Genomic DNA, 144,179 nt, shown 5'->3' on the forward strand with positions numbered 1-144,179 from the left:
TGAGATTGGAGTGAGGATGGCTAAAACTATCACCGGCTGCTGCCTTACAGGATTTTATCACCTACTCTTTGTTTCTCTCATTTTCACTTGACTGGAATAAATTACTTCAATTGTAAGGCCTATTAAGCCAATTATTTTTCCTAAACATTTAAAATGAATAGAAGTATATGATCATGTATGTGCTTTTATTGTTTGTTTATTGTATCTAAATAAATATTTAATTTAAAAAGAAAAAAAGAGCGACAAAAGCAGGGTCTTTTTAAAACAGTAGAATGCTTCGAATTACTAAATTATTCTCAAAGGAAAAAATCAGCGGGGCAGTGTATGTTCAATCCCACTCTTATACTCCTGATTTACAGTATTCTGCTGACCATAAACAATAAGTAGGACAACAGGGAAATTTTTATACAAGACAGTGGAACGCAACTTTTAAATGAATATTTCGACCCTATATCCAAGAGTCCTGGTTGAACTTCCTTGAAGTACTGATATTAGGGCTGTTTTGAAAATTAAAAAAAAACTTTTTTCAGTTTTAATGATCGAATTTTAATCTGAGTTTCTTTTATATTGGTTTTTTCTTCGTTTGTTTTGCTGAGGACAGCCCTTAGATAGAGGGTTGAAATATTCATTTAAAAGTTGCGTCTACTGTCTGGTATAAAAATTTCCCTGTTGTTCCACTTATTGTTTATGATGGAAAGGCAGTGTGGTCTCATCACTATTTTTCTGCTGACCATCCCGTTCAGGCGAGGTTAGCACAGTTTTGGGATTAATCTGTGAAGTATGTAAACGTCGGGTATGGCCTTTAGATGTGAAAGCTGATGTGAAGCCATGATACCTCAGCATTTTTAACATGGAAAATCTAGGAAAACGAAGAAAATTGAAATGTGTCCTTTTTGCTCAGAATAATTCCCAATAATTGGTCAAGATAATTCCCAGTTTTGGGAATAATCTGTGAAGTATGTAATCGTCGGATATGGCCTTTAGATGTGAAACCTTTTGTGAAGCCATGATTCCTCAGCATCTTTAATACGGTAAATCTAGGAAAACTAAGAAAATTGAAATATGTCGTTTTCGCTCAGAATAATTCCCAATATGTGGTCAAGATAATAAGTCAAGATAATTCGCAGCTTTGGGAATAATCTGTGAAGTATTTAAACGTCGCATATGGCCTTTAGATGTGAAAGCCATGATACCTCAGCATCTTTAATACGGAAAACCTGGGAAAACGAAAAAAAATGAGATATGTCCTTTTCGCTCAGAATATAGTACAGGAAGTAAGGTAGAAAATCCGACTATCTCGAGCATTTTTTGGGATAAAATTGTTGCTTCCGAACAATTTTATGGCGGTTACAAAATTTCTGGAAAAAATTCGGTTCCATACACAAATATTATGCAACTTTCAATTTATGAAAATTATTTACAAAAAAAATCAAAAAAGAGCAAAAGAAAAGCCGACAACACAATATCCAAAATCACAGAGAATGTCACATAAAACAGGTATTTTTGGTGGAATAGATTACGGCTTAAATTTTTCCATAAGTTCATCAAGCCCTTTCATGAGGGTTTCTTGCTCCTCTTTGCTGCTCTTGGTCCATGCCAGAGGCAAATGTTTAGCAACCGCCTTCCTGTCTAAAATATAAAAATAAAATATATCCAAAAATTTCTTTGCTTATTTAACAAAGAATATAATGATTTATCACAGAAAAAAAAAAGTAAAAAAAAAAAATAAGATAGGGAGGCGAAAATAGTGAAGTAAAGCTGCAGCAATTAAAGGAAAAACGAAAATCCTCCAATTACATTTTAAAATTTAGTTAGGTTCATTTGATATACCATGTTTATTTTAGTTGTACAAAAATAAGGAATTGGTGGAGCTGCTAGAGCGATGTTTATATAATCGTACTATATTCTACCTAATCTTTTAAAGCGAAATTTAAATTGAAGCAAATAGAGTTTTAATAAAAAATCATTCAGATCAATCCCAAAGAAATCAACTAGAATTTTCAAGATCCAGATTCTGGCCATGTAGTGGTATCAAAATAATGGGGCGTGGGAGGGGGGGGGGTTAATTGCCTCCCGATCGATCCTCAAATTTAAATATTCATTTTAAAAAGCAGAAAAGCCCACCCCCCAAAAACAGTTTCGTAAATTCATTAAAAAACATCGCAAATAATTTAACTAATTTACCGAATGGTAAATATATACCAAATCGTATTATTGAGTTAGGAATAAAGTGAATACACCATTTGATGCCTTTTTTTATGCTGATTACGAATATAATAATCATTTATATCGGAAATGAATTTAGCCCCCCCCCCCCCATAAAAGCCAATTCAGGGTATATATTTCTACATTAGGGGGCGGGGGTAAAGTTTAAACTTACCTCCCATTTACATCAGAAACAATAATAGGATAGGATTTGGTATATATTTACCTACCGAATTAACTAGGTCAAATTTAACCTTAATTAATTTAATCAACATTCGAGGTATGGGTTGCATAAATAAAACTGAAGACCAAACAAAGGAGACTGAGCAACAAATATATTCGCCTTTAGAAGGGTAGTGCAATAACCGTTGAAGATTGAAACCAAAAATTATCTTTCCATTATTTTTTTTTACATAGTCAAAGTATTGTTTTTACAGTAATTGCATTGGATTTTCCCTCCATACCTATTCCTAGAAGGCAAAACCTGCAAGGAATGACCTCGTAGCGGAGTCGAGGGGGACATACCCCAAGTTTCCTAGCCAGAACCCTGACTGCAAAAAGTGCTGTAGGCTGACTTTGAGCAGTTAAAAAAATTTCGAAGAAATGATAGCCTAGTAAACGTGGAGTGGAGAAAGAGGGTGCGAAGCGGTACGCTTGGTGCTGCAATGACTTTTCAGAAGTAGTAGAGGGCATCTCCACTGCATAATTTTGTGGAGTCTGAAGCTAAAAATCGTTTTCTAGAACGATATTCATTCGTCTTGAGGAGAGGGGGGAGGGGATACCTTCAAAATGTTAATCTGAAAGGATGATGCTTGGATTTTGCTTGAAAAATGAAACGAATTTTACCCGAAAATTTCTTAAGACAATGTCACAAGTAAACCAGTCAGTTTAATCAAAACAAAAATTTCGGCTCTTATGCAGTTCCTAATATGATTAAATGAAAAAAAACAACTTTTTTCAACTGAAAGTAAGGAGCAACATTACAACTTAAAACGAACAAAAATTATTACGTGTGTGAAGGGGATTGCCCCCTCCTCAACACCTCGCTCTTTACGGTAATGTTTTAAAAAAGCTTCCTATTGTTCTAATTAAATGACCCACTGTGTTTCAGGAGTCGTTCTTAAAGAATTGGGACAAAATTCAAACTTCAAGAGCAAGGTGTTGAGGAGGGGGCAATCCCTTTCATACACGTAATAATTTCTGTTAATTTTGAGTTTCAATGTTGCTCCTTACTTTCAGTTGAAGAAACTTGTTTTTTTAATTTAATTTCTGATCGTTTTTATGTAATGCCAGGAAATCTGGCCCAACCTCCACGGAGAAATCCCCCTCCCCACGGAAAGATCCTCTAGACGATTCAGTCCTGATGAAAATTTACCCCGGACAATTACCCATAACAACTCCACGCATAAAATTGAGACACAAAAGAGAAAGCAAGACATATACAAAGAATTTTGTATAGGAATTCTGGCAAATTACCCCAGTGTATAATTTCCCCTTACAAGTTCGCCCCTTGGAAGCTTTTCTCCCCATAGAAAATTCCCCCTTGGAAAAAAAACAAGACAAAAATTCGTCCCCCACCCGAAAATGTATACATACTTCACAATAACAAATACTATGTGTAAAAAATGGGCAAATTTTATGACTTAAAGGCCCTTCCCTTGGGACTGTGGGGGGGGGGGGTCATTTTATATGCGAAGGCATAGTTATTTGGCTTTTCAACTATGATGAGCAAAATAGCTATCTCAAAATTTTGATCGGACGATTTTGCGAAAAAAGGGGTGGGAGAGGGGACCAGGTGGCCCTCCAATCTTTTTGGTCACTTAAAAAGGGCGCTAGAATTTCATTTCCCTTCAAATAAGCCCTCTCTCGATATTCTAGGACCACTGGGTCGATACGATCACCCCTGGAAAAAAAAGAAATAAACACTCATCATTGATCTTACTTCTGGCAAAATTACAACATTCCACATTTTTACAGATAGGAGATTTCTGATACGCTGAATCTGATGGTGTGATTTTCATTAAGATTGTAATACTTTTAGAGGATTTTCCCCCTTTTTTCGGAAATCAGGCATATTTTCTCAGGCTCATAGCCTTTAATTGGTAAGACTAAACTTAATAAAACTTATATATTTAAAATCAGCACAATGAGCTGATTCTTTTGATATATCTATCAGTATCAAAATTCCATTTTTTAGAGTTTCAGTTACTATTGAGCCGGGTCGCTCCTTACTTACAGTTTGTTACCATGAACTGTTTGATAAGTCGCTGTTAGTTCCAAATGCTTGTAACTTTTGAGAAGAACATTTTTCAATCTTTTTTTTCAGTTTTTTCGAGCAGGATATCAAATATCTATTATTGCCTCCACAAATCCAATGAACTTGGCTAAAAAAAAACAGCTTCCAATATAAAAAATAAAAATCGCAATAACATTTTGGACGCTGTGTTTATTTAAAGCCATTATTTTTGATTAACCGTAATTAATTAGTGAATAGTTCAATTAATTAAATAGTCACACTGAATTAGTTAATGAATCAACTAAATAGCTAAATTAGCGTTAATAGTTGGTTAAATTAGGTTATACTTCAATTACCATTGTCGATATCATAAAAAAAAAGAAAAAAAAGACAGAGAATTACCCTGGAAGAATTCACCCGATGGATGTTCGAGAGCCTTGTCGCAAATCGCAAGCCATATTGCGGTATCTGCTCCTTGCTCCGGAGTTCTTAGCTTGCTCTTTACTTTCTCGTAAAAATCAGGCATTGAGCTTTTTACAGCTGGTGTATCCGCCCAACCAGGGTGCATGGTTGCGAAATGAACCTTTGGATACTGCTTGGCATATTCTTCTGCCATAACTATCTTTAATAAAAAAACTTTTTGAAAAAAAGTATCGAAAGAGGATTTTGAATTACACATTAGAAAGAGATCACTATCAACAGATCCCAAAACAAGTAATGTACCTGACAAAATAGAATTTATCAGTTTGAACAGCATTTTTGTACTTTTTGAAGAGCTTGAACAGCTCTTTTTGTACTTCTGTCAAACTAAATGGAAACTATTTAATTTTACCCCTATTCCTTGAGTAGTTTCGGCAACTTGCTTTCTTTTTTAAATTTTTTGGAAACTTTGCTTTCTTTTTTAAATCTAATTTTAGTTAAAACTTTAACTACAAGCTCAGTTTTCAGTAGCGCTAGTTTTTAAAATCCAACAAATATAGGAAAATATCACGAGTCAGTTGAAAAAAAAAGTCAAAAATAGATTTTCTAGTTTTCGTATAGTTGACTAATCATACACCATTCGCTTCTGAAAATATATATTTTTTTAATTTAAAGGAAAAAATGCAACTTATCTCCAAATACATTAAACAGTAACAAACTATTTTTGGTTTTTTAATTAAAAGGAAAAAAAATGCAACTTATCTCCAAATACATTAAAAAGTAACAAACTATTTTGGTTTTCTGCGATCTGAAAAAATCTATTTTTTAATTACTAAAAATGAAAGAGCAGGGTGGTCATGACATAGAAAGTCATCCCTGAATAGTTGTTGTCCTTTTGACTCTAACCCCTCGCACTTTACGCTGAAGTTTAACAAGTGCTTAACTGAAAACATTTTAGAATGAAACCAGTAATTGCAAGTATCTTATTTACCGACCGTATTTCAAAACGTTCATGCTGAAAATCTTATTGCTTAAAGAATATACGAATAAATAAGCCCTTCCATTCTTAAGGAATTACGGAAAAAAAACTTTTTATCACATTGCTCTGGTTTCAGAGCATTTTTTCTTGAAGTGTTGGTGAAAAAAGTCTTTATGGGGTGGGGACTCTAGCGTAAAAACGGAGAATTAAGGGGACAGCCCCCTTCTATAGATATTTTTTTTTTCAGATTTGAATCTCGCTTTAATTTTTTCATTATTTGATTTCTGTTCGTTTTAATTCACATCCAGGATCATATTAAATGCGTGGGGGGTACCACCCATCAGCCCCCACTGTTTTTGATGAAGATCAACTTCAGCATATCGATGCTTCAACAAAGGAATGATTTAGGTGCATTTGCCTTTCAAAATAAATAACAATATTCTGATTTTTTTTTTACTCGTTACATTTAAGTTAAATTTATTATCGAAATATGTTGAGAGCTAACATTTCATTAAAAAATATCGTTTGCTCAATAAGAACTGAGCTTTCCGAGGTTAAATCCATATTCATCGTGTTCATTTGAAGCACCTCTCATGAAAAGTTCGAAAACGTGGGCAGGAGCGTAAAAGGGCCGATACAGGAGGGCCGCAAAAGCGTAAATACGCTTTTGCGACCTGAAGTGAGTCCACTCCTCCCAATAATAAAAAATTAGTTGCATCCACCCTAATAGCTGGCTATTGCAAAGGATCGCTCCTTACCTATAGTTGGTTTCAAAATGTTGTTTGATCAACGGATCTCTTAAATATATGGTAGATTGCCACCCCCCTTAGACCCCCGTTGCATACGTTCAAGGTTAACATTTGTATAACAATACTCCGGGAATAAATAAACATCCTAGAAAAAGTAAATCCGTTCAAATATCTGGGTAGCTGGACAGATTGTGATAGTGAAATTATGACCAAGATTAAACGCAGAATTGGTCAGTCAATCAGAACTTTTAATAGACTAATCCGATTTGGAGAAGCAGAAAAAAACTCTCTGCGACTGAAGCTATGTTTCTTCAGTAGCAATATATTACCCATACTCCTCTACGCTAGTGTGAATGGTGGTAAATGAACCAACAGCTTGAAAGGATAATCCTTGCATTCGAAAATTTGCGCCTGAGGAGAATTCCAAATATAATCTGGTAACAGAGTCAGTAACCCTGAAACCCGCAGTAGAACTGGCCTCTCATTACTGTTGTCCTAAGGAAGAAGAAGTGGACATATTTTGGACATGTACTTCGCATGAAAGAAGGTCATCTTCCTTGCGATGTCTACAATTGGAAACCAGACGGCAGAAGAGGACGAGGTCATCCAAAGAACACCTTGCGGCGAACTTTTGATCGAGATCCAAGGACGATCGAGACCTCATTAGTACCTGAATGGAAAGACGTCATCAATGCAGCACCACTTTGGAGCAAGTAAAGTCTTCGTTAACACCATATGCGCCATCAATGGCTCCAGAGGAACTAAGGCTCAAGGTGAAGTACCAAAAATGAATTTTAGGGTTGTGATTCTCGCGTTTTACAAAGGGGAACCTTTTTATCAGTCTTTCACACATCTTTTGTACAAGACATGCCCTCCCACCCCTTTCCCTTCTGTGTAGGTAAACATACGCCATGAATCTTTTATGATACGCCTAAAATATCTCTGCAACAAGAGAGGAATTGTCAACACGCAGCTTTCAGTTTGATGGCTTACTCTGGAAATATTCTTCAGAATGGAGAGAGCTGGGGATAAAACCCCACTCTCCTCCTTCCATATTCATCTGAAGGACCTATGATTGAAAACAAGAAAAATTGGGAGGAAAATCGAACACTTTTGGGCAAATGATGTAAAAAAAAAAAAAAAAAAGAAATACGAAAGCTCGTGCTATTTTTGTGAAAAAAAAAAAACTTCCATCATGAAGAATCAGCAGATGATTATTTTCATCCTCAAACTTAAATTCTGAGGAAACAGGTGGATACAGATCGGGCCACTAGGACGGTGTTCAATATACGAAAAAGATGCCACATTTTTAAAGGGATAGGGCCCTGGGCCCTGATGATAATACCAAATAAGTTTTTCTTATATATGAAGAGCTAAGATTCAAACCGCCCCAAAGATTGTATTTGGAATGGCTTATCTTTTTTCTCATTTCCTGCCCGTATGCTCGAGGAGGAGGCTGCTTCCTTAGAAAACATTTTTGTTTTTTTAGTCCCTAATAATTAATTTCCATACAATTTATTATATTATTTTTAATATGTCAGTCATAAGTTATTAATTAATAAAAACATAATACCTGTTGTCGTTTGTTTTGTGCATAAGCCATCGTTCCATCAAAAGGCTTTAGTTTTTCGAAATTGAAGTCATCAAGATTCAATGTTTGAACCAGCATACCACCAGATGACACGATAACAACTCTCGGCTTCTCAGTCCTAAAATAAACAAATAAATACAAACAAATAATATCACATAATCTCAACTCTCGGTTTCTCAGTCCTACAATACTAAACACACATACAAGAAATGTGACACGATAACAACTCTTGGCTTCTCAGTCCTAAAATAAACAAATGAATACAAACAAACAATATCACACAATCTCAACTCTCGGTTTCTCAGTCCTACAATACTAAACACACATACAAGAAATGTGACACGATAACAACTCTTGGCTTCTCAGTCCTAAAATAAACAAATGAATACAAACAAAAAATATCACACAATCTCAACTCTCGGTTTCTCAGTCCTACAATACTAAACACACATACAAGATATGTGACACGATAACAACTCTTGGCTTCTCAGTCCTAAAATAAACAAATGAATACAAACAAAAAATATCACACAATCTCAACTCTCGGTTTCTCAGTCCTACAATACTAAACACACATACAAGAAATGTGACACGATAACAACTCTTGGCTTCTCAGTCCTAAAATAAACAAATGAATACAAACAAACAATATCACACAATCTCAACTCTCGGTTTCTCAGTCCTACAATACTAAACACACATACAAGAAATGTGACACGATAACAACTCTTGGCTTCTCAGTCCTAAAATAAACAAATGAATACAAACAAACAATATCACACAATCTCAACTCTCGGTTTCTCAGTCCTACAATACTAAACACACATACGAGAAATGTGACACGATAACAACTCTTGGCTTCCTAGTTCTAAAAAATATAAACAAATACACATACAAATACTCAAACACAAATGCATGGACAAATAGTATGACAAATACACATTCAAAGATCGTGATACGATAACAAATCTCGGTTTCTCAGTTCTAAAATACACATACAAATAAACAAATGAACACAAACACACAAACATATAATACGACACGGTAACAACTTTCGGTTTCTCAGTTCTAAAATACGCAAAAACGTCAAAAGTCAGCTATATCAAACAGTTCGTGGTAACGAACTGTAAGTAAGGAGGGACCCGGCTCAATGGTAACCGAAACTCTAGAAAATGGTATTTTGATACCCATAGATATATCAAAAGAATCACATTTTAATGCTTATTTCAAATATATAAGCTTCATCAAATTTAGTTCTACCCATCAAAAGTTACGCGCCTGAGAAAATTTGGCTGATTTTCGAAAAAAGGGTGAAAGACCCCCTGAAAAATATAGAACCTTAATGAAAATCACACCATCATATTCTGCGTATCAGAGAACCCTACTGTAGAGGTTTCAAGCTCGTATCTGCAAAAATGTGGAATTTTGCATTTTTTGCCAGAAGAAAGATCACGTATGCGTGTTTTTTTTTTATTATTTTTTTTTTTTCTCAGGGGTGATCGTATCGACCCAGTGGTCCTAGAATATCGTAGGAGGGCTCATTGGAACGGAAATTAAAAGTTCCTGTGCCCTTTTTAAGTGACCAAAAAAATGGAGGGCAACTAGGCCCCCTCCAATGCTCATTTTTTCCCCAAAGTCACCGATCAAAATTTTGAGATAACGATTTTGTTTAGTATGGTCGATAATGTGATAACCATGTCTTTTAGGATGACTTAATCCCCGAAGCCCCCGGGGCGGAGGGCTGAAAGTTATGAACTTTACCCAATGTTAACATATGGCATTGGTTATTGGGAAGTATACAGACGTTTTAAGGGGGGATTTTTTCTGGTAGTGGGAGGGGGAGGGTTTCGTGGGTTATGTGGGAGGATATTTCCATGAAGGAAGTTTTCATGGGGGAAGGGACATTGCTGTGAAGGGGGCGCCGGATTTCCCAGCAGTATTAAAAAAATCAGAAATTAAATATAAATAACAAGTTTTTCAACTGAAAGTAATGAGCAACATCAAAACTTAAAACGAACAGAAAATATTAGATACATGATTGGGCTCACCCCCTAGTCAATACCTCGCTCTTTAAGCCAGATTTTTTAGTACTTTCATAAGAGCTATTTATTCTAATTAACGGCCTTTGTGATTAAAGGGTCATTTTTAAAGAATTGGAACAAAATTCGAACTTTCGCTTAAAGAGCAAGGTATTGACTAGGGGGGCGAACCCCTTAATATACGTATTAAAAATATATGAATATAGAAGTTTAATACGTAAGTTAATTCGTAAGTTACGTATATTTATTACTAATAAAAACGTTCGTAAATAAAATTAAACAACTTTCGAGAAAGCCATTTAACCAAATAAAAGTAAAATTAATATGCAAATTTGTTTTAATTATTCATATACGGTGAGCCAAGGACAAAACCTGCATTAATTTAAAAATGTTCAGAAATCAAACTGAAAAAAACAAGTTTTTTTAACTGAAAGTAAGAAACGACATTAAAACTTAAAACGAACAGAAATTATTCCGTATATGAAAGGGGCTGTCCCCTCCTCAACGCCTCGCTCTTTACGCTAAAGTTTGACCCTTTCTCAGAACTCTATTTTTTTTTTAAACAATAAAAAACTTTAGCGTAAAGAGCGAGGTGTTGAAGAGGGGACAGCCCCTTTCATATACGGAATAATTTCTGTTCGTTTTAAGTTTTAATGTCGTTCCTTACTTTCAGTTAAAGAAACTTGTTTTTTATTTTATTTAATAAAAAGAAAGGACGCAGAGTGAGCACTAGAAGGCAAAAACAGCATTGCAACCTCTAATGCTTTTTCAGTATTTTAGGGACTCAATCTCTTCTTTGCAAAGGTTTTCGCTCTGTGTATTTTGTATATAGTATTTTCTATTCACTGACTATTTGAACATTTTCAATGAATGTTTTACTTCCAACTTCAAGAGGTTTAATTTAAAATGAGCTCAATAAGAAAATTAAATTCTTCTTAGTACTCTAATTAGAGGTCCCAAGTAAACCACTATAAGAAAAAAAAAGCTACCGGTAACATGAAGGATTTAAAAGGCCAGCATGGTGGTAAAAAGAAAAGAACAGTATTTTAATAAAACATTTATGAGATGATAAGAACAGAAAATATAAGGCTAAGTAATCCAAAATTACGATACAAAATAATCATACACTCTAAGATGATAGTGCCTTTTTGAAGTAGAAAAATCCATTATTAAGGGAGGGTAATACTTTTCTAACGTCATTTATACTCTTGTGGTCCAATCAGTCATCGATTATGCAAAAATCACCCCCTTCCGCAAAAATATTGGGATGTGCCCTATAGTTCCATATATTCCCCCTTTTTATGTTTTTTTTTAAGTTGTGCCCCTCCCCCAAAATAAACTGGCAATACCAAGCAAAATAAACAAACTGCCGTTTCAGTCTAAAAGAATTCATTTTTAAAAATAAGAACTCAGTTTAAAAAAAAAGTTCAAAGGTGTTTAGTCTACTGAAATATTAGCAATAAAAAGTGAAAAAGAAATGTTTTTAAGCAACTATTATCAAAATATCTAAATGTACCTTTTAAGGTGACCATTAAAAAAATATTCTAATTCTCAAGCAGTATAAGTACAGCAGAATAACACGATAATTCTCACCAGTGCAGAATACTAAAAGAAAACACAGACAACTTTAGGAATTTGCGAGGTGACGTTAAATGGTGTTAATTTTTATCTTTTCAAGGATTAGCTTGATTTTTTCCTGCTGTTAGTTCTCTGAACAATTTGCACAATTTCACAAACCGTGCAACAATTGTTACATACAAAGAGTAGAAGTAGAGAAAGAGGAAGCGTGAAAAAAAAGAGATAAAGGAAAGAGATTCGTTAGATCAGAAAAGTCGAAAATAAGAATAAAAAAACGAACATAAAGAAAAGGAAGACGAAAAATGAGACTTTTCTACAAGTATTTACAAAATTTTTAGAAATACACCTTTCCAAGGCTGGAATTAAAGTTCTGGTTAGAATATGTGTTCCGAGCGTATTTGTAGCAAAGTTTGCCTCCAAGCCATCTTCATTTATTTCTCGTGTGTTGACCATACAGCCTGCATTATTCACCTAAAAGAAATCAGAAATAAAAGATTCATAAAGAAAGACATTGTTTTAGCATAAACATTTTTTTAAGTTAATAAATCTCATAGTTAAAGAGATAAAAACTTAAGGCCAGTAGAAAAAAGACCAGCAGAAAAAAAAATAATGAGAGAAGTACAATCTCAGGGTACCAAGGAATTATTCACAGGAAAATCAAAGGGGGGGTGGGAGGCCAATTATCTGATAATAACCAAAAAAATGTTCTTAGTTTCCGAAAATTTTGAATTATTTCGAAACAAACTTAAACCCAAAGGGTATGGGTAACTTGTAGATTGGAAGCTGGCACTAGCATCGAAAAAACTATCAACACCATCTAGCGTTTGGCGACACTTAGCATTTTTCAGTGTAATAATAAGAATAATTAATTTAATTAGCGTAACTTGTAAAATTAGGACATTGATAAGTGTCTGATCTCAGTTCCTGACAGGAAAACGATTACAAAGCTTGAAAGAAAAAATCCAAAACGTTACCGAACGTTAGATGGCGTTGGTGGTGTTTTAGTGTCAAAAATAGCACCAGTCCCCCTTCTTATGCGTCATCCATTCTCTTTGTATAAAACTTTGATTGAAATCCAAATTTCAATGAACTGAAACCGTGAGTGGTTCAATTTATAATTCAAAATTAAACATTCTGAAGCGCGGAAGTTAGCATCTTATCAGTGTTTCTTACTATTAAAATTTATCAAGCAAAACTAAAAATGAGATAAAATAAATAAAGCTAATGTTTTTGTAAATGTAACTCAATAAGCTTTATGGTTTTCTCGGTAACGATAGATAATGTTTTTTTTTCTCAGAACAAACTTCAGTTCTTCTATCAAACTTATGTTATTTTATTTGCTCATTAAAGATGTACTGTGTGTTTTACGTTCTCAGTCATTCCTCCTAGAAAGAGTGGCGAAAAATGTTTAGCTACTGAATTACGGAGAAGAAAATATAAATCTCAGAAATGCTCAACTTTCACCGAGCATGGTGAATGTCGACATTCTCCGGTGAATGTCGTAAATACTTCAATTATTTAATTACATAACTATAATTAGGCTATAGAATCTATTGATATAATTATAATCAATTACTAGTCAAATGTAATAAAATTGATGAAAAAAACGATTGAACTCTATGGAAACAAACTAGGGCGTATCCAGGATTTTTTGTTCGGGAATGCTTTTGTTACGTTTTACGAGTCGGGGAAACATTTTGGGGAGAGGAGTTCAAATACGGTATCCCCTCCCTTGATATACCCTTGACAGCAAAAATTCTCAAAATCCCAAGAAACTCTTAGGCTATCATGGTAGATAGGCCAAAAGTCAGGACACAATTCATTTAATTTTTAAGAATCCTTTTTTCTACTGCTTAGTCTTAATTGGCCTCAATTTGTAGTTCCATTCAGCTTTTCAGTGTTTTGGGTTTTTCTTTTTGGAAGTGTTTTTTTTTTTTTTTTTTTGAAACTTTTTATTGCTTTTTAGGAATTTTGAAAAATTTTCAGTGTAAACAACACAATAGGGGCAAGCTTTAGGTTACAAGTTAATGAACCTTTGGCAATACAAAATCCTAAAATCTCTGTACTTCACAGAATAAGAAATTATTGAATTTCAAAATTATTTGAACTGTAATAAAAAAGAGAAAATGACTTAGGTGAAGACAAGCTATCTTGCATAAGTCCTCCCTTTTTACTTTTTTTCCCCATCATATCTTGGAAAGCAGAAACCTAACTTTTTTGTTAGGTATTCCCGGTCCAAGTAAACCCAGTAGCACTGAGGCTCAATCAACACTATCAAACGCTGTATGCAAATCTACAAACCCTGTGTATAACCGAATTTGTCCTTTACAATACTTATCAATAAAATAAGTATAATATAGTATATTGGCGAAAGTCCTATCTTCTACTTAAAAAAAAAAAAAAAAAAAAAACTGATCGAAAATCGTTTCGAGGGGTTTCCTTGATTCCCGTGCTGATTCCGATCCAAAGAAAACTCGTAATTTTGAAGGTTCCAAAAACTCAGCCCACCACTAATAAGAGCCCAAAAAATATATTGTAAAAACAACTTATCTTCAATCAGAGAATTGGCCAAAGTCCAAATAAAGGATATATTTACACAATTAGTGGAAAACTAAGATACATTTTTTTTCTTTTGAAAGTTCAAAAAGAGAGTGGAATCGTTTTGGAAATCAGGGAAATTTCCTTGATTCTTATACCAATTCTGACAACTCAGCCAAAAAATCCAAAACAGTTTTTTTTTAGTTTTTCTGCTCTCCTCTAAAATTTATCCGGCGTAAAACATATCACCTTTTGAGTTGCTAAAATCGAATTTTTCGGCCATTTTTTTCACCGAAATAGACAAGGCAAGCAAAAAGTTAGACGACGTAAAGATTCAATGGAAAATAAGAGTACCTAAAAATGGGAATTCAAATTGAACACTAATGCTTTCATACTATTTCCATAAAAACGAAAACTGCAATATAATTTTTTTTCTTCGTAATTTCGACCAATAGGGAGGATATAAGCCCCCTCCGCGTCAAACAAAAATTTTTTAGGTATACAATCGCAATCACATACACTTTCCTTATACAATTTTCGGGAAATATCAATTCAGCTTCCCCATTCTTTTAACTAATAACTTACCAATACGTTAAGAGATCCTTTTTCTGCAAATGATTTTCCAAATTTGTAGACATCACGTGGTTTAGATAAATCTAATATGTGAACATGAATATCCTGGAAAAAATACTTTAGAAACCTTCTTAATGAATTTTGATAAATGAATTACTCATCAGGAACGTAAAAAAAATATTTATTTTGTTTTTTAAAAAGGTGACAAAATATACCACTCGATCCAAACTTTGTGTTCAAGATCACCAAGTCCGGAGCTAATTCACGATTATGGAAACATTCCAAAACTCAAATGATCGAGAGGTTGCCTTAAAATTATATACACCAGGTGGTGCGCACCGTGTGTGGCGAAAACGTCCCACGTGTGGCACGAAGTGTACCATGTGTGGTACAAAGAGAAGTGCCACAGCCATTGTGTTCTGTGCGTGGCACAACAAGTGGTGTCCTGTAGAATACACCAGGCAGTGAATAGGTGACCCCTCGTAAATTACGGCGATAACAGCTTACAAAAGTACACTGACTAAACATTGTTATCAGTTAAATTAATGAAAGTACCTTCACACTTGTACAAACAGTACAAAAGAGCTGAATAATCTGATAAGGCGCATATCTTAGATCAATATTGGCTCAAATCTTGGGCTGGAAAAAATTCCGGTTAGGCATATGCGGTAAAGGGAGGGGGGTTGATTACAACACCCCTGAAAAAAATGTCCATGTTTTCTATTACACCTGGGAAAATTCGTCATTTTTTTAGGGGGAGGGGGCAAACTTGTCCTACCCCAGAGTACATTCCTATCTCTTTATTTACATCCGCTGCATTAACAAATCTAATTTCAAGACGATAAAAAAATAAGTTTTTGAATTACAGAGCGATATTAATACTTAGAATGAACGGTAATCATCCTATATATAAAGGCTTCTACCACCCCCCTGATCTTCACAATAAAGTGCAACTTATGTGTTATTACGAGTATGATATATATGACATGTTCCGTTCAACTATGGAAATGCCACTTTATAGTCAAAATATTCTCGAAGGGTACTTTTCTCCAATCGGAGCAGAGCATCAACCCTAAATCTCCCCATGTTTATGGCAGTGGTATGGCAAGAGATGGCAAGGGTCCAACCAAAATGTGGAAATATTTTTGAGCACATAAAAGTCTTTAAAAGACATCCTTGAGACTGATCCAAAGACCCCCGCAAATACAAAATAAAAATATGGGGGTTTGCCCCACCCCCCCCCCAAAAAAATCTTCTGATTCTCCCTTATCAGCCAATCCTATGTGTACTTACGGTTTAACCACTTCAAAACTGACCCTCCCCACACACACAGCCCTCAGGGCAAGGGTTGTAATTTATGCCCCTGGGGCATATAAGGTTTTTACGGTAAGGGTTGTCGAATAAACTTCGGAGGGGGCTAATTGGATTGGAAATCAGAAGTTCTAGTACTCTTTTTGAGAGTCAACGTGATTGGAGGGTAACTAGACCCCCCCTCAAATCCTTTTTCCCCAAATGCATCCGATAGAAATTTGAGATAACCATTTGTTCAAGAAATAGTCCACAGATGACATAACAAGGCCTTCAGGGTTGACACAACCCCCCAGAGTCTGGGGTCTGTTGAATTACCAAAGACCATCGTTTTTGGCCAACCATCTAGGACCAAACAAAAAGTAGGTCGTCCCGAATAGTGTGGGAAGAGGGGGGGGGGGAGAGGAAGGATTCAAGGGAAATTGGAACTTCTTGGGAGTGTCTAAAGGGATAGGCTTTAAATATATTGGGATGAAGGAGAAGCGTACACAGCTATGCTGGCCTCTGCTAGATAGTGGAGCTATGCTGGATTGGTGCTGCAGTGAGTTGTTAGTAGTAGTTTAATACTCCGCCACTGACCGTAATTAACAAAGAAACTACTATTCAGCTCTACTTATTATCAGAATCACCGTCGTCTCTATAGGCCCAATCACTATGAGGTTTTATTAATACAGATATTTAGCGCTAATTTAAACCAATCAGGTTTCAAACAGTTCGTGGTAACGAACTGTAAGTAAGAAGCGACACGGTTCAATAGTAACTGAAACTCTAAAAAACGGAACTTTGACATCAATAGATACATCAAAAGAAATTGCTTATTATGCTAATTCCAAATATATAAGATTCCCCCAGTTAATGTTACCCATCAAAGGCTACGAGCCTGAGAAAATTTGCCTGATTTTCGAAAGGGGGGACTACCCCCTAAAAGCCAAGGAATCTTAATGAACATCACACCATCAAATTCATCGCATGAGAGAACACTGTTGTTGAGGTTTCTAGCTTTCATCTGCAAAAATGTGGACTTTTATAAATTGACTAAAAATTTGACTAAGTCTGTCGAAAAGTTTGACTTTTCGACGTCTATGGGGGAGAAAAAACTTTCTTGAACTTCGATTTTGCTGATGATATAAGTACATAAGAGTGTGAACAAAATGAATGAACTTTCATTTTGGTTTTGGGAGTTTCAGAGTTCTTGAATACGTTAGAAAATTAAAGTTGAGAAGACTAAGTCGCTAAGGCTAGGAATAAGCAAAGATTAAAAGGTGACGTTGGCTAACAAAAGGATTGATTAGGTGGACATCTTCACTTAACTCGGTATTTTTTATTAGTAAAGACGGTGGTAACAGTGAATATTTAAGGGTGTTTTTTTTTTTCACAGTTAAAAAAAAGTTTGGAGAAATAGGAAGGTAAGACTGCAAACCAAGATTAGAATATTGGAAGCTACAGTGATGACAATGGTCAAATATGGTTCTGAAGCATGGGCGCTCCGAAAAGCGGATGAAGATTTGCTAGATGTTTTCCAGAGAAATTGCCTACGGATTGTTGTGGGTACCCGGCTGACTGACAGAAGTTCAAACAGTAGGCTGTACCAAAAGTGTGGCTCAATCCTGCTTTCTAGGGCTATAATGAGAGAAAGTTCGAGATGGTTCGGACACGTTCTGTGAATGAAGGATGACAGATTGCCGAAGATTGTCCTTTTGAACCAAGGGTCTAAGGCTTTTCGGAAAGCAGGTCGTCCGCGCTTGGGGTGGGAAGATGTCATAAAGAAATATTTAAGGGAACTCGGAGCTTCCTATGAGGGTGTAAAGAGGGAGGCTTTGAATACATTGGGATAAAGGAGGAGCGTGCGTAGGTGTGTTGGCCTCAGGCGGCTTGGTGCTGTGTGAGTTGTTAGTAATAGTAGTTCTAAAAACTTTAGCGTGAAGAGCGAGGTATTGAGGAGGGGGCAACCCCCTGCATACGTAATAATCTCTGTTCGTTTTAAGTTTTAACTTTGCTCCTTATTTTCAGTTGGAAAAAATGTTTTTTCTTATTTAATTTCATGATTGGTCGAAGGTTCTATGAAAAATTCTGATTGGCTCAAATTAACGATAATTAAATCTCGGCATCAGTAAATCTCATTGTGAATGCGACTTAGTATCAAGAATAATGACTGAAGAATGTATCGAAAATTTTCTAAATGAAAAAATCATATATAAAATATGCCTGGGGTCTAAGTGAGGGGAAGAGGCGTAAATAGAAAAAAAGAAATAATTTTTTTTAGCCCTGATATTCCGATTTTATTAGGGGGCATTATCCTTATTCTTCCTGTGTACAGATATGATTGTATTGGGAGCTGGAAATGCAACACCCTTTTTAACTGTTCGTTTGTTAAGAGTAATATAAAGAAAACGATTATGGCACACAGTCTGTAATAAAAAAAGAAAAGCTACAAGAGAACACATGTCAATTGTAACTGCACGGATGATTTAATAATTATTTGGTTAAAGTCAGCTTTCCTTATGTTTCCAACTAAGCGTTAGATTATTACGAAGGCCGGACTCACAATTATGGATAATCCATTTTAAGGTTTTTCACCTGTTTAGAAGTCATTACTGCATCTCCTTGAAATGCCCAAATTAAGCTTGATCCTATAGTTTAGTTTTTCAATTTCGAATTTGAACGGCAATGCTTAAAGATGGAGTACCACCAAAAATCCTTTATCTAAAACAAGCCCTCTCTCCCAAGGATGTATTCAGGATGGGGGGCACGTGCATATTGTCATTTGTCCTTTTTTAAAACATCGGCCCGACTGTCGTCAATGTTACCGATCTAATTCGGCACTGTAAATCAAGACACCATAACCTATCTCGAGCAAGAGCGTAATTAATTTAAAAAAAACTAAGTTTTTTGAGGGAAGTAAAGAGTGAAGTTGAATCTTAAAACGAACAAAAATTATTGCTTCACAGCCTATCTAACATATATCAATGAAACTACTGCAAATACACTAAATAATCATATTTCCTTATGTCTGTAGGATTAAAGAAAACTAGCACTTTACTGAAAACACTAAACAATATAGGAGTTTTGGTACATTAAAAGCATACCGTACCGATTAAGGACAGTTTTTACAGTATAAAAATAAAGCATTTAAGGATTGTTACATAATTTTTCTTTTCGTTTAATTTGGTAACACATCTGCACAATGGTTCAGTCCAATGATTGGCTCTCGTAGTGTAGAGAACACATTGGCTCTCTATAGTGTAGAGAACACAGCAAAAGGTCATCGTCGCTGTGAAAGTGAAGGAGCCAAAAGTATATGTTCTGACTCCTCTTTAGCAAGGAGACCCAGGAGCATAAGGACTGTTTAGACCGACTCGTTGAACAAGTACCTGACCGAGAGGAACAGGTAATTACTTATAAATTTTCAAGTAATGTCTTTTCTGGCCAAAGATGATCAAAGATACATCATCAGCTTTATAAAGCAATGGTTGCCAGCTCGTTTCTGGACCTTTGTTCCTTTTGATCTGATTGAACCAACCTTCTCTCCTTTTTTTTAGATTTTGATTAAAATCCCACTTCATCTCCTCTCAGTGACGACAACCAGGGTTACCACCTGTAGCGCGAAAGTTTCAACTTCACCCTTTACTTCCCTGATTTTTTTTTTTTTAATTAATCTTTGCCCGTTTTTAATTCAAATTTTTTGAAGAATCAACACTGCAATGATTTTTTCAATTTTTTTCAGGGGGGGGGAAGCCCCCTCATATACGGAACAATTTATGTTCGTTTAAATTTTTAATGTCGCTCCTTACTTTCAGTTGAAAAAAATATTTAATTTCTGATCTTTTTTCAAATAATGCTGAGAAATCTATGCTACACAGTGCTGTACATGATTTTTGAAGGTGGCCAACCTCGACAGTTAGGAAAGAGTAACTATTTTTCTAAAGAAGAATTTTAAGGTTCTTAAAACCTAACAAAAAGGTGTGTATGTCTAAATTATTTCACTAAACATCCCCGCCCCTGATAAACCCCAAAAAACTTTAGACATACAGGTGTGAAACGGCAATAAACAAGAAAAAGTTGGAAAGTAACCTGACAACTACAAAAATATCACAGTAAAAAATGCAAAACCGTTCTTATTGCTATGTTTTCTCTATATACATTTACAAATAGTTTTATTCTGTCTATTAAATAGTAAAAAGGAAAATAATATGAATAAATAAATATAACAATAAGTGATCCTTCTTTGAATATACAACTTTGAGTGGTTCCAGAACCATATGCCTACACTTTTCCAACCCCAAGGGTCGGGCTCTGGGGCGTATTTTGTTCCAAAAATAGTGTATGGAGTATTTCACAATTCACCAAAATTAACGACAATAATGAATTAGCTGCAAAATAATCATATATAAGGCACAAAACCCTGAACGGAAAAAAAATGCCTGATTAAGGAACTTAACCCTTGCCATTCTGATTCAAACTCTAACGCGCTAGGAACTGAACTACGGCAGCTGATGATCGAATTAATCTATTTGTTCCTGTAGGACCATAATTGTGTAACCAATTGAGATCCAATTATTTGTTATTCTATGAATTTCTTGCCCTTAAGAACATTCGATATTTTAAAAATCATTTTGTAAGCCTCAACGTCGGCTGACCGTGTTAAAGAGTTCAGAGTGAATTCTCCCCAACGAACTAATGAGACTTACTAGGGGGGCTTGGAGGGGGAGTATACAGAAGGGGTTCTTACGAATCTCAAGTTAAGGGTTTTGGACCATAATTATTACAATGGTACCGTCTTATACTTCCAGCTTTTCCACTTAAGAAGTGGCACCAAAAGTGCCGTTTTTAGCGCCATATGGCACTTACAGATGACACAACTGATAAAAGCACGTAGATATGCGCAATAGCTTTCAAATGAGCAATTTAACATCTCTCTAAGAAGTTCTGGTAGCCCACTAGCCCCAGCTTTTCCACTTGAGACATGGCACCAATAATGTAATTTTTGGTACCATTTGGCACTTGCACATGGTGGAATTTATAGGAAAACCTAAATATGAGAAGTAGCTTTTATTTGAGCTATTAAACATCTGCCTACGATGTTTTGGTAGCCCGCTAGCCAAACCCCTTGAGAAATGGCACAGAAATTGCCATTTTTGCGCTATATGGCACTTGCAGATGGTGGAATTTATAAAATGCACGTAGATATGAGCAATAGCTTTCAAATGAGCCATAAAACGTCACTCTAAAAAGTTCTGGAAGCCCACTAGCCCCAGCTTTTCCATCAGAGACATGGCACTAAAAGTCCCGTTTTTTGTGCCATTTGGAACTTGCTGGTGGTGGAATTTATTTGAAGGACTTAAGTATGAGCAATATCTTTTATGAGAGCTATTAAAAATCTGTCTAAGATGTTCTGGCAGCCTGCTAGCCCTACCCCTTGAGAAATGGCACAAAAAGTGGCATTTGTGTGCCACTTGGCACTTTCAAATGGTGAAATTTATAAAAAAGCACATAGATACGAGACATAAATTTTGAATGAGCCATTAAGCATCTCTCTATGATGTTCTGGTAACCCGCAAGCCCTCCTAAAAAAAAAGCTACCCAAGCAAAAGTGATTTTCCTTTTTGTTCAAGGTGGGGGACTGTAATTTCGCTGTATAAGGTTTTCGACCATGCTAATTCTAATGGTACACTTTTCATTTCGATCAGACACCATTTTCGAGGGGTTTCAGGCTTTTTCTCGAAATTACCATGAATTTCTTTTCGCAATTAACTTTTACTTTTAAGACGAATATAACTTATATAGGCCTAGTCAGTGAGTTATGTATATTTATAAGTAGTAGGTTAAATATGTCACTGAGTTATTGCCTTTGCAAAACAAGTGATCCGTTTATCTGGCCTCCCCCAGGCCATTCAGCATGTCCCCAGGTAGCGATAGGGGAACGCTCTACATATATGTAGGGTACCTCCATAGGAGGCATGGACCAAGGGGGGACCTTGTCCCTGGGGGTCCATAATAGAATCTGGGGACCCTTGCCCGGGGTCATAAATACAGGCGGAGGAGGAAGAAGGCCCCTCAAATGTACACTCAAGAGGGCCCACTGGTTTGTCCACAAGTTCCATGAGTTGCAAACCTTCTCCCAGCAATGGGTTAAATTGCATGGTGATGCAGAACACCATCGCGGGAGGATCCTCTATAGGAAAGCAACTGCGGTAGGGCGTAAGATCCAGATCTATGGACAACGGCCTCTGTAAAGGGCTGCCTCGACCTTTTCGGGGTACCTGCAAGACTGGGGATCTAGCGGTCAACTCTATTCTCACTTGAGGAGTGGTACCCTTCAAGGAAATTATAGCCTAGTAAACGACAAAGCAGTCGCACGGGATTCTGACTAATGGACAATTTTTCTGGGCTTGGTATGTTTTGATGGGCGTCTTTGGGCTGAAAAACCTCTTCCTAGCTAATTTATTTATTACGGGTTGCCTCCCCGTAGTAGCATAATATTTGTAGGCATGAATATATAATGAGTCGGAGGTAATAGGCTTGAGATTGTCTGTGCAGGATTTCGACTCTTGTTGATAGAAGAGCATCGCCAAGCGCTGAAAACCATGTTCTGACAAAGATGGGCCTAGAATTGCAAAAAGCTCCCAGTGTTGGAGGTCCCAAAGACTTCTTGTTGCCCGGTTATAAGCTAGCTTAAGCACATCGTTGTAGACTTGAGAAGATATGTGATCCCCGTCCTTCTCTGGTATCCGGGATCATTGCTTTTCCTGAGGCGAAAAAAATTTCAATAATTTAAAGAACATGAAAATTGGAACTTGGAATGTTACGACATTAAAAAATGACTATCATATCAACATTTTGACTGACGAACTCAGACGATTCGAACTGGATTTATTAGGAGTTTCAGAAACTCATATCCAGGGGTAGGAAGCATGAAATTAGGTGATATAGAATTTGTTTACTCAGGCAGGAAGGATGGGTTACATAGACAGGGAGTAGGGCTCATGATGAATAAGGAAGCTGCTAAGTCTTGTTTAGGCTGGGAAGGTATTAATAATAGAATACTAATTGCTAATTTTATGACTAGAAATTTCAAGGTATCAGTTATAGTTGTATACGCCCCTGTAAAACCGACTGATGGAAATACTAGTGACTCAGATGAATTCTACTTACAGTTACAGGAGCAAATAGACAAGGTCCCACGTAGAAATATGATGTTATTGCTGGGAGATTTTAACGCCCAGGTTGGTAGAAATATGGATAGATGGTATCCCAGCTTAGGTAAATTTGGTGTAGGAAAAGAAAACAGTATTGGATACAGACTTTTGCAATTTTGTAGGTATAACAATCTAGTTATAACCAATACGGTGTTTGGTCATAAAATGGCTCATAAGCTAACATGGTATTCATGTGATGGTAAGACAGCAAACCTTATTGATTGTGTTATAGTAAACCGTAAACCGGCAGGATCAAACAGTTCGTGGTAACGAACTGTAAGTAAGGAGTGACCCGGCTCAATAGTAACCGAAACTCTAAAAAACGGGTTTTTGATGCCAGTAGATACATCAAAAGAATCAGATTTCAATGCTGATTTCAAATATATAACTTTCATCAAGTTTAGAGCTACCCATCAAAAGTTACGCGCCTGAGAAAATTTGGCTGATTTTCAAAAAAAGGGGAAAGACCCCTAAAAGTTATAGAACCATAATGAAAATCACACCATCATATTCAGCGTATCAGAGAACCCTACTGTAGAGGTTTCAAGCTCCTATCTACAAAAATGTGGATTTTTGCATTTTTTGCCAGAAGAAAGATCACGGATGCGTGTTTATTTGTTTGTTTGTTTGTTTTGTTTTTTTTTTCCCCAGGGGTGATCGTATCGACCCAGTGGTCCTAGAATATCGTGGGAGGGCTCATTGGAACGGAAATTAAAAGTTCTAGTGTCCTTTTTAAGTGACCAAAAAAATGGAGGGCAACTAGGTCCCCTCCCACGCTTATTTTTTTTACCAAAGTCACCCGATCAAAATTTTGAGATAGCCATTTTGTTCAACATGGTCGAAAATATGATAAATATGTCTTTTGGGATGACTTAATCCCCCGAAGTACCCAGAGGGAGGGCTAAAAGATATGAACTTTACCCAATGTTAACATATAGTATTGGTTATTCGGAAGTATACAGAAGTTTTCAGGAGGTTTTTTTTCTGCTAGTGGGAGGGAAGGGTGGGGCGGGGGTTATGTTGGAGGATCTGTTCATGAAGGAAGTTTTCATGGGGGAAGGGAAATCGCCATGAAGGGGGCGCCGGACGGGCCAGCAGTATTTCTGGGGTATGGGGACGGATACCACAATTTTCAGGCCGGAGTCTTTCGGGAGGGGGGGGCTAGAGGAGGGAGTTACTCTGGAGAATATTTCCGTAGAGGATGTTTCTTTGGGGTAAGGGACATTTCTATGAAGGGGGCGCCGGATTTCCAAGCATTATTTAAAAAACGATCAGAAATTAAAGTTTTTTCAACTGAAATGTAAGAAGGAATATTAGAACTTAAAACGAACAGAAATTATAACGTATGTGAGGGGGTTCTCCTCCAAGTCAATACCTCGCTCTTTACGCTACAGTTTTTTTTAGTGCTTTCTAAAGAGCTATCTATTCTAATTAAACGGCCTTTGTGATTCAGGGGTTTGTGAATCAAATTTTTTTTAACTTTTAACGTAAAGAGCGTGGTATTGACTTAGGGAAGAACCCCCTCATATACGTAATAACATATACGTAATAAAAAAAAACAATAAAAAAACAAGCGATACGGCTCAATAGTAATCGAAACTTTTAAAAACGGAATTTTGATGTCAATAAATGTATCAAAAGAATGTGTTTATAATGCTGATTCTAAATATATAAATTTTATTAAGTTTAGTATTACTCATCAAAGGCAACAAGCCTGGGGAAATTTACTCGATTTTTTAAAGAGGGGGGAAACATCCCCTACAAGTGAAAGAATTTTAATGAAAATCACAACGTCAGATTCAGCGTATCAGAAAACCCTATTACATAGGTTTCAAGCTCATATCTGCAAAAATCTGCAACTTTGAATTTTTGCCAGAAGAAAAATATACGAATATAGAAGTTAGTTACGTAAGTTAATTTGTAAAGACATTCATTTAGCAAAAGAAAAGTAAAATTTTTATGCAAATAAAAGCTGCATTAACTAAAAAACGATCAGAAATTAAATAAAAAAAACAAGTTTTTTAAACTGAAAGTAAGGAGCGACATTAAAACTTAAAACGAACAGAAATTATTCCGTACATGAAAGGGGCTGTCCCCTCCTCAACGCCTCGCTCTTTATTCCGTATATGAAAGGGGCTGTCCCCTCCTCAACGCCTCGCTCTTTACGCTAAAGTTTTTTATTGTTTTAAAAAAAAATTGTGAGACAGAGTCAAACTTTAGCGTAAAGAGCGAGGCGTTGAGGAGGGAACAGCCCCTTTCATATACGGAATAAAGAGCGAGGCGTTGAGGAGGGACAGCCCTTTCATATACGGAATAAATTATTCCGTATATGAAAGGGGCTGTCCCCTCCTCAACGCCTCGCTCCTTACGCTAAAGTTTGACTCTGTCACACAACTTTATTTTTTAAAACAATAAAAAACTTTAGCGTAAAGAGCGAGGCGTTGAGGAGGGGACAGCCCCTTTCATATACGGAATAATTTATTCCGTATATGAAAGGGGCTGTCCCCTCCTCAACGCCTCGCTCTTTATTCCGTATATGAAAGGGGCTGTCCCCTCCTCAACGCCTCGCTCTTTACGCTAAAGTTTGACTCTGCCTCACAATTTTTTTTTAAAACAATAAAAAACTTTAGCGTAAAGAGCGAGGCGTTGAGGAGGGGAAAGCCCCTTTCATATACGGGATAAAGAGCGAGGCGTTGAGGAGGGGACAGCCCCTTTCATGTACGGAATAAATTATTCTGTATATGAAAGGGGCTGTCCCTCCTCAACGCCTCGCTCTTTACGCTAAAGTTTTTTATTGTTTTAAAAAATAAAGTTGTGAGACAGAGTCAAACTTTAGCGTAAAGAGCGAGGCGTTGAGGAGGGGACAGCCCCTTTCATATACGGAATAATTTATTCCGTATATGAAAGGGCTGTCCCTCCTCAACGCCTCGCTCTTTACGCTAAAGTTTGACTGTCTCACAATTTTTTTTTTAAAACAATAAAAAACTTTAGCGTAAAGAGCGAGGCGTTGAGGAGGGGACAGCCCCTTTCATGTACGGAATAATTTCTGTTCGTTTTAAGTTTTAATGTCGCTCCTTACTTTCAGTTTAAAAAACTTGTTTTTTTTATTTAATCAATACAAGATACTAGGGTATATAGGAGTGCTGTTATTGATGTTAAAAGTAAAGATCACCATCTAGTAGTGTCAAGGGTTAATTTAAAGCTGAAATATCGGAAGGGTAATTACCTCCCGGGAAGTTTTGATGTTGGTAGACTCCAGGACGAGAATTTGAGAGAAAATTCCCAGGGACAGTTGAATACTAAACTTGAGAGTTTAAAAATTGATAATGTGGAAGATGGTTGGAATAATTTTAGAAAAATAATTTGTGAAGTTGCTGAAGGTGTATTAGGGAAGAAAGCTAGAACTGCAGCTAAGAATATTAGTGAAAAAGCTTTAAGTTTAATAGAAATGAGAAATGACTTGTACAAGAATTATCTGAGTGATAGATCACATGAAAACAAAAGAAATGTAAAGAAAGTGGAGAAAACAATGAAATATGAACTAAGGAGGTGTGAAGTGGAGGCCATGGATAAAATTGCCGAGGATTTAGAAGATGCAGCTAGACGGCATAATAGTAAAATATTGTACTGGCACGTTAACAAATTGAGAGGTAGTAGTCAATCCGGACTTGTCCCAGTTAAAGATAGGAATGGGGTGGCAATTAGCGATAAGACAAAAGCTAAAGCGAGATGGGCCGAACATTTTGAGAATTTGCTTAACCGAGATAGAGTTGCAGGAAAAAAAATATAGAGGAAAATGAAAAAGTTTGTGATACCTTGGATGTGAAGGAAGATTTGTTTTGTGAGGAGGAATTAGCAACAGTACTAAAAGAATTAAAGAATAATAAGGCTCCAGGTGCTGATAGGGTAGTAAATGAGTTTTTTAAATATGGTGGCTCTTAGGTTAGAAATAAGTTATTGGAGATTATGAATATGATTTTTGAAAAAGGGGAAGTACCTAACGATTTTAGGAAAACCTTAATTAAGCCACTTTATAAGAAAGGTGATAAAAGTGAGTGTGGTAATTATCGAGGCATTAGTCTGGTCTCTGTAGGTAGCAAATTGCTTAGTAATATGATACTTTTTAGACTGAGAGATGCCGTAGACAAAGTTTTAAGAGAAGAGAAGTGCGGTTTTAGAAAAGGTAGAGGATGTGTTGACCAAATTTTCACTCTTAGGTTAATAATTGAGAAGTGCCTAAGTTTTCAAACACCTTTGGTCCTCAGTTTTATAGATTATGAGCAAGCGTTCGATTCTGTTGATAGAGGAGCTTTAGTAAAGGTTTTATCCTTGTATGGTATACCAGACAAATACATCAAAGTGATTAGTGCTATTTATGAGAATACCACTGCTGTAGTTAAGGTAGGAAATGAGGTTAGCAACTGGTTTTTTATTAAATCAGGAATTAAGCAGTGCTGTGTTGTATCCCCCTTTATGTGGATCATTTTGATGAACTTTGTTTTAAGGAGCACAGGAAAGGCAATGGGAGACCACGGAATCAAATGGGGAGGAAAAAGTCTCCTGGACTTGGATTATGCTGATGATTTAAGCATCCTAGATGAAAGTGTGAGCAAAATGAATGAAGTTTTAGAGTTTTGGCGAGTTCAGGGTGCTAGTATTGGTTTGAAAATTAATGTTAGGAAGACAAAGTCAATAAGGCTAGGAATAAGTTAAGATGAAAACGTGACGTTGGGTAATGAAAAGATTGATCAGGTGGGCAGTTTCACTTACCTTGGTAGTATTATTAGTAAAGATGGTGGGAGCAGTGAAGATGTTAAAAATAGAATAGCCAAGGCTCAGGGTGTTTTTTCACAGTTAAAAAAGTCTGGAAGAATAGGAAGATAAGTCTGCAAACCAAGATTAGAATCTTAGAAGCTACAGTGATGACAGTGGTCAAATATGGCTCTGAAGCATGGACGCTCCGAAAAGCGGATGAAGATTTGCTAGATGTTTTCCAGAGAAATTGCTTAAGGATTGTTCTGGGTACCCGGCTGACTGACCGTATTTCAAACAATAGGCTATACGAAAAATGTGGTTCAATACCGCTTTCTAGGTCTATAATGAAAGAAAGGTTGAGGTGGTTAGGGCATGTTGTTCGGATGAAGGATGACAGATTGCCGAAGATTGTTTATTTCGGCCAACCATCTAGGGCTAAACGGAAAGCAGGTCGTCCCCGTCTGGGTTGGGAGGACGTCATAAAGAAAGATTTAAAGGAAATGGGAACTTCGTGGGCGGGTGTAAAAAGGGAGGCTTTGAATAGATTGGGGTGGAGGAGGAGCGTGCGTAGCTGTGTTGGCCTCAGGCGGCTTGGTGCTGCGATGAGTTGTTAGTAGTAGTAGTAGAAATAATAGTTACCATTCCTTAGTCGGTGTCAGATAGTAATTTTTTTTTACCAGGCAGTTTTATTCAAAACGCGGTTTAACTTTTAGTTACTATGGGGCGTGGTTCGCTCTTTACTAGGTTGCAGCTACTGCTGCAACCACGAAAAAGTGTTTTTCTTGTTGTTGAAGAAGGGGGACTATAATTTCCCTGTATTAGGTTTTTGACCATGCTGATTCCAATGGTACACTTTTCATTTTTGATCTGACGCCATTTTCGAGGGGTTTCAGACTTTTCGAAATCACTATAAATTTCTTTTCACAATAAACTTTTAATTTTAAGACGAACCGAATAATAGTTACCATTCCTGAGTCAGTGTCAGATGACAATTTTTTTCACTAGGCAGTTTTTTTTCAAAACGCATTTTTAGCTTTTGGTTACTAGTGACTGTGGTTCGCTACCGATACGTGCGATACAGATACGCTCGATACTACATACAGCCCTTCCCCAGGGACTATGGAGGACCATATCATCATCAAAACCATATTTATTGAACCTTTGAACTATGTTAAATAAAATGGCTATCTCGAAATTTTTATAGGACGATTTTGGGGAGGGGCCTTTAGGGAGGGGACAAGTTGCCCTCCAATATTTCGGTTACATAAAAAAGGCACTAGAAAATTTAATTTCTGTTCAAATGAGCCATTAAACATCTCTCTATGATGTTCTCTCTATGCAACATCTCTCTATGCACCCGTGATTCCTGTAAATTTTGAATGATATGGCGAAGACCCGCGAGCCAAATTTTTAAAAATATACCTTAGTGTATTTTTGTCCATCATCACTCTATCCGTAACAAATCCTGTGACCCAACTCCTCTCCTAAGGACCAGATCTGCACGAATCTTTAAAAGTGGACCGACAGAGGTAGAAAAAAAGGTAAAAGAAACGACACTAGACCATAAAAGTCCAAACATACGGTGCTGATCTCCGCTTCAAGGCCCTTCAGCCAGGAAGTGTAATGCGGGGTTTGGGGGCAGCCACCTTGTGCTTTCGCACACCCTTCCTGCTTACCTTCCCCAGGTACCCATTTAGAGCTGGACCTTCTCTGGCTGAGCTTACGGAGTCACACCACTGACCCCCGTCCCAGACCAAATAACCGACCACACCAGGAATCGAACCCCTGCCTTTCAGACAAAGGATTCCAAATCCAGCGCGTCAACCACTCGGCTAGGACGACTGGACCGACATAGCAGAAACCTCTAATCATTTCCTATATTTGTATTCGTTTTCCTCCACAAATCTCATTTCCAATTTTTATTTTTACCATTTTCTCTTTTGCCTCTTCACCAGATTTTGGATTCCTTTTATTCTGTTCTTTTTCTTATTTTTCTTTGTATTCTTTTTTCTCAACATACCTCATTTCAAATTTTTATTTTTACCATTTCCTAATTTGATCAATTTATACTATTCTTTTTCAAGTTTTTTTTTAAATCGTTTTCTCAACATATCTCATTTCCAGTTTTTATTTTTGCCACTTCCTCTTTTTCTTCTTGACCATATTTTGAATTCATTTTCTTCTATTCTTTTTTTTGTATTCTGTTTTCTCAACATACCTCATTTCCAATTTTTATTTTACCACTTCCACTTTTGCTTCTTCACCTTTCTTTGCATTCTTTTTTCTTAACATAACTCATTTCTAATTTATATTTTTACCATTCCCTCTTTTGCTTCTTCATCAGATTTTGGATTCCTTTATTCTATTCTTTTGTTTATCTTTCTTTGTATTCTGTTTTCTCAACAAACCTCATTTCCAATTTATATTTTGCAATTTCCTCATTTGCTTCTTCAATAGGTTTTGGATTCTTTTTATTTTATTCAATTTTTATCTTTTTTATCAATATACATCATTTCCAATTTTTATTTTTACCATTTTCTCTTTTGCTTCTTCATCAGATTACGGATTCCTGACGACCACATGAACAGTATTCTTACAAGAAGAGCACATGATCATTATAAACGACCACATGAACAGTGCATAATAGTTATAAACGACCATATGGACTGTATTTAATGATTTTATTCTCATTTTCAACTATATTCAACTATATGAGCCTTGAACAGTCTTGGAAAGTATAAACAAAACCAAATTGAAAAATTAGATATATAATGATATTAATTGTTGAAAGATCCATCAGTTCAAGATTTTTTTTTTCACTGTAATTTTTATTTTCATTTTCAATGCTGTTAGAACTGGAAAAGAATAAATCTGTAATATACGAGTAATTCGTTTTCAGTGAAGCGCCAATGACGCAGATGGCTTTAGGTTTTTACAGTTAAAGAAGGGGGCAGTATCCAAATTTTGCTTGTAGTGTGAAACAATATTTGTCAGGGCCAATCTTGGAAAGAACTAATAAATTAAACTGAATATTTGATGTATAATGATATTAATTGCTGAAAGCTCATCAGTTCAAAATTTTACTGTAATTTTAATATTTATTTTCAATAAGTACAAAAGAAAACATTTGTAAAATTCGTTTTCAGTAAAGCGCCAATGACACAGTAGGTTTTTGGCTTCAGCAGTGAGGCGATACCTAAACTCTTGTCTGTTGTTATTTTTATTCGATTCAAACTTGATTTGCATATTCAATTTAAATTTCACTCGTTTTAACATTTATTTATTCATTTACATTAATATATATTGTATGTTAGTTCGCATTGATTGTTTATTTAATTTCTGTTCGTTCTAAGTTTCATTTACACTTTAATAACAAAATATTTTTTTTCGTTTTAAGCTTGATTTTCATATTCAATCTGATAATTACTCACTTTAAGATCTATTTATTAATTTATATTATTACTTGTTGTATGTTTTTTGCTATGATTGTTTATTTAATTTATGTTCGTTTTGGGTTTCATTTATTCTTTAATATTAATTTCTGGTCGTTTTGAGTTTCAATTCTAAAAGGTATTTGTATCTGCTGAGCTTAAGTTTAAAATGGCCTTTACTATTATTTGAAAAACTTATTTTGCGGATTTTTTTAAAAATTAATTTTTGTTCGTTTTTGATTGCAAAAGTTTCAAGTTTTTATGGTATGGGGGGGGGGGGGTTGTTTACAGTCCGATAATTCTTGACTTTAAAAAACGGATCTAGAACTTTCAATTTAAATCGACTGAGGCTTCTTTCAAAGTCTATACGATTACCTTTTTGATAAAAACCTTATATATGAACAATAGAAAGCTTTCATAACTTGTGGACAGCGATTGACAACAGTGAATGGATTGATAAAATAGCTCCAATAAGGGGGTTTAGACCATTTCACTTGCTGACACAAAGGGATCACGACTGTTTGGAATTGACCTTAATAGGATTTTGTGTGCCAAAGCAATTTTGCATCTATCCCAGAGTATGTATTTTAACCTTATAATTGGATAATTAAAATAAGTTATTATGTGTTCTTCCCATACAAAACTTTACCTTATTAAAGTCTTTGGAGTGGGGGCGGCGTACTTGGCATAAAGAAGAAACCTTTAGCGTAGACAATAGGAGAGGGGAAGGGGGAGGTTGGAGACTCATCCAATACGGGGCGGAACTTCACTTATCTCCTCCGTTCCCGATTTAGGAGATTAGACAGACTCATTGGGCTGTAGAATATTGGACCGTTTGAGTTGTGGAAGACGTTAAAATACTCAAAAATACTTTATATTTTCATTTATCGCAGGATTGATTTCATAAATGGCGGAATGGTGAGGCCCCTGGGCCAATATTTGGGCGAGTTTAAACTAATGATATGCAATTTTGATTAATTGTTCCGTGTTATGTGCAAATATTATTCTATATATGTTATTTTGAGTTATACTTTTATCGCATTGCGTTCATTTTTAAGACTTGAGATAAAAACTGAAACCTTAGCGTAAACAGTGGTGGGGGGAAGTCTCCCCCCTAACATGCATGATTGAGCAGCCAAAGAGAAAGTAATACAAATGAAAATAATCTGTCTTTTGAAAATGTTTTTTTTTTTCAAAAGACACGAACAAAATCGTCTAAAGGAACCTGAAGTGCTATCTCTAACATTTCCGTTGATTCTTTATTCCCGTTACTTTCAGATTTAAAATTTAGAATATTATCGAATGGGTTTAGTCGTCCCCCCCCCCCCTGAATAATTCACATTTGGAAAACCCACCCCTGGGAAATTCCTCCTCCCTCAAAGAACATTTTCTTTTTCTACTGATAATTCCCCCGTGTTAACTTCCACCCAGCAGAAATTTATTTATTAATTTACATTAATATCAGCACTAAACTTATATATTAATTTACATTAATATCTATTGTATGTTTGTTTGCATTGTTTCATTGTTTATATGCCCCCAGGGCATAGCTTATAACGCCTACCCCCGGGCCCTGGTGGGCTGTGTCGACACCGGAGTTTTTTGTTATTAGAACTTTGAACTATTTTAACAAACTGTTTATCTCGAAATTTTGATCTGATGCATTTAGGGCGTGGAAGAGGGGGGGGGGCTAGTTGCCCTCCAATCTCTTTTGACTCTTAAAAAGTGAACAAGAACTTTCAATTTCCAATCAAAGGAGCCTTCTCTAAAGTTTATACGAGCGTCCCTTCCATAAGAAATAATGGGAAGGATTAAGAGAATCCTTAAATTACAACCCTTGCCCTGAGGGCTGTGGGGGAGTAGTCATCCTCAAAGACCTAATTTCCAGAACTTAAAACTACGTTTAATAAAATGGCTGTCTCAAAATTTTGATTGGATGTGTTTGGGGAAAAGGTGGCGTGAGAGGGGGGTTGGTTGCGCTCAAATCTCTTTCGACTATTTAAAAGGGCACTAGCCATTTGAATTTCCAATCGAATGAGTCTTTTTTTGAAATTTCTATGACACCGCTTTCTATAAAAAACCTTATATGTCCCCAGGGTATAACTTAAAACCCTTGCCTTGAGGGTTGTGGGGGAGTGTCCTCCTCAAAACCATATTTTCTATCTGAAAATCAACTATGCTGAACAAATTGGCTATCTCAAAATTTTGATTGAATGTGTTTTGGGGAATGATGGGCGTGAGGGGGGGGGGCTAGTTGCCCTCCAATCACTTTCGACTATTAAAAAGGACACTAACCTTTGCAATTTCCAATCGAATGAGCCCTTTCTGAAGTTTCTACGACAAAGCCTTCTATAAAAACGTTATATGACCCCAGGGCATAACTTAAACCCCTTGCCCTGAGGGTTGTGGGGGAGTATCCTCCTCAAAAACATATTTTCTATCTGGAAATCAACTACGCTGAACAAATTGGATATCTCAAAATTTTGATTGGATGTTTTGGGGAATGATGGGCGTGAGGGGGGGGGGCTAATTGCCCTCCAATCACTTTCGACTATTAAAAAGGGCACTAGCCCTTTAAATTTCTAATCAAATGAGCCTTTTTTGAAGTTTCTACAACAACCCCTTCTATAAAAACCTTATATGCCCCCAGGGCATAACTTAAAACCCTTGCTCTGAGGGTTGTGCGGGATTGTCCTCATCAAAAAAATTTTTTCTATTTGGATAACAAATCCTCTTAACAAAAGTGCTATCAAAATATTTTGATTGTATGTTTTGGGGGTATTGATGGGGGTGGGTGGGGGGGGGCGATTTGCCATCTAATCACTTTCGACTGTTAAGAAGGGCACTAGCCCTTTGAATTTCCAATCGAATGAGCCTTTTTTGAAGTTTCTACGACAACGCCTTCTATAAAAAACCTTATATACCCCCAGGGTATAACTTAAAACCCTTGCCCTGAGGGTTGTGGGGGAATGTCCTCCTCAAAAATATATTTTCTATCTGGAAATCAACTACGCTGAACAAAAAGGCTGTCTAAAAATTTTGATTGGATGTGTTTGGGGAAATGATGGGCATGGGGGGGGGGAGAGGTCTGCTAGTTACACTCAAATCACTTTCGACTATTAAAAAGGGCACCAGCCCTTTTATTTTCTAATCGAATGAGCCTGTTTTGAAGTTTCTACGACAACGCCTTCTATAAAAACCTTATATGCCCCCAGGGCATAACTTAAAACCCTTGCCCTGAGGGTTGTGGGGGAGTGCCCTCCTTAAAAATATATTTTCTATCTGGAAATCAACTCCGCTGAACAAAATGGCTATCTGAAAATTCTGATTGGATGTGTTTGGGGGACTGATGGGTGTGGGGGGGGCTAGTTGCCCTCCAATCCTTTTCGACTATTAAAAAGGGCACTAGAACTCTCGATTTCCAATCGAATGAGCCCCCTTTGAAGTTTCTACGACGACCATATGAAGTGCCTCTGGAAAAAAAAATTAGTAAAACATCGTTGCCTCTGATAACGGTCCAGTATCTTTGATCAGTTCCTCTCTTGCTGCTTCACCAGATTTGGGATTCTTTCATTCCATTCTTTTCCTCTTTTGCTTCTTCGACAGGTTTTGGATTCCTTTTATTTTATTCTTTTTTATCTTTTTTCTCAACATACCCCATTTCTAATTTTTATTTTTACCATTTTTTCTTTTGCTTCTTCACCAGAATATGGATTCCTGACGGCCACATGAACAATATTCTTATGTGAACAGCAAATGATATGAACGACCATATGAACGACAATATATAAACGACCATATGAACAGTGCACAGTTATAAAAAATCATGAACTACATTAATCATTGTATTATCGTTTTTCAACATACCTCGTTTCCAGTTTCTTTTACCAGTTCCTCTCTTGCTGCTTCACCAGATTTTGGATTCCTGACAACCATATGAACAGTGCCACCCCTTTTAGCGACTTGACAAGCAACTGATTTCCCAATGCCACTATTGGCTCCTATATTTATATCACATTTAAGCATAAATATATAAATATATTCTAAAAAAGTAGTGTAGAATGCTTAATCGAGTGTGAAACTTTGTATAGAAGCATAACAAATCATGTATAATAATATACTATAAAAATTATTCAAACTAAACGTAAACAGACAGACGGTTTAAACTTCAATTTTGTTTGAAGTATTTCGAAAATATAGGGGGGAGGGGCTCTCGAATCGTTTTAGAGGAAAATGCAGAAGAAAAGAATTTTTCAAAAATACAGGGGGCAATGGGAGGGGCTGAAAATTTTATAATATGTCAACACCTATAATGTCAACCCTATTGACTAATAAGGTTGACAAATATAAAAGCCGGCCTTAATTGTTACTGGAACATCCTTTTATCAATCTAGATAGACAATGAAATAGGATGACAAGTCTTCAAACTAAGCTTCAGATACTACAAGCAACAATAATGACACCATTGACAACTGTCAGGTAAGCCTTTAAAACGAGGGTGATTCGAAAAGTTAGGAAGATATACTAGAAGCTATCCAAAAGAATGGTTTAAGGATAGCTCTAGGACCGGTTTGACAGACACTATGACAAAAAAAAGCTGTACGAAAAATATAGTTTGATCCCACTTTCTAGGTCTACAATGAAATAAAGGTTAAGATAGCTAGGTCATGTTTTATGGATAAAGGATTCAGGGGCGCTGATTGGAGAGGAGGAGCGAGGGCATTCGACTCCTTAGATGTTTTGCTCCCCTTCCCCTACTACAATTAATACTGCTACTACGAACAACTCACTGCAGCATCAAGCCACCTGAGGCCAACACAGTTAAGCACGCTCCTCCGCCATCCCAATCTATTCAAAGAAGTTCCAATTTTCTTTAAATCTTTCCTTACGACATCCTTCCACCTCATTCGGGGGTAACCTGCTTTTCGTTTGGTCCTAGACGGTTGCCCAACAAGGACGGTCTTAGAAAATCTGTCATCCTTCAGTAGTATGTTACCTTATATTTCTACGACGCCCCCGTACCAAACAGGTTTTTCTGGTAGGTATTCTATTCTACAGGGGCATTACACCCTTTCAAAGAGATTTACGCAATTAATTAAACCTGTATTATAAAACCAGCGCGTCTTGTTTCGAGTTTTAACGGACAAGTTTTTGAAAAGCACAGTTTTTTTTTTCTTTTTTAGCATTTGCAAAAAAGGGGTAATTAGTGAGTGGAAAATTTTTTAATGCATTTACAATCGGAGATGTTTGATTAACCTTTGCAAAAAAAAGGGGTAATGGGATTTGTGAATTGGAGGAGATGCCATGATTATGTACTGTATAATACACAAGTGATGTTTTGGAGCGTATTGTCAATTTAACGAGAAAATGACTGAAAACTGTTTTGAGGGAGATGGGTTGCATGGAGGGTTGAGTTGCATGAGAGTTCAGTTAAAGGGGGTACAGTTACACGGGGGTTTCGGTTATACAGGGGTTCAGTTACAAGAGGGTTCAGTTGCACGGGGTTTTAGTTCCACGAGAGTAAGAGAAAATGACTGAAAAGTGTTTTGTGGGAGATGGGTTGCATGGTGGGTTGAGTTGCATGAGAGTTCAGTTAAAGGGGGTTACAGTTCCACGGGGGGTTCGGTTATACAGGGGTTCAGTTACAAGGGGTTTCAGTTGCACGGGGATTGAGTTAAAGGGGGATTGAGTTCCACGAGAGTAGTGCTTTTGTCGTGGTTTAGCTTGTCACAGTTTTAAAAGAGCTTTACGGGGATTGAGAGAGTCAGTTGCATAATTCCGTGTGATTTTTCTTTACTTGATGGTCATTAAAAACGAAATTTTGTGTTAAATAAGTAGTTTTTGTATCTTTTAAAAGAGCTTTAAGGGGTTTGAGAGACTCAGTTGCCTGATTCCGTGTGGTTTTTCTTAACGTGGAGGTCATTAAAAGCGAAATTTTTGTGTTAAATAAGTAGTTTTTGTATCTTTTAAAAGAGCTTTACAGGGTTTGAGAGACTCAGTTGCCTAATTCCGTGTGGTTTTCCATTACATGGTGGTCATTAAAAACGAAATTTTTGTGTTAAATAAGTAGTTTTTGTATCTTTTAAAAGAGCTTTACGGGGATTGAGAGACTCAGTTGCCTACTTCCGTGTTTTTTTTCTTTTATTTTTGGTCATTAAAAACTAATTTTTTGTGTTATATTAGTAGTTTTTTTATCTTTTAAAAGAGCTTTACTGGGTTTGAGAGACTCAGTTGCCTAATTCCGTGTGGTTTTCCTTTACTTGGTGGTCATTAAAAACGAAATTTTTGTGTTAAATAAGTAGTTTTTGTATCTTTTAAAAGAGCTTTACAGGGTTTGAGAGACTCAGTTGCCTAATTCCGTGTGGTTTTGCTTTACTTGGTGGTCATTAAAATAGAAATTTTTGTGTTAATTAAGTAGTTTTTGTATGTATTAAAAGAGCTTTACAGGGTTTGAGAGACTCAGTTGCCTAATTCCGTGTGGTTTTCCATTACATGGTGGTCATTAAAAACGAAATTTTTGTGTTAAATCAGTAGTTTTTGTATCTTTTAAAAGAGCTTTACTGGGATTGAGAGACTCAGTTGCCTAATTCCGTGTGACTTTTCTATACTTGGTGGTCATTAAAAACGAAATTTTTGTGTTAAATAAGTAGTTTTTGTATATTTTAAAACAGCTTTACAGGGTTTGAGAGACTCAGTTGCCTAATTCCGTGTGGATTTCCTTTACTTGGTGGTCATTAAAAACGAAATTTTTTTGTTAAATCAGCAGTTTTTGTATCTTTTAAAAGAGCTTTACAGGGTTTGAGAGACTCAGTTGCCTGATTCCATGTGGATTTCCTTTACTTGGTGGTAATTAAAAAATAAATTTTTGTGTTAAATCAGTAGTTTTTGTATCTTTTAAAAGAGCTTTACAGGGTTTGAGAGACTCAGTTGCCTAATTCTGTGTGGTTTTCCTTTACTTGTTGGTAATTAAAAACGAAATTTTTTTGTTAAATCAGTAGTTTTTGTATCTTTTAAAATAGCTTTACGGGGATTGAGAGACTCAGTTGCCTAGTTCCGTGTGATTTTTCTTTTCTTGATGGTCATTAAAAACGAAATTTTTGTGTTAAATAAGCAGTTTTTGTATCTTTTAAAAGAGCTTTACAGGGTTTGAGAGACTCAGTTGCCTAATTCCGTGTGGTTTTCCTTTACTTGGTGGTCATTAAAAACGAAATTTTTGTGGTAACTAAGTAGTTTTTGTATCTTTTAAAAGAGCTTTACAGGGTTTGAGAGACTCAGTTGCCTAAGTCCGTGTGGTTTTTCTTTACATGATGGTCAAGAAAAAAGAAACTTGTTTTTTTAATCTGGAGATAGTGTATATTTTAAATGAGCTTCAATTGGAGATAGAGACTCAGGTGACTTAGTCCGGGTTTTTTGTCTTGACTTTGTGATTTTTAATATCAAAAGTTGTTGTTTAAGTTAGTATTGATGTTATATATTAAAATAGATTTACAGGGATTGAGAGACTCAGTTGACTAATTCCGTGTGGTTTTCCTTTACTTGGTGGTCATTAAAAAAGAAATTTTTGTGTTAAATAAGTAGTTTTTGTATATTTTAAAAGAGCTTTAAGGGGTTTGAGAGACTCAGTTGCCTTAGTACATGTGGTTTTTCTTTAATTAGTAGTCATTAAAAACAAACTTTGTGAGTTAAATAAGTACTTATTGTATCTTTTAAAAGAGCTGTAAGGGGTTTGAGAGACTCAGTTGCCTGATTCCGTGTGGTTTTTCTTCACTTGGTGGTCATTAAAAACGAAATTTTTGTGTTAAATCAGTAGTTTTTGTATCTTTTAAAATAGCTTTAAGGGGATTGAGGGACTCAGTTGCCTAATTCCGTGTGGTTTTTCTTTACTTGGTGGTCATTAAAAATGAAATTTTTACGTTAAATAAGTAGTTTTTGTATTTTTTAAAAGAGCTTTAAGGGGTTTGAGAGACTCAGTTGCATGATTCCGTGTAGTTTTTTGTTTACTTGGTGATCATTTGTTGTATCTTTTAAAAGAGCTTTACAGGGTTTGAGAGACTCAGTTGCCTAATTCCGTGTGGTTTTCCTTTACTTGGTGGTCATTAAAAACGATATTTTTGTGTTAAATCAGTAGTTTTTGTATCTTTTAAAAGAGCTTTAAGGGGTTTGAGAGACTCAGTTGCCTAATTCCGTGTGATTTTTCTTTACTTAGTGGTCATTAAAAACGAAATTTTTGTGTTAAATCAGTAGTTTTTGTATCTTTTAAAAGAGCTTTAAGGGGTTTGAGAGACTCAGTTGCCTGATTCCTTGTGATTTTTCTTTACTTGGTGGTCATTAAAAACGAAATTTTTGTGTTAAATCAGTAGTTTTTGTATCTTTTAAAAGAGCTTTACGGGGATTGAGAGACTCAGTTGCCTAATTCCGTGTGAGTTTTCTTTTCTTGATGGTCATTAAAAACGAAATTTTTGTGTTAAATTATTAGTTTTTGTATCTTTTAAAAGAGCTTTACTGGGATTGAGAGACTCAGTTGCCTAATTTAGTGTGATTTTTCTTTACTTATTGGTCATTAAAAAAGAAATTTTTGTGTTAAATCAGTAGTTTTTGTATCTTTTAATAGAGCTTTACGGGGTTTGATAGACTCAGTTGCCTGATTCCGTGTGGTTTTTCCTTTACTTGGTGGTCATTTGTTGTATCTTTTAAAAGAGATTTACAGGGTTTGAGAGACTCAGTTGCCTGATTCCTTGTGGTTTTTCTTTACTTGTTGGTCATTAAAAACGAAATTTTTGTGTTAAATAAGTAGTTTTTGTATCTTTTAAAAAAGCTTTGCGGGGTTTTGTGAGACTCAGTTGCTTGATCCTGTGTAGTTTTTCCTTTAATTTATGGTAATTTGTTGTATATTTTACAGTAGCTTTACTGTGTTTGAGAGACTCTTATGCCTTATGACGGGTTTTTTTCATTTACTTTGTGGTCGTTAAAAACGTTCTTATTGTGTTAAATCATTATTTTGAGTATCTTTTAACGAAATTTTTGTGTTAAATAAGTAGTTTTTGTATCTTTTAAAAGAGCTCTACGGGGATTGAGAGACTCAGTTGCCTGATCCCGTGTAGTTTTTTCTTTACTTGGTGGTCATTTGTTGTATCTTTTAAAAGAGCTTTACAGGGTTTGAGAGACTCAGTTGCCTAATTCCGTGTGGTTTTTCTTTACTTGGTGGTCATTAAAAACGAAATTTTTGTGTTAAATAAGTAGTTTTTGTATCTTTTAAAAGAGCTTTACGGGGTCTTGAGAGACTCAGTTGCCTGATTCCGTGTAGTTTTTTCTTTACTTGGTGGTCATTTGTTGTATCTTTTAAAAGAGCTTTAGAGGGTTTGAGAGACTCAGTTGCCTAATTACGTGTGTTTTTTCTTTACTTGATGGTCATTAAAAACAAAATTTTTGTGTTAAATAAGTAGTTTTTGTATCTTTTAACGAAATTTTTGTGTTAAATAAGTAGTTTTTGTATCTTTTAAAAGAGCTTTACGGGGATTGAGAGACTCAGTTGCCGGATTCCGTGTGATTTTTCTTCTTTTCAGTAAAGACACTCGATATCCTAAAAGTGTTTAATTCAAACTTTTTTAAAACTTCGAAATTTTTCAACTTTATTTATTTTTTTCTTTTTGTACATCACTTAAAATGTCGAAATATGCTTACAGTTCTAACAATTGCACTCTGTGATTGGTCAGAGACACGATGTGACTTTCCCACTGGTATTCTATGAACGGTTATTGACACTACCTAATCTATTGCATGTATTAAATCAGTATTTTTTGCGCAGTGGACTGATAAACACATAAGTCATATCTTTAAAAAGAAAAGTGAAGATGGAGCATTTTAATAAAGTGTGTTTACATAACAAGGTTATTGAAGCATTGAATGCTGACAAAGAGAAGTATTTAAACTTTGAATCAAGTACAGGTGGTAGCACTATTGGAAATGTATGCATGCATTGTCATGACAGTAAGGAATTAAATTTCTTTGGAATACCGAAAAAACTCAACTCTTATGTTGGTGGTTATGCGAGATTGAGATCTCCAGAGATGATTGCACTCAAAAAGAATGCTAACATAAAAATAATTATTGATGATAGAGGAAAACTCCTTGCTACTGTTGCAGGTAACACATTACCTACTGATACATCCAATCATCACCTTTCGGGTATTAGCATTCAACGGAAGATCAATAAAAGAAAGGCCTACTCTTCCACTAATATCGTAACCATATCTTGTCTACGTGCCGAAACTGTTACCTGTGTAAAAATAATGTGATAATAGACAGTGAAATTGCCAGAAAAATAAAAAGGGCATTGTCAGAAAATATCACGATGGAATATAAAGATGAATCGATGAAAAACAAAGCACCAGCAAACGTTACTGCCATTGATCTGACAGTCATTGAACCAAATAATACCAAAGACGAAAAGCATATTGAGCCTGTTGATGAGACACCAGTAAAAATTGTGTATGACTCAAAATGGAATAATCATTATTCTACTGATTACGAACTAAGAGAAGACAATAGCTATAATATCAAGAGAGAACATGGTGAACTATTTTATGGAACAGATTCAAAATGTCCAAAGTTAATCATTGATATTAATAATGTATCATAATATAGTTTTGTATTAATGTTCTACATAGCATTATTTCATTAGAAATATATTATGCATTACATTGTTATGTGTTTATTATTTTTAGAGTAAGCTAGCATATCAAACGTTTAGAATGTCTAATAAAACGTCGGAGATGTAAGAAAAGGAATTTGCATACATCTATTGTCAGACACATGGGAACAAATTCTTTCTTGAATTCGCCTCCTGGATAAATAAAAAAAGACATTTCATTCAAGAAATTATGACGAAACTCTAAGTAAGCAACAAACTTTATCTTGAAGTTACGTCATGGATACACAATGCAGAAATTTCATTTAAGAGATTATCAAAAATTGTAAGTAAGTAGCAAATTCTTTCAAAAATATGTTAATACGTTTAAGCAATAAATATCTTTAAGCTTAACCCGTCTTTATTCTTTAGAATAGTTTTATTCATTTCATTAAATTATGAAGAAATTTTAAGTAAGTAACAATAGCTTTCTTGAATTCGCTTCCTGGACACAATACAGATATTTAATTCAAGAAATCATAATAAAAATCACAAGTAAGTAATAAAGTCTTTATTGTTTTCACCTATTGGATACACAATACTGAAATTTCATTCTAGAAATTATGAATGAATTGTAAATAGTTAACACACACATTTTATCTCATACATAATACAGAAATTTCATTTAAGAAATTATCAAAAATTTTAATTAAGTAGCACATACTTTCTTGATTTCAACTCATGGGTAAATAAAAAAGACAATTCATTAAAGAAATTATGAAAAAATTGTAAGTAAGTAGCAAATTCTTTCTTGAATTCACCTGCTGGATAAACAAAAAAGACATTTCGTTCGAGAAATTATGACAAAATTCCAAGTAAGTAACAAACTCTTTATTGTTTTCATGACTTAGATACACGATGTAGAAATTTAATTCAAGAAATTATGAAAAAATTCTCAGGAAGTAACAATTTCTTTCTTGAAGTCAACTCTTGGATACACAATACGGAAATTTCATTTAAGAAACTATGAAAAAAAAACAATTTCTTTCTTGAAGTCAACTCTTGGATACACAATACGGAAATTTCATTCAGAAATTATGAAAATATTGGTAAGTGTAAGTAACAAACTCTTTTAGTTTTCACCTTTTGGATATACAGTACAGATACTTCATTCTAGAAATTATGAAAAAACAACATGTAATTAACTTTTTTTTCTCATTATAAAAAACAATTTTAAATGATCTAAAATATTTAAAAATATTATAATAGATATTATGAAAAAATTCTCATTAATTAAAAATTTCTTTATTGAAGTCAACTAATAGAAACACAATACGGAAATTTCATTCAAGAATTTCATAACTTAGATACACGATGTATAAATTTGATTCAATAAACTATGAAAAAATTATCAGTAAGTAACAATATCTTTCTTGAAGTCATCTCTTGTATACACAATACGGAAATTTCATTCAAGAAATTATGAAAATATTTGTAAGTAAGTAACAAACTCTTTATTGACTTCACCTCTTGGATATAGAGTACAGATACTTCATTCATGAAATTATGAAAACATTCCAAGTAAGTTACTTTTTTCTGTCTTTATGACAAACAATTTTCACTTAGCAAAATGATGTAGAAATTTAATTCAAGAAATTATGGAAAAATTCACAGTAAGTAACAATTTCTTTCTTGAAGTCAACTCTTGGATACGTAATACTGAAATTTCATTCAAGAAATTATGAAAAAAATTGTAACTAATTATCAAATTCTTTCTTGAATTTACATGTTGGACAAACAAAAAAGACATTTCGTTCAAGAAATTATGACAAAATTCTAAGTAAGTAACAAACTCTTTATTGTTTTCACAAGTTAGATATTCGACGTAGAAATTAAATTCAAGTAATTATGAAAAAATTCTCTGTCTAAGTAGCAAATTCTTTCTTGAATTCACCTGTTGGATAAACAAAAAAAAATTTCGTTCAAGAAATTATGAAAAAATTCTAAGTAAGTAACAAACTTTATTGTTTTCACGAGTTAGTTATACGACATAGAAATTAAATTCAATAAATTATTAAAAAATACTCAGTCTAATTAGAAAATCCCTAATTTATTTACCCGTTTGGATAAACAAAAAAAAAAAAAAAAGAAATTACGTAAAATAAAAAATGACAAAATAATAATAAATTAACAAAATTTTTTTTTTTAAATAGTTAGATATACGATGTAGAAATGAAATTCATGAAATTATGAAAAAATTCTCAGTAAGTAACCATTTCTTTCTTGAAGTCAACTCTCGGATACACAATACGGAAATTTAATTCAAGAAATTATGAAAATATTTGTAAGTAAGTCACAAACTCTTTATTAATTTCACCTCTTGGATATACAGTACAGATACTTCATTCAAGAAATTATGAAAAAATCGCAAGTAAGTAGCTTTTTTTCTCTTTATCACAAACAATTTTCACTTAGCTACGCGATGTAGAAATTTAATTCAAGAAATTATGAAAAAATTCTCAGTAAGTAACAACTTCTTTCTTGAAGTCAACTCTTGGATACACACAATACAGAAATTTCATTCAAGAAATTCTAAAAAATATTTGTAAGTAAGTAACAAGCTCTTTATTGATTTCACCTCTTGAATATACAGTACAGATACTTCATTCAAGAAACGTGATTAAACACGTTTTGAAACTACATGCTATTTGTATGCCTGTCCTTGGCACCTTTCCAAACGAGCGGGGATTCCCCACTGGTTCCTACACATTGCAAGAAGTGAGCAGTACGAAAACTCAATGTTTTCAACCTGACTGGTTTTTTAGGGACCAATCAGTAGAGATATGCAAAGTCGACATAGCTTTATTTCATTTTTTTTTAAGGTTCATTTAGACGAAGTTACGTGCGCGCACGTAACCTCGTCTAAATGAACCTTCAAGAAAATCAAATAAAGCTATGTCGACTTTGCATATCTCTCCTGATTGGTCCCTAAAAAACCAGTCTGGTTGAAAACGTGGAGTTTTCGTACTGCTCACTTTTTTGCAATGTGTAGGAACCAGTGGGGAATCCCCGCTCGTTTGGAAAGGTGCCAAGGAACGGCATACAAATAGCATGTAGTTTCAAAACGTGTTTAATCACGTTTCTTGAATGAAGTATCTGTACTGTATATTCAAGAGGTGAAATCAATAAAGAGCTTGTTACTTACTTACAAATATTTTTTATAAAATCTTGAATGAACTTTCCGTATTGTGTGTATCCAAGAGTTGACTTCAAGAAAGAAATTGTTACTTACTGAGAATTTTTTCATAATTTCTTGAATTAAATTTCTATATCGCGTAGCTAAGTGAAAATTGTTTGTGATAAAGAGAAAAAAAAGATACTTATTACCGATTTTTTCATAATTTCTTGAATGAAGTATCTGTACTGTATATCCAAGAGGTGAAATTAATAAAGAGTTTGTTACTTACTTACAAATATTTTCATAATTTCTTGAATGAAATTTCCGTATTCTGTATCCAAGAGTTGACTTCAAGAAAGAAATGGTTACTTACTTAGAAATTTTTAATAATTTCATGAATTTAATTTCTACATCGTATATCTAACTAGTTAAAACAATAAATTTTGTTACTTACTAATAATTTTGTCATAATTTATTGAAATAAATGTATTTTTTGTTTTTTTTTGTTTATCCAACATGTGAATTAAATAAGGAATTTGCTACTTAGACTGAGAATTTTTTCATATTTTCTTGAATTAAATTTCTACGTCGTATATCTAACTCGTGAAAACAATAAAGTTTGTTACTTACTTAGAATTTTGTCATAATTTCTTGAACGAAATGTTTTTTTGATTATCCAACAGGTGAATTCAAGATAGAATTTGCTACTTAGACTGAGAACTTTTTCATAATTTCTTGAATTTAATTTCTACGTCGTATATCTAACTTGTGAAAACAATAAAGAGTTTGTTACTTACTTAGAATTTTGTCATAATTTCTTGAACGAAATGTCTTTTTTTTGTTTGTCCAACAGGTAGATTCAAGAAAGAATTTGCTACTTAGTTAAAATTTTTCCATAATTTCTTGAATGAAATTTCCGTATTGCGTATCCAAGAATTGACTTCAAGAAAGAAATTGTTACTTACTGAGAATTTTTCAATAATTTCTTGAATTGAATTTCTACATCATTTAGCTAAGTGAAAATTGTTTGTGATAAAGAGAAAAAAAGTTACTTACTTGCGATTTTTTCATAATTTCTTGAATGAAGTATCTGTACTGTATATCCAAGAGGTGAAATCAATAAAGAGTTTGTTACTTACTTACAAATATTTTCATAATTTCTTGAATGAAATTTCCGTATTGTGTATCCAAGAGATGACTTCAAGAAAGATATTGTTACTTACTGAGTATTTTTCATAATTTCTTGAATCAAATTTCTACATCGTGTATCTAAGTCATGAAATTCTTGAGTGAAATTTCCGTATTGTGTATCCATGAGTTGACTTCAAGAAAGAAATTGTTACTTACTGAGAATTTTTTCCCAATTTCTTGAATTAAATTTCTACATCGTGTAGCTAAGTGAAAATTGTGTTTGATAAAGAGAAAAAAAGTTACTTACTTGCGGTTTTTTCATAATTTCTTGAATGAAGTATCTGTACTGTATATCCAAGAGGTGAAAACTAAAAGAGTTTGTTACTTACACTTACAAATATTTTCATAATTTCTCGAATGAAATTTCCGTATTGTGTATCAAAGAGTTGACTTCAAGAAAGAAATCGTTTTTTTTTCATAATTTCTTAAATGAAATTTCCGTATTGTGTATCCAAGAGTTGACTTCAAGAAAGAAATTGCTACTTACTGAGAATTTTTTCATAATTTCTTGAATTAAATTTCTACATCGTGTATCTAAGTCATGAAAACAATAAAGAGTTTGTTACTTACTTGGAAGTTTGTCATAATTTCTAGAACGAAATGTCTTTTTTGTTTATCCAGCAGGTGAATTCAAGAATGAATTTGCTACTTACTTACAATTTTTTCATAATTTCTTTAATGAACTGTCTTTTTTATTTACCCAGGAGGCGAATTCAAGAAAGAATTTGCTTCTTACTTAAAATTTTTGATAATTTCTTAAATGAAATTTCTGCATTGTGTATCCATGAGGTAACATGAGTGTGTTACCTATTTACAATTCCTTCATAATTTCTTGAATGAAATTTCAGTATTGTGCATCCAATAGGTGAAAACAATAAAGACTTTATTACTTACTTGTGATTTTTATTATGATTTCTTGAATTAAATATCTGTATTGTGTCCAGGAAGCGAATTCAAGAAAGCTATTGTTACTTACTTAAAATTTCTTCATAATTTAATGAAATGATTAAAACTATTCTACAGAATAAAGACGGGTTAAGCTTAAAGATATTTATTGCTTAAACGTATTAACATATTTTTGAAAGAATTTGCTACTTACTTACAATTTTTGATAATTTCTTAAATGAAATTTCTGCATTGTGTATCCATGAGGTAACTTCAAGAAAAAGTTTGTTGCTTACTTAGAGTTTCGTCATAATTTCTTGAATGAAATGTCTTTTTTTATTTATCCAGGAGGCGAATTCAAGAAAGAATTTGTTCCCATGTATCTGACAATAGATGTATGCAAATTCCTTTTCTTACATCTCCGACGTTTTATTAGACATTCTAAACGTTTGATATGCTAGCTTACTCTAAAAATAATGAACACATAACAATGTAATGCATAATATATTTTTAATGAAATAATGCTATGTAGAATATTAATACAAAAATATATTATGATACATTATTAATATCAATGATTAAATTTGGAAATTTTGAATCTGTTCCATAAAATAGTTCACCATGTTCTCTCCTGATATTACAGCTATTGTCTTCTCTTAGTTCGTAATCAGTAGAATAATCATTATTCCATTTTGAGTCATACACAATTTTTACTGGTGTCCCATCAACAGGCTCAATATGCTTTTCGTCTTTGGTATTATTTGGATCAATGACTGTTTGATCAATGGCAGTAACGTTTGCTGGTGCTTTTTTTTTCATCGATTCATCTTTATATTCTATAGTGATATTTTCTGACAATGCCATTTTTATTTTTATGGCAATTTCAATTTCTATTATCACATTATTTTTACACAGGTAACAGTTTCGGCACGTAGACAAGATATGGTTTACGATATTAGTAGAATAGTAGGCCTTTCTTTTATTGATCTTCCGTCGAATGCTAATACCCGAAAGGTGACGATTGGATGTATCAGTAGGTAATGTGTTACCTGCAACAGTACCAAGGAGTTGTCCTCTATCATCAATGATTATTTTTATGTTGGCATTCTCTTTGAGTGCAATCATCTCTGGAGATCTCAATCTCGCATAACCACCAACATAAGAGTTGAATTTTTTCGGTATTCCAAAGAAATTTAATTCCTCACTGTCATGACAATGCATGCATACATTTCCAATAGTGCTACCACCTGTACTTGTTTCAAAGTTTAAATACTTCTCTTTGTCAGCATGCAATGCTACAATAACCTTGTTATGTAAACACACTTTATTAAAATGCTCCATCTTCACTTTTTTTTTAAAGATATGACTTATGTGTTTATCGTTCCACTGCGTAAAAAATACTGATTTAATAAATGCAATAGATTAGGTAGTGTCAATAACCAGTCATATAATACCAGTTGGAAAGTCACATCGTGTCTCTGACCAATCACTGAGCGCAATTGTTAGAACTGTAAGCATATTTTGACATTTTAAGTGATGTACAAAAAGAAAAAAATAAATAAAGTTGAAAAATTTCGAAGTTTAAAAAAAGTTTGAATTAACCACTTTTAGGATATCGAGTGTCTTTACTGAAAAGAAGAAAATTCACACGGAATCCGGCAACTGAGTCTCTCAATCCCCGTAAAGCTGTTTTAAAATATACAAAAACTACTTATTTAACACAAAAATTTCGTTTTTAATGACCACCAAGTAAAGAAAAACCACCCGGAATCAGGCAACTAAGTCTCTCAAACCCTGTAAAGCTCTTTTAAAAGATACAAAAACTACTTATTTAAGACAAAAATTTCGTTTTTAATCACCACCATGTAAAGGAAAACCACACGGAATTAGGCAACTGAGTCTCTCAATCCCATTAAAGCTGTTTTACAATATAAAAAAACTACTGATTTAAAACAAAAATATCGTTTTTAATGACCACCAAGTAAAGAAAAACAACACGGAATTAGGCAACTGAGTCTCTCAAACCCTGTAAAGCTCTTTTAAAAGATACAACAAATGACCACCAAGTAAAGAAAAAACTACACGGAATCAGGCAACTGAGTCTCTCAAAACCCCGTAAAGCTCTTTTAAAAGATACAAAAACTACTTATTTAACACAAAAATTTCGTTTTTAATGACCACTAAGTAAAGAAAAATCACACGGAATTAGGCAACTGAGTCTCTCAAACCCTGTAAAGCTCTTTTAAAAGATACAAAAACTACTTATTTAACACAAAAATTTCGTTTTTAATGACCATCAAGAAAAGAAAAATCACACGGAATTAGGCAACTGAGTCTCTCAATCCCCGTAAAGCTCTTTTAAAAGATACAAAAACTACTGATTTAACACAAAAATTTCGTTTTTAATGACCACCAAGTGAAGAAAAACCACACGGAATCAGGCAACTGAGTCTCTCAAACCCCTTAAAGCTCTTTTAAAAGATACAAAAACTACTTATTTAACACAAAAATTTCGTTTTTAATGACCACTAAGTAAAGAAAAATCACACGGAATCAGGCAACTGAGTCTCTCAAACCCCTTAAAGCTCTTTTAAAAGATACAAAAACTACTGATTTAACATAAAAATTTCGTTTTTAATGACCACAAAGTAAAGTAAAAACACACGGAATTAGGCAACTGAGTCTCTCAAACCCTGTAAAGCTCTTTTAAAAGATACAACAAATGACCACCAAGTAAAGAAAAAACTACACGGAATCAGGCAACTGAGTCTCTCAAACCCCTTAAAGCTATTTTAAAAGATATAAAAACTACTTATGTAACGCAAAAATTTAATTTTTAATAACCAACACGTAAAGAAAAACCACCCGGAATTAGGCAACTGAGTCTCAATCCCCGTAAAGCTCTTTTAAAAGATACAAAACTACTTATTTAACAAAAAAAATTCGTTTTTATTGACAACAAAGTAAAGAAAAAACACACGGAATCAGGCAACTGAGTCTCTCAAACCCCTTAAAACTCTTTTAAAAGATACAATAACTACTGATTTAACACAAAAATTTCGTTTTTAATGACCACTAAGTAAAGAAAAACCACACGGAATCAGGCAACTGAGTCTCTCAAATGGCTTATCGTTCTTTTAAAAGATACAAAAACTACTGATTTAACACAAAAATTTCTTTTTTAATGACCACCAAGTAAACGAAAAACACACGGAATTAGGAAACTGAGTCTCTCAAACTCTGTAAAGCTCTTTTAAAAGATACAAAAACTACTTATTTAACACAAAGATTTCGTTTTTAATGACCATCAAGAAAAGAAAAATCACACGGAAGTAGGCAACTGAGTCTCTCAATCCCCGTAAAGCTCTTTTAAAAGATACAAAAACTACTGATTTAACACAAAAATTTCGTTTTTAATGACCACCAAGTAAAGGAAAACCACACGGAATTAGGCAACTGAGTCTCTCAAACCCAGTAAAGCTCTTTTAAAAGATACAAAAACTACTTATTTAACACAAAAATTTCGTTTTTAATGACCACCAAGTAAAGAAAAATCACACGGAATAAGGCAACTGAGTCTCTCAATCCCCGTAAAGCTCTTTTAAAAGATACAAAAACTACTTATTTAACACAAAAATTTCGTTTTTAATGACCACCAAGTAAAGAAAAACCACACGGAATTAGGCAACTGAGTCTCTCAAACCCAGTAAAGCTCTTTTAAAAGATACAAAAACTACTTATTTAACACAAAAATTTCGTTTTTAATGACCACCAAGAAAAGAAAAACCACACGGAATTAGGCAACTGAGTCTCTCAATCCCGGTAAAGATCTTTTAAAAGATACAAAAACTACTGATTTAACACAAAAATTTCGTTTTTAATGACCACCATGTAAAGTAAAACCACACGGAATTAGGCAACTGAGTCTCTCAATCCCTGTAAAGCTCTTTTAAAAGATACAAAAACTACTGATTTAACACAAAAGTTTCGTTTTTAATGACCACCATGTAATGGAAATCCACACGGAATTAGGCAACTGAGTCTCTCAAACCCAGTAAAGCTCTTTTAAAAGATACAAAAACTACTTAATTAACACAAAAATTTCGTTTTTAATGACCTCCAAGTGAAGAAAAACCACACGGAATTAGGCAACTGAGTCTCTCAAACCCCTTAAAGCTCTTTTAAAAGATACAAAAACTACTTATTTAACACAAAAATTTCGTTTTTAATGACCATCAAGTAAAGAAAAATCACACGGAATTATGCAACTGACTCTCTCAATCCCCGTAAAGCTCTTTTAAAACTGTGACAAGCTAAACCACGACAAAAGCACTACTCTCGTGGAACTCAATCCCCATTTAACTCAATCCCCGTGCAACTGAACCCCCTTGTAACTGAACCCCTGTATAACCGAAACCCCCGTGTAACTGTATCCCCCTTTAACTGAACTCTCATGCAACTCAACCCTCCATGCAACCCATCTCCCTCAAAACACTTTTCAGTCATTTTCTCGTAATCTCGTGTAACTCAAGCCCCATTTAACTCAACCCCCGTGCAACTGAACCCTCTTGTAACTCAACCCCTGTATAAGCGAAACCCCCGTGTAACTGTACCCCCTTTAACTGAACTCTCATGCAACTCAACCCTCCATGCAACCCATCTCCCTCAAAACACTTTTCAGTCATTTTCTCGTTAAATTGACAATACGCTCCAAAACATCACTTGTGTATTATACAGTACATAATCATGGCATCTCCTCCAATTCACAAATCCCATTACCCCTTTTTTTGCAAAGGTTAATCAAACATCTCCGATTGTAAATGCATTAAAAAATTTTCCACTCACTAATTACCCCTTTTTTGCAAATGCTAAACAAGAAAAAAAAAATGTCTCCTTTTCAAAAACTTGTCCGTTAAAACTCGAAACAAGACGCGCTGGTTTTATAATACAGGTTTAATTAATTGCGTAAATCTCTTTGAAAGGGTGTAATGCCCCTGTAGAATAGAATACCTACCAGAAAAACCTGTTTGGTACGGGGGCGTCGTAGAAATATAAGGTAACATACTACTTCCTTCATCCGCAGAACGTGTCCTATCCATCTCAACCTTTCTCTCACTATAGCCCAAGAAAGCGAGATCGTAGAGCTTACTTTTTGTGATAATGGACAGTCAGTCGGGTACTAAGAACAATCCGTAGGCAATTTTTCTGGAAAACATCAAGCAAATCCTCCTCCGTTCTTCGGAGCACCCATGTTTCAGAACCATACTTGACCACTGTCATTACTGTAGCTTGCAATATTCTAATCTTGTTGCGCAGACTAATCTTCATATTCTTCCAAACTTTTTACAACCATAAAAAAACATCATGGGCCTTCACTACTCTACTTTTAACATCTTCACTGCACCCACCGTCCTTACTAATAATACTATCTAGGTAAGTGAAGCTGCCCATTGCATTAGTACTTCTCGTTACCCAAAATTACCTCTTCACCTTCGCTCATTCCTAGTTTTAGCGACTTAATCTTCTTAACATTAATTTTCAATCTGTTCTTGCACCCTAAACTCGCAAAACCTCTAAAAATTCAGGAGCCGGTGTTTACCCCCCCCCCCCGGGGTTGTTGGTCTCCAATCACTTTCGATTTATAAAAGGAGGACTGGAACTCTCAACTTTTCGTGTAATAACCACCCTCCAAAGTTTCTGCGACCAAGAGGTGGACGTGGGAATGAGGAAGGGGTGGCCCGCCTCCAATACGGAATAAATTCTGCAGATTTTGGGGTTTACTGTTACTCATTACTTTCATGACAACAGCGTAGACCAGAATATTCCCAGAAATAAAGAGGGATTAAATATCAATTTCAAATTTTTATGTGTTTTTAGTCCTTCCTCCCTCGAAAAAAATTACCCCCCAAACAAAAGTCCTAGATACAGCCCTGGGGATTATATATCAACTTCTACCTCCACCCTACCCTCGTCTCTCCCTTAATGTTAATTTTGTATTTATATGAAGGCTTAATGAAAGTTGGGATATTTTGCATTAAAATGCACCCTTTGAGGTATTTCCCTCCCTCCCGAACTACAACTCCCGAACCCCATTGTAGAGGTTTAAAGCCCTTATATGCAAATGTTTGAAATTGTAAAACAACAGAGAATCTACCCAAGACAGTGGAATTTGTTTAGACCTTAAAACATTTCGGCTCTGTATCTAAGGGCCGTTCAAAGAAAACAACGTATATAAATTAAATAAAACGTACAATAAAATGAGATATTTAAAACTAAAACTGAAAAATTAAAACAATCCCAAGTTTGTTGGTTTTATGATGAAAAAGCAATGTGGTCTTCGACATTATTTAAAGATCATGGATGTGTGTTGCCAGACCCCCCCCCCCCCCTGCAGAAAACCCCCTCGCAAAAAATGTCCTTATGTTTCCCAATAACAAATGTTATCTGCAAGCAATGGAGGAATTAAAAAACTTAAAAGGCACTTAAAATGTTATTATTGTTCGAACGAGCCCTCTCGCGATCGTCTAGGGCCCTTGGCTTGATACGATCACCCCTGGGAAAAACTAAGGTCATAATTAACGTGCTCCTTTTTGTATCATATCCCCCTCCCTACACAAAGATCTATCACTTCTCCTTAATAATAGATAACTGTATTATGAAGCAAATCACTTCAGTTAAACAAAGCATTAAAATAAACGCCAGAAACATTTTAGTCCAATAAAAAAGAAATTATGATGAACCAAATGGCTATCTCAGAACTGAATTCGAATACCTTTGGGGGGAAAGTGACAGGGGAAGGGGGCTAGTTGCCCTCTATTCTGCTTGGTTAATTAAAAAGGCACTTAAACTTTTAATTTTTCTTTGAACGAGCCCTCTCCCGATCGTCTGGAACCCTTGGTTAGTAGTAAGCTTGTATAAGATTTGACGAGCACAAGAATATACACTACAGTTTCACGTGCAAATTGCAAAAACCAACCAATCCTTTTATACCTATAAAGTGACCAAACACGTTTTGAAACTATAGTCAAGGTTGTATAAGACAACCAGACTGGTTTTTTGCTATTGATATAAATTGCACAAGGAATTTCACAAGAATATGCACTACAGTTTCACATGCGCATTTTAAAAAAGCTAGCAAACCTATAAAGTGGTCTAACATGTATTGAGAGTATAGTCTAGATTATATAACACAACCAGACTGGTTTTTGAGACAACACCCATTTTTTAGGGCGAATCAGAGAGAGAGAGTGGAGGTTATTCTATATACGATAGCTTGATTGGTGATTGGATTCAAATAAAAGGAGTGATTTTCATTGCAATTCATATTAGTAAGAGAATTGAATTCAGAGCGAATAGTTTATTTGAGTAGATATTACTAGAGACAATGAGTGGAGCATTTATACTATTGGCGATTGATGAGTTAGCCAGTAACAGCAGCAAAGATATACCGGCTGCTACCTGAGATTCTGATAAATCCATGACGGTAAACTTTGCCTTGTATGAGACAATATGCATGCGAGATATATGATATCGTTAAGCAAAATTAAGGTGGAGTAGCACTTATGTTTTGCAGCAAAACTAAACATTGTGCATGTACATAGACTTCAAGCAGCAGTAGATGTGCTAGTGAAATATATTGATGAGAACAAAATGCATCAGTGAATATTATTGTTGTAATTATGCTCAATAAAATTGTTTGTAAATCAAAGGTAATGTATCTTGCTAGTAGGAAGGCGTATATTTTTTAGAGTAGAAAAAAAAATTCTGGTTCGTTTTAAATTGGCTGAGAGAGTGTTAGGACTCTAAAAAATGAATACATTTGAGAAAAATTAAATCATGAGGAACTCAGCAGCTATGGACAAATATTTGATTCTAGATGATGATTTTCTAGAGCTGTCTATTCAAAGGAAGATATTTTCTCAGAGAATGCTTGTCGATATAATGAAAACTGATTCTCGATCATTAGACTATTGTATGAAGCTTCTACGTCGTGTTCCAAATGCATTTAAACAATTTTTGATATAATAATCACGACACGACAAAATGATATTGTGGATATGCTTTTAAACACTAGTTTGGAAATTTAGGACTTTTTTCTCGTGAGAAAGATGGTGTTCAAGGATGATTTACTCCTCTCTCTCTCTCTCTCTGTATCCCACTCAATTTGTTGTTGTTGGTAGCCCAGTTTCATTGTGGCAGTGAGAGTGTCAACACATGAAAAAATGTTCCATACATGTCCGCTATGCATGTACACACTAGGCAGCTGGTCATCATTTGAGAATTGCACAATGATTGATGAGTATGATGTAAATTGCATAGAGGATATGCTGTGCAAATTAAAGGTTGTTATTCCTGTCTTGAAGAGGTTGTGACCCTCATCTTAGAGGCCACCTGTGTTCGGACTGTAATTACAACATCGGTTTCGCATAGAGGAATACAGGTTTAGGATTGTGTAGAAAGAAACCATCCTGCAATATTACTAAAATGCTACAGGGGTGGTACTGCCGGGGCTTTACATTGTTCTAAAAGGAAAGATCATATTGACAATCTAACAGCTGGAGCAGTAAAAGAATGTGGTTTCTACGTCATCGTTATGAAGACAACGGGTGTTATGATTATAAACCCACTGATTTTTATTTGGCTGTGACGGAATGTGATTCGCCACTTGAGGAAACTGTTTGTGACATTGCGTCAAATAAGCAAATTGAAACATGTGAATTCTACAGAATGAATGAGAATAGTATCATTGACTACAAAGAGATATAACAAGAGTGAAGTTACACTCTACTGTAGAAAATGCGAGCCTGACATTGCAGCAAATCAGGATCAGTATACTGTGAGTTCAGATAATCTACCTGCATTAGTTGTTCTCAACAAATACCTATACCTAGTAGAAGATGAAATCTAAAGAGTAGAAAAGTCGTTTTTATCATGTATATACATTTTTTTCATTTATTAATAAACAATTTAACATACATTTTTAGAACATTTTATTCGTAGGGCACTAAAATCAATATTAAACACGCTTGTAAGTATATTTTCGTCTAAAAAGTCGTTAAATCGAGTTAAGTCAATAAAGATATGGATAAACTGATTGTAGGTATCCCCACGACATCTGAACATGAAAAAGAGTAGTGCATGAAAGCCACATGTCTTAGTTTTTAAATACTCCACTCTTCGTTGATTTTGAATGATAGTTTTCCCACTGCTTTCAATAAAGTTGCTGATGTATGGAGTGTAGAATTTATACGATAGGCCAAGAGGATCAAAAATTCAATATTCTTCGCTGTTTGAAAGATGCATAGCCAATGACCTGTCCTCAAAGTCGATGGACTACTATTAACAATGATTAGGGTATTGTTAACACTTGGAATTTTTTCAATGAAGTCCGATGGTATGCAATAGGACTTGTACTGGGACATGTATGGATCCATACTAAATACGTTGATTATTTGGTTTGCGTTCATGGTGCTAGGTCTAGTAGAACACTGCCGTCGGGTGTGATTTCCCAATAGGTTTCAAATTGACTCAATGATATTAGCGTGATACTCTCAGTCAAAGGATCGGCAAATGTACACTCTAAACGTACATTTCCTGTTCGTACTATGCTCAAATCCTATGTCCCCAAAGAGTCCAAAACAATTACGCCATGATTTTTTAAAAACATTTAATCGGTTATGCCATTTTCAAATAGTTGGGAGTCATGATCTAGGGATTGTATGGTCAACCCATACAGAGTTTTGTAGGATTTTTTTGTCAAATGATAGAGTGTACAGTGGAATACCATTCACTTTGAACAAAAGGCTAGATAGACCAAAAAATTTAAAATTATTGGGGAATTCAGTCCAGGATCCAACGGCAGTGCCACTCTTCACAAAGGCCAAAGCCAATTTTGATGGGATTTCTCCATTGATAAATGATGAATCGGTATAGCTACGAGAGCCGATGGCAATGTGACGTTGATTGGTGATCGTATGGGGGACAAGAAGTTTCATGTTGCTGCCATTGGCTCTTAGCTTTTCCACTGCCAATGCAACAGAGCTCATAACCTGTTGTTATTAGACGTGGAGAATTGCCAATGTGATAATGACATTTTCATCGGCTGCTGCAGGTAGTGTTTATCTCAAAATGAAATTCGAAGGGGAAACTCATAATTTTATGTCAATCTTGATATTGGGGGGTAGCCAATGAGATATATTGAATATATCATGATTTAATTTTCCAACAAGATGATACTCCTGGCTCACTGCAATAGTCAACTCGCCGTCAGTATCAACACCTGATAGATAGTCACAGCCCACTGACTGTACTAACAATTCCTTGTATGCCTTTGGCTTTATCAATATATATTGCATGTAGATTGCATAGTTGGATAAATTATTGCTAGCGCTCACTAATGTTCCATTAATAAATAAATTAATTTTTTTAACAGATTTTGTAGAATACTGTTTTCGTAGGAGACCATTGGCAGAAGTTGGAGTTGTATTAGCTGACTTTTTCTTCACTGCAACATTTAAATCAATAAATGTTGATGACAAATCAATGAAATAGTCTTCATTGGAAAATATTTGAAAGTGTATATTTTCCGAGAGGGGTTGTTGGGGGTGAAATTGTTCATAGTATCCTTACTTGACACTGACATCAACATTTTCAGCATTGAATAGATTCAATGAGGAACTGATTGATGGATATGATTCCTTGTGGGGGAGATAAGTCATCTTAAGAGAAGAAATCCTTCTTTGATCTAACAGTCTCTTTCTTTTTCTTCTTCTGCTTATTGGTCTTCCTTGTTTTATTCCTCAAAGTCCTTGTTGATGTCCTTCGCTTCCCGCCTGGGCAGAGAATGTGAGTGACGCGCACGCATCCTCTTCAATCCCTCCCCATTTTGCTGAGATTTTAACTCCTCACCAACGAATCTTGCTGAAGATCTAATATTTTTTTTAACACTTTCCTTGAAATTTTTGCCCAACCCCCAGTCCTGTAGTGGTGAGGCAGCAAAATTTGATGCAGCAGGTACAAGATATTTTCTGGCAAGGGGTAGTGCAGAACGAAATAGCCTAGAAAACCAGCTACCAAAATCATAGCCAGATATTTTAGCACAACCCTTGTAGTAGTCCAATCCATTGCCTATTTGACGTGGACTCAAAACATTAACTTAACAATCGATATAGGGATAGACAAGCGGAATTCTCTTATTGTTAATCTTAGGTGCTGGTGTGGCCGACAATGGGTCGAAAATGACATGTAATCACTGCTAAGCCTTTTGTTATTGCTAGAGGATCACCCAATTCACTTCTTAGTGTTAACTGACAGAGTTCCAAATACGAAGTGTTTACAGGAACATACTGAAGATGCTTTATATTATAGTGATGAAGAAGTTCATGAGTTGTTTTTCGTTCAAGAACACGTAGGAGGGGGACATTTGAATTACCAACTCTCGATGTTTCCAGGTAGATAATCAGCAAAAATAACTTGATCCATCCCGTAAACGGTGCCAGCGTTTTTCCCATTGATCATATTCTGTTTAAAGCCAAGAACGTCTCTCAGATTATCATTGATAATAAGTATTTCAGTGTCAACAGGCGAGGTCATTTAAATCCTATTGTGTTTTAATTAATAATTAAAATAGAATGTGTCATTCCTAAGATATAAGATTTGTCTATTGATTGTAGAACACAAATCTGTCATATTATCGTATTCAATATATTTCAATTTGACATGTGAATATTTGATAGATTTGGGTCCCTCAACCCATTCATAGTCGACAAAGAGTGACCAATCGACTGGTACGTCTTTTATATCATACACACGATCCTTTCTCAGGATGTCATAGGTATTTTTGAGAATACACTCGACAAGAGCCACTTCATACGCACCTTCAAATTTGATGGCGGGGGAGAGTTTCGTCCAAAAATCACTTGTATTATCCAAGTGGTTGTAGAGAGGATCGGAAACGTTGGACATAAATGTTACATAGAAATCATTGGGCATTTTCAATATCTTCAACACCGATCCAAGAATCAAAATCAGAGTTGTATCCTAGATACCGGACTAGTATCTGTTTTCTCTACCTGTGTGTACAAGTAATTAATATCTTTTCAGTTTCATGGCTTCCAATGTTGCTTTTGACATTTTGCATTTAATTGTCGATCTAGCTACCGAAACTCTCCTCATCTTTCGTATTGTACAGCTAAACAGCTATGGGTTTAATGTCTAGGATTTTTGCCACTTAAAAAAGTTCAGTTGACCACAAGTAATTGCCCTTTTCAAAAACATTAATTGTTCCATTAATTCGAACGGTATCACCAACATTGATTTTTTTTTCTTGACAATCGTTTCATTGGAATATTGTTTAAGAAAGGTGTCAATTGTATCATGATCAGAATGATGAACTTCCGTTGGGGTTGAGTTGGACACTGATCGATGAGGTCGTTGATTACAAATCAACATGATTTTATCTAAATCATGAATAAAAGCAGATGCATTTTTCAATGTACAATACCTTGAAATTAAAAGTTGAATAGTTCTTATCAATCCTACGGCCAATGCAGCCTTTATAGGACTATGACTATGATATAGCAGTTTGCTATATTTCAATAGTACTTTTGCAACATGGAGATTAACAAATTCACTACCGTGATCCGTTTGAATTTTTTTAAACAAACCCTGTTCGAGAATACTTTCTATAGCCTGAGCAACTTCAACGCCTCTCTTTGACCGCAATGGAATTGCATATGCATAGCGAATATAAAAACTGATTGCAAGTAAAGTATACTTGTACGGTGTATTGTGACGTCGTTGAATCTCATCTAGAGTTAGGAGATATGCTTGCAATATATGCAATGGGAAAAAGGCTCTAGTTTTTCAATAATGATTAGCACGAAGTCTATGATTTCTATGCAGAGTGTAACTTTATTCATTTTGTAGATAGTCTTGTACACTTTTAGTGTGAACCCCAGTGACTTTGGAAAGAGTGGTGGGGGAACTTAAACTCCCCGCTTCACCAATATTTTCATAAACACCTTTCAGAACTTCAACCATTTTGAACGTAAACACATAGCGTAACGTCCGCTACCCTTTTGTATACTAGTTGTGGTTGGTGATGGGGGTGATGGTGACTTGATACGTTTTCACTTTTGTAAAGCTATCAATGGTGTGCTAGTATTTTCCAAGATTGATTTAAAATCTTCTTCTTCCTCTTCATGTTCATATTTTAATGGTGTTGTTGTTGTTGATAATGACGAGGGTGCATGTTCATTTATTTTTTTTTGAAATTGTCTATTGCTAATAAGGCTTTTGGGGAAGTTTAATGTATTTAGAAAGTTGTATAGATGAGCGTCAAATTATAATAGTACTTTAAGATTTGTAACCATATCATAGATTCAATCAAGTAGATTATAGCTCTTGCCCTGAATTATAATCCCTTTCCCATTGCCATCAACTTGAATATGATCTTGACCACTTTCCATGAGATAAGTTAGGAGTCGTTTACTTTGTTCACGATATTAGTGGGGCATTAGATTTCAAATTTTCGACGCAATTTAATACAATTCTTCCATCTTTAATTGTGCTCCAGCAGCAGAATTTTGAGGAGATGATTCTTTTTTGTGATCGATAGCACTGGCGATCACACGATAGAACTTATGTTTATCCACTCGGTTAAGTACATCTTGAAGTAAAAGCAGTTTTTATCATCCTCAATATTCTCGTTGTCAATGAATTTACTCAGATTGTTCTCAAAGTGTTCCACGGGTGAGAGTGAGTTCTATTGGAGTCAATTTATCGGGTTTTGCCATCTAGAGAAAACTGTCTACAAGTCCTGCAATTATTGTTAGTAAAAGTGTGAAAAAGCTACCGCCCGCCTGAAGAAGTCGTTTACTTTTAAAATTCTTTCCTTTCTTTTTAGAAGCCAATGTACGTACAATGGATCGATGTTGCTTTGCCTGTTGCTTAACTACTTCTGGCAGTTGAACATTACCCTCGGTCAAATTTAAACAAAGTTCAGATATTAGATTAATGAAATCATTGTCAATACCATTTTTGGGTATGGCTCTCCTAATCGATGGTTTTGAAGTGCTTAGAACTGAAAATAAATGTCTATTTTCATGTAGTTTCTTCAGTTTCTAGATAGCAACTAACTAATAGCCTTTTTTACTGTTCACGGGGAGATATACTGTAATTTCATTGTCAAAAATATCTGTGACTACACGCAGATCCTTGGGTGTATTTTGATTAAGATTCAATTGGATGCGGCCGTAGGGTTTATTAGTTGCCTTATTGTGCACTGAGAGTAGCAATTTATGGATACCAGGGCATATCTGTTTATTGAGAGTAATTTTCGAGCTAGAATCACAAATAAATCTATAGGTGACATATTAGGTGCAGTTCAATGCAAGTGTTCGCATACATTTGCTCTGATGAAAGATATTGTGTATAACCAGAGTAACGGAAATCTGTTCATGATGAGAGCGAACAGTGAACAGTTGTAGCATTTCCTGGGACCATTGTTCAATAGATTCAGCCATCAATAGATTCATCGTCAATAATCAGCCAAGAGTTTGGTTCAATAATGCTGAAAACATCAAGTCCCTGTATGAATTGTATCTGCACCAACCCCGTCGTGCCAATTGCTTTTATTTTATCGTATGACTCCTGCCAAATACTGTAACAATAGTAGATTTTTTCCCTTCAACAGTCCACCTAGACAACTAACTGTAGAATATAGCTGTCTAATGACTAAATAATTTCCATACTACTAATACTCCGTTCAAGAATAATGAGAAGAAGAAGAAGACGAACAAAGAATCATATTTTCTTTTATTATACGCATAAAAAAGTAATAGCACTTTACAAATACTACATTTAAAGCCCATTAAACATAAAAAAATACACTTTTTTTAATTTATTTATAATAAAAAATACAACATTTACATAAGCACTAGAAAAAACACTTTAATAAATACACTTTTTTTATTTATTTATTTATAAGAAAAATACAACGTTTATTAGAATATGCACACACACACTTAAAATAATAATATCACTTTTATTTAGCGTTTTAAATTTGAAATAGGGTCCCCTCCGGGGGGGGGCGGCCGCTACAGCGGCCGGGAAGCTCGGCGGGCCGGGAAGCCCCGCACGGCCCGCTGTGGCGGGCCGGGACGCGCCGCGGGCCGGGGCGCGGGGGGCGGAGGGGGAGGGCAATAAATAGTGGAAATTGCTCTTCCTTGCACACACACATTGAAAATTGTTTGTGATAAAGAAAACAAGAATTTAAAAACATCCATCACCCAAAAAAAACCTCCCATCCAATTTGTACTTTTTTCTAATGAATTTAAGCTAATTTTTGTAGACCGAGTTGTTTTCTGTACTCTATACATTCAACTCGGTCTGAAATTAAATAATGATCGTGTGGTAGTACCTTCACACCATCCTCAAGTACATAGACTTTGTCCGATGTGGCCGACATGGCGTTTTTCTGAACTCTAACTGTCTAGTTTTTAAATTGTAAAGAGCGAATCGCCATGACTTTCGCACTTGGGACTAAACTACGTTCCACACAGTTTCTATATGCACTCATATCGAAATTATTTATCACAAAGTGTGTACGCACCCCTTTCCAAACTTGTTTGATATCCTCGTTGTGCGTTTCCATACAGTATACCTTCGGTCCAGGAAACACACCACTGGATATCAGATCGCTACCCGTTTCAAATTTTAACATAAACAATTGATTTGGGGCCTGGCGTTTCACTAGCTCTGGGTAGCGAGATTCATCCCAATTAGTGTAGTCCATTCGTGAGGTAATGTACTCGCCATTTTCCAAATCATTCAATAGATTTTCAGTTTTGACTTTTATCAGGAGTGAATCAATGTCCCCGTAATACACTTGAACTTATCCCTCAATCTGGCACTATACCTTGCATACATTATAATAAAATGACAACATGAGTTTTTTTTTAGATATTTCCGTTATTGGACTCCCGCCTGCAATAGTTTTATTTAAAATAATGATTAATTTCTTACGATGTAGGAGCACCATATCAGAGTCTATGATTGTGAACGATGTGAAGTTTGGATCCGTAATGATTGAAGCACAATTTTTGGGATTGGTTACAATGTCACATCGAGTTCTGTTTCGTACGCTTTCGCACATTTTACCGAAAGCTGAGTTCAAAATGAGTTTATAGACTTCTTTTTCAACTTTCGTTTTCGCTTTTGAACGCTCACTGACAAAGGTGTCAATAAACTTTGAAATGTAAGGCTTTGGATCAAATTGGAGGGCTCTATGAACATTTGTGACTTTGAAATCATTGGACACCATCCATTTCAATAGCACGTGATGAAAAACGATATTCTGTTTCGGGTTGAGGTCGGCAATTAGTTTTTGTTTTGAAGGGACCCAGTGCATACTCCCATCCTCTACTAAAGATAAATTGTAGGGGCTCAGAGAGTCCCTACCCACCAGTCTATTTATGCACGGAAAAACAAAGTCTTTTACCGAGTCATGGATTTCCATGGGTATTTCACCACCAATTTCAAAAAACCATCCCTGTGCCCCATTCTCCTCAACACTAGCAATGTCGGGGAAATTAGAAACACACGGAATGTCAAGCCATTTATAATTGCCACACGGCAAACAGTAGTGAGACATTGCCGATTGGTAAAGAGAATTCATATCCAAAAAAACTGCGTCCAACTTTTCATCGGTGTGCTGTCCGGTCGGATCAGTTTTCATGATACGGTCCCCGAGAAAAACAAACACACCCCTCTCTACATCTCTCTACAAACAGATGCTGATCCACATCGGCGATCAGACCTATTTCTTCTTTACTGATTTTAAGTATCAAGTCCATCACCAGATGAGGAGTGGAAAAATAATAACCTAAATCCAACCCAAACTCCCCATAGATTTTATCCATATTTTTGCACACAATGTCCAGACGAGTGAGTAAGTCACTGGTGAAGAAGATTTTACAATAATCCCAGCAATTTCTAGAGCTGTCCTTTTCCCAAACGCTCATGGCGAATTCGGAGTCGCTAGTGGCGTACTCACTCTAAGAAAAAGAAATGTAAAAACCTTTGACGGGTGGTAATGACACCTCATCTAGCCTCGAGGCAGAATTATAATAATCATATAGATATATAGTCATAAATGTTAATATATCATGCATTTCATCATCGGGGACGCGCTGTTTAAGGAGGGGGAAGCTATCAAAATTGTCACTTTTCTGTACCTGAATCAATTGACTTAAAGATTTGGGGAAGAAGCTGAAAGAGTCTAAAACACGGATTTTATTCAGGCACGTTTTACCCTTGTCAACTGTTTTCCACATGAATTCCAGCAGCAGTAGCTTCTCCGATGATTTGGGTCTGATATTATATGAAAAAGGACCATCTATCCATGACTCATCTACAACTCAACACATGGCAATGCGGGCCAACGCCGGTAGAACAAACTTTAAGTCGTAATTGGAATTGTGTATAAAAACAGGTACGAAATATTGCTGTCTAAAGTTTAAATTGCACGACTGATGTGCTACCCCCTAAAGTTACTCTCCCCCGATGTAATTTCCGACCACAAATGATCATGGTCGATCACCTTCCTCCTCCCCCATTCCCAACACCATCATCAAATTCCCCTTGCAAACCCAACATATTTTACTATTTTTAATGACCAATCTGTCGTCTGGTGATAGGAGCATAGGATAGTTTGTGTAACGAAGGCGCAAAATTGCACCGTTCGCTGTTTTGATTAGACTGACCAATGCCGAGCGCATGCATTCTTCACCGTCACCCAAAATCTCCACTACATCCAGCCCTAGCATGGTATTATTGGAATCTCGTTGCCCGTGAGCGTAAGAGACCCCTATGGCTTCATGTATTTTAACACGATTTTGATTTGATGAATCGTACACGTCTGTGAGTTTCGCTTCGCAGTCTAAAACGATCTTATTGCTCTGTAGGAGCGTGTTTTGGAAATTTTTAAAACGTAAGATCGCTCTATCTCCGCTTACCGTCTCCATAGCCTGGTATCCATGACGTTTACAGTGTTTCATGTGATTCTTTAACTTTAAATCAGAGCGAATCTTGAGAGGCATGCTGGACAGTAATAACATACATTCCCCTTTTTACCCTCCGCCAAAACCCTACTAATATCAGCAATTGGATTAAAATGTCCAATTGAATCAGGCTCTGTGGGTGGCGTGTATAGAAGCAACACCCAATATTCCACTGATTCAATTAAAGGAGCCCTCTCTGAGAATAATACGCCCTTCTTATCAGAACCCTGACCCTCCTCCAATTCTGTTTCATACTGTAACACCGTGACACCAATCTTTAAATGTGCATTAGCCCGCTCGAAAATATCTATTCCTTTTAATGTCACGGGAAATTGACCATTTAAACAATTAAAATCTAGTATGGGGAACTTTGAACCCCCCCTGCCATTAACTGCCATTTCATCCAACTTTTTCTTAGATGTACTATCGCGCAGAGGTCTGTATGCAGCAATTAAAAATGCATGCTTGAAACACTGTAGCCTCGTATCGAAACAGATTCATTGTATCCCCTTACATCCCTCTAAATCTGAATGATATTTTAAAACTATAGCCTTCTCCCCACCCCTTCATTCAATAAAACCCGTTCTCAATCCAAAACTACTAACGGTTAAACTTTCTGTATATTACAGCATTGGCCAACTATTCCCCGTATTATACAAGCATCCTGTAGTTTGAATACTATTAACTCCCTCAATACCAACCTCCCCATGAACATATAACTGTCAGCCACAATACCAGAACTCGGGGTGCCAGGCTTTTTCATGACGCTCGCCTATAACTTCATTAAAAAATATTTTTAGCGCTATTGATGCTTTTACACTGACCCCAACACCCCCATCTGTTGTTCAAGAATGGCTCGAATCTTTTTAGTATATAAATATGCAATGGCCAGGGGATATGTTATTATATCCCCTGATACTAGAGAGTTAAAGGGGTCACCGAATTTGGCGCTGTAGACCTTTGTATGGTGCAAGGCAGAGTTGGAAAGAAAAAATCTGGAAGTGGGGGTACTTGTGATGTTGCTATAACATTATTACTACTACTACTAGATTTATCATTAACCAGAATGGTGGGGGGTGACATAGAATTGTCAATAGCACCACCCCCAGTCTGTTCAATTGCAATGGATGGAGGTGGCATGAAATCCTCTAAGCCTGTTAGTATGTCTTCCAGGGTGTTTGGGGATATCTGATCAAGCCACCCTGTATAGTCATGTGACTGAATTTCTTTATGAGGACCCAGTTCAGATGCACTAGTACTACTACTAACAGCACCTAAATGCTCTCGCATAAATCTATCTGTCCATTCCGGGTCCTCCACCATGTCAATGTCACAAGTTAAATCGTCTAGGCTGGCCATGTCCCCAAAACAATCATTTAGAAAACCCCTATGCCAGTCCATATTGTCTAAAACTAGCTTAGGTTCATCTCTAAACTCCATTGGTGGTGCTAGGATTGGTTCAGCTCCACTAAAAATTGATGTTTCATTACCTGATGAAGATGGCGCAGCTAATTCATTAATCTATAGAAAAAAGGTTTTTTTATGTGAAATAACCATTATCTTATAAAGTTAAAAAACCAAGTTCATTTTTCATCCCGCCCACAAAACTCAATTCCTCCTAGCATTATTTTAACTAAATACTTGCCTCCACCCCACCCCCAGAAAGTTCAGAAAGACGCAATACCCTACTTATGCTGAAGCATTTCAAGTCGTATGTTTACCCTGATATTAAATAAGTGCCATTTTTCACACCTCCCTCAAAACTTAATTTCCCCCCTCCTAGCATTATTTAATTAAATACTTGCCTCCACCCCCCCCCCCCCCCGAAAGTTCAGAAAGAAGCAAGAGTGCTTTCTTTGACAAAAAAAAAAAAAATTATATTATATCAGCTATCTCTGAGGGGGGCAGAGAAATTTAAAACAATGGTTGGGGGCGGGGGATTAATATTTTAATATCTCTGAGACACACTCTTAGAGGGTTGAAAAAAATCGTGAAAAGAAAAGGCTAAAAAAAATGTTGGAAAGAAATAGGTAGATATTTCTGTATTTAGGTAGAAGGTAGAGATAAAATACCTACATTTCTAAATTCAGACTGCACTTGTGTGCCCAAAGCCCCTGGCAAAGCGTGAAGGGGGGTGACCTCACGATCTTGAGTAGACGGGGCTGATGCATTATGAGAAGCCATCCACTCTCTTTTCTCTTTTCGTGTGAGAGGCTCCTGACATTAAAAGTTGTGTGGTCATTGGCTGGTCTAGAGCTTGTGTAATGGTACCAGCATATCTGATGATGGAAAGCCTTGCAGCTTGCATCAATGTGGCATCGTTCCATCTTGCTCTCTTTTCAGGGGGGGGGGGGAGTAATTGTATGAATCCTCCTCCTTAAAAAAAGAAGAAAAATTTAGATTGAAATAATGGCTCCTCTTTTACAGATAAATTGTCCTCTAAAGTTGATTCTGATATTTGTAACACTCTATCTATTAGTGCTTTAGAAATATTTAAAAAAGCTTCTAAAATAAAATTTTGGAAAATTTTGAGTTTGGGGGGGAGGGGGATTTCAAAAACATCTTCCCATAATATAAATTATACTCTAAAGTCGATTCTGATATTTGTAGCGCTCTATCTATTAGTGATTTACAAATATTTAATAAACTTCTAAAGTAAAATTTTGGAAATTTTTGAGTTTGGGGGGAAGAGGGATTTCAAAAACATCTTCCCATAATACAATTTATCCTCTAAAGTTGATTCTGATATTTGTAGCACTCTATCTATTAGTGCTTTAGAAATATTTAAAAAAGCTTTTAAAGTAAAATTTTGGAAAATTTTGAGTTTGGGGGGAAGGGGGATTTAAAAACATCATCCCATGACATAAATTTTCCTCTAAAGTCGATTATTATTTTTGTAGCGCTCTATCTATTAGTGCTTTAGAAATATTTAACAAAGCTTCTAAATTAAAATTTTGAGTTTGGGGGGAAGGGGAATTTCAAAAACAACTTCCCATGACAGAAATTGTCCTCTAAAGTCGATTCTGATGTTTGTAGCGCTCTATCTATTAGTGCTTTAGAAATATTTAAAAAAGCTTCGAAAGTAAAATTTTGGAAAATTTGTGTTTGGGGGGAAGGGGGGATTTCAAAAACATCTCCCCATAATATAAATTATCCTCTGAAGTCGATTCTGAAATTTGTAGCGCTCTATCTATTAGTGCTTTAGAAATATTTAAAAAAGCTTCTAAAGTAAAATTTTGAGTTTGGGGGGAAGGGGAATTTCAAAAACATCTTCCCATGACATAATTTATCCTCTAAAGTCGATTCTGATATTTGTAGCGCTCTATCTATTAGTGTTTTAGAAATATTTAAAAAAGCTTCTAAAGTAAAATATTGGAAAATTTGAGTTTGGGGGGAATGGGATTTCAAAAACATCTTCCCATAATATAATTTGTCCTCTAAAGTCGATTCTGATATTTGTAGCGCTCCCTGTCTTTTTTATGCACAACTTAAATTTCTTCCCAAAACTTAAATACTTAATTAATACAAAACTTAATTTTCTTCCCAAGAAAATATTTTGAATACGATTTGGCTGTATATCAATTCTAAGTTTAGTGTACTATTCTTTAATTAACGATTTTAATATCAACTTTTTAGTATACGGATAACGTTAGACCCTATTTTAAATTGACAACATTGTTCAAACATCACTTGTGCTTTGCATTTCAAAAGATTTACTCTCGTCTAATTTGACCAAAAATACAATCTCTTTTTCTTGAATTACACGAACACATGTGTTATTAATCTATGCGATAACACAAGCCTGTAAAGTCTGATTCTAAAACCGATCCTTTTTGTAACATGGATTATAAACACAGATGGTTCTATTTAAGCCGATAAGAAAAGCGCATTTTAAAAGCATGAAGGAGAAAATGAAATTTTTTGAACGAAAATAAATATTTCTATTTAATTAAATTTGTAACCAGAGGGTAGGGGGCAATAGGGGTCTTACGTAATGCAAAAAAGAGCTTATTTTAAGTTTTCTAACGGCTATAATCATCATATTGCAGAGTTTGTATTGTTGGAGGGAGGGCTATGCCCCCTGAAATTTGAATTTACTGGAGGGATGAATATGTAAAATTATTTTATTTGGAAATAAATTAAGAAAATTTACTAAACTGTACTCACATTATAAATCAAAGTACCCATAGCTTCAAAGTCAATAATATTTAATGTATTATCCATGGTATGTTAAAACATTATGGAAATTTAATCGTAATGGATGGCCATTATATACAAACCCTCAAGGATGAATGAAAATCACTCCTTTTTATTTGTATCCAATCACCAATCAAGCTATCGTATATGGAGCAACCTCCGCTGTCACTGATTGGCCCTAAAAACGGATGTTGCCTCAAAAACCAGTCTGGTTGTGTTATACAATCTCGACTTTACTCTCAAAACATGTTGGACCACTTTATAGGTTTTGCCAGCTTTTTAAAATGTCCACGTGATATTATGGTGTATATTCTTGTGCAATTCCTTGTGCAATTGATATCAATAGCAAAAAACCAGTCTGATTGTCTTATACAATCTCGACTATAGTTTCAAAACGTGTTTGGCCACTTTATAGGTATAAAAGGATTGGTCACTTTTTGCAATGTGCACGTGAAACTGTAGTGTATATTCTTGTGCTCGTCAAATCTTATAAAAGCTTACTAATTTGGTTTGACACGATCATCCCCGTGGAAAAAAGAAAAAAAGAAAACGACACACATCCATGATCTGTAATAAAGACGAAGACCATATTGTCTTTCCATCACAAAAACAACAAACTTGGGACCGTTTTAATTTTTCAAAATTTCAGTTCGAACGATCTCGTTTTATTAGCTCCGTTCGTTTTCGTCGTTCTATGGAAATCCAATCCTCGGTTTTACAATTAAGCCGTTCGTTTTAGCCGTTATTTGAAATGTAGTTCTTAGGTCTTATTACGTCGTTTTTATAACGACGAACTTAGACTCAGAATCCTTTTAAAGAAATTTATGATTACTTTTGAGCGCCTAGTTTTAAAATAAAAAACAATGAAAGAAAACTATTGTATTGATTTTTTTAATTTCTTATAGTTTGTTGTTGAGATCTTTCATCTAAAATATGGTAGTGGTTTGTTTTTTATTTATTTGGCACAGTTTTTAAATTTTCAGCAAGTTCTGGAAGCATTTTTGGCATAAATTGCTTTCAAAAACTTCGTTAGGGGTCATTTGGAAACATTTTGGGAGAAATTCCTATATCTTAGACTACAACTAATACTATGAAATTCCAGCTAACCCCAGGCTTCAATATCCTTAGGAATATGTTCAATTGTCTAAAGCTTAAAATTACTTCTCTTGTCTCTAAGTCACCATTAGCCAGTGCCACACATGTCTGTGAGCTTCCTGATATAAAAACATCTTCTGCCACAGCTTCCAGTAGGAGCTCATTGTCAGAGTCACTTTCCTCTAGTAACTGCATTGCTTGTTTTGCTACATTCACAAGTATATTTTCCATTTTTGTTGTGCTGGTTGATTGAAATTTTATCTGTGGCTTTGAAATTTTATCTGGCCAAGTAAAGCTCTTATAAGCCGTTTTTCAGTGAAAACGACGTTCTTAGAACGGCGAAATAAAATAAAACCGAGAACATCTTCTTAGAACTAAGAACGACAAACGGCGAAAACGAACGCAGCTATTGTAAGTTTTATTTAATTTATATACGTATTTTACTTTGGAGGGGTCTTGGGTATAGAGCCAGAATGTTTTAAGGTTGAAATAAATTTCACTATCTTAGGTAAATTCCCTTTTGTTTTACTTATTGTTCTTTTTATCCATGACATCATTCTTTGGCAAAAACTAAACAATTCCAAATATTTGCATATAAGGACTTTAAACCTCTACAATGGGGTTATCTGATTGCTTAGTAGCTAGGGAGGGAGGGGAATACCTCAAAGAGTGCCTTTTAATGCTAAAATATCCCAAATATCATTGAGCCTTCAGATAAATAAAGAAATAGTTCTAAGCGAGAGAAGAGGAGAGAGTGGAGGTAAAAATTATGTGTAAGTCCCAGGACCGTATCCAGTTTGGATATGGTCCTGTTTCCAACCCCTCTTCCAGTTTTTTTTTTGTAAACAAAAAATTAGAAACGTATCAGAAATACGAAATTGATATATAATCCCTCTTGATTTCTTGGAAAACTTCTGGTATACGCCGTTATTATGAAAGTAAAGAGTAACATTAAAGTCCGAAATGAGCAGAATTTATTCCATATAGGGGGGGGGACTGCCCCTTCCTCATTCATCACTAGACACTTCGGAGAATGCACATTTGATCAAAAATTGAGAGTACTAGTCCTTTTTTTATATCTTGAAAGTGAATTGAGACCAATGAGCCACTGGGGGAGGGGGGGGTTAAACGCCTAGAATCGAAAATTCATTCATTTTGTTATTATTTTCATCTATGATGCTTAAATCGTCAGCATAATCTACGTCTAGGAGAGTTTTACTTCCCCAATTGATTCTGTGTTCTCCAATAGCCTTTGCTGTGCTTGTTGGGACATGTTCATTAAAAGAAGCGACCCTGCTTAACTCCGAATTTAATACGAGACCAGCTACTAACCTCATTTCCTACTTTCACCACAGCTTTATTATTCTCATACATATTACTAATCACTGTAATGTATTTATTTGGCATACCATTACAGGATAAGACCTTTGTCAAAGCACTTCTATCAGTTGAATCAAACGCTTGCTCATAATCTATAAAACTGAAGACTAAACGGGTCTGATGTATCAGGCACTTTTTGATTATTAATCTAAAAGCAAAAACTTGGTCAACACATCCTCTCCCTTTCCTGAAACCACGCTGTTCTTCTCTTAAAACATTATCTACAGCCTCTTAAAGTCTAAAAAATATAATCATACTAAGTAATTTTCTTCCTACAGAATCCAGGTTAATACCTCTATAGTTACCACACTCACTCTCATCACCTTTCTCATAGAAACCTTAATTAGTTTTGCTAAAATCACTAGGTACCTCCCCTTTTTCAAAAATCATATTCACATTCTTCAGTAACTTATCTGTAACTTCATAAATACCATACTTAAAAACTCATTTACCACACTATCAGCGCCTGGGGCCTTATTATTTTTTAATCTTTTTATTACTGTGAATAATTTTTCATTTCTTCATTTCATCCTTTCCCCTTCATAAAACCACGCTGTTCTTCTCTTAAAACATTATCTACAACATCTCTAAGTCTAAAAAGTATCATCATACTAAGCAATTTGCTGTCACTAATCACCTGTCACTAATTCTCTCATTTACCTCAGAAAATAAATTTTCCTTCACATCCAAAGTGTTACAAAACTTGTTATTCTTTTCTATATCTTTCCTGAAACTCTATCACAGTTTAGCACATTCTCAACATGTTCTGCCCATCTCTCTTTAACTCTTTCCTTATCAGTAATTGTAGCCCGGCTTCTATCTTTAACTGGGGCAAGTCCAGATTGACAATTCTCTCTCGATTTATTAACATTCCAGTACAATATTTTACTATTATGCCGTCTAGCTGCATCTTCCAGATCTTCAGCAATTTTATCCATGATCGCCACTTCACACCTTCTTAATTCATATTTTAATGCTTTCTCCACTTCTTTATTTTCATATGATCTAACACTCAAATAATTCTTGTACAAGCCCCTCCTGCTCTCTATTATGCATAAATCATTTTCACTAATATTCCTAGCTATGTTTCAAACTTTCTTCCCTACTTCCTTCATTATTCCTCTGGGACATGAACCTCCCCCACACTACCCCAGCCCCCAATTGCATATCCAGGCTGAAGGGCCATGAAACGGAAATCAGCACCGCCGGTTTGGACCTTAAGAGTCTAGTTCCGTAACACTACACTAGCATACAATATACTGATGACTTAGTGTTATGGACAACAAGTAACACCTTTGAGGTTTCTTAATCTAAGCTACAAAATTCAATCTTCCAGTTTGAGAAATTTTCCCAAAAAATCATGTTTGCCCATTGCGTCTACCAAGTCTAATATCATTCAATTCCGCCACAAGTATAACAAGGTTCGTGTAAAATTAACAATAAATGGCACCAAAATCCTTGAGGCCAACTACATAGATACAGACACAAAGACACACAGAGTCTGTGTGTGTGTTCACATCTGACCAAAAACTTAATTTTCACCTTCAAATTAAACAACACTAAATAAATGCTATAGGAAAATCAGAATAATACAAACACTTTTATCTACGCCTTGAGGCTGTAAGGAGAAAACATTACTTCGGTTTCATAATTATCATATGACACTCCAAACTGATTATGGGCTCAATGGTGCTTGCGCAAAGACCAAACTGCAGAAAGTTGAAACTGCACAAAATAACAGAATCCGCCTCATATTTGCCCTCAGGAAACCCACAATTATTAATTTTCTGCATAAAGAGAGTGGAATATCAACAACAACAGAAAGAAGTTCCTCCTACTTAATCATTTTCTCAAAAATGGAAGCCAATGGCTCACACACATTGCACAACTGGCTAAAAAATACATCCATGTTTAGAGACCTTGCAAATGATCAAATGAAATTCCCACGTCTGGCTGGGTCTATTGCCCCGAATTTTCCGCAGACCCTACATGGACTTGGACACTCATCCCCTCCAGCATGTCTGAAAAAATTTGGAGGACATAATAAATTGCATATAAAGAGAATTTCCTGACTTTTGTCAAAAATAAACGAAAATGTGTCACGTGGAGCATGTCTTCCATATTAAAATGGGTGAAAAACTGTTAGGTAATCTATGGACTGGATCATCCGAATTAAATGCCATAATTATGACCCTGGAATATACTATCTGTGTTAATGTATATACTACCATGTATTCTCCATATTATCAACTTATCTATGGTAACGGGGACCTTTCCAGAAGCGTTGAAGCAAGCTAAAGTTATCCCGCTTTACAAAGGGGGTGCCAGGTCAGATGCTGGAAACTGGAGACCAATATCGATGCTGCCTTTATTGTCAAAAATTTTAGAAACAGTGATTCATCGCCGTCTATATGACCATCTCTCGAAACATAGCCTACTCAGTGACACCCCCAATTCGGGTTCCGAAAAGGTCATTCCAATAGCCATGCTGCCATTTATCTTGTTGATTTTGTAAATAATTGTTTAGTAAATGGTGAAATCCCCCTAACAGTATTTTTTGATTTTAGGAAAGCATTTGACACGGTAGATTTTAAAATTTTATTGCAAAGATTAGAATGCTTAGGTGTTAAAGGAGTGAGTTTGAAGTGGTTTGAAAGTTATTTGTGTGGGAGGTCTATTAAAGTGATGATTGATGATACTTTTTCTTCCCCTTATCAAGTGTCGTGTGGTGTGCAACAGGGATCGGTCCTTGGTCCACTTCTGTATCTGGTTTATGTGGATAGCATGAGGTTTTATCTTCCAGATTGTTGCTTAACGTCATTTGCTGATGACACTGCAGTTACGTTTTCTAGTCGTTGTTTGGATAGTCTTGTGTCGAAAGTGAATTGTGTTCTGAGAAATTTGCATGTGTTTACTAGTTTGAGTTTGTTATCAGTAAATGTTACTAAGACTAATTTTATTGTATATTCTAGAGTAGGCACGCCCAGTAATATTGATGGTAGAATTCTGTTTAATAATAAGCCCGTAGTTCAAGTCCAAGAAATCCGGTTCTTAGGTTTTTACATTGATCGTAATTTTTCGGGGAAACGCCACAGTGATGTTGTTGCCACAAAGGTTGCACGTGGCCTTGGAGCGATTCGTCGTTTTAAAAATTTCCTACCTCAGAGAGTTTTATTGCTTTTATACCATGCTTTGATCCACCCATATGCTTCGTATGGCTGTATTTTATGGGCAAGTAATTTTTATGTGAATTTTAAACGTGTTCAGACTCTTCAAAATAGAGCGATGCGTCTTATTGGTGGGTATGTTGAAGGTGTAAATAACACTTCAGCTTGCTTCAACAAGTTGCAAGTGTTGAATGTAGGACAGTTACGAGACTACCAAATAGGAATTTTTGCTTATCAATGCTGGAATGATGTTAGTTCAGAGGTTTTTCGTGATTATTTTAATCAAAATAGGTCTTTGCACCATTATGAAACTCGTCATGCTAGTGATTTCATTGTTCCGAATAGAAGTGGAACCAGGGCCGGCTTCCATACTAGATTTTCAGGACCTAATGTGTGGGACTCTATTCCGGAGAGCATTCTGGCGGCTGAGCACCTGGGGTTATTTAAAAATAAATTGAAAAAATATTTGTTAGGTCAAGGTTCATAGTTTTTTTTTTTTTTTTTTTTTTTTTTTTTTTTATCTTTATTATTATTATTATTAAATGAATTGATGAGAGATTGATAGATTTTTTTGTTGTTGTTTTGTAGTGTTTGTATGTAATTTGTGTGTGTTGTTTTTTAGTGTATGTACCCGCCCAGTCGCAAGTGCTGTTTGGTATCTTTCTTGGGGCGGGTATTGGCATATTTGTTAAATGTATTTTGATGTTAAATAAAATGAATTGAACTGAAATTGAACTTAGATTTGGCCTATCATTATCAGTTGAACAAAGACACTCCACTGTCTTACACTTACAAATGCACTTGCTTCTCTAGGGGTATAATGACATATTTCCAGCACATCCGAGGTCCCTCTGATAAATAATAAACCAAGCTTATCTTCACTTTCCAATAAATACCATTCCAAAATTTACTTTTAGAATCCATGTAGGCCCAAATGGGCTTAATCTTTAGGCTCTCTGTTATCAAATTCCAAACGCTACTGATCTAACTCTCTCATACCCATATTGCAGATCCTGTAATATCAGCAATGAAACAATAGACATTGCCTATTTAAACATAGTTTGCTAACGCCTGCACAGTTTACCCTTCAGAATAAAATTTTAAAGTTCTTCAAACACCTAGAACTACCACCGTCGCTTAAAAGCCTGACTGACCAGACCTGCACAAGGAGTACTCAACTCGAAATATACATCTGGATTGTCCAGTTCCTGGAATACAAAAAGCAACTACAAGACATATAATAACAGTTAACTGCAATATTTCAACATACGTCATATAAAGAGAAAACAGGAATGCTGATTCCAACAACATAAAATTCATCAAGTTGATTCCAACAATATAAATTTCGTTACAGGACTATATGAAATTCATTGACCTATCAGGAGATAGGTCATTTGAACAGAAATCAAGAGTTCTAGTGACCTTTTTGAGTGGCCAAAAAGATTGAGTGCAACTAGTCCCCCTCCCATTCCCCCCTTTCTCCAACGATATCCAATCGAGATTTTGAGATAGCCATTTCATTCATTATAGTTGAAATATCCAATAACTGGCTCTCAGAATGAAAATACCCACCAGAGTCCCTGAGGGAAAGAGATGTAAGTTATGCAATTTACCCATTGTTCACAAATAGTAATTGTTACTGGGAAATACACGAAAATTGCTGAGGGGGGGGGGGGTGCCCCGGGAGACAATCGTCTCTAGGAAAGAAAGTTTGTGGTGGAAATTTTCCAATGGAAATTTTACATGGGAGAAGGTAAGGGGACTTCCTGGCATGACTTGAAAAAAGATTAGAAATTAAATTTTTCAACTGTAAGAAATTAGCAACATTTAAACTTAAAGCAGACAGAAACTATTCTGTAAATGAGGGGGGCTTACCCTTCCTCAATCCTCGCTCTTTGCACTAAAGTTGAACTTTTTGTCACAATTCTTTAAAAAAGTCTGCTCAAACACAAGGCCCATGGAATTTGAATGAGAAGTATAAAACCTTAGCATAAAGAGCAAGGGCTTAGGAAGGGGTAGCCCCATCATATACAGAAAAATTTATGTTCGTTTTAAGGTTTAATGTTGCTCCTCACCTTCAGTTAAAAAAAACTTTTTTTGTTTATTGAATTAATAGCAGGAAGGAGCTTGATTAATGTAACAACAAACACCACAATGTCTATCATACAAAATACACGAGGTAATAAAGAATGGAGACTTCATAGTCACTGCAAAAGTCCCCCTTATATATTACTGCCACCTATTTTTTAACTTAACTACACAGCAAACAAATACTTCAAGCTCTTTACAGAGTCTCTCATTATGAAGCAAACATAAGCAAAAAAGAACATTAGCAAAAGGTATATCAGAGCAATAATATTCAACTTTTCCCAAAATTGTATCGAAGTTTGTTTTTTTCTGAGACATTATATTTTTTTCATCCCATTTCCCTGTTCAATTTGCCAATTCACCTCCCCTTCTTTTCCCAAAACTGTTTCAATTTTTTTTTCTGAGACATTGTTATTTTTTAATCAAATTCGCCTTTTTTGGAACGGGAGGAGGAATTCTTGGTTCAAATGCCCATGTTCAATCTGAAGGAAGACAGTATATTACCACAATGGTAGCACACATATCGCGTAGGACAGTTTAGCTTGACTGGCAAGTTCAGTTTTTTTTTTCTTGAAGCAAAACTTTTTACATTCCAAAACAAGCATGCTTTTGTTTTGCTTTTTTTTTTATCAATGACAAGTCTTCTTCATCATATAGTCAATTTATTGTATATTTCTCCTATGTCTAAATACTTCATTTTCATAAAAAAAAATTGATAGTGAGCTTTTATTTTATAGCTGATAGTTGGATAACATTTCTTCCACAAGAGAAAATAGACAACAATTTCACACTAGAAGTACCGTACTACCGTAGTAGTAGTTTTGACTTGTTATAACCCTTACCAGTAATCATGTAACTTCTCCCTTTGCAACTGACTTCAAGATCAGACGGATTGAAGCTTTTGCTTGCAGATTCAAACCCACTCCTAGAATTGGAAAACAAATAATTCAAAAACGTGCTGTCTGACTTTATTAAAAGCAAATGCCAAAAAATAAACACAAGACAGAGAATATGTTGCTTAATGAAGCCCACAAAGAGAAGTCACGACATTACTAAGACCGGAAGTTTTTTTTTTTTTTTAATAGATAAAACAAAAAAAAAAAATCAAAGTAAAATGGGGGGGGGGTTGTTTTTAAAGTTGAAGGTACAAAAAAAAAACATTTTACTAAATCAGGGAGAGGGAGGAATCGCCCCCTATCCCCTCCCATCAACTAGCATTCATGACACAAGTACAAAATGAGACAGTAACTTAACAAACATAATTTAGGATACAGCATTGACTAGAAACCAGAGTTCTATGTCCTAACCAGGTATGGAAAAAGTTCCATAGCTGCCAGTAGCAGAATTCAATAGAATTTCAAAAGCTGCCGACACTTTAGCAGTACAAATTGTGCTTTGAAAGCTTTTCTTTGACCAAAAAGTATTTTTATATATAAAAATGTTATTTTCAGACAAAATCTGATAACAAATTTCACTAGGCCATGAAAACTGCCACGTAGCATTGCCACTATGCTTACCCACTTTTTGCACAGCAGGTCCTAACTAAGCTTTGTCAAGAAACTGGATACATTTTAACTCTCGAGATTCAGGTTTAAAATACAAACACCAAGGGCAGGAATATTATTTCAAAAACATTGGTGAGACAATTGCTGGAAATTGACAACTGAGTATTAGGATTATTCATGAATTGTGATTTAAATTTTCAATATTTCCCTAGTTCTTCAATTGGTTCTACTAACAAATTTCCCTAGATTATTCATCATTCCCCCAACACATCCAATCAAAATTTTGAGATAGCCATTTTGTTCAGCGTAGTTGATTTCCAGATAGAAAATATCTTTTTGAGGAGGACACTCCCCACAACCCTCAGGGCAAGTTTTAACTTATGCCCTGAGGGCATGTAAGGTTTTTATAGAAGGCATTGTCGTAAATATTCAAAAAAGGCTCATTCGATTGGAAATTCAAACGGCTAGTGCCCGTTTTAATAGTCGAAAGTGATTGAAGGGCAACTCCCCCCCCCCCGCTCGCATCATTCCCCCAAACACATCCAATCCAAATTTTGAGATAGCCATTTTGTTCAGCGTAGTTGATTTCCAGATAGAAAATATGTTTTTGAAGAGCACACTCCCCCACAACCCTCAGCGCAGGGGTTTTAAGTTATGCCCTGGGGGCATATAAGGTTTTCAAACAGTTCGTGGTAACGAACTGTAAGTAAGGAGCGACCCGGCTCAATGGTAACCAAAACTATAACAAACGAAATTATGATATTAATAGATACATTAAAAGAATCAGATTTTAATTCTGATTTCAAATATATAAGTTTCATCAAGTTTAGTCTTACCCATTAAAAGTTACGCGCCCGAGGAAATTTGGCTGATTTCAGAAAAAAAGGGGAAAGACCCCCTAAAAGCTGTAGAACCTTAATGAACATGACACCATCATATTCAGCGTATTAGAGAACCCTACTGTAGATGTTTCAAGCACCTATCTACAAAAACGTGGAATTTTGCATTTTTTGCCAGAAGAAAGATCATGGATGCATGTTTTTTTGTTTTTTTTTTCCCAGTGGTGATCGTATCGACCCATTGGTCCTAGAATATCGTGGGAGGGATCATTGGAACGGAAATTAAAAGTTCTAGTGCCCTTTTTAAGTGACCAAAAAAAATAGAGGGCAACTAGGCCCCCTCCCACGCTCATTTTTTTTCCGATGTCACCCGATCGATATTTTGAGATAGCCATTTTGTTCAGCATGGTCGAAAATATTATAACTGTATCTTTTAGGATGACTTAATCTCTCGAAGCCCCCGGGGGGAGGGCGGAAAGTTATGAACTTTACCCAATTTTAACATATGATATTGGTTATTGGAAAGTATACAGACGTTTTCAGGAGGATTTTTTCTGGTAATGGGGGGTGGGGGTGAGTCGGAGTTTATATTGGAGGATCTTTCCATGAAGGAAGCTTTCATGGGGGAAGGGACATTGCTATGAAGGGGCCACCGGATTTCCCATCATTATTTAAAAAAAAATATCAGAAATTAAATTAAAAAAAAACAAGTTTTTCAACTGAAAGTAAGGAGCAACATCAAAACTTAAAACGAACAGAAAATATTAGCTATATGATTGGGTTCACCCGCTAGTCAATACCTTGCTCTTTAAGCCAAAATTTTTTTAGCACTTTCATAAGAGCTCTTTATTCTAATTAACGGCCTTTGTGATTAAGGGGTCATTTTTAAAGAATTGGAACAAAATTCGAACTTTAGTTTAAAGAGCAAGGTATTGACTAGGGGGTGAACCCCTAATATACGTATAAAAATATATGAATACAGAAGTTCCTTGCGTAAGCTAATTCGTAAGTTACGTACATTTATTACAAATAAAAACGTTCGTAAATAAAATTAAACAACTTTCGAGAAAGCCAATTAACTAAATAAAAGTAAACTTAATATGAAAATTTTGTTTTAATTATTCATGTACGGTGAGCCAAAATCAAAACCTGCATTAATTCAAAAACGTTCAAAAATTAAATAAAAAAAACTAGCTTTTTCAACTGAAAGTAAGGAACGACGTTAGAACTTAAAACGAAAAGAAATTACTCCTTATATAAAAGGGGCTGTCCCCTCCTCACCGCCTCGCTATTTACGATAATGTTTGAATTTCTCACAACTCTTTTTTTTTTAAAAAATAAAAAACTTTAGAGTAAAGCCCGAGGCGTTGAGGAGGGGACAGCACTCTTTCATATAAAGAATAATTTCTGTACATTTTAAGTTTTAACGCCGTTCCTTACATCCAGTTAAAAAAACTTTTTTTTTTTTATTTAATTGTAGAAGGCGTTGTCGTAGAAACTTCAAGAAAGGCTCATTCGATTGGAAATTCAAATGGCTAGTACCCTTTTTAATAGTCGAAAGTGATTGGAGGGCAACTAGCCCCCCCCCCAACTATAAAGAACGATGTGGGCACAATGTGTTTTTTTTTTCCATACCCGGGCACTTCGTATCGAAGAAGTTGTCATAGCAACATCGAAAAGGGCTCATTCGATTGGAGAGGTTTTTGAAGAAGGTGTTGTCGTAGAAACTTCAAAAAATGCTCATTCGATTGGAAATTCAAAGAGCTTGTGCTTTTTACAATAGTCCAAAGTGATTAGAGGTGAACGAGCCCCCCCCCCTCCACGCCCATCATTTCGGCAAACACATCCAATAAAAATTTTGAGATAGCCATTTTGTTCAGCGTAGTTGATTTCCAGATAGAAAATATGTTTTTGAGGAGGACTTTCCCCCACAGCCCTAAGGGAAAGGGTTTTAAGTTATGCCCTGGGGGCATATAAGGTTTTTAAAGAAGGTGTTGTCGTAGAAACTTCAAAAAAAGCTCATTCGATTGGAAATTCACAGGGCTAGTGCCCTTTTTAATAGTCAAGTGACTGGAGGGCAACTAGCCCCCCTCCCAACCCATCATTCCCCCAAACACATCCAATGAAAATTTAGAGATAGCCATTTTTGTTCAGCGTAGTTGATTTCCAGATAGAAAATATATTTTTGAGGAGGACACTCCCCCACGACCTTCAGGGCAAGGACTATAAGTTATGACCTGGGGGCATATAAGGTTTCTATCGAAATATTTATCGTAGAAACTTAACAAAGTGCTCATTCGATTTGAAATTCAAAGGGCTAGTACCCTTTTTAATAGTCGAAAGTGATTTGAGGGCATTTAGCCCCCCTCTCACGCCCACCTTTCCCCCAAACACATACAATCAAAATTTTTAGATACCCATTTTATTCTACGTAGTTGAAAGCTTTGGTCTTTAAGGATGACAACCCCTCCCCCCACAGCCCTCAGGGCAAGGTTTGTAAGTTATGCCCTGGGGACATATAGTTTTTATTGAAAGCGTTGTCGTATAGACTTTAAAAGGGTTCATTCAATTGGAAATTGAAAGGGCCAGTGCCTTTTTTAATAGTTGAAAGTGTTGGATAGCGACTAACCCCCCACAGCCCTCAGGGCAAGGGTTGTAAGTTATGCCCTGGGGACATATAGTTTTTATTGAAAGCGTTATCGTAGAAACTTCAAAAGGGCTCATTCAATTGAAAATTGAAAGGGCTAGTGCCTTTTTTAATAGTTGAAAGTGTTGGATAGCGACTAACGCCCCTCTCACGCCCACAATTTTCCAAAACACATCAAATCAAAATTTTGAGATATCCATTCTGTTCAAAGTAGTTGAACGTTCTGTAAATTAGGTCTTTTAGGATGATAACTCCCTCAGAGGCCTTAGTACAAGGTCTGTCAGTTAGGCCCTGGGAACATATTAGGTTAATGTTGAAAGTTGTTGCAAAAATCAAAGGTAGCACGATCGCGGTGCCTAAGTACAGAACGGGGACACTCGAGAACGAGACAAGAAACGGGGACTAAGTAAAGAGGAGGACACTCCCCCACAACCCTCAGAGCAAGGGTGTTAAGTTATGCCGTGGGGGCATATAAGAACGATGTTGACACAGTGTATTATTTACTAATTTTAACCTTTAAAGCAGGACACTTCGTATCGAAGAAGTTGTCGTAGAAACTTTGAAAAGGGCTCATTCAATTGGAAATTGGAGAGGCTTTTGGCCTTTTTAATAGTAAAAAGTGATTGGAAGGCAACTAACACCCCTTCAACGCCCACCATTTCCCGAAACACATCCAACCATAATTTTGAGACACACATTTTGTTCAGCGTAGTTGATTTCCAGATAGAAATTATGTTTTTGAGGACAGTCCCCCACATCCCTTAGGGCATGGGTTATAGGTTATGCCCTGGGGGCATATAAGGTTTTTATAGAAAGTTTTGTCGTAGAAACTTCAAAAAAGGCTCATTCGTTTGGAAATTCAAAGGGCTAGTGCCCTTATTAATAGTCAAAAGTTATTAGTGGGTAACTAGCCCGCCTCTCACGCCCATCTTTTCTCCAAACACATTTAATGAAAACTTTGAGATAACCATATAATTTAACGTAGTTTTATGTACTGGAAATTAGGTCTTCCAGGATGATAACTCCCCCACAGCCCTCAGGGCAAGGGTTGTAAATTATGCCCAGGGGGCATATAAGGTTTTTATATAACACGTTGTCGTAGAAACTTCAAAAAGGGTTCATTCGATTGGAAATTGAAATGGCTAGTGCTCTTTTTAGTAGTCGAAAGTGATTGGAAAGCAACTAACACCCCTTCCTCAACCACTATTTCCCCAAACACATCCAATAAAGATTTTTAGATATTCATTTGGTTCCACGCAGTTCAAAGTTCAGGAAATTATACCTTTGAGCAGGACAATCCCCCCACAGTCTTCAGGGCAAGGGTTATAAGTTATGCCCCCAGTAACCAAGTCAAACTCCAAACGAGCAGAAATTAACATAAGTTGGGCGCAAAACCCCTATGCCTTCCCAAGCCCTGAACAAAATTTGCACTTTACTGAAAAATACAAATGAATTAGCATTGTCAGTTTAATATACATATACTGAAATTTAGTAACTAAAATGTTAATATTATTTGATTTATTAAAGTTATAAAAGTAAAAACATTTATATTTTTTCAGTAAAGCGCAAACTTTGTTCTGGGCTTGGGAAGGCATAGGGGTTTTGCACCCAACTTATGTTAATTTCTGCTCGTTTGGAGTTTGACTTAGTTAATTATTGTAATTTCTGTTTGTATCGGGTTTCATTTATTTATCGATGTTGATTTGTGGTAGTTTCACACTTGGTAGATTATTTGATTTTATTTTTGCTCATTTCTTGTTAAATGGAGTTCTTTACTTTTCTTTGAAAAACTTATTTAGTGGAAAGTTTTTTTAATTAATTTCTTCAAAAGAAGAGTTCATTTGGTACTTGTATGATATAGTGCTGACCACTCAAGTTGTTCATCAATTGACACATTCTAGAACCTTTTTTTTTTCTTAGTTTCTTTCAGCTCAGCGTGAGACAAGACAAAGAGAAGTGACATAATAGATGGGAAATATATAATTTGGGCTATATATTCGCGCATTAGGGGGGGGGGGTAAAGTATTTGGACAGTGCGAAGTTAGAAAACAATTCTTACTTCATAATTGGCAGAATAATCGTACCTAAGAAATTATTCATGCCAACCCACTATACTTTACCCCCCCCCCCCTAATGTGCAAATAGGCTATATAGCCCAAATTTGTTTCTAAAATATTATATTTTTATCATAATTAGGTATATTTCATTAGGATTGAGCATCAGAGAAACAGGTTCTACTTAGATGAAAAATATTAGGTATATGTATTTACAGGAATATTTACCTCAGAACCATGCAAAATGAATATGTTAAGAACACCTCAACTCCTATTTCAATACATAAGACTTGTTTGAAACAACCTTATTCAGTTCTATGCCAGTCAACTTATACCTGATGCAGGTCAACCTACTTAGCTGAGCCCCATTTAACTCAACCTTGTGTCATTTCTGTTCAATCCAACACCCACAATTCAACTGAACCCTGATCAAAATATATTTCCATTGAAGCTAGTTTTTGATGTATCTATTGCTACAAGAATCAAAATTATTGACTTAAGTGAAATACTGTCTTTATTTATTTTTTTAACTGTTGAGTAAGTTTATGTTATTTTATTTTGTTTCAAAGGACTTAAGAGAGTTTTGAATAAATCAGACAGAAAGTTTTACTTCCCCTTGACCAATAAGTTATGAATGGTGTGAGATGAGTTGAAAGAGGTTTGAGTTATATGGAGGCTGAGTTCAATGGGTATTGAATTGGATCAGGATTGAGATGAGTGAATTGAGTTGCATTGTTTTGAATTAACTAAAGCTTTTGTGCAAAAAAAAAAAAAAAAACGAAAAAAGAAACATTGTGCCATCAATTATACAGATTGATAATTATTGGGTGACTACCTAACTTGTTACTAAAAATCTGTTGGTGGGGTAGAGAAAGTTTGTTTACAATGTCAATAGGCCCTTTTGTTTCTCTAGTGATATAAACAGAATTATTCTGCAATTCTAGTTCAAATATGGTGCAACATTTTGAACTCTGGTTTAAAGTGGGAAATGGGAGAGAAGAAGGTGTTAGTGTTGGAGGAGTCACTGGGCAATTTTAGATTACTAGTTATACAAATTAAAAATCTGTCAATAAGCCTAGATGAAATATGCTATAACGTGTCTATTGTCTGCAAAAAAGCTGGCAATGAGAAAGCTAGTGGGACTGTTGGAGAGGTCACAGGATGCCTTTCTGCTATTAATAATAAAGATTGATAACTTTATTCTACTTTAAACAAGATGCAACATACCTTTCAACATTTCTGTTAAAAATTTGATGGCAGGAGCATCATGAGTGCTAGAGCCCTTGGAACACAAGAGTATTAAAAAGAATCCTAAAAATAGGCAAATAAGCAATTTCAATTATGGCAAAAACAAAAGCTTTTAGAAGCACTTGCCCCCTTTTCTTGGTGCTGGTCATAAAAGAGATGACAGAAGGGTCAAAGGCCAACTTGGTGTCTCCAGCCTGTTTTTGCACCAAACCAGGATTTAGCTTTATTATGTGCTATTTTTTTCTGATCCACCTCTCCTCCTTACAGGGCCAGATATAACTGTACTAGAACCCCATATCCCTGGGTATATACAACAGTTTCCTGATTTTGTAGGTTTTCCACTACGTTTTGTGCTTATTCCTTGACAACAACTGTAAAATAATGTCCATTAAAGGCTACTAGATTAAAAACAATTTATTACAGGGCTGAAATCAGATAAAAAAAGAAGGAAAAATGGCATTAGATTCCCTATTTAATGATCTTTCTAAACATGATAATAACTACTGAATCAATAACATCTCAGTCCCCCCCTTTAATGAGACCAGATATAGCCATAGGATAGATACAGAAGTTTGCTGATTTTGGGGGTTTACTTTTTGTTTGTGTGCTTATTTCTCATCAAAAATTGATTCATAATGCCAAGAGTATACCCTAAGGGCAGGGTCGTCACGTATGGAGGGGAGATGGCTGGAGAACCCCCCCCCCCAATGTTTTTGGACACTCAGTAAAAAATGTGTCTGTAAAATCATGGCATGAAGCACCATGATTTTGCTAGCTCTACCAAAATTTTTTGTTTGGTTAAATAAAGACCACAAAACACAGATATGTCATCTACAGAAATCTTGAACTTAGTTGGTAAACATAGCAGTTTTACTGACTCCTGCCATGATTTCACAGATGGTGACACTATTTTTCATTTGATTAAATAAAGATCATGAAAATAGTGACATGACATATACCAAAATCCCAATCTTGGTTGGTAAATGCAGTGGTTTTACTAACTTGTACAGTGATTTTATGTGTTGCATTCAAAATGGACATTTTGCTAATTATTAACAAAAAATGGTAAAAATGACCAGCCGTTTGGTAAGTCTTTACCCCCCCCCCAAAAAAAAAAAAAATTGGCTAGTCATTACCCTGCCTAAGGGTATATTTGGATCTATTATGGTAGAGGGGGCTAAGACATAGTACTGAAACTGAAGGCTAGGATAAATGTGTGTTGCAACAATTATGATGGTATAGTTCTAGATGATGAATTTCTTGCTATCATGGGAAGCAGCTGAGTTAGCAAATGAATCTTTCAGCAATGAAGCAAGGGCCTGAAAAAATGGCATGAAAAATGTTTCCAAACTACCATCTCTACCCTTTCCTTGTTTACAGGGCTTACAAGACTGTACAAATGAAAAAAGAACCTTTTACCTTAATTTTGGGTTTTCAGTCACTTTTTATTGGCTCTAGCTTAAACAAAATGTATCCTATTATTTGAGCATGATTTTCAGCCATATTCTTAAATTTCAAAAATTAATTTTCAATATTAGAAACTTCATAAATAAGGATTGAGTAAAGGCATGAGGCCCATAACACTTTCCTTATTTCTCCTTTAAGCAGTACGTCAATTTCTTAAGGTTTTAATTCAAAAATACAAAGATTACAACAGGTCATCAAAGGTCAGTGCTCTTTGAAAGGGGAAGGGTTCTATTTACAAGATTCCATAATTGATGCAGGGGCAAGGTGAATGCACTGCTTCATTTCTTTTTTATGTCCTTTTCAAGTATTATAATCAATTGACATGGAAATATCCACACCACCACCTCCTAGTGGTATTACATATAGTTTTAATAATGTATTTCTCCATTACTACAATCTAATCATACATTAAAGCTCATATAATAAACCAGTTAGCTTTTCATTCTGAAATTCAGTTATTTCCATGTGTTACTGAGTTTTTGATAGATCGAAATACTACTTAAAATGACTTTAAAAAGTGGAAAATGTTAGAAGAAACTATGATAAGCTAATTAATAGAAATAGCCTGCATTATTTAATTAATTAGTTAATAGCCTGCATTTTAAAAAGAAAGAATTTCATAGTTTTGGTGCTTTCTTTTGTTTTTATACACTCCCTGGGCTATATATAGGGGCATCAAATGATGAGAGGTGCTTTTACAAGTGAATTTGGATAGGTTATAAATAAGGAATCAAGTATTGTGGTCATGTTGTATCTATGTAAGTTATAGAATCTTGTATATGAATCCTGTTATAATCTTTGTGTTATGAAATTAAAACCTTAAGAAATAGAAGTACTACTCAAAGGAGGCATAAGGAAAGTATTTTGAGCCTCATGCTGAGCTCATACATGAGCTCAATCTTGATTTACGAAGTTTCAAAGATTTGAAAATCAAGGATGGATATGGGCACTTCAAAACACCCTTCCAGGCAATTGTTGGGGCTGTGGATTCATTCCTCCGAGTTTTATTCACTTGCTTGAAATAATTTTGTAAATGTTCCCTTTTTCATACAATTTAGCTAGGAAGGAAGTGAATACATAATTTGCAGCATTTTTATGCTCTTTCCAAATGTAATAATTGCTTCCAAGGCAAATTCCATTTTCAGACCTTAAAGGGGCCCCAATAGATATTTTATTTGTCATTACACAAAAAGTGACAATCAGTAGAAACGGGTTTAAAAAGTGGTTAAAAACATACCTTTTACAAAAAAAAAATTGGAATTTTACTTATGAATATTGTTGTAAAATGCCAAGTATTTTCCTGACAACTGTAGAAAGGGCCTTTTTTTCTGTGCAATAAAACTAATCTCCAAGGTTTTCAATGGGTTTGTAACTGTTTCAAAAGAGGCATGTTTCCCCTTTTTATTTAGTTTTTGAGTTTTATGATTTCTTTAAAAGTTTTTTTTTTTTTTTACTTTTAAGATTTTAGTTTTATTGTTAGTGAGTTTCTAAGTAACTTTTTGACTTTACATCATAGTCTAAAAACTATGAGCAATGTAATAAGTTACATTTTAGGGCCCATTAAGGGCTATAAATGAATTCAACCCCCCCCCCCCCCAAAAAAAAAGAAGTACATTTGAAAAGAACATAAAAAAAAGTAATCAAGTCATTCATTTACTTTATTCCTAAATAAATTTGAAAATTTGCACTTTTTCATATAATTTAGCTAGGAAGCTAGTGAATACATCACTTGATCTCTTTTTATATGTTATTTTTAAATATAATAATTGCTTCTGGGACGAATTCTTTTTGGGCCCTTTATAGGATACCAACATGTAACTTGTTATCTATTTACCTATTACTTTTGCTTATTATTAGTCCATAATCTTGTCTAATCAGTCAAAAACTAATTTGATATGAAAATTAGCAATAAAAGTCTAGAATACGGGTTCTCTAAAAGAAAAAATGTTAAGACAAAAAGAAGACATTTTCTAAATTACAAATTTTACGTCTGTTTTAAGGCTTTATTCACATTTTTGACAATTCATCTCACCCCCTTTTCTAATTGTTTCATATAGCCTTATATAAAAAAAGAAGAATTTTTAATTTATAATATACAGAAAGTACAGCCTATCAGTTAAGTAATATTTTAAGTACTGTTCTGAAATGCAGGAAACTTGCAAGGCATCCACTCAACAAAAGCAAAGATCTGACCCTATCTAATGCTGTTTAAACAAGTATTCAGGGGTTTCTCACTCTGGCAACTATATTTAAACTTTAGTTTTTGGGGTTTAGGGGAAAAAAAAAACCTGGGTTAGGTTAAATATTAAATTTATTCTGTGCTTTATCCCCCCCCCCTAATGAGCAAATATATAGCCCAAATTTGTGCATCAACTATAATATTTTTATCATATTTCATTTTATTTCATTAGCATTAACCAGACTTCACTTATTACATGTTTCTCATATTTTAAAACAGTACCATATTTTCTTGTTTTTGTTATGTAGCCTAAGGCAATTTGAGGCCATTAGAGGGGGGAGGAAGGATCAGGTAAATTTGCAGGTGGCACAATACTTTTGCTAGAATGAAAGTAAAAATGTCTTTTGATGCCTTTTTTATGCTCTTTCATAATACAATAATTGCTTCTGTCACAAACTGCCCTTAAAGGGACCCCAAAGGTATTTTATATGAATTATGAAAGAGCATAAAAGAAGCATCAAATAATTTTTCACTTTTCATCCTATCTAAATTATATGGCCCACTGCAAATTTTCCTTGAACTTTACACACCCCCCCCCCCCTAATGTGCAAATACATACCCTGAATTGAGATTTACCCTGAATTGATGATGGTAAAGTTTCAAATCACAAAATTCAGTGCTATTTTTGTCAACAGCATTTGAAAAACTTGAAATGGTAGGAAAATGGTTTGAATTGAGTTGCCTAATAAATGAGGTTTGAATTGTTATAAATAAGCATTTTTTGAATATATTACTCTTGAACAATTTATTTATAAACTAGTGATATGTTTTTAACTACTTTTCAATAACTTAACTAGTGTTCGTAGCTTCTTTATGTGGTTACAAAATGAAATACTTTGGGGCCCCTTTAAGGGCTAAAGATGCAATTTGCAACAGAAGCAATTATTGTATTATGAAAGAGCATAAAAAAAAGGCATCAAATGACATTTTCACTTTCATCCTAGCTAAAGTATTGCACCACCTGCAAATTTACCAAGGATCAATTGTCAAAAACATGAGCTTAGTTCTGACAGAGCGCGAATTTCGTGTCACCCCGCAGAAAAAATACGCTTCGTTCATCAAAATCTTCGCTTTGCAGCGCTTCAAGCTCAAGTTGAAAAAATTCGCATTGCTATCATCATTCACACCAGAAATAAACAAACAAATGGATATTGAAAAACTTATTAATCTAATTTCTACTTACCCTTGTATATACAACATAAGAGAAAGCTGCAGCAGCACTGATGAGTCTCTTTTTTCTTTTACTTTTGAACTGCATTTTCTCAATAGTAACAAAATTTGCGGACTGTGAGAACTACATGGTGAATTCCGCAAAGCGGCGCGATGCGAAATATCGCAGAGCAAATTTTGTTTGTGCTCTGTCAGAACTAAGCTTAACAGCAAAAAAAAAGAGATACATCAGTGCTGTCCATGCAAAAATGTGATTTCCCTTCTTGTTGAAGGTGGGGGTTTCCTGTTTAGGGTGTTCAACAAGGGTGATTCTTATTAATTTTTGTTATTGCTGTGATGCTATTTTTAAGGGGTTCAATTTGCTTTTAGGATATTTCTTATAAATTTGCTTTCAAAATAGTATTTATTAATTGAGAATAATCAAAATAATAATTATAACTCTTGAGGCTAAAACTGACAATTTATTTCTTACTAGATGGATTATATAGCAATACATTTATAACTCTTGATTTCTATGGGCTGTTTTGAGCCCCTTAAGCAACATTCACAAGTATGTCTAGCTAGAATCCCATGTCTAGACATGTGTGTAGCCAGAATCCAATGTTTAGGCAACGACTATTCAAAAGTAAAATGTGGTGCTTAGCTAAAACTACAAATCTAGTTTCAAATTGTCATTTCTAGCCAACCAACAGAGCTTATGCGGGCAAAATTTTCAAATATTACAATCCCTATTTTTACTGTCACAAGCTAATGGATGAGATAAGCAAAACAATTGCCTTAGTGTGCTTCATTATTATGTATGGTGTTGCATATTTGCCTAAAATGAAAAAAACAATTATTGAGAAAACAAAAATTTAACTCAACAAAAATGTAAACAAAAATGATGAAAATAGTGGAACTTGACACATTCTGATTGGCTGTAATCAAAAATCCTAGATATTGAGTTCTAGAGTTTAGAAATCAATGTCTAGCCAAGCGCCTTGTCTAGCGTGTCTAGCTAAGTACTGAATTTTACTTGTGAATGGTTGTTGCCTAGACATTGGATTCTGGCTAGACACATGTCTAGACATGGGATTCTAGCTAGACATGCTTGTGAATGCTGCTTTAGGAGCTTAACAAAGAATTTGCCAAGAGCCAATTATATTTGGAAAGAGCCCAAGAAAAGGCATTGAGCAATGTATTTACTTTATTACTGGGCTATATAAAATACATTAAAAAGTAGAAAATTTACTGCAGAATTATGAGAAAAAGGAAAAAATTTAGGCCTTTTAGGCTGTGTTTGAGGAGAACACTAAATAGGCTAGAGAATACTCTATATTAATATATTCCTTTCTCTGATTTCTATCCTGAACTAAACCTTGACCAAAATCCCAGAAAGCTTTGCCTTACAAATCCCATAAGCTAGCCTATTCAAATCATCAGAGTTGTTTCCAAAGCCGTAAGTCAAACATAAGCTAAATAAACTCAAACCAACATTAATGGAAGCAAAGGCTCTGGACACATTCCTGTAGGGCATAGCCTAAATCTGTCTTCTAGTCCAACTGAACTAGCCTGGCCTACTTTCCAAATAACAATCTAGAACTATAGCATTTTTTTTTGGGACCTTGGTTCTTGCTTACTTCGTATATTCCGTGATACCCTTCGCCATCCATACGGCATTTCGGTAAAAAGACATCGTTTTATTTAGCCTACTCCTTATATAAAAAAGCACGTCCCATAAGCTTTGAAATTTGCATCTTAATTGTCAACAGGAAGTTATTGGTACTATTCAGAGTCTCTAAAAAGTACTATCATAGTATAAAAATTACTAACACCAAAAAGATCTGGCGTATTTTGCGCTTCGCGCAACACTTCTTAAGGAGCCAATCTTAGTTACTCTTTGAGATTATCAAATAAGACATTTTTTTTTTATTTCTCTGTGGCTAGTTCTCCTCAACTGACTTCTAACATGACAGCAAATAGCAACTTATATGGGGTGCAACTATATGTAAAAACGTCTTATCTCTGGATGTTCACTTTCAGTGGCCCATGATTCCTTAGTGCTGTAATAACACTGCTTTCAGACTTTCCATTTTCTTGAAAAATGGGACGAATAACTGGAACCAGTAAAAGCACTATAATTTACCTTCCTCCCCCCCCCCCCAATGTTCAAGTACATAACCTAAATAATATATTTTCCCTGTATTTTTTTTCGTTAACTGATTTCGTCAGCGTCCAAATATCTTAAGTCCAAATATCTGGACTTCTGTACCTTTTTTTTCACTGTCTAAATAAATGGATTTATCCCCATTAGAAAGTTTATTTGTTCGTCTTAGAACGGCAGTGGTCTAAGAAAACAACACCTAATTTAAAGGTGTTACGTCGAAAATTCGTCAGCGTTCATTCAATTTACGGCTAACTAGGTTGAAACATGGGAAAATATATTTATTTGGTTATATATTGGCATATTAGTGAGTTTTGGTGATAAAATACAATGTAAGAGCATCCAAATGTGTTGCATTCAACTTTTCTGCATATTATGAAGTAAGAATTGTTTTTGTAACGTGTTTCCTTCCGAAATTCCCAATTCTATTCTTTTAACCAAAATATGATATCTATTGGTTTTCAAAGTCGACTCCGGTTAAATCAACGCACAGACAGGTGTTAGATTAACCGGTAATTATCTGTTAGCCAGTAAACACTCGAGAATTTGGTTCTAAAGGTACAGGGTTGAAACAACCGAGACGCTTCGGAGATAGATAGGATATAAATAACTTGGGCTGTATATTTACACATTAAGGGGGGGGGGGGAGGTAGAATATTTTATTAGTTTACCAAATATTTATTTGGTAGAATAAATATTTATTAAAATAGCTAAAATGTTGTTTCCTCTGAGCCAAAGCTAATTGTCTCTGTATACAAACCGTAATAAACCGGTTATTGTCTGATTTTATAGATCCAAATTCTTGCGTGTGTATTGGCTAACAGATAAGTACCAATTTACCAATTTAATTTTTCCCCTAAATATATAAAGCGGATTTTTCGATAAAGTATCCCTCAAAACATTTTCTTTCAAAATCTAAGGGGACAAAGAATCAAAGGAGGGGGTGAGGTAGTTCATTCTCCAATTTGCACAACTGATACCGGAATACTGATACCTGGCTTTTCTATAATCGAAAATTATTTCACTTTGACAGCTTCTACCATTTTTCTAGTTGGAATGTTTCTAACTAGCAGCTGTTCATAATTCCATTGAAAAACAACACACTTTTGCTTGTAAACTTAGATTATGTTCCAGCATTAAGTTAGGAAAAAAGGGGAGTAAAAGATTAAACTGGAAGGGATTAAAATACATCTAGTAAAAGCCTAACGTCGAGAAAAATATTTTCTGAATATAGACAGTAATAATCTTATTAAATGTATCTGGTTAAACAATGTTCAAAATATTTTGTAAAACATTCATCAACAAAACAAACAGCAGTATCCTATATACCTACTGGTTTTAAGATATTTGATTTTAAGAAAGTGCCTTTTTAGTCTACAACTTCAGGAAGAGGATGGACACTGAAGCCCCTCCCCCTCCCCATAGTATTTTCCTAATGATGTACCTATATTGTAATGCTTTATTTTGAAATAAATTCTTACAATCTTTACTGCCTATCCTTTTCAAAACAATATTTCCCTATATTTAGTCTATCTGTATAATTGTTCTTCTTTCTAGATGTTTATCTAATGTATGACTGAACAAAAACCCAAATTCTGCCTGTCTGGAGCCTGTAACATAATGTAACATCTATTTGTTAGCATAACAAGAGAACAACCGATAAATGAAAATGTTAGTGTTATGTCTTACATCTCATTACAAGAATGCATGGAAAAAAAAACCACGGAAATCGTCCTTCATACGGGAAAACAGGAGGCTAATGAGCGCTTTGACTTCTTGAATATTAAATTTTAAAAAGGCATTACTTTTAACAAAAATATCGAAAAAGTACTACTTTCACAGAAAGTATTCAAAGAGTACCTCTTTGATTAAAAAGTATTAAAATAGTACTTTGGTTCTCCCCGTGGCAACCATGATTTCAACTTGATTTGAATAGATTTGATTTCATCTCTCGTATCCAAGGACCTTGTAACCATATTTCCCGTAGAGTTAGTTCTCTTTCTTAAATTTGTAATACATCTCGACTGCAGTAAACTAAACGCAGACATTATGTACAATTTTATAGATAGGGCACTACACATTTCTGAGTTTATCAATCTAGCACAAAATATCCAATGTAAGTTCAATTAATTAAGTTTCCGAACGGCGTTTAGAAATTTTAAAAACAATGAATTGAAGTTTGCAACGATGACCACACTGCCTTTCCATCATACACATAAAATAATAATTTGAACAATAGGGATTTTTTCCATAAGACAGTGGAACTCTAAAATTCAAATGAATATTTCGAACCTATGTCCAAGGGTCGTCCTCAGTATATCACAAATGAAAATATAAAAGAGAAACTTATGATTATAGGCTACCACCAGTTGGACTGGTACAAGATATTAGATCTGTTGCTGCTACTATTTTCATATTGAAGACAGCTCATGCCAAAACCCGTTCAGTTTCGTGTAAATGGGGCAGAGTTAGCTATCCTTATTGTGATGTTTTAAATGAGTATGATGATATTAGACATATTTTAATGAAGTGTAGGAAATATGATATACAAATAAATGTATTTAGAAATTTTATTTTAAAGTATTTTGGTGCATTTACAATGGGAGTAATCCTGTCATGCAAAGTCCCCTAAGTGGGTTCATAGAAAGGCTATATCCTTATTGACTAAATATATAAAACATTATAATCTGCATAATGTTTTACAATTTTGTTGTCTACATTGACTTTATGTATGACTTATTTTATTTATATATATTTTTTTTAGCTATCTTTAAATTTTAGCTTATATATTTCAAGACATTTCATGTAACCATAGCGGGATAGTGATGTGATATGTAGACTAATATTAGTAATTTAAACAAGAACACTCTGTACAATGTCTTAATTGCACAATGATATTTTTAAGTGTTGACATGGCCTGTGCCAAATATATATCTGTGTAATACTCAAAGTGACATGGTTCCACTTAAAGCCCAATATTTAAATGAGGATCGTACTATATGAGTGGTAGATTTTCTCAAACGTCAAGTAAACAACAACAAGAAGAGAAACTCACTTTCTTATTACTTATTTAATTAATTATCAACCCTCTAGGTAAATATTTACATAAAGGGAGTAGGATGACAATAGTGACAGTAATTAGCATATGGCTAGCATCCTCTTTGATAGCTGTACCAACTGCCATTAATACAAGGGCTGAGACTTTAAGAGCCAATATGATCCATCAGGACAATGGCGAGGTCAGTAATAAAACAAAAGACCCTGACTTTTGTTCTCCATACCCAATGGCATGGCTCTCAACGGGGTATCATCATAGCATAATTATCAGTAGATTTATTATCTATTATGAATTGTCATTAGTTTTAATTAGCTATTAATATGTAAAAAATGGCTTAAAATTTAATGAGACAGGCTAGCGGAGTTGCACGAGATATGACAAGACATGGGAATACTTTAATAGTGTGGAGGAAGGTCACTAAAATGGTAAAGCCATATTCTGGATCTTTTGGAGTGGTGCTAACAGCGTTTTCGAGGCACCAGTATATAGCAGGCCTCCATATTCAGCTGTGGGTCTGATACAGGACTTGTAAAGTGGGATAATCAAGCTGGATGGAAGACGGTTTTTTTAGTGACGAGTGACTCCAAGCTTTTTTTGCGCAGAAGGTTTTCACTCGTTCAAGGTAGTTATTCCAAGAGATATCGATGGAGAAATGAATCCTCTGTAGACAAGCTCGTCAACTCTTTACAGTTTCATTTTTGAAAATGAAACTAGGGTATCCACGCAGCACCTTTGATCAGATAATACCAATCTCCTTTGTTTTGGATGCATTAAAGTTGATCATCTATGATTAGGCCCCTTTTTGATTTCATAAATATCTTTCTCTAAAAAAACAGAAGCTTGTACTGATTCTTCGTGTTTTGGAACGGCTGAGTGTGTCGTGGTGTCGTCAGGGGTGTAGAGGGTATATATTTTTCAACAGAGTCAACTATAGCCTGCTGGTACTTCTCTACAGCTTTCTCTGGGCCTTCAAGGAGAAATGCTCTCCACTGCTGAGAACTAAGTGTTTCTCAAATTGTCCCAATCACCTCTTTTGAATAACCAGATTGTCCACTTATGCTTTATTGGACGATGATTCCGTGTGCAATGACGGCAACATCGTCACTTGTGAAATCCTGGGCATCTACCTTAAAGCAGTCAAGATGATCTATAAGGAAGAGGTCAAGACAAGATGATCCGTTTTCGGCCTTGATATATGTCTAGATCGACAAGTTGTTTCACCCTGTATGAGAGACATGTCATACAAGTCCAACCCCTCGTTGTCAGTATTTTTGCAACAAAGCCACATGCTATGACGACGTTGAAGTCTCTGTGGAGGATAATAATCTGTGAAGGCATTATTCATAATGCCTAAGGGTATATTTGAACCTATTAGGGTAGAGGATGCTAAAATGCAATTGTGAAAGTAAAGCCTGGTATGCACCAAGGGCGCCTTCAGAAAATTTTCCAGGGGGGAGGCAGATACCAGAATAGCAGAAATTGGAGGAGAAATAAATTTTGTGGTAAAAAATACAAAGAAGTATTTTCCGGGGGGGAATTTCCGCGGGGGGGGGGGGTATTTTCCAAGGGATAGTTGCCGGAGGGGGAGGCTGACCATGATACCTTTACACTGATCATATTTCAAACAGTTGAGTGGTACAAAAATGTGATTCTATACTGGTATAGAAAAACCAAGAGTTTACTATAAAAAAAAGAATGGTTACTGTTTTACTAGTATTTTTAATAATTACTATTAAATTTACTATTCAATTTAAGCCATTTATTTGTAACTTATTTAGAACTATGCGTTGATTAATTATTAATTATTTGTTGATTTATTAAAAAATCAATATTTTTAATTCACAAATTCTGGTATCTTGACTAAATTCCCGTTCAGGTTTAAGCTAAAAGTTAAGATTCATTATTTTGAAAGAAAAGCAAGCAAAATTCCTAATAGGATGAGACCTTTTAGGATACAACCAATGGAATAGACACAGGATAATCATTATAGACTTAAGCAGAATTAGAATCTTACCCCTTAGCTAGAATTATATTTTAAAAACTAAGGAAAAGAATAAAAAAAAAAAAATAGACTTACGTTTTTAGCTTGACAAAATATTTGCAAAAACCAAGACCAAACTGACTCCTGGTAGGGCACGACGCTATATATATATAAAACTTTCTTTGTTTATCAATTCCGAAATTCGGTAAGCTTTATCAAGCTTGTCACACTATTGCTAGGGCATAAGAATGCCCTTCAGTGTATTTACTCTACACCCTAATCGGGTTCCGGTTTCCGTCTCCTTTAGATCGATAAATAATGACCTATATTGAGTTAATCTAAGATCTAAGAATTGAATCAAATTCTGAATTGATTCTAAAAAAATTTCATAGCAGTTCTTAAAGACAAAACAACATTAAGAAATTATTTTTCTTTGGTGAGTTGTTACACATCTATTTTCTTCCTACTTTGGTCTAAATTCCAGGGGGGGGGCCATGCCCCCCCCTCTGCGGGCGCCTATGTATTGAGTTAACCTAAGAATTGAATTAAATCCTGAATTGATTCTAAACAAGTTTCATAGCAGTTCTTAAAGACAAAACAGAAATAAAAAAATTATTTTCCTTTGATTAGTTGTTACACTTCTATTTTCTTCCTACTCTGGTCTAAATTCCAGGAGGGGGCATGCCCCTCCCCCTCCCCCTCTGTGGACGCCCATGGTATGCACGTGTGTAACAACAGTTATTATGTTGCAGTCTAGATGAGGGACTTCTTGCTAACTTGGGAATCTGTTGAGTTAATTACCTTAAATTACCTTAAATTGCAGCTAGAAGAAATCTACCTTGTAGAGCTCTGGAGTGATGACTAACTGTATGCAAGAATTACTGGTGACCAGGTGCTGCTCCATCTTCGATAGCATCCGAATTGAATTTACACTTTTTGGAGGACCACTCACCATCTAGCCTTCATTTAAAAACAGCAACAGATTCAGCAGTAACAGTTTCATTAGATAATTTGTTCCAATCATTGACAATACGTGTTGAGAAGAATTGAGCACGGACTCTAGATGTTGTAGTCTGTTTGACAAGTTTCAATTGATGACCTCTAGGTTTTGAATTGGTACTAACAGTAGGGAATAATGCTGGGAGAATGTTAGCCCTCAATAACTTAAAGGCTAAAATTGCATCCCCTTTATTTCTCCTGTATACAAGTGTAGGGAGATTCAACTTTGATAGTCTTACAGGATAGGAAAGCTCTTGCATGCCAGATATCACTTTAGTGGCATGTCTCTGCACATCTTCAAGAACTTTTATATTTTTTTTTAAATATGAAGAGGCAAGTTACATTCCAACTTCAAGCTTAGGACGCACAAGTCCCTTATAAAGAAGACGGATGACTTTAGTAGAACGAGTGGAATTGGTACGCTTAATCAAAGCCAGGGTTGAACTAGCCCCAGCAGCAAACCTCTTAGCATGTGTGATGAATTTTAATTCATTGTCAATAGTGACACCAAGATCTTGCTCATTATTTACAGAGGAGAGTGTGTGGCCTAAGAAAAAATAAGACCGGCAAGGATTCTGTTTCCCAAAGTGAATGATATGGCACTTGGCAACATTGACTTCAAGAAGCCAGGCCTCAGCCCATTGACCCAGCAGTTGAAGATTATTTTTCAGTAGGGCTTGATGTTGATAGAACATGACTGGTCCAAGAAGCTTCAGGTCATCTGTATAAAGAGTTGAATTATTGCTATAATGGAAGGAACATCATTGATGAAAATATTAAATAATGTAGGACCCAAGACACTTCCCTGAGGAGTTCCACTCAGAACACACGTTGAGGAAGAAATAATACGATCTCCAGAGTCATCAAACAACTGAACACGTTGGTTTTTCGAATAAAGAAGATCAAAGATCCAAAGCAGGGATTTCTCTTCAAGCTTAACTGCGCGGAATTTAATTGCTAGTTGATTGTGACACACTTCGTCAAAAGCTTTAGAAAAGTCAAGCAGCATCATGTCAGCAGGCACCCCAATATCACGCAAATTGGTAATGTGATCCTATGATTCAAGGAGATTTGTGTCAACAGATCTCTAAGAACGAAAGCCATATCGGGAACTACGTAAAACAGTATTTGCTTCAAGGTGTTAAACAACTGCAGAATTGATTCTTTCAAGAACCTTAACAACTGCTGATGTCATTCTGATGGGTCGATAATTTTCAGCAAGATTCTTTCTACCTTTTTTAAAAATAGGAATAATATGTGTAGTTTTCCAATCCTGAGTCTAGAAAGATTTAATGATAATTTGAACAGCAGGGAAAGAGGTTGACACAAAACTGCACGACATTCGTATAGGATACGAGGGTGAATGCCATCTGGGCCAGCAGATTTATTTAGTTTGAGGGATGTTAGTTCATTTAGAACCAAAGTATCTGTAATCAGAATTGGTTCCATATTATGTGATACATCATATAAGGGAGGTGTAGGATATACAATACTGGAATTGGACAAAAAAACAGGTGAGAAATACTGACTGAAAATGTCTACTTTTAGGTCAGGATCAGTAACTGATTTACTATCATGCAGGATATCTGGGATTGTGTGTCTGCTGCTACATTTTTGAGTGGCATAATGCCAGAAAGATTTAGGGTTAACCATAACTTCCTCTGCCAGTCTTTCCTCAAACCTTCTCTTCAACACCTTTATTTGGTTTTTTGTTTGATTACAAAAGGATTTGAAGACTAGATAATTTTCTGTGGTCTTAATTTTTCTATAGCGGTTCCATGCTCTGTGTTTTCTATTGATTAGCTTACTAATTTTAGTAGTTAAAAAAGGTAAACTTTTAACTTTTTGCCTGTTTTACCTGAAAAATTCTGGTGCATGAATTTCAACATTTATTTATTTATTTTTATTTATTTGTTAACTGAAAACCGTCTACAAAAACTTGAAAAGGACGGAGCAAAATATAAGAAAAAAAGAAAAGAAAACAATAGTACAAGACAAATATCGACAAAACCAATAAGATCAAATAAGAAGGTCAATTATAAATAAATCAAGGATAAAATAGGAACAAAATCAAACAAAGCAAAAGCAAATTCACACATACAACATCAACATATTCATATATAATTATATATAGAAAAAATAAGAAAAAAAAGAATGAAAAAAAAAATAATATCAACAACAGATAAAGTTATTGCACTAGAAGTGGGCCTAGCTCATGACCAGTTAATTTTCTATTATGTTTTCCAATAACTCGAGAAATAGCTATTTCTGGTTCTGCAATTTTATATATTTTAACTATAGGTGAATTTCTGTGCCAAGGTGGTAGACGTAGTAAATATTTTACAAAACGAAAAAAACAGAAAATGGATTTTTGACTTTTCAGATTTTGTAAATATTTTCCAAAATGGGGCGATGTACAATATATGGGGGAGGGCTATTGTATTAAACTTAGAATTTCGGAATTTAGAATTTCCGTTTTTACATTTGACCAACTCTCCTTGATATCATCAGTAGTAAGCTTTTTCCAGTTGACTTTGGCAAGTTTTTCAGAGACTATTTTGTAGTTTACATACTTTTGTTGCTTAGAAGAAGGCCGAATGGTAGGTAGACATACTTGAAATATTTACAACATGGTCACTGTTACCAACAGGTGTGGTTATTACATTCTTAATAAGATGGTCAGGGTTACTGAGTATAACCAGATCAAGAATGTTGGAGACTTGACCTTACCTGTAACAAGTTGGTTGTGAGATTGCTTGACAGAGGGAATTATCAAAGAGGGCAGACAAAAAAGGAGAATCTCTATTACAAAAACTAGATACATCAATCCATTGGATTTCAAGAAGATTAAAGTCCCCCATAAGGAAAAGATCATAGCTGTCAAAATTGGTCATCATGTGAGACAACATGGCAGCCAAATTAGATTCAGAGTCCATAACACACGGAACACTGGGGCTTCTATAAAGAACACCCACTACAATTGAAGTTCTTTGATTGTGTAATTTAATCCACACAGACTCAATTCCATCAGGATTCAGAGAATTGAACTATATGAGACTAACATTAAGTCCATCTCTTATATAAAGGCACACTCAGATTAGAAAATAGTTGGTAATCATCAATTTTGATTTCGTCAGGAGTTAAAACTGACAAGGTATTTTTTGGTGAAACTTCTGTAATTGCAGCAACATCCACTCCTTCAGATTTCATACGTTAGGAAAGAACAGAAAGCTTATTAGGGAGGCTATCAACATTGGAGCTAAGGAATCTCATTACCTGAGAGGTAGGAATCTGAGAGGATATAGGAATTAAAGGACTGGTAAGGTTGTTGGATACAGCACTATGAAACAACAAAGAAGAAACATCAGTTAAGCAAGTTGTTGTTGAAGAAACAAAAGAAGTGTCAACATCAGAAAGGGAACTATTATTATTGTGTTCACTACTAGACCATTGAGAAACAGTATTAGGTGATGCAAATCCATAAACCTTTAAATGATTATTAAAGGTAAAAGAAGGCACATACATTAGTGGGACATTAGAGCGGTTTCCAGGAAGGAAACAAGGACCTTAAAAAATGGCCGGGGAAGGTGGTGCCAGGCTATTATCCCTAACCTTGTCTTGTTTCCAGGGCTTACAACAGTGTGCAGACAAAAGAAAACATTTTACCTTAATTTTGTGCTATCAGTCACTTTTTTGCTGGCTCTTAAACAAAAACAAAATATCCTATTATTTCAGCAAAATTTTATGCCATATTCCTAAGTTTGATAAATTGATTTTGAATCTTTAATACTTTGTAAATCAGGATTGAGCAAGGGCATGAGGCTCAAAAGACACACCTTTAGGCAGTACATCTATTTGCTAAGGTTTTAGTTTCATAACACAAAAATTATAGTTACAAGCCAACAAAGGTCAGTGCTTGCTGGAGGGGAAATGGTTCCATAACTGATGTAGGGATAAGGTGAACACACTACTTGATTTCTTTTTTATGATCTTTTTATAAAATATACCAATGTATATGCAAATACCTCCCCCTCTGGTGGTCCCATGTTTAGTCCTAAAAATGTATTTCTCCATTAGTTCAATCTAGTCATATGTTATAGCTACTATATTAAACCAGTTATCATCTCATTCTGGAATTCATTATTTTCATGTGTCATCAAGTATGTGATTGACCAAAATACTATGACTTTGAAATGTCTTTAAAAATTGGACAGTGTTAGAAGAAACCATGATAACCTAAATAATAGAAACTGTCTGCATTTTATAAAGCAAGAACTTCACAGTTTTTTTTGTTTTTTTTTTTCATTGTATAGATTCCTACGGTAATTAGATGGTGGGAGGAGCTTTTGTGAGTGAAGTGATTATGAAAGGGTATATTATAATTATGAACATTATACTACTACTACTACTACTAAAAACTCACCACAGCACCAAGCCGCCTGAGGCCAACACAGCTACGCATGCTCCTCCTCCACCCCAATCTATTCAAAGCCTCCCTTTTTACACCCGCCCACGAAGTTCCTATTTCTTTTAAATATTTATTTATGATGTCCTCCCATCCCAGACAAAGACAACCTGCTTTCTGTTTAGCCTTAGATGGTTGGCCTAAAAGAACAATCTTTGGCAATCTGTCATCCTTCATCTGCACAATGTGCCCTAACCACCTCAACCTTTCTTTCATTATAGCCCTAGAGAGCAGTATTGAACCACATTTTTTGTATAGCCTATTGTTTGAAATACGGTCAGTTAGCCAGGTACCCAGAACAATCCTTAAGCAATTTCTCTGGAAAACATATAGCAAATCTTCACCCGCTTTTTGGAGCGTCCATGCTTCAGAGCCATATTTGACCACTGTCATCACTGTAGCTTATAATATTCTAATCTTGGTTTGCAGACTTATCTTCCTATTCTTCCAGACTTTTTTTAACTGTGAAAAAACACCCTGAACCTTGGCTATTCTATATTTAACATCTTCACTGCTCCCACCATTTTTACTGATAATACTACCAAGGTAAGTGAAGCTGCCCACCTGATCAATCTTTTCATTACCCAACATCACCTTTTCATTTTCCCTTATTTCTAGCCTTAGTGACTTAGTCTTCCTAACATTAATTTTCAAACCAATTCTAGCACCCTGAACTCGCAAAACCTCTAAAACATCATTCATTTTGCTCACACTTTCATCTAGGATGCTTAAATCATCAGCATAATCCAAGTCCAGGAGACTTTTTCCTCCCCATTTGATTCTAATATAATAATATAATATAGATTTATTACCTGCCAAAACTGTAAGAGATACAATGGGCGGCAGAGTATAAAAAAGTGAAAAAAATGCAAAAAAAAAAAAAAAAAGACAAACAACAAAGTATGGTTTAACACGAATATATACAATGAAATGGGCCCTCAACATCGACATTCAAATAACACATTCAACTCAAGTCTGTCCCTGAAGAGTTACCCAAGGATGACCTGGAGTCATGAACTTTTTATGAAAACTCGCTACTCTGGCAGGAACTGCCAAGGCAGGGTCTATCAATCCAAATCTACTGATCAAATACCGGTGTTTGGACCATGGTGGTATTCCAAGCAGATACTTAGCATATTTAAAATAAATCGTGCGCAACTTTTTCTTCTCTGTCTGTGTGAAGCAACTCCAAAACGGAGAGATGTAGAGAAAACTTGGTAAAACAAATGCATTATACAATTGGGCTAAAATATCACGACTAAATCTCGCCTTGCTCAGGACAAGCTTTCCATATGCAGAACGAACTTTTCTAAGGGTATCAGCGATAATAAGTACGCGTGTGGCCTTGAGTGACGTACCGATCGGGACTCCAAGGTAAGTAAGTGATGGAACAGGTTTGATTTCCGTATCATCTAGCATAACGCATATGTCCTCAGTCGACACTTTATAATTGAAAAATAACAATTCAGTTTTCGATGGATTAAATGTATGGCCGACACGAACATATTCTACCTTTGATGCACTAAAACAACTCTTTATTCCATTTAGGGTTCTACTAATGTTTAAAATGCCGTCGGCATAACCTATGAGCGACACATTAATTCCACATAAAATACACGTTGTTGGTGCTTCATGTTGCACTTCGATTACGGAATTATTGAATAAATCTGGTGAATTTACTGCTCCTTGCCTAATACCCTTTTTCACTGGTATATCAATTTATAAAAGCATATCACAATCCCAACCAGGACACTTTATACTAACACGAAGATTACTATACATTGAATCAAGGGGTCCGATGACCGAATTATCTACGCCTCTCTCTGCTGCAGAGAGTAAAATATGTTCATGGATAGACAAATCAAAAGCACGGGCAAGATCATGGGCTGCTAAAACTAAAGAATTGTTTTTCTTCTCAGCATCAGTTAGTAGAGGTTCCATTAAATAAAGAGCATATTCAAATCAACGTAATCACTAGAACCCAAACTGGCGTTAGGGAACTAAGCCATTGCTTCTAATTTCGTCGCGAATAGGAAGCTCAAATAGTTTACATAGTGACGTCGATATAGTAATGGGCCTATATGATGAGTACCGGGAGGGAGGCTTCCCTGGTTTGAGAATTGGTGTTATTACACCAATGCAAAAGGTATCCGGGGCGATACCTCTGGTAACGATAATTTGTAATAATAATGATGCATGTTCAAGAAGTTGTTCACTACCATAGAGTAAATACTGCCCACAAATTTTATCGAAGCCTCTCAAAAGTTTCTTTTTTAGCTTTTTCAGGCATTCACGTATTATACTTCTATTAACTACCATGTTCTCTATTGACAACTTAAGCATTTCATCTAGCTCACTCTGGTAAGAATTCCGTAGCGCTTGGTCATGACTTTTGAACTGATCGGGTGAAGTAAGTATTCCAGGCCTCTTTTGTTGGAAGGGGGACCTCAGAGGTCGATTCTTTGGGCTTCACTAAATTCCGCCAAAGAAGTTTGGGATCGGACTTGCTTTTATTGCTGTATTCGTCAATTATGTCTCTACGGTGCTTAGACAAGGCTTTGGCAAAGGCACGTTTAGTATGATTCTTCACTTTCCAGACTCGCCCAGATCTTGGCTTTCTACTGTCACACCATAGGCGAAACCAGAACTTTGCAGTCTTGCATGCTTCTTTTAAATTTAGGTTAGCGGACCATCCTCTAATTTCAGTGTTTACTCGAACTTTTCGAGAGGGTACGGCTGCTGATTTGGCACACCGAAGGGCATGGCATATTGATGCAGATTAAATTTTCAACAGATGTTTCTGCTCTTCGACCGGGATGTAACAGTTGGACATCAGCATCAGGAAATGGACTAGGATCTTTTCAAGAATGCTATTACAAACTTATCGATTCTACTGGAACGAAATATCTTCAAACTCCTAATATTACACAACTTTGAGCTTTGGAGCTGCGCTTTTTTTTACTTCAGAGAATGGGCAAGCGAAACTCAAGGATATAGGTAAGTGATCGGTAAGTGTACCACCCATGAGTACCAACACAGATTTGTTCTGGACATTGAATGATGTAACAACATGGTCGAGATTAGAAACAGAGCCACTGTTATGACAATAACTGAAGTTTTTTTCTTTATCCACAACCTTGAAGCCATCTTGTAAGACTCCTAAAGCTATTTGTGTTCTGGGACTGTCAGTGTCAGTAAGGTCGCAGTTTAAGTCGTCAATAATTAAATAGTCATGATCCGACTGCTTTATTCTCAACACACATTTAGCAAGTTTCTCGCAGGATAGGTTGAATTTTCTCTCTGATCGATCATTCTTGTAATTAGTAGGAAGGTAAACACAGATCAGAACAATACCATAGACGTCCACTGCGATAAAACTGTCTTGCTGCTCGACAAGTTTGGCGAAGATGTGATCTTTATTTACAATAGCAATGCCTTCAGATGGCCTTCCTCTACAGCTTGATTACGCTTCTCTAATAAAGAACCGATGCTTGTCAGAGAACTTGATACAATCCAAACTATCCTTGCTTAAGAAGTGTTCTTGTATGCAAACTATGTCATGATCTTTGGCAAATTGTTTTATAATTGGCACCTTATCACGCAGATTTCCGTTCATATTCCAAGATATTACTTTAAGAGATGAAATGGTGGCTCTTGTCATTGCGGTTTCTTCATTGCTTTGAGGACTTCGGGACAACGGATGCTATAACAGGGGTGCTTATCGGATTTGAAAAGTACGCACCAAATAGGATTTTTGCAAGGATGCTCCTTTTTTGAAGCATGCCTTTCTTCGCCATATCTAGTTCAACGTTGATAGTTTTCACATTTCGACGCTAGGTGTCCATAGTTTTGACAGTTGAAGCACCGGCGTGGGACATTAATAAACTCATCAATATGAATTCTTTCGTATCCTATCAAGGGAGGGTTCCGCATTGCATTTTGCAGATCACTTTTAAGGGAAAACTGCAGTTTGAAGGACCTGGTTGCTCGGATTTGCTCTGCTTTAACACAATTCGGGACCACGGCTAATAGAGCATCAGCATCAATTTCTGTGGGTACAAGTCTAGCTATACCAGAAAAGGTAGGAGTTTTCATTTTGGGGTCCAAAGTCGCATTATCACCGTTTAGAATAGCAACACTCAGTTTTTCGGCCGCTTGTTTGTCTTTCAGGTTTATACGCCATTCAGTTTGGGTTTGCTTCAGCTCACCAACATGATCTGTTATGCTTGAATCGTTGTTACATAGTTTGTCAATAAAAGCTTTTCTCCCAGCAGCGGAAGGTGGCGGGTTTGCCGGCTTCTTAAGAATGACAGCATAGGTGGAACTTTTCGGTGCTTGTGTTGGCAGGCTATGCGTTGTTGAGTCCTTATTTTGGGCAATCAGTGAATCTAACTTCGTATTCATCTCGTTAATGTTTCTGGTAACAAATGCGCTGATTTGGCTACCGCAAGAGGGGACTTCTTGGGGCTCGGCAATAACAAAAGTCGGTAGCTCCACACTTTTCAGATCACATTCTTTTAAGATTTTAATTATGTTGAGAACATTTTCACTTTCAATATGTTTTATGGAGGGGCGTACGTTTGGATGAACAATAGAGTAGATGAGGATTTTAGCCTCCTTGATCGATTCTTTCCCAAAGAAGTCGGTGCACGTCTTAGCTATCTCATCTTTCGGTACACCACTGAGCATTAATCTTAGCACTTAGTTCAGTACATCATTTCAGACCAATTTTTTTGGAGTGGGCATCTTGGCCAAGGAAGAAGTTACTCGTAAAATACTCACCGGCAACGTCCCTCGGCAAAAATTTCAAAATGGTCACCGGCAACCCTGCGCACGGGAGAAATTCTTTGGAGCTTTTACGTCAAGGAAAACGAGGGAAGCGTCGAGCCCCGCTACCTATTCCCCGCAATTTAAGAGTCAAAGGACCCGGCAGGTACCTCTACGGCCGTTGCAACAGGTGCTCTCCCCTCTTCTGCTCGTTTTCCTCCCAAAAAAAAAAACCAAATCCCGCTAATACAATAAAATACTGGTTTGTGCCTTGACCTCTAGATGGCGCTCCGATGTAGGCCTTTGTAAAAGCGGTGTACCTTAGGTGAATGAAACAGGAATGATTTTGATGTGGAAGAAAAGTGCTTAAAGTTGTTATTGTTTGGCGTTGTAGAGATACTGGAAATTTTGGTTAATGGTGGGTATTTTAATTTTGAACAACAGAGAACCGTGTCCTGAAGACGTTTCTTAACTCTAGCATCAGATCTTCACTTAATTGTAGGTAAAATTCGCTATAAGACTCTGTATATAAGGTAAAATAAGACTCTGTATATATATATCATAATATGAATGCACTCTTAAATCCGCTATTAAGAATTATTATAGATGACGCTGTTTTGCTTCCAAGCAAAGAGCATAAATTAGTAATAATGTTATAAGGCAACTCCAGTTAAATAAATTTATTCTTCAACACAAATTATGTGAGAAGAATTGAAAACTATGCTTCCTTACTGTTCCTGGGATCACAGATTCCAAATCGAGCACAATCTTGGTGAAATAATCAAACTATTTCTATATGAAATTAACTTATTTCAAACTTAGTAATTTATTTGCTTCCGTGGTCTCCCATTGCCTTTCCTGTGCTCCTTAAAACAAAGTCCATCAAAATAATCCATACAAAGGGGGATAGAACACAACCCTGCTGAACTCCTGATTTAATAGAAACAGTATAAATAAAGAATCAAGTACTGAGTTCACCTTGTCCCTATTTCAGTTATGAAATCTAGTATATACTTACAGAGGGTGGATATGGATATATCAAAATACCCTTCCAGACAATAACTGGGGCTTGGGATACCTTCCTGGGACTTTTTTTCACTTAATTCAAGTATTTTTGGTAGCTTTTTATAAATAAAACCAGCAATTTTAAAGCACAAGTGGGCAAGTTTGCTTGTTTAATTTTCCCTCTTGTTTCCCTTTTTTTTTCCTTTCAGAAGTTGTTGTCCTTGCTGCTATTTTCAAAGAAGTTGTTTTTTCTGTTGTTATTTTTGAGTATGTTATCTTTCTGTTTCCTCTTTTCATACTATTTTGTATACTATTTAAGAAGTTGTTGCTTTTGTTGTTATTTTTTTAAGTATGTTTTCTTTTTGTTTCCTCTTTTCACATTATTTTGTACACTCTGTAATTGTACATTTACTGTATATGGCGGGTTTTTGATATATTATTATTTATCATATTATTTAGCTTGGAAGAAAGTGAATACATCACTTCATCTTGTTATTTATGCTCTTTCCAAATGTAATAATTGCTTCAGAGGGAAACTCCATTTTGAATCCTCAAAGGGGCCCCAAAAGACAACTTAATTCTATCACCAAAAAAAAAAAGTGATCAAAAGCAGAAATGGGTTTTAAAAGCTATTAAAAACATACTATTTGCTTACAAATCAATTATTCAAAGGAACATATCCCAAAAGCACCAATTTTTAATAATCTATTACCAAAACAGCCTATGGCTTTCTCCTTTATTGAATATAATAAAATAAAAACAATTTCAGCTTATAAACATTACTCAAAAATGTCAAATGTTTTCCTGATATCTGTCAAGGGCCTGTTTCCAGTGCAATAAACTTCATCTCCAAGTATCCCCAAGATTTGTAACTCTACAAATTAAAAAAGATATATTTCCCCTTTTTATTCAGTTTCATGACTTTTTACATTTTTTTTTAATTTTAAACAATTTTTGTAAGTTGTAAACTTGTTTGTAAGTTTGTAAACTTGCACTTTTTCATATGATTTAGCAAAGAAGGATGTGAATACTTTACTTAATGTCTTTTTATATGTCCTTTCCAAATATAATACTTGCTTCTGGGGCAAATAATTTTTTAGCCATTAATGAGGCCCCAACAGGTAACTTTTATCTAGGTAAAAGTCTTGTCTAATTAGTCAAACATTAAAACAAAGAAGCAGTAAAGGTATATTGGCTCTCTAAAAGGAGAAATGTTAGAACAAAACAAAAAATATTTTTAAATTGTTAATTTTTATGGCTTTATTCACATTTATTACAATTCATCCCATCCCCCTTTGATGTTCTCATATACCCCAGGCTATACAAGAAAAATACTTACCTAGAATATGATGGAATTCTTACTTTATAATATATAAAAAGTATCAGTGAGTCTCATTCCCTTGTCTTTACCCATTTTCATTTTTTTCAAATCATTTCCATCAAAAATATTATGTTTTTTTCATGGCTTAGAGCAATTTGAGACCATTAGAGGGAGGCTGGGGATGAATTATCAAGAAATGGATAAAACCATCAAAATAGCAGTTTAAAAGTGTCTCTCTTTTTGTTCTAGCATCCTTCCTTCTGAAGAGCTACTATTCTGTGCCTTCACCAAATTAGATTTAAATCATGCCCTTAAGAAACCATGGTGTTTAAGTGTCCAGCTAACAACAAAGAAAAAAAGCTGAACAAAAACAAAAAAGAGGACACATCAATGCTATCTATGAAAAATGTGATTTTCGTTTATGTTGAGAGTGGGGGGCAATAATTTTTCTGTTTAGTTACAATGTTCAACTAGGGTGATTCTAAACATATTGGGTCCATTCTTTTGCACAAAGATCTCATATTTTTCTGCAAAGATTTCAATTCTTTTAGCTCATCTTTGTTCTAAGATCTTACAGCTCACTGATATAGCAAAAAGTGTGAAGGGCGCCATCTTTCTGCCATATAGAACAATGATGAGAAAACTTTGATGATATACTCATCATTGTTCTTAGACCGCTGATCAGAGCAGAATGATGGAAGATGTTTGCAAAAGAATGCTATAAGATCTTAGTGCTAAGATTTCACTTTTAAGAATTCTTTGTCAAAAGATGTAATATTTTAGCACAAAGATGAGTAAAAGAACAGCCCTATTATTTTGTTTGCTATGATGCTGTTTTCAAGGAGTTTGAGGCATTTTTTTAAGAACATCCACAACTTTGTTTTCAAAATAGTTGGCCTATTTAAATGTTAAGACTAATTTAATTAACCTAATAATTGTCATTCCTAGACCAGCTACAAATGGCAATTTTTTCTCACAAGACAGTTTCTTTGGCAATACATTTTCAAACTTTTGGTTAGCCCTACTATGGTCTCTGGTACAGAAAAAGGCATCAAGTTAAGTATTCACTTTTTTCCAAGCTATTTTACAAGGAAAAGCAGAAATTTATTGCTAAATTATATGAAGAAGGCAAAATTTACACTATTTTCCTAGATAAAATAGACAAAAACCATATTTAGAATGTTTTCTTTGTGCTAGGCCTATTAGGCTACATTTGGAAAGAATATTAAATAGAAAACAGACCTGCCTAAATTGGTATGTTTTTTCTATCCTGTAATAAACCTTAGCCAAAATCTCAAAAGGCCTTGCCTTAAAATCCCATAGGCTACTTTTAGCCTATTCAAATGGGATACCACCAGATGGCTAATTTGACAGTGTATTCTTTCCTCGTTTTTCTAAGAAATTCATGAATTTCTTAGGACCTATGTATTCATAGAATATATACCCCCACCCCACTTATGTGCAAATATATACCTAGAATTACATCCTCAATCTAAATATAACATCAATTTGCATCACAAATGAACTTTATTCCCATATTAGCCATGTGGTGGATGTCCTATTCAAATCATTAAGTTTGTGTCAAAGACAAAATTCAAACATAGTCTAGGCTAAGTGGACTCAAAGCAAAATTAAAACTCAGACCTTTAAGTCTCAGTCTTCTAAAGCAATTCGACTAGCCTGACAATAGCCAACATTCCAAAATGACAATCTAGAATTGAATTCAGTTTTTCTTATTTGGGACCTTGGTTCTTACTTACTTAGTATATTCGGTGATACCCTTCGCAAACCATACTGCATTTCGATAATAAGACATTGTTTTATATAGAATTATTGAACTGACCAAAAAAAAGAAAAAAGTCCTCATATATATAACAGGGCCGTTTTTTCACTCATCAATGTACTAAGATCTTGTAATTCACTAGGCTATTCACAACTCACAAGCAGGGTTGCCGACAGATCAAAAAAATTCTTAGTGTCCAAGCTCTTAGAAACGTAACTTTTGATAGGAAAGTTCCTTTTCAAGGCAGGGGACCTTTAATTCACTGTCAAGAGAGGCACTGAAAAGAGGGGGCATTGCCTGTATTATTTGAAAAATATGTTTTTATGAAATCTCATTAAAAAGCCTCCCTCCAAATTTAAAAGGTACCTTTTTTGTATCTTCATTAAAAACTTGAAAACAACCCGTCCACCTTTCTAGATATTAACGAATTGGAACCTCTTTTGCTTTTGCAGCATAAACAACTGTGCAACAGAAAAAAAGTAGAATTGATTCTCGTGCAATTTTGTCTTTTTTTCGAGCAATTTTGAATAACACTTTATTTTTACGCAAGAAAAATGAAAATAAATAATATGCCATTGATTTGGTTTGGATTCTGAAAAGGTTTGCCGTTGATTTGGATGTAATTTAGGATACTTAGTAGAAAAAGACAAGCAAAGATTATATTTTTATTTAGAAAAATATAGCTAAACAACTCAAAGAGATAATCGTTTAGGATTTAATTTAAAACTTACTTTTTGTCTGGATCGAAGACACAAGATATAAGCAAACATAATCAATTTGGGAGCAAGGGCACCGGCAGAAAATTTTCCAGGGGGGACAGACGCCAAAATAGCAGTGGTGGTTTGGGTGACAAGGAGTATATTTCATGATTTTTTTTTGTAGGAACAAGTTTATTTTTAAATACTTTTGGGAAAAAAAATCTCAAATAAAAAGAACAATTAAATCGCATGCAAAATGAAAAAAAATACAGTAAATTCTAAACAACAAGGATTCCCCACAAAGAGATCACTTTATTTAATCAATAATATATTTAATTATTATGCATTTAATCTTAAGAGAAAATCAGATTCAAACCAAAATTACAGAATGATTTATTGCTTACTTAGATTATAACAGATGTAGACTTGTCTTCGTGCAATTTCCTACTCCTTAGAATAGTTTACAGAAAGAGTAGAGATACTCAAAAATCACCCTGCCTGTATAGATACCATGTTTTATTTTTATACCGGCCATGTAAAATGTACCTCTTCCAGAATAGGACAATTCTTCCCCTCGAACTTAAATCCCTTATGTATTCAGACATTTAAAAAATTACAAAATAGCGAAAGAAAAACAAAATTCAAAATTACAATCCTGCAGTCAAATCGACCTTTTTCTTTTTATTTTTCTATTTATTTTTAAAGTAGAATTGATTCTCGTGCAATTTTGTCTTTTTTTCGAGCAATTTTGAATAACACTTTATTTTTACGCAAGAAAAATGAAAATAAATAATATGCCATTGATTTGGTTTGGATTCTGAAAAGGTTTACCGTTGATTTGGATGCAATTTATAATGCTTGGAAGAAGAAGACAAGCAAAGATTGTATTTTTATTTTGAAAAATCTAGATAAGCATCTCAAAGAGATGAGATTTTAGAATTTAACTTAAAACTTACCTTTTGTCTAGATCGAAGACACAACATATAAGCAAACATAATCACTTTGGGAGCAAGGGCGCCGGCAGAAAATTTTCCAGGGGGGGGAGGCAGACGCCAAAATAACAGTGGTGGTGGGGTGACAGGGAATATTTCAGGATATGTTTTCGTAGGAATAAGTTTATTTTTAAATACTTTTGGGAAAAAAAATCTCAAATAAAAAGAACAAATAAATCGCATGCAAAATGAAAAAAAATACAGTAAATTCTAAACAACAAGGATTCCCCACAAAGGGATCACTTTATTTAATCATTAATATATTTAATTATTATGCATTTAATCTTGAAAGAAAATTAGGTTCAAACCAAAATTACTGAACAATGTATTGCTTACGTAGATTATAACAGATATAGACTTGTCTTTATGCAATTTCCTACTCCTTAAAATAGTTTACAGAAAGAATAGAGAAACGCGAAAATCATCCTTCCTGTATAAATACAACGTTTTGATTTTATACCGTCCAGGTAAAATATACCTCTTTCATAACAGGACAATTCTCCGCCTCGAACTTAAATACCTTATGTATTCAGACATTTAAAAAATTACAGAATAGCGAAAGAAAAACAAAATTTAAACTTACTATCCAGCTGTCAAATTGACCCTCTTTCTTTTTATTAGCCTATTCAACTAATGTGGTGACGCTTTCTAATTAAGTCAATTCAGAATTTAGTAAAAATATTAAGACGCAAATACAAAAGTTTAGAAATACCACTTTTTATTAAGATAAGGAACGTATCTTGGCAAGTGTATGCTTAACAGGAAACTGAGAAATTACCACTTCCTAGCTATGTGCGTCAATGGGTCCCAATAAGGTGTGGTTGAGGAAGTGTATAACAGATACATTTTACGGGGACGGGTAGTCTGATACTAATCTTTTGTTGAACTGACCTCTAGTCCGTTGATTTAGAAATACCTTAGAATATTGTCGGATTATTGTAAGTATCCAAGTCTCCTATTGTATTATATATTATTGTAGGTTTATCATACTTGTGGTCTACCTGGGACAACCAGTCCCAGCAGAATATATATCTATTATCAAAACCTGTACTGGTGTATAAAATATTGTGTTCAGAACATACTGGTGTATGTACTGAATAAAAATATTGTATTATAGACTACCTCTCTACAATCTACATTTAGTCCCTCGAATATACCCAGCTGGTACACCTCATTAGTCAGGTCATAGCCTAAGTCACGCTACCAAAGTTTAATTACCTTAGGGCCATAGTTTATCTCCCCTATAAAGGTATCTACAACAACATCACTTTACAACCTTAAAACCACTTTACCACACTAAATAGAATGAACAGTTTAAAAAAAGTCCGTCACAGGAGAATCTTATCAAATAGTTTGTGAAAAAAAAACTGTAAGTAAAGAGTGGCTTGGGCCAATATTTACCAAAACTAAAAATGGAATTGTCTTGACAATTGCTAGACCGAAAGTATTGACCTTTTATGCTGATTCCAAATATATAAAATTATTTCATTTTACTGTTAAACTAACTAAAATTTTGAGAAAACTTGCTTGATTCTTGAAGAAAGGGGAACAACCCCAGAAAAGTTAGCGATCTTATTGAAAATCCCTTTATTAGATACATCATATCAGAAAACCCTACCATAGAGGTTTCAAGCACCAATCATCAAAATGTGTAGTTTCGCATTTTTTTTTTAGAAAAAAACATCGTCGATGCATGTTTATTTGTTTTGCTTTTTCCCAGGGGTGATTGTATCAAACTGAAGGTCCAAGATAATTGGGAGGGAGCTCATTCAAACGTAAATTGAAAGCTCTTTTTTAAGTGACCATGCTGGTTGGGCCATGGAAAAGTTTAGTTTTCTGCCATTTTAGGGCACCAAACTACGACTTTACCTCAAAGAGGACGCATTTGCAATCAATTTGGAATTCTGAGAAACTAATTGATTTAAAAGTATCAATAACTATATTTTGCGCTTCCCAGTTGTAAACGTAGCAATGCCACACGGTGGCAGTACTGGATTCAACCAAGTTGATTCGCTTTATTTGTAATGAAATTAGGCTACGTTTGGTGATATGTAATTGTGTATCCGCTATAATGAGGGTTTAGTGAGTCATTGTTTAGGTGAGGATATGGTAGATTCCTAATAAAGTACATTTTAATAAACACACTGTTTACTCTTCATGAGGCTTCAGATAAGTTTCGAAAGAGGTAGTGGGAAGTTTGAATTAATTAAAATGTTTCTCTATACAGCTAAAATATTACATTCCCTTATCTACCAGGACAGAGGGGGGAAAACCAAGAGAGGCCATCATCAGCCCCACCAGGAAACTTATTTGGGGTGGCAAATACTGCTAGGAACTTAGTTTTCAGCAATTTCAAATGGTAATATTTTTCTTTTTCTATTTATATGAAGTACTTCAATGTATTTAAACAAATGTATGTAATGTATTTATCGATAAAAAAAATTCTAAAGTAGAGGTTGTGATGGCCTTAGTTATGTAAAAGATCAAAAGTCTTTTTCTTCCTTAGCTCCTTGCCACTTGCGGTGAAGTTTGGCTTTTGTCCAGATTTTTAAAGAAAATTTGCAATTGGAAAAAAAGATTTTGAAAGCACTAACAAACTTTTGTTTAATGAGCAAGGTGTTGAGAAAGGGGCAGTTCTCCTTATATACAAAGTAATTTCAATTTGTTTTAAGTTTTTAACTTGATCCTTACTTTAGTTGAAAACCTTTTCTATTTGTTTAATTACATTTCAAGAAACTTTATAGAATTATGAACACAATACTTTTGGTAACGCAGAAAAAACATCAATATTTCAATGATCTCTGTTTGGATTTTGATGGGTAATCAAATAATTCATGGTAACGAACTTTAAGTAAAGAGAAATTATGACGTATATGAGAGGGGTGGCCCCCTCATCAACACATCGCTCTTTAAATTTTGTCCCAATTGTTTAAAAACAACTCCTGAAACACAAGGTTCGTTTTATTAGAACAATATATAACTTTTTTTTAAGTGCCGAAAAACTGTAGCGGGAAGATCAAGGTATTGAAGAGGGGGCAACCCCACTCATATACGGAATAATTTCTGTTCGTTTTAAGTTTCAATGTTGCTCCTTACTTTCAGTTGAAAAAGCTTGTTTCTTTTATATTTAATGATGCTTAGAGACAAACATTTTTCTAAGGGCAATGGAAAAAGTATGTCAATTAAAGTAAAAGTTTTAAAAAAAAATTACAAAAGTAAGTATTACAAAAAAATACACAAAACAATAGCCTAATTGCAAAAACTAAGATATGACCTTCCAGCTGTCAGTTCTGTTGAACAATGCCGAAGTGTTGGGCGGATATTTCTTAAACATATTGTCAGTTCTGATCTTGGTTATCAAACACCAAAATATGTAATGCCTTTAGACAACTCAGGGTTTATAAAAAGTAACGCATTACCAGAGTAGTTTGTTCAAAGTTAAACGTTAAGACTAAGATTAAGAAAATCAAATAAAAAATTTCTATTCAATATTTTAAATTTGGTTTTGAATACCAAAAACAAAAATATTTGACACTTTATTGTTCATAACTTTAAAAAATTAAACCTTTTTCAAAGTGACAACTAGGTAAATACAATCACTCCTGAAAAATAAATCATAATAAAAGACAAAAAACGTTTCCGTTCAGGGGAGAAATTTATATTATTTTCTTTAGGGGAAACATTTCTGATTATGGTGGCTTCATATATCGGCTCATGGGTACTCTTGCAATGCGAGCAAAAATTGACGGCATATTTTTTACCGAAATTACCCAATATTAAGTTGTTTTCGATAATCATACGAACTTTCTTGTGTACTAATAACTGCACTAATTACTAATTAAAAAAATACATATTTAGGATCACCACGAATGCTGGTTCTTATATTTAATGTTATCAACAGTTAGGCATGTAAGGTTGCCCCTCCTTGCAGGGCTAATAAATTTGGTAGCGTTATATAAACTGAGGCGTTGGATAAGAATCGGTACTCAGAATTAAGTGACAACTGATTTTATTTATAAAATAAGATAAAATGAAAAATATTCTAATTCTATATATGTTGACTAATTCCAAACCTCTTCTAAAGTCAAATGATCTACTTGTTCAAATCCACCAATGTATACCGAAAAGAAAAAGATTAAGTTAATCCTAAGCTAACGAATGTTTCAACTTAAAGGGGTTACAATTGAACAGCTAGTCAAGGCTTAAGTTCTGTGTTATAAAAATCCTTTAGTTCAAGTTATTTTTGAGCTAAGCTAAGAATAACCGTACTTGCTTTTAATTCAAATTTCATTAACCCAAACCAAGAGATTCTCTATTATTTCTTGAAAAAGGGCTGTGTATTGTTTGGACCTTTATTAAGCTTTAATTTCAGCAGGGAAAGCTTAATTGAAAATATCTGGACATAAAGGTTTAGAAATTCTTAAGCTGGTAATATTGTACCCCTTTTTCCCTTAACCTGCTTGTATAAACATTAAGGTTACTTTTGTATAAACATGCAGTACGGGATTAACGAAATGAAAGTGATTAAAAAGGGGAACGGTGTGTTCCTCTTCGTATAAACGTCTGAAGATTGCACAAAGGGGGGGGTTAAGTAATTTTATTGTCCGATAATTCCAATTTTCGGATATAAGGTCCTTATAAAGTCAAGCTAAGTCTCAAGGGACTCTAGGCTGAAAAGGGGAAGCCCAAATGGCTCTCCTAGCCTTCTCTTCTTGGTTGAGGTTTTCTTTCCTCCTTAAACTCACAGTTATTCAAAGCTTAAATTTCTGGGAAGAAATTTAATTTGGCTTATTCTAACCTTACAAAAATGCTGTTTTGTCCAAATGGCTCAAGTCTTGTTTAGGTGAAAATGCGAATGAAACTATAAGTCCCAAAATCATCAATTTCTATTATATACGTATTAAAATTATCTCCAAGTGACAGAAATCCTTTTAGAGGTTTTTCTTCTTATTTTAACCTTTATCTTCAAACTTTTATCCCCAAGGAGAATTTCAGACAGACAGTGGTAGCTTTATCGTTATTACAAAGTAAACACTTACTCTTTGTTCGATTTCCAAAAAAAAATACCTTGTTTTCGTTCCTGAGTCCCTATTTTAAGTTCTCTCTCTTTTGTTCTTCTTTCCTGTTATTGGTCAGAGACCAGTTTGATGTCATCCTAATAAAAGCTCTTTGTTCCAAAGTTAATATCCATTTTCTCTATTAAAAAAACCCTGTTTTTGGTCATGCGATTCAAATCGCGTAATATCTTTATCGTTGACCCCTCGAGTTTGAAACGGCAGTCCACTATTTGTATTTGCATGTTATGGTCCTTGTTGAGTCAAGAGTACAATTGTTCAAAATATAGCTTATGTTGTTTGTTTCCTTTGACAAAAAAAATTAATATTTCGTTACTCTTATCATTATGCAAAAGTGAAACTCTGCTATGTTTACAATTTATTCAGGTTATGATGGCTTTCCCATATTTTTAAAACCTCCCACACTTAAAACTCTTCGTACAGTTTTTTTATCTTAATGAAACTATAACTTGCTAAGAATCAATTTAGTTCAATCTCCTCCTGTTCTACATTTACGTGGAATCCTTGAGACTTTTGTTTCCTATAGTCTAACCATAGTTTTCTCAATGTTTTAAATATAATTCCAATAGAGACTAGTCCTAATAAAGATAGAAATATATTAAGTGTATTGAAAAAAAAATGTCCAATAGCTAGCCGTTTTCCTTCCTTTTTCGTCCTTTAAGGAAATGTGCATTTTTCTTAGCTGAGCTATGCCAATCTGCGTCTTGGAGTTGTTGTGGAAATATATATAGATTAAATATTAAAATTCTTTGCTCCATTCGTTTTTTATACTAGCTATGGAGAGGTTTCCTTCTAGGCTAATTATCGATATATTTAAAGGTGCCATTTCCTTTGTAATCTGTCCCCTATACATGCTGTTTATCTTTAACATTTCTGCAGTTAGAGAACATTCTTCTGGCAATTTCACTATTGAGCTGCCTTTTATATATGTGAATTTACTGTTTTCTCTGTTTTACATTTGAAATGTATTCTTATTTCTTCTTTGAAAGGAGATGTCATTATATACTTTTCCTTTCCAATTCTTTGGATTAAGATTTTATTTTCCTTTATAATTTTGGTTTGACACTTTATTAATTAATGCATTATTTTCCATATAGTTTGCTAAACTGCAGGAGTTCATTAGTGTGCTTCTAATAATAAATTGGTGGTTGCACAATAGTGGTATACTCTTTAAATTACATCCTTTTTCTATATTGTCATCTTCTAAAAAATATCTCGTTTGATCTTTACTTAACCCAAAGAATTTGAACTCATTTTCTATTTGAAAGAAATACGAAGTGTTTGACACTGGGAACGGAATGTTGAAAATTTCGAACATTATGAACCAATCTTGTTTTTTTGATGTAGAAAAATCCAAAATAACCAACTATTTCAATTGTTGTGTCGCAATAATGCAGCTAATCGATTTATAAGGTTCCAGTAGGCCACAACGTCTTTAATTTACCGATATTTTTTAGCCTATTGGCAGTGAATTTTCAATTTCGAAATTTGTCCTAAGGATTTCTGCCAGATCTGTGACAATGAATGGGAAAATTTTATTTTCTGCTTGAAGAACAGAAAGGATTACTGTTTCTGTTTTCTTTACTAACCTTTTTATTTGAATTGAACTTTTTGTCACTTCCTTGTTTATCTTTTTAAGTTGTCTTATATTTACTAACCGTCGTTTATAAATTTTAAACTGGTTTAACAAAAAGACGTTTTTATATAAATCCGGTAACACAAGATAGGGTCTCCAATAAGAATAATTTTCTTATTAAATTTATTTAATGACACTTTTTTTTCTCTTTTTTTAATACATATTTTTTGGCTGACAAATACCTATTGAACGAGATTAGATATTCATTCATATTTAGAACGAAACTCCTCTCAATCATCCGTGCTAGTGACTCCTGTTTCACAGTCCTAGTCTTTCCATGCTAGTGACCTTCATAGTCCTAGTCTTGGCCGTGCTAATGACTCATGTTTCATAGTCCTAGTCTTTCTGTGCTAGTGCCCTTCATAGTCCTAGTCTTGCCAGTGCTAGTGACTCCCGTTTCTGTTCCCACATGCCTGTTTGTGTTCCCACTAGCCTGTTTCTGTTCGCACTAACCTGTTTCTGTTCGCTCTAGCCTATTTCTGTACCCTCTAGTCTCTTTCTGTTCCCACTAGCCTGTTTCTGCTATTAGTGGTAAAGTCTCTCCACTTAAAGATTTTACATTTCGGGAGGATGGTTTGAGGCGTCTACGAACCTCTACTGGGAATTTTTGAAATATTTCCTCCTTTAATAAGCTTCTTTGGCACCCGCTATCTACAAAACCTTTTACAAAATTTTGGTCTGCTATTTTAGCTGTCCACATAAATGGGAAAGAACTTGGTTCAGTTTTATTTTCCTGTAACGCACTAAAACAAATATCTTCATGTTGGTTAGTGGGAGGGTTTGTAATTTTATTTCCAGGCTTGAGACGTACCTCCTCTAAGTCCTGGCCTGATTAGTTTTTTTTTCAATGGCATTTGGTGCCATACATTTGTCTGCACTATGCCCGAATTATTGGCACCTTATACATGCTAGACTTTGCCAACAATCTTTCCGATAATGTCCGGCTTTTCCACAATTCGTACACTTTGGGATTTTGCAATCCACTTTCATGTGTCCCAGTCTCCAACAATTGAAACATTTTCCTTTTTCATACTTATAATTGCCCTTGTTTTTATATTCTACTCTGTGGTTAACTCCAGGTTTTTTAGTGGAATTTCTGTCTCTTGAGTCTACTACTGCTGCTCCCAGGGACATATCTGTGGAATCCCTATAGGTTAAATCTATTGCTTTGAATCTTTTTGCAAGTGTTAATAATTCATCTTGGTCGTCCGAGGCCTTAGATTGTTCTAATACTCTCCTCCCAATGGAAGGGAGCATGTCACCCTTAAAAATACTCATCGTAATTTCGTTTGCTCTTATACCAGGAGATTTTTTTGCATAATCTATCGCCTTTCCCCTGATCCGTGAGTAAAATTGGTGTACTAATTCAGATGGCCTTTGTTTTTCAGAGAGCAGCTCTTGTAGTTTTTGAGCAGAAGGATTTTCATGTAAAAAGGCTTCTTTTAGAAGTCTTTCTAAATGGTCTAAATCCCTTATTTTGGGAATATCTAAACTTGTTGCGAATCTTTGTATATCTCCTCTTGTATAACATATAGATTGATTTATCATAGCAATATCATCTTTCCCTTATCTCCTCTGTATTTGTTTAAGTGTGATAATCCATGAATGGATTTCATTTGGATATGTTAGTACCGAGACGGGGGGCGCTTGCTCCACAAATAGGTTTTGAAGCCTGTTTTTGACTGTAGCGTCTCCATATTGCTCCTGTAGAGCGTTTATTTTAGCTTGTGCGTCCTCCTCTACTCTTAGTCTCTCCTCTTGCGCGTTTCGTAGTGCAATTTCTAACTCCTTGATTTTGTTTCCATTGGAACTCATGGTGCATATATTCTTTTTAATTCTTATTGTTGGAAACGTTTTGATTCCTTAAAGTGCTTTAAGTCGCTAAAATGAGTCTAATTATAAATTGTATGAGAATTTTCTCAGAGAATATTATAATTACACACTCTTGAGGATGATTAACCTATGACCCTATTTAGGTAAATTACAGACGCAGATACTAAAACTTGTAGCAAAGAGAAAGAGAAGGAGAAGAAAGAAAGAATCTTATGAAAATAAAAGATAAAAGTCTTTCTGAGCTTCCCCCTTAGGTTAAAATTTCCTTTAATGAACACTTTTTCAAACTTTTCTGTCTTGGATAGGTTTGGAAAACTGAACACACACCTTCTTGTGAGGAACAGAGGACTAAATTTTACCAAATTTTATGAATTTAATTAATCCTCCCCCACTTAAACGAAAGTTGCACCGAACTTGAGTACCGCTGCGACCAGTTGTAAGGTTGCCCCTACTTAACAGGGCTAATAAATTTGGTTGCGTGATATAAACTGAGGCGTTGGATAAGAATTGGTACTCAGAATTAAGTGACAACTGATTTTATTTATAAAATAACATAAAAGGGAAAATATTCTAATTCTATCTATGTTGACTATTTCCAAATCTCTTCTAAGGTCAAATGATCTAGTTGTTCAAATTCACCGATGTATATCAAAAAGATAAAGATTTAAGTTAATCCTAAGCTAACGAATGTTACAACTTAAAGGGGTTACACTTGAACAGCTAGTCAAGGCTTAAGGTCTGTGTTATAAAAATCCTTTAGTTCAAGTTATTTTTGAGCTAAGCTAGGAATAACCTTACTTGCTCTTAATTCAAATTTCATTAACCCAAACCAATAGATTGTCTATTATTTCTTAAAAAAGGATTGTGTATTGTTTGGACCTTTATTAAGCTTTAACTTTAGCAGGGAAAGCTTAATTGAAAATATCTGGACATAAAGGTTTAGAAATTCTTAAGCTGGTAATATTGTTCCCCTTTTTCCCTTGGCCTGCTTGTATAAACATTAAGGTTACTTTTGTATAAACATGCAGTACGGGATTAACGAGATGAAAGAATGATTAAAAGGGGAACGGTGTTCCTCTTCGTATAAAAGTCTGAAGATTGCACAAAGGGGGGGGGTTAAGTAATATTATTGTCCGATAATTCCAATTTCGGATATAAGGTCCTTATATAGTCAAGCTAAGTCTTAAGGGACTCTAGGCAGAAAAGGGGAAGCCCAAATGGCTCTCCTAGCTTTCTTTTCTTGGTTGAGATTTTCTATCCTCCTTAAACTCTCAGTTATTCAAAGCCTGAATTTCTGGGAAGAAATTCAATTTGGCTTATTGTAACCTATCAAAAACGCTGTTTTGTCCGAATGGTTCAAGTCTTGTTTAGGTGAAAATGCGGATGAAAATATAAGTCCCAAAATCATCAATTTCTATTATATACGTATTAAAATTATCTCCAAGTGACAGAAAGCCTTTTAGAGGTTTTCTTCTTATTTTAACCTTTATCTTCAAACTTTTATCCCCAAGGAGAATTTCAGACAGACAGTGGTAGCTTTATCGTTATTACAAAGTAAACACTTACTCTTTGTTCGATTTCCAAAAAAATACCCTGTTTTCGTTCCTCAATCCCTATTTTAAGTTCTCTCTATTTTGTTCTTCTTTCCTGTCATTGGTCAGAGACCAGTTTGATGTCATCCTAATAATAGTTCTTTGTTCAAAAGCTAGTATCCACTTTTTCTATTAAAAAAAACATGTTTTTGGTCATGTGATTCAAATCGCGTAATATCCTTGTCGTTGACCCCTCGAGTTTGAAACGGCAGTCCGCTATTTGTATTTGCATTTTATGGTCCTTGTTGAGTCAAGGGTACAATTGTTCAAAATCTAGCTAATGTTGTTTGTTTCCTTACACAAAAAAAATAATACTTCGTTACTCTTATCATTACGCAAAAGTGATACTTTGCTATGTTTACAATTTATTCAGGTTATGATGGCTTTCACACATTTTAACAACCTCCCACACTTAAAATTCTTACTACAGTTTTTTTATCTTAATGAAACTATAACTTGCTAAGAATCAATTTAGTTCAATCTCCTCCTGTTCTACATTTACGTGGAATCCTTGAGACTTTTGTTTCCTATAGTCTAACCATAGTTTTCTCAATGTTTTGAATATAATTCCAATAGAGACTAGTCCTAATAAAGATAGAAATAGACTAAGGGTATTGCAAAAAAATGTCCAATAGCTAGCCGTTTTCCTTCCTTTTTCTTACTTTTAGGAAATGTGCATTTTTCTTAGCTGTGCTATGCCAATCTGCGTCTTGGAGTTGTTCTGGAAATATATAGAGATTAAATCTTCAAATTCTTTGCTCCATTCGTTTTGTTACCAGGTATGGAGAGGTTTCCTTCTAGGCTAATTATCGATATATTTAAAGGTGCCATTTCCTTTGTAATCTGTCCCCTATACATACTGTTTATCTTTAACATTTCTGCAGTTACAGAACATTCTTCTGGCAATTTCACTGTTGAGCTGCCTTTCATATATGTGAATTTACTGTTTTCTCTGTTTTACATTTGAAATGTATTCTTATTTCTTCTTTGAAAGGAGATGTCATTATATACTTTTCCTTTCCAATTCTTTGGATTAAGATTTTATTTTCCTATATAATTTTGGCTTGACACTCTTTATTAATTAGTGTATTATTTTCAACATAGTTTGCAAAACTGCAGGAGTTTATTAGTGTACTTCTATAATAAATTCGTCGTTTTACAATAGTGGGATACTCTTTAAATTACATCCTTTTTCTATATTGTCATCTTCTAAAAAATATCTAGTTTGATCTTTACTTAACCCAAAAAATTTTAACTCATTTTCTATTTGAAAGAAATACGAAGTGTTTGACACAGGGAACGGAATGCTGAACATTTCGAATATTCTGAACCCATCTAGTTTATTTGATATAGAAAAATCACAAACAACCAACTATTTCAATTGTTGTGTCGCAACAATGTAGCTAATCGATTTATGAGGTTCCAGGAATCGGCAATGTCTTTCATTTAACGATATCCCGTAGCCTATTGGCAGGAAACATTCAATTTTAACAATTGTCCTAACCAGGTCTGCCAGATCTGTGACAATGAATGGGAAACTTTAATTTTTTGCTTGGAAAATAGAAAGGAGTACTGTTTCTTATTTCTTTACTAACCTTTTTATTTGAATTGAACTTTTTGTCACTTCATTGTTTATCTTTTTAAGTTGTCTTATATTTACTAACCGTCGTTTATAAGTTTTCAACTGGTGTAACAAAAAGACATTTTTATATAATTCCGGTAACACTAGACCACACCATTAAAAGCATAATCAGAATAATTTTCTGATGAACATTATTGAATGACTCTTTTTTTTTCTCTTTTTTTTATACATATTTGTTGGCTGACAAATACCTCTTGAACGAGATTAGATATTCATTCATATTTAGAACGAAACTCCTCTCAATCATCCGTGCTAGTGACTCCTGTTTCATAGTCCTAGTCTTTCCGTGCTAGTGACCTTCATAGTCCTAGTCTTGTCCGTGCTAGTGACTCATGTTTCATAGTCCTAGTCTTTCTGTGTTAGTGCCCATCATGGTCCTAGTCTTGTCAGTGCTAGTGACTCCCGTTTCTGTTCCCACTTGCCTGTTTGTGTTTCCACTAGCCTGTTTCTGTTCGCACTAACCTGTTTCCGTTAGCTCTAGTCTATTCCTTTATCCACTAGCCTGTTTCTGTCTCCACTATCCTGTGTCTGTTCCCACTAGCCTGTTTCTGTTCCCACTAGCCTGTTTCTGTTATTAGTGGTAAAGTCTCTCCACTTAAAGATTTTACATTTCGGGAGGATGGTTTGAGGCGTCTTTGAATCTCTACTGGGAATTTTTGAAACATTTTCTCCTTTAATAAGCTTCTTTGGCACCCGCTATCTACAAAACATTTTACAAAATTTTGGTCTGCTATTTTAGCAGTCCACATAAATGGGAAAGAACTTGGTTCAGTTTTATTTTCCTGTAACGCACTAAAACAAATATCTTCATGTTGGTTAGAGGGAGGGTTTGTAATTTTATTTCCAGGCTTGAGACGTACCTCCTCTAAGTCCTGGCCTGATTAGTTTTGTTTTCAATGGGATTTGGTGCCATACATTTGTTTGCACAATGCCCGAATTATTGGCACCTTATACATGCTAGACTTTGCCAACAATCTTTACGATAATATCCGGGTTTTCCACAACTCGTACACTTTGGGATTTTGCAATCCACTTTCATGTGTCCCAGTCTCCAACAATTGAAAAATTTTCCTTTTTCATACTTATAATTGCCCTTGTTTTTATATTCTACTCTGTGGTTAACTCCAGGTTTTTTAGTGGAATTTCTGTCTCTTGAGTCTACTACTGCTGCTCCCAGGGACATATCTGGGGAATTTCTATAGGTTAAATCTATTGCTTCGAATCTTTTTGCAAGTGTTAATAATTCATCTTGGTTGTCCGAGGCCTTAGATTGTTCTAATACCCTCCTCCCATTGGAAGGGAGCATGTCACCCTTAAAAACACTCATCGTAATGTCGTTTGCTCTTATACCAGGAGAATTTTTTGCATAATCTATCGCCCTTCCCCTGATCCGGAAGTGAAATTGGTGTACTAACTCAGATGGCATTTGTTTTTCAGAGAGCAGCTCTTGTAGTTTTTATGCAGAAGGATTTTCATGTAAAAAGGCTTCTTTTAGAAGTCTTTCTAAATGGTCTAAATCTCTTATTTTGGGAATATCTAAACTTGTTGCGAATCTTTGTATCTCTCCTCTTGTATAACAAATAGCTTGATATATCATAGCAATATCATCTTTCCCTTATCTCCTCTGTATTTGTTTAAGTGTGATAATCCATGAATTGATTTCATTTGGATATGTTAGTACCGAGACGGGGGGCGCTTGCTCCACAAATAGGTTTTGAAGCCTGTTTGTGACTGTAGCGTCTCCATATTGCTCCTGTAGGGCGTTTATTTTAACTTTTGTGTCCTCCTCTACTCTTATTCTCTCCTCTTGCGCGCGTCGTAGTGCAATTTCTAACTCTTTGATTTTGTTTTCATTGGAACTCATGGTGCATCTATTCCTTTTAATTCTTAGTGTTGGAAAAGTTTTGATTCCTTATAGTGCTTTAAGTCACTAAAATGGGTCTAATTATAAATTGTATGAGAATTTTCTCAGAGAATATTATAATTACACACTCTTGAGGATGATTAACCTATGACCCTTTTTAGGTAAATTAAAGACGCGGATACTAAAACTTGTAGCAAAGAGAAAGAGAAGGAGAAGAAAGAAAGAATCTTAGGAAGATAAAAGATAAAAGTCTGTCTGAGCTTCCCCCTTAGGTGAAAATATCCCTTAATGGACACTTTTTCAAACTTCTCTGTCTTGGATAGGTTTGGAAAACTGAACACACACCTTCTTGTGAGGAACAGAGGACTAAATTTTATTAAATTTTATGAATTTAATTAATCCTCCCCCACTTAAACGAAAGTTGCACCGAACTTGAGTACCGCTGCGACCAGTTGTAAGGTTGCCCCTACTTAACAGGGCTAATAAATTTGTTAGCGTGATATAAACTGAGGCGTTGGATAAGAATTGGTTCTCAGAATTCAGTGACAACTGATTTTATTTATAAAATAACATAAAATGAAAAATATTCTAATTCTATCTATGTTGACTATTTCCAAACCTCTTCTAAGGTCAAATGATCTACTTGTCCAAATCCACCAATATATATCGAAAAGATAAAGATTAAGTTAATCCTAAGCTAACGAATGTTTCAATTTAAAAGGGTTACACTTAAACAGCTAGTCAAGGCTTGAGTTCTGGATTATAAAAATCCTTTAGTTCAAGTTATTTTTGAGCTAAGCTAAGAATAAACTTACTTCTTTTTATTTCAAATTTCATTGACCCAAACCAAGAGACTGTCTATTATTTCTTGAAAAAGGATTGTTTATTGTTTGGACCTTTATTAAACTTTAATTTTAACAGTGAAAGCTTAATTGAAAATATCTGGACATAAAGGTTTGGAAATTCTTAAGCTGGTAATATTGTTCCCCTTTTTCCCTTAACCTGCTTGTATAAACATTAAGGTTACTTTTGTATAAACATGCCATACGGGATTAACGAAATGAAAGATTGATTAAAAGGGGAACGGTTTGTTCCTCTTCATATAAACGTCTGAACATTGCACAAAGGGGGGGGGGGCTTAAGTAATTTTATTGTCCGATAATTCCAATTTTCGGATATAAGGTCTTTTAAAGTCAAGCTAAGTCTCAAGGGACTCTAGGCTGAAAAGGGGAAGCCCAAATGGCTCTCCTAGCTTTCTCTTCTTGGTTGAGGTTTTCTTTCCTCCTTAAACTCTCAGTTATTCAAAGCTTAAAATTCTGGGAAGAAATTTAATATTGGCTTATTCTAACCTTAAAAAAATGCTGTTTTGTCCAAATGGCTCAAGCCCTGTTTAGGTGAAAATATAAATGAAACTATAAGTCCCAAAATCATCAATTTCTCTTATATACGTATTAAAATTATCTCCAAGTGACAGAAAGCCTTTTAGAGGTTTATCTTCTTATTTTAACCTTTATCTTCAAACTTTTATCCCCAAGGAGAATTTCAGACAGACAGTGGTAGCTTTATCGTTATTACAAAGTAAACACTTACTCTTTGTTCGATTTCCAAAAAAAGACTACCCTGTTTTCGTTCCTCAATCCCTATTTTATGTTCTCTCTATTTTGTTCTTCTTTCCTGTCATTGGTCAGAGACCAGTTTGATGTCATCCTAATAAAAGCTCTTTGTTCCAAAATTAGTACCCATATTATCTATTAAAAAAAACCTTGTTTTTTGTCATGTGATTCAAATCGCGTAATATCCTTACCGTTGACCCCTCGAGTTTCAAACGGCAGTCCGCTATTTGTATTTGCATTTTATGGTCCTTGTTGAGTCAAGGGTACAAATGTTCAAAATGTAGCGATAGAAAAATTTAATATTTAAATCAAACGTATTCTTACTAGTCAATAATCAAACTTGGCCTTCTCAATAAATCAGATATGAATGGCATAGGTTTATTTCCCTATTATTATTTCTTATATTTGAACCGGATGCTGTAATTTCTCCAATATACATATTAATCGAATTTTATTTTAATGCTGATTTTGAATATCTTTAAATTATTTCATTTAATTTAATCCATCAAAAGTTATGAGGAATTAAGAATTATTTAACTAGAAATTCTGACGTATCAGAGCTTGTAGCGATGACAACTTTTGGTATTTGTAGGGATGAAAAAATGTGGCCTCTTTTTTCTCGAGCTATCTGGAGATCCGATTCCCTGGGAGCATTTACCTTGGAGACATGCGAACTAATTATCTATTATTAGACTAGATGCAGATATATAAAATGAAATAAACACAGATAAAAAAGGTAATAGATTTATTGAACTTACATGCTTAGGTTCACATCAAAGGATCACCTCAAATGACAATACGGTGGCAACAATGGAAGAATATAAGAATTTTGTCTGAATGGTTCCGTCTCTGTTTTGCTAATCCTCTTAAAAAGCACTTCTACCCCACTATCAAACATAGCTTTTCAGTCTTGCGCCGTGAGAACTGGCTCACCATTGGCCCGAGTAAACCAAGGATGTGAACCCGTCGTCCAATAATCTTTCTTAACTATTTTTGATGATTTACACGTTCACACGGTTTCTATCGTTTGAACTTCCTTAGAAATATTGTACGTAGCATATTTTTTATTACTCACACTCTTAATGAAATCTAAAGCTTGGATAGCGCCGTTCTTAGTCTGGGGGTGACTGCATTTTTTTTTTGCTGATTGAGGACTTTTCATTTTTGAAACTAGATTTAACGTAATGAGAGGAAGCCGGAATTATCTTTAAAAAGAAGGAACTTTGGTATTTTAAATACATCGCATTTTACTCATGGTAAATATTACCCTTCCCAACAATTAGTGACGTCCTGTCATTAGCAATTGCTCGGCTTGGGACTTTTAAAATGATTGCCATCTATAAAATATTTCTTCTACACAATTATTTTATTTTATGTTATGGCTTAACCAGGGGTGCTGAAAAATGTCTCTATTCCTTTTCTTATTTTATTCTACATTCCTATCTAAATTCATCTACCGGACTAAGATTATTCATGGTTCTAGGCTAGCTACTATACTAAAGATTTTTTTTTTAGATTTTTACAAGGCTGTTTTTTTTGATTTTGCTGTCTATGTGACATACTACATTCTATCTACATTACAGTAAACGGATAATATGATAACACTACACCTAATTCTACTTGAACATCTAGCGGTACATACAGGAATGATTTATAATAAACAGTATTGTGTTTACCATATTCAATGGTAACAGTAAAACACTTTCACTATTGGGATTTTTGAGTTATCCAAGCAATTAGGAAGTAACATATGTAAATTCACATCTATTTTGTTACCTTCGAGTCCTTAGTGTACTCAATCCTCCTGTTGTAAATTATTGTCCTTCACTCCTTTCGTCTTGGCAAAATTCTTTAAAGCACTTACGATATGGTTTCTTCATGGGACAGTTCAAGCACGATTGTGTTCACATGATGAGCCTTCTCTAATTTTCAACTGGGAAATGACGCTTCTAACTGCATGTGCTGGCATACGCTATCAGGGTTCACTCTCACCTGCTTTTCCTTTGATAGTTCATAGGGTTCCTAATCATTAAAGGGTCAAACACTGGGCGTGCGGTTATTTTCTTCTCAGCATATCATTTTTTCGGATATATTGAGGCACATAGAGAATGTATTCTCGCGTAAAATTGTTCATTTGTGCCGTTTATGAAATTGTTGGCTTATGGCTTGCGTCAATTACCCTTTTCGGTGATTCCTAGGCTAATCATGGGGAAATTGAAGTTTGGATTTGGATCGGGTTGACATCCAACTATAGTGACTCTTTAACATATTGTCTTTAATTTCAACTTCAAACATCTTCAAATATCATTTGACTTCAAATATCGTTAAATATCGTTTATCTTGTACTGATCAATGGGGTTCTCAGAATTAAACTTCAAATTGTCTTTAACTTCAGCTTCAAATATCTTCAAATGTCTTCAAATATCATTTAACTTCAAATATCGTTAAATATCATTTAATTTCCAATATCATCACTATACTGTCAAATGATTCTGGGGTCCAAAAATGGGTATCAAAGGCGATATCTATGTATTTGGGGTTCTCAGCATTTATGTGATTATATAGTTCGATAAAGCACTGGATACTGAGGTTCAAATATAATGTTACCTGACACGTATATGGTTTGTGGTTGAAGGTTGAATGATCAAAGGTAACTGCTGTTTTCGTGGACGAAGCTGGGATGAAAATTGCCTGGAGTCTATGGTGAATACTCTTCGTTGGTTGAGATATGATGAAAATAGATACTACTAGGTTGTATCTATAATAGGCAACTCATTTTAATGCACTATATCCAATTTGTCCATCCACTTCCTGTAATAAAAATAACGAGGCAGAATCACACGTTCTTTGAAGTAAATACTCATGGTACAAATAAGTCACGCATTGATTGGGTTAGAATAAAAAAACATAGTTCCCATTGGGAAATGCAATACATAGAAGTTTCTTGTAAGTTGTTATAGCCTAATGACGTCATAAAATATTAACTCTTCAACTTTAAGTGTGGTATCTTATTTTACTTTCTAATATATACTACTACATAAACTTTATTTTAACTTCTTTCAATACTTAGTTAATTTTACAATAGATTTAAAATAATCATTTAAACCGAGTTTATGCTACATGGTTAATTTTGAGGTCTAATTTTACCACATATTTCATGCCTGCATTGTTCACGCACGTCCGTGCTGTTTAAGAAACGCATGTTACAGCGTCGTAACCACACGGTTTTACGCAAACGATACTACAATGAGGGAACGAGACATAACAAGGACGAGTGGAGACCTCTTTACCCACTCGGTTTCTAATGTCTTCCCTATTTCATGGCTTAGACGTTCTCATTGGGTTCCGGGTTTAACCTCTTCATTTCAGCTGTTTCCCCGTGCTCTTCTCTTGGTTTTCGTCTTCTTAGTCTTAGGATTTTTTCCGTAATCAAAAGTCAACATTGGTGCCTCATATTTGCCTTTAGAATAAGATAATTAGATGCAGGATTTCCAAGCTTGCCCGTGTAGATTCCAGTTGATGCTTGGCAAAGAATATAAGCGTAATGAAGAACTGACAGCAATATCTTTTCAGAAGGCTATTGTTTGAGCAAATTCTTCAGCGCTAAATAAATAAATATGATATTAAAGTTTTATTAGAATCCGTTAAGTGAAAAACACCTTCACATTTATAGGAAATTCCTTGTGGGTTTTACTTAGTCGCCATTGGCCATACACAGGGTTTCAATCCATATATCTTAACTGATCAAATGGGTTTAAAATTTTAAATATTATTATTGAGATATAATTCCACATCCTCCGTGAAATTCTACATATAAACGTACCAATAGCCAACTATAGATAAAGTTCAGATCGGATTTTTTGTATTCCTCCGTTTAAAAGTATTTTTGCTCCTAATATTGACTGATGGCCCATACATTAGGACTGCCTCTATACATTCTCCAGCTTATAATGTGTAACCCTAATGAGTCATACTTAGTCACCATTTGATGTATACAGGGTTTTCTTACGCAAACTTCAACCAATTAAATGATTTCAAAATTTAAGCATCACTTTTGAGCTTTATTCTGGTCGTGATATACATCTATGACTGGTTGAGATATAACTTTAAAGCATAACTAATATTGCTATACAATTTAATTTTTACATTATATTTCTCGAGTACGAAACATTATATATCTCGGGTAAGAAACACATGAATAAGCAAACTTGCGGCACATAATTACACTGGTATCCTATTTTATGTGTAGGCCTAAAATAATTATAATTTGCTATAAGATAAAATATTTCATATAATTAGACGCTTCTGTACTGGTAATTTCTTGTTTTGGATAATATCCATCTTGGTTAGGACATGGGTCGATTTTTCATGGCAAATCCGAGGGGACCGCCAAAACCCAACAAATTAAAAGCTACATGGGCCTTGAGTTTCTCCCCAGGCTTCCCACAAAACTTGGTCCATCTATTTAGATCTGATTACACAACTTAATACTGAGTAGGGGACGGTTCCCGTGGATCATTTTGTAGAAATATAGCTGAATTACACGGAGGAGTATAGGGACAGTCTCTCCCACACACTGAATAAAACACCGTCTGTGGGGGAGACTGAACATCCACTCCCCAAGATACAAATTCCGACATTGACCTCAATAACTGGGTGCATTATAGGTTGTCCAACTGATTAATTCGCATTTATAGGGGTATAGTTGATTTTTGTAAGGTAGCTACCTAGTAGGAGGAATGTGCCACACAGGACCTAAAAACACTGTTTGTCACCATTGGTCGACCACGAGCTTCATACTTTGGGCCTTTCTCGTTAGCTACTTATATCTTGAATTAAACTATATTGCCTTACGGTTGATCATACTGCTTTGGGGGTATAATTTAGGAGTGCAATATGAGACATTGTTATTTTTATTAAAACTGTTCTACCTTTGGTTTGTTCCTTCTAGTTAACAGTGCCTCTACAATTTTCAATTTAACTTCACTTGAATTTTTTTTTTTTTTGGAATGGGGAATTGTCCTGGAACTTGGAGATTTGGGAGCTACTTGTGGCTCGAAGTCTGGCCGGGGTACGATAACGATAATCGCTACCCACCACACTCCGAACCACCAGCCAACGCTCCGGTTTCTTTCAGTTGGACTGGACACATCGTATTGGAATGGTACATGTAGCTTTTTGTATCCAAGGAAATTATTCGAATTAATCATATGCATTATTACTTTTTAATTAGAATTTGTTTTCGGGAAATAATATATGTTGAACAGAATTTCTCTACAGCATTTTTATATTCATATGATTTTTGCTCGTGAGCTAAAAGTTAGGACGCCTATCCATTGAAATCTTTTAATCCTATACTGATTAAGCGTAATTCCATCTATCGGGTTTTGTAACCGTTCTACCTGACTGTGTCGTTATTTTCTCCTCTGTTTCTTGCGGTTTTTTCTTTTTCAGTTTTTCTAGCGAAATAAAGTCAAACTTTTTGTATTGTTTTTTAAAAATTCTTGCCCTTTTAATTTCGTTGTTTCCCGTGTGTGGCTGCTGAGGTCGGTCTTGATTTCCCTATTTCTTTAACTACTATATGGTCTGATTCGCCATCAGACTCTTCGGAACTGGTTTTCGACAGATCTGGATTAGAACTTTTAGAGGTGGCACTTTTTGAGGTATCACCTGCCCTTCCTTCGTAAATTTCTACTCCTCTGGAGGTAGAAGGTTTATTCCCTAGGTAATCGCCTTGAGTTCTAAACTTGGGGGATTTTAAAGATTCTTGAAAGCTTTGGGAAGAATCACGTGTTTTTGCGGAGTTCCTCCATCCTTTGAATGCCATGTCCTCAGGGGGATGTGACACTCTTTTCACTAGGGCTTCCCTCCATGGAGTCCACTGTTTAGGTTTGACTTTGGGCATAGTGATATCATGATATTAACCTCACTGGTCATCCTTTGGAGCTTTATTCCCAGTTAATGTACTTTGAGTCATTTTTATGGGAAAATTTATTAAATCCATAGCTTCTCGCAGGTTTGTTTTAGTTAAATCTTTGGGAGGAGTTTTCTTTACAGTAATACCGGGGGTTTCTACAGCTCTGTTTAATTCTTCCTGTAAAGACAGGGGCCTTTCTACCGGTGTTGCAGGGGAAACCATATCGTCTGGAAATCTTTCGGGGGGACATGGGGTCGAAATTCTATCAGGGAGAAATTGGGTTTTTGGAGATATTGTATAATCTAAATCTCCTGCGCTCGCCGATGAATAACTTTTTGGACTTTTTGGCGTTTTTATTCTTATTGGTATAAGGGATTTTTTCTCTGGAATAACTAGATTTTCTATAGCTAAAAATTATTCAAAATTTTCCTGATCACTGTCATTCTCGAAATAGTCTTGCTTGAAATTAAAGGGTTTTAGCTCTGCTGATCTTGACCTAGGGGGCTCATTTTCCGAATCTTACGAATCAGTAGAAGAAGGATGTGATACCCATCTCTCTGGAAATTTGGCTCTTTTTATTCGGCTAACATGCGCCTTGTAAGTTCTTCCACTATCGGGGTTTTCCATTTTAAAAGTATATTCGTTATCGTACTTTTTGACTATTCTGTACGGTCCAGAATATTTGTTGGAAAGTTTTTTTCCTTCCGTTTTCGCCTCGTTCTTTAGGTAAACGAAGTCTCCTACTTTGAAATTTATACTCCCCTTGACTTTGGGTTGGTTTCTTAGCTCTTGGTTTATTTTACATTTTTCCAGTTCTTGCCTAACTATTTTATAAGTTTTCCTCATCCTATTTATGAACTCTTGTTTATAATCTTCTGAGTTGTTATAATACTGCCGAGATTCAATAATCTCATCATACGGGATTTTAAAATCACGACCAAAAAGTAAATAAAATGGATTGTCTTTGATTGTTTCGGAATAAGCAGTGTTGATTACGTTAGTTAAATAAGGTAAGAATTTATCCCAGTCGCTCCTATTGTCTTTCGTATAAATACTTAAAACTTTCGAAAATATTTTATGCCTGTTTTCTATTTTACCATTAGCTTGTGGGTGGTACGGGGCTGTCACCATTTTCTCTATATTAAGAAAATTCATCAAGTCTTTTGTTACTTTTGAAACAAAAGAGCTCCCGTTGTCACTCAAAATTTTATTAGGAATGCCAAATTGTAAAAATAATTTTGCTAACGCCTTACTTGTGGCATAAGCACCTTGATTTTTTAATGCTTTTGCAGAAGTAAATCTGAAAAATGATTTATAACCGAAAGAATACAAGTATGGCCTCTGATAGAAACAGGTGAGCCTCCACTTGTCCCGTATAGGTCAAATGAGATAATATCGAAGGGGTACTTTGCTACCAGGATCCTCCCCATTGGAGGATTCGGGATTTTTCTTAGGTTACATGCTTACATGGTTTTTCTTCCTTTAGTTAATTCCGTGAGGGGTTTCGCAATTTGGGCGTAATTGCGTAAGAATTTTCTAAAGTAGCCAGTAAGACCTAAAATTCCCCTTTATTCCTTCATAGTTCGTGGGGGCTTGAGGTTTTCAACACATTTTATTTTATCAGGGTCTGGGGATATCTCTCCCTGGAGTACTACTACTCCAAAAAATTTAATCTTAGGTTGAAATAAATTTACTTTCTCGGGCCGGCATTTTAAATTGCCTTTCCTGAACTTCTCGAACGCCTTAGCTAATGTTGCTAAGTGTTGCTCAGTGTTTTCTCCCACGCATATAACATCATCAACAAAATGAATTATATTCTTTAATCCTCTTAACAGGTGCAATAGGGGTCTACATAGCGCGCGTGAACTTGTTTTCAGTCCAAATGGTACTTTTAAGTATTCATATGAACCACATTCAGATGCTGAAAATTCAGTTTTATGGACATCCTTTTTGGCTATTTTCACTTGGTGGTAGCCTTGGGTGAGGTCCAAAGAAGTAAAAATTTAGTTTTTCCTTGAACTTGAGTCAAGAATTTCATCTATTCTTGGTAGAGGAAATTTATCACTAACTACTTGTTTGTTGAGGGCTATATAATCTACTACAAGTCTAAGATTACCATTCATTTTCTGTACTAAGATTACTGGTGCACTATACAGACTTATACTTGGGCGTATAATTTCATTTTTTTCTAATTAATGGATTTAATTTTTTAACCACACTTTGTGCTTATACGGCACACGAATGGCTGTTTCGCTACGAGATTGCCAGTCGTTAAAATTGAATTTTCATAAAATTGTAATATCCCGATGTCATCTTCAAATGCAGAGAATACATCCTTGAAATTCCATAATAATTTGCATAAATTTTTCTTAAGTTCCAAGTCCGTAATATGATCCATATTAAATTTGTTTAAAAATTACGATTTAGTTTAAGGATATTTGTTATTTGAAGTTTTGATATCATCAACTAGGTTTCTTTTAGAATTTTGAGAATTGAGTTCTCATCTATTTAAATCATTACCCGCTAAAACCTGAATTTGAACTAGACACGTCCCCTTTTTAATTGTAATTGTATAATTTTCGTGATTGTTAGCTACCTAAACGAAAGCTTCTCCTTTGTCATAAGATATTGTCTGGTCCTCGCAGAACAGAATTACGGGACCTTCAGACGGGATTGCACACGACATTTTAGATGTGGTAACCACTGATTCAATCATCTGAAATATTCGAATTTTTTGGATCGTGTGGTGAGGTATTTCTGTTTTCCGTATCGCGAATCCATAATATTTTTCTTTATTTTCATCATTTAATGGATTCATACTGGTGCTATGCTTTGCCATTGCGGCATCTTGCAGCGTCGCGTTGTGTTTTGTTATGTTCTTTCATAATTACGCCATTTTCTTAATTTCGTTTGACCTGTACTGTTATTGATCTCCTATTTTTAATGTTTCAGATTCAATTTTTTTATAATTTAATATCCTACCTTTCAGAAGTATCTCCGAGGGTAACTGAGCAAATTTCCAATTACGCCTTGTTTTTGCGAGACATGAGGTTCAAAATACTGCGACATTGTACAACCAGAAATTTTGTTTACTGTTACGTTGTCTTCGTAACCTCTGTTACGACTTCTTAGGGTAGAAATTTCTCCCCTACCTTAGCTGGGTAGACAAGCCTCTCATTGGCCACGTCTAATATTATTCTATTAGACGTTTGAAAATTTGCGCCTATAACAGCTTCATATGAAAAGTTATCACATATAATAAAATTTGTCATAAAGGTTCTATTGTCTCTTTTTACGTTTAGGCAAATTGACCCTTTTGCATTTAATTTATGACCTGTCACGCTCGTTAAATTGGAATTATTAGGGTTCCTCTGTCGCCATATTTAAGGCATATTTAATTGATTTCTGATAATTGATTTAATGATATCTGTAGGCATATTTAACTGATTTCCGTCTGTCTGTCTTCTCCATGTATTATTATGTTAACTTGGATATATCGTTTCAGTGCAATTTGCTGGCGCTGATTACTAGTGCCGTTTGTTTACAAAATTCTTAGTATTTTTTGGTGAAATACCATGTTTTATATATGGTATTCTTGCTTCATGTTTGCCTTGGAACGCACTTTGGTTTTAAAATCGGTAGTTAATTTGTCTGTTGGGTCGGGGGTTATACAGATTTGGTTGGTACGCATTGTAAGGTACTGATTGGTGCAATCCCCCCTGGTTATAACCTATTGCACGACCGGTGCTAAAATTTGTTCTTCCGAACAAAAGGTTGCCGTAATTTTGCGTATTATCGACAGCAATTCTTGGTATGCGATTGGGGACATAATGGCACCCTCTCGAGATATGGCCAACACGATTACAATTATAGCACCTTATTATTGTAGGGTTATATCCGTAATTAGATTTTTTAATAGGCTGAAAACGTACTGTTTTCTGCCTAGCGGGTTCTGGCATTTTATTTCTTTGTGCCACTGGGGAGTTATTCCTTGAAAAGAAATTGGGGGATGCCTGATCGTCCTTGAAGATTAGGTTCACGTTTGAATCGCCTAGGCTGTTTATTTTTGCTTTACTATGATTAGCGACCATCGTATCCACTTAGATCAATCGCTCTACCTCCTGAACTGCAAAATCCAACGTCTGAATATTTTTTGATATTACCACTCTATATAGTTTTGGGGGTAGCCCTTGCAAAAAGGTATTTAGTATGACTTTTTCATACAGTTGTCCTAAATATCTTTCGTATTTTGCCTCTACAGAAATGTGTATATTATCAATATATCCCCTTATATTCTGTGAAAAGTCGAAGCTCACTACTCAGTTTTTTAATTTATTTATGGAACTGGTGTCTAAAAACCTATCTTTAAATACTTTTAACAAGTAATCAACCGTATTTATTGACAAATTTGTGTTATGGCCTATTGTATCTTCAATCTTCATCAGAAAGGTTACAGCATAGCCTTTTAATCGTAGTAGGAGCATGTCTTTTACCGCTCCAACGTCTGTTTTTGTTAGTTGTAGGAACTGGGTCAATTGGATATTAAATTCGTCAATATCTGATTGACCATTGTACTCTGGTATAGATTTTGCCATTTCTATATTTTTCGCGACTAACTTCTGCACTCTTAATAAATCATTCAGTTCGTCCATTTTTTTTTCGTTTTAATCAATGTAAAAAATATTATTTTTTTTTACTTATACTATTTTGGGGGAGGCTATTATCTCCTATGAGATAAACTGGTATTCCTGTCTTAGCTTAGTGGCCGTAGGCCTAATAACTTTGCTTATATATCTGTATCTCTCCAATAATTAAATTTAAATTACAAAGTTTTAATAGCCTAATTAGTTCGCAGTTTTCCTCCAATTTCCGACTCGCGCAATTTGTAGCGATAGAAAAATTTAGTATTTAAATCAAACGTATTCTTACTAGTCAATAATAAAACCTGGCCTTCTCAATAAATCAGATATTAATGGCATAGGTTTATTTCCCTATTGTTATTTCGTATATTTGAACCGGATGCTGTAATTTCTCCAATATACATATTAATCGAATTGTATTTTAATGCTGATCTTGAATATCTTTAAATTATTTCATTTAATTTAATCCATCAAAAGTTATGAGGAATTAAGAATTATTGAACTAGAAATTCTGACGTCTCCGAACTTTATTTACACGGCACGATTAGATCTGACTTCAGAGACACGAATACTTATAGGCTAACAGGGGTTAGAAACGTTATAAGCCGTAGCGATGACAAATTTAGGTATTTGTAGGGATGAAAAAATGTGGCCTCTTTTTTCTCGAGCTATCTTAAGATCCGATTCCCTGGGAGCATTTACCTTGGAGACATGTGAATCAATTACCTATTATCAGACTAGATGCAGACATATAAAATGAAATTAACACAGATAAAAAAGTTAATAGATTTATTAAACTTACATGCTTAGTTTTACATCAAAGGGTCACCTCAAATGACAATACGGTGGCAACAATGGAAGAATATAAAAATTTTATCTGAATGGTTCCGTCTCTGTTTTGCTAATCCTCTCAAAAAGTAATTCTACCCCACCATCAAACATAGCTTTTTAGTCCTGCGCCGTCAGAACTGGCTCGCCATTGGCTCGAGTAAACCAAGGATGTGAACCCGTCGTCCAATAATCTTTCTTAACTATTTTTGATGATTTAGACGTTCACACGGTTTATATCGTTTAAACTTCCTTAGAAATATTGTATGTAGCATATTTTTTATTACTCACACTGTTAGCGAAATCTAAAGCCTGGATAGCGCCGTTCTTAGTCTGGGGGTGACTGCACTTTTTTTCTTTGCTGATTGAGGACTTTTCATTTTTGAAACTAGATTTAACTTAATTAGAGGAAGCCGGAATTATCTTTAAAAAGAAGAAACTTTGGTATTTTAAATACATCGCATTTTACTCATGGTACAAAAATCTAGCTAATGTTGTTTGTTTCCTTACACAAAGAAAATTAATACTTCGTTACTCTTATCATTACGCAAAAGTCATACTTTGCTATCTTTACAATTTGTTCAGGTTATGATGGCTTTCCCACATTTTTACAAGCACTTATACTTTCGTTATTGACAAGGATCTTTATTTACTTACCATTCGTTATTATGAAGAATTTGATTTTTTGTTTTATTGATCGAATCAAATCATATAGCAAAAATGTTTCTGCAAAAGTAGAGAGGGGTTACTCAGTCACAAATTAGAACTAATATTTTCCTTATTAAGGGTCAAAATCTATTGACAGATAACCAACAATGGGGCGACACACATTTTTCCATGGTTTTTCCCTATTCTGCTCTCTTTCCTAGGGTTTCCTTATAACAACTTTATAGTCCCAAATTTCCAGGGGGGACCTTGCCCCCCCCTTCCGGCGTCCTTGCTTGGGATTTATTTTTTCTACTTTCTTGCTTTACTTACAAGGGTATCCGGGATTTCCCTAGAACTTGGGTAAGGAATTGCTCTTTTGACATGCATAAGATTAGTAACAGTTCTCGGATTGAGTCTATTGCGGAGTGGGTTCTTTATCGTTTTTAACTCAAAAAGCTGACGCTCTCCTCTAGCAATGGAATGGGTTAGACACGTCAATGTAAGCACAAAATTAGGAAAAATTGTAAGGAAGGATTGTTAGCTCCATCTTTTAAATTGGCAACACATTTCCAAAATTGTACTACACACAGATTAAAATCAAAACCTGCCTCACATATTATAAAAAGAAGACGTCTCCACCCTGTTTAACCTCTCACGATCGATATGAGGGACCTCAGAGGGGGAGGGGGGGTTTTAATGTCAAAAAAGTGATCATGATACTTGGAAAAGGCCTAGCATAGAATTGAAAATTCCGGCTTAACTAACCTATCCCCTCCTCAATACTACTACAGCTGCTACTGCTACTACTGCTAAAAACCACTTACCGCAGCACCAAGCCACCTGAGGTCAACACAGCTACGCGCGCTCTACCTCCATCCCAATCTATTCAAAGCCTCCCTTTTTACCCCCTCCCAGGAAGTTCTCATTCCCTTTAAATCTTTCTTTATGACATCGTCCCACCCCAGACGAGGATGACCTGCTTTCCGTTTAGCCCTAGACAGTTGGCCGAAAAGGACAATCTTCGGCAATCTTTCATCCTTCATCCTCACCACGTGCCCTAGCCACCACAGCCTTTCTTTCATTATAGCCCTAGAAAGCGGTATTAAACCACACTTTTCGTACAGCCCGCTGTTTGAAATTACGGTCATTCAGCCAGGTACCCATAACAATCAGTAAGCCATTTATCTGGAAAACATCTAGCAAATCTTCATCCGCTTTTCGGAGTGCCCAGACTTCAGAGCCATATTTCACCACTTTAGCTTCTCATCACTGTAACCCCCTCCTCAATGTTTGGGTATAGCCTTGGTTTCAACCGATAATTCATTTTAACAGTTCCAAATATATTGTCGATATCAGCTGTTCACAATCCCATTTAAAAAGAGCAAGTTGTGTTTATAAGCTGATATTATGTCCAACCAATCGGAAGAGGGTGGTTTTGTTACCCAAAGAACAATACATATATTATCTTATAATTATATAAATAAATTATAAAGAATATTACTTCTATTATTATTTAGCTATTTGTTTTATTATAACTTTTTCTTCCTGACTTTAGCTTGCTCCTGCTCAATATAATTTCAGTATGACTGTTGACCACAGCATAAATATATACGAATATTCGTACATATTTATATTTATACTATGTTATAGTGCTCGTATATATACTTATACTGTGCTGTTGACTGTTACTGTGCAGGGTTGTGTTCTATCCCCCTTTATATGGATTATTTTGATGGACTTTGTTTTAAGGAGCACAGGAAAGGCAATAGGAGACCACGGAATCAAATGGGGAGGAAAAAGTCTCCTGGACTTGGATTATGCTGATGATTTAAGCATCCTAGATGAAAGTATGAGCAAAATGAATGCAGTTTTAGAGGTTTTGCGAGTTCAGGGTGCTAGAATTGGTTTGAAAATTAATGTTAAGAAGACTATGTCAGTAAGACTAGGAATAAGTGAAGATGGAAAGTTGACGTTGTCTAATGAAAAGATTTATCAGGTTGACAGCTTCACTTACCTTGGTAGTATTATTAGTAAGGAGGGTGGGAGCAGTGAAGTATTAAAAGTAGAATAGCCAAGGCTCAGGGTGTTTTTTCACAGTTAAAAAAAGTCTGGAAGAATAGGAAGATAAGTCTGCAAACCAAGATTAGAATCTTAGAAGCTAAAGTGATGACAGTGGTCAAATATGTCTCTGAAGCATGGACGCTCAGAAAAGAGGATGAAGATTTGCTAGATGTTTTCCAGAGAAATTGCTTAAGGATTGTTCTGGGTACCCGGCTGACTGACCGTATTTCAAACAATAGGCTATACGAAAAATGTGGTTCAATACCGCTGTCTAGGTCTATAATGAAAGAAAGGTTGAGGTGGTTAGGGCATGTTGTGCGGATGAAGGATGAAAGATTGCCGAAGATTGTTCTTTTCGGCCAACCATCTAGGGCTAAACGGAAAGCAGGTCGTCCCCGTCTGGGGTGGGAGGACGCCAAAAAGAAAGATTTAAAGGAAATGGGAACTTCGTGGGCGGATGTAAAAAAGGAGGCTTTAAACAGATTGAGATGGAGGAGGAGCATGCGTAGCTGTGTTGGCCTCAGGTGGCTTGGTGCTGCGGTGAGTTGTTAGTAGTAGTAGTAGTTGACTGAACAAGGCTCAAGTTGATCTTATGGAAGTTGGTCACTATTGACAAGAGAGTGTAAAGTCTGTTTGCTTTCTCAGTATTCTCACATCATTGCAAATGATAATCTCATGAAAGAGCATGTTATCCTAACTTACTAAACGACTAAGCGAAATTGGTATTTTCTCATACGAATAACTCAGTAATTTTGTGATAAAATGTCCGCGATGTGAAAGAATGTCATTACTCATATCACTGTAATTTAACTGAAAAAGCAGAATTTTTTCACGAGAAAAAAAATACTCAGAAAATGTACATTTTATCCATTATTCAAAAGCATAAAATTACTGTAACATAAATTCAAAAACGTACCAAAAATGGTACGAACATAACCTTGGTGGCAACCCTGCTCACACGTTGTGTTAATAAAGCGGTGT

General features: G+C 35.2%; 1 protein-coding gene across 3 annotated transcripts; it reads right to left on the minus strand.

Moving 5' to 3' along the window:
• Window positions 1–1,386: 1,386 nt before the first annotated feature.
• LOC148941150 (dehydrogenase/reductase SDR family member 12-like) lies at window positions 1,387–112,304 on the minus strand. 3 transcript variants are annotated; one of them, XM_089103794.1, is made up of 8 exons: window positions 112,137–112,304; window positions 78,311–78,393; window positions 35,466–35,599; window positions 14,921–15,013; window positions 12,144–12,268; window positions 8,163–8,298; window positions 4,844–5,063; window positions 1,387–1,629 (listed from the first exon to the last, which is right to left on the minus strand). In XM_089103794.1, the coding sequence occupies exons 1-8, from the start codon at window positions 112,241–112,243 to the stop codon at window positions 1,517–1,519; spliced, it is 1,011 nt and encodes a 336-aa protein (XP_088959920.1). In that variant the 5' UTR covers window positions 112,244–112,304; the 3' UTR covers window positions 1,387–1,516. The 3 variants fall into 3 exon arrangements, with proteins under 3 accessions (XP_088959920.1, XP_088959921.1, XP_088959922.1); XM_089103795.1 differs by lacking the exon at window positions 112,137–112,304 and adding an exon at window positions 92,257–92,390; XM_089103796.1 differs by lacking the exon at window positions 112,137–112,304 and adding an exon at window positions 92,112–92,174.
• Between the last annotated feature and the right edge of the window lie 31,875 nt (window positions 112,305–144,179).

Source organism: Artemia sp. Qi Xiang Cuo, chromosome 18, assembly GCF_049724085.1.
Source record: "Artemia sp. Qi Xiang Cuo chromosome 18, ASM4972408v1, whole genome shotgun sequence".
Taxonomy (NCBI): Eukaryota; Metazoa; Arthropoda; class Branchiopoda; order Anostraca; family Artemiidae; genus Artemia; species Artemia sp. Qi Xiang Cuo.

Bases quoted from the DNA above. Each gene is read 5' to 3' on its own strand.
- LOC148941150 (XM_089103794.1), bottom strand. From the start codon at position 112,243: ATGAGGACTTTTTTCTTTTTTTTGGTCAGTTCAATAATTCTATATAAA. The intron at 15,014-35,465 runs GTATGTTGAAAA...TATTTTTTCCAG, and splicing joins TAAAAGAAACTGGAAACGAG to GATATTCATGTTCACATATT. The intron at 5,064-8,162 runs GTATTATGTTTT...TTTTTATTAAAG, and splicing joins CACAAAACAAACGACAACAG to ATAGTTATGGCAGAAGAATA.